The sequence below is a fragment of the Geotrypetes seraphini genome, chromosome 2 (genome assembly GCF_902459505.1).
Source record: "Geotrypetes seraphini chromosome 2, aGeoSer1.1, whole genome shotgun sequence".
Classification (NCBI taxonomy): Eukaryota; Metazoa; Chordata; class Amphibia; order Gymnophiona; family Dermophiidae; genus Geotrypetes; species Geotrypetes seraphini.
In genome coordinates this window covers 377,747,149-377,851,255 of record NC_047085.1, presented here as the reverse complement: position 1 = coordinate 377,851,255, position 104,107 = coordinate 377,747,149, and the positions used below count along the sequence as shown (strand labels likewise).

The window sequence follows — 104,107 nt, the reverse complement described above, 5'->3', positions numbered from 1 at the left end:
GTGGAGTTTCTGTGAGTATGCACATTACTGAAGGTTTTTCTTGGGCTGCGCGTTGCACATAGCAGATTAGTTCTACATTATCCTCAATGTTATTCTGTTTGTTACCAGAATAAGGGAGGTGTTGATGCCTCTTGTATACGTCGTGGGTGAGGCCGCACTTTGGAGTATTGTGTTCAGTTTTGGAGGCTTTATCTGGTGAAGGATATAAAAGGACTTGAAGCGGTCCAGAGGAAGGCGACGCAAATGGTAAGGGGTTTGAACCAAAAGAAGTATGGGAAGAGACTGGAAGACTTAAATATGTATACTCTAGAGGAGAGACAGGAGAGATATGATACAGACGTTTAAATACTTGAAAAGTATTACTATATAACAAAATATTTTCAAGAGAAAATGGTAAAACTAGAAGGCATAATTTGAGGCTGGGGGAGGAAGACCCAGGAGCAATGTTAGAAAATTATTTATTATGGAAAGGATCGTAGATGCCTGGAATGCCCTTCTGAGAGAAGTGATGGAGAGGAAAATGGTGATGGAATGCAAAAAAGCATGGGATAAACATAGAGGATCTCTAATTAGAAAACGAAGTATGTAATTTAAAGAGCTAAGGCCAGTACTGGACAGACTTGCATGGTCTGTGTCCCATATGTGATGATTTGGTGTAGGATTGGGCTAAGGAGGGTATCAATGGGAACTCCACTAACTTGGAATATGAGGATGTTACTGGCTAGACTTTATGGTCGATATCCTGCCAACGGGATGATTGGATAGGCTAGGGTGAGCTTGGACAGCAACTTCAGCAGTTGGAACCTAGGACAATACCAGGTGGACTTTACAGTTTAGGACCCAGAAATATCAAAGAAGAGACAAGTTAAATTTATTATGTATTTTAATGGATATAACTAATGGGCAGACTGTATGGACTATTCAGGTCTTTTATCTGCCGTCATTTACTATGTTACTTGTTAATGTTTTGCAGAGCAGTTCAAGACTTGTTTGTATTGTTGGTGGATCTTACCCTCCCTTTGTCATGGATTTGTTCAGGTATGTTACTTGGCTTTGGGACTTAACTGGATATGTTTGCTAGCTCTCAAGCTAAGTGAGTGGAGCATGTGTTGGATTTTTGCAACTCCCGGATGGCAGGTTGGGATTGAACACAGTGTATGGAATCCTACAGGGACTAACAAAGAAGATTATCAAAGGTATAAACCTAATCTTCCAATACAGAAAGGTGCGAAGCGAAATCCAGGAAACTACAGACCAGTGAGTCTGATTTCGGCACTGCAAAAGATGGTAGAGGTGCTGATAAAGGACCATATCATTGATCACCTTGACAGACACAATCTAATGAAGACCAGCCAGCACGCTTCAGCAAAGGAAGATCTTGCTTGACAAACTTACTGCACTTCTTTGAGGGAGTAAACAGGGTGACCCGGTCGACATTGTCTATCTAGATTTTCAGAAGGCATTCGACAAGGTCCCGCATGTAAGTCTACTTTGAAAAATTGCGAGCCATGGAATCAAGGGTGATATACTCACATGAATTAAAAATTGGTTGGCAGATAGGAAACGCGTCACGAGTGCAGTGCCGCAGGGTTCGGTGCTCGGGCCCGTGCTCTTCAACATATTTATAAACGACCTGGAAATTGATACGAGTGAGGTGATTAAATTTGCGGATGATATAAAGTTATTCAGAGTAGTGAGGACAAAAAAAGATTGCGAAAACCTACAACAAGACATAAACGCACTCAAGGAATGGGCCGCGAAATGGCAAATGAGGTTCAACGTGGATAAGTGCAAGGTGATGCATGTCAGTAACAAAAATCATATGCACAAATACAGGATGTCCGTTGCTGTACTGGGAGAGAGCCCCCAGGAAAGAGACTTGGGAGTGCTTGTAGACAAGTCAATGAAGCCATCCGCACAATGTGCGGCGGCGGTGAAAAGGGCGAACAGAATGCTAGGAATGATTAAGAAGAGAATCCTAAACAGATCTGAGAAGGTTATCATGCTGCTGTACCGGGCCATGGTGCGCCCCCAACACTGGTCATAGTACTACTTGAAAGGGTCCAGAGAAGAGCGACAAAAATGGTTAAGGGACTGGAGGAGTTGCCATACAATGAGAGGCTAGAGAAACCAGGCCTCTTCTCTCTTGAAAAGAGGAGACTGAGAGGGGACATGATCGAAACATTCAAGATATTGAAGGGAATTGATTTAGTAGAGAGAGATTGTTCACCCTCTCCAAGGTGAAGAGAACAAGAGGGCACTCTAAAGTTTAAAGGGGATAGATTCCATACAAACATAAGGAAGTTCTTCTTCAGCCAGAGAGTAGTTGAAATCTGGAATGCTCTTCCAGAGGCTGTTATAAGGGAATGCACCCTCCAGGGATTCAAGAAAGGGTTAGATAAGTCCGTGCTGAACCAGAACGTATGCAGGTAATGCTATACTCAAATAGGACACTGATCTTTGACCTAAGGGCTGCCGCATGAGCGGACTGCTGGGCACGATGGACCACTGGTCTGACCCAGCAGCAGCAATTCTTATGTAAAACAGAACAAAGTTTTTTTGACTAAGAAGATAATCTGTAAGAGTGGAAGTTGAAATATGCTCTGTACTGATGTTAGTTTTTTAACTCAAACAAAATTAGGACTAGAACAGTGGACTTTTTATGACCGAGGATGTGTCTGCACCTTTAAATTGGTTTGTTTGTTTTTTTTACAAATCTTTATTCATTTTACATCTTACAACAAGTGTAACAATAAATATCAGTTAAAATTGAATACAACACTTTAATCTATCATATTCAGCATTAAAACATTAAAATTTTAACCCAATCCTTCCCAACCCAACCATAACCTATGCATTCACAAAGCTCATGTACAATATTCTTTATTATTGATCTAAATATTTAATAAAATTATCAAATCCTTACCCTTCTTTTTATTGTATTTATAATGGAAAAATGGTATCTATTGACAAGATACCAATATCTTATCAATGGCCCCCAGATTTCATTATAGTTCCCTCTTTGTAAAGCAATTGCTCTTTCCGTTTTATAAATGTGACATAATGAATTCCACCAGAAGCAATAATTGAGTCTACTCCAGTTCTTCCAATTAAATGTGATTTATTGTATGGTGACTCCTGTCATGATCAATAAAAGCTTATTATTGTTAGACAAAATTTGACTCTGTGTTCTCATTGATATTCCGAATAGAATTGTATCATAAGATAATGCCACATGGTTTTCCAATAAACAATTTATTTGACCCCCAAATAGATTTCCAAAAGACTAAAATAAAGGGACAATAAAATAATAAATGATCTAGAATCCCAACTTCGAGATTACAATGCCAGCATCTATTAGACTTAGAGCTATTCAACTTTTGCAATCTAACTGGAGTCCAAAAAGCTCTATGTAAGAGAAAAAACCAAGTTTGTCTCATAGATGCGGATACTGTAGATCTCATTCTCCAAGACCAAATCCATGGCCATTGAGCCGCACTAATCTGATGCTTAATCTCAATGCTCCAAATATCTGTAAGGCCTTTTTTAGGCTTCTTTTTAACTAATCCACTTATCAATTTATACCACTGTGCGGCCTGGTATCCCAGAAAGTCCACCTGAAAGCTTAAGAACTTCAAACTAATTCAAACAAATTGTTAAGGGTTTTCCATTCAGGGAACCCCGCCTGAATGGCCTGCTTCAATTGCAACCATCTGAAACTTTGCAATTTATTAAGGCCATATTTTTATTGCAATTGTGAAAATTCAAGCAGTTTACCATTTGAAATAACATCTTCTAAAATACGTATCCCTGCTATCATCCAATGCTTCCAGATGACCTTAAATCCGCCAATTTGAATCCTGGAGTTTAGCCATATAGTTTGATTTGTTGACATTTGTATTGGAACAGATGTTAAATTATTAATAAATCGCAATGTTTTCCAAGTATTCATTAATCTGTTTTCTTTATACAATCTAGGCATTTTAATACTAAGAACATGACATAAGCAGGAAACATGAGTCGCCATTCCAACTATAGCCAGTATGGGGTATTATCTATGAGTTCTGGGAGGACCCAATACATACCCTGGCGCAAAATATAGGCTTGATGATACATTACATTACATTAGGGATTTCTATTCCGCCTGTGCCTTGCGGTTCTAGGCGGATTACATTATGGAAGATATCTGGGCAGTTCCAGTAGAATTACATTTCAGGATAGGAGTATATTACAGTAACAGTAAAGAGTTATGATACTTCAAGTTCACAGAAGATAATACTTACCTATAAAAGTTTGGAAAATTTACCCCACCCTCTTTAATTGATTTTTGTAAAGATACTAGAGCGATTCTAGGAGTTTTACCTAGCCAAATTTGGTAAGAATACTGTTTAACTTTTTATAAAAGGACCCTCTAAAAAAAACTGTTAACATACTCATTTTGATAACAAACCACAGGCAATATCATCATTTTAATCATTTGAACTCTCCCCCACCAAGAAAGATGTAAAGGGTTCCATTGCTCGCACATTTCTGTTATCTTCTGTAACAAAGACTTTTCGTTTTCTTTCATTGTGTCTTCTAGCATATTTTTGCTCCAAATTCCTAAATATTTTAATCCATCTTCCTTCCATATAAAAGAAAATGAATCAAACAAGCCTTTTGTGCAATGTACATTTAGTGGAAGAACTTCTGATTTACTACAATTTATCTTATAACCTCAGAATTTTCCAAATTTTTCAAGTAAGCATAGAATGGTCTTTTCAGGATTTCTCAAATGAAGCAATATATCATCTGCGTATGCAGAGACCTTATATTCCCGATCTGAATAAGGAATACCCTGTATTTCCTTTACTTGTTGAATAACTAATAACAAGGGTTCTAATTCAATATCAAACAGCAAAGGAGACAGGGGACAGCCTTGTCTAACTCCCCTCTGCAAACTAAAACATTCAGAAAAAGGAGAAATTAGGTTCTTACCTGCTAATTTACTTTCTTTTAGCTTCTCCAGACCAGTAGAGGTTAACTTTACGATTGGGTATATATCTAATCATGACCAGCAGGTGGAGACTGAAAACAAAACTTTGGGACAGTATATCCTAGCCCCTCCTCTCTATTTCCCTCAGTCTGCCGAATAGCCAAGCAGAACCAAGAACTGGAAACAACAGAGAGAAAAAACAATACTCCGAAAGGAGTAACAAATAACATACCCAAAAAATGCTGTTGGAAAATGCAGAGGAGAAATTCCCGAAGGAAGAAGGTCCCCACAGCTCGCCAGCTAAGCCAGCCGAGCCACAGCCGCTGTTCTTCAATTCTCCCCGGCCCTAGAAAAATACTAGAACCCGCAGCAAAAACCAAAAACTGCCCGCGCAACAGCCCCAACAACAACAACAACAGACAGGGTGGGGACCTCTACTGGTCTGGAGAAGCTAAAAGAAAGTAAATTAGCAGGTAAGAACCTAATTTCTCCTTCTTTAGCACTCTCCAGACCAGTAGAGGTTAACTTTACGATTGGGACGTACCAAAGCAGTCCCTCTCACGGGCGGGACCCCCGAAGGGCCGATACCAGAACACGCTCACCGAACACCGCGTCCCGACGCGCCTGAACATCTACCCGATAATGCCGAACAAATGAATGCAAGGAGGACCAAACCGCAGCCTTACAAATATCCACCGGAGGCACGAGCGACGACTCAGCCCAAGAAGCCGCCTGACCCCTAGTGGAATGAGCCTTGAGAAACTCCGGAACCGGCTTCTGACTCAGAAGATAAGCGGAAGCGATCGTCTCCTTGATCCAGCGCGCAATAGTAGCCTTAGAAGCGCCAGCCCCCCGACGAGGACCCGCCAGAAGCACAAAGAGATGATCGGAGCTCCGAAAATCCCGGGTCCGCTGCACATAAGCATGGAGGACCCGACCGACATCCAACTTGCGCAGCTGTCGTTGCTCAGAAGAACCCTCCCGACTACCCAAGACCGGGAGGACCACCGATTGATTGACATGAAAAGGAGAAACTACCTTCGGCAGAAAGGAAGGAACAGGCCGCAAAACAACCCGCTCCTTTGAAAACTCCAGGAAGGGAGCCCTACAAGAGAAAGCCTGTAGCTCCGACACCCGTCTAGCGGAAGTAATGGCCACCAAAAAGACCGACTTCAGCGTAAGGTCCTTCAACGAACAGCCATCCAACGGCTCGAAAGGAGGGCGCACTAGAACAGAGAGAACCAGATTGAGATCCCAAGAGGGAATCGAGGGCCTTATGGGAGGCCTGAGCAACTTGGCCGCCCTAAGAAAGCGAATCACATCAGGAATGGCTGACAAACGCTGACCTGTCACCAGCCCCCGAAAAGCCGACAGGGCCGCCAGATGAACCCGAAGAGAAGACCAGGCCAGGCCCCTATCCAGGCCATCCTGCAAAAACTCTAGAATGTTAGGCAGAGAAGCGCGAAAGGAGACCACTCCCCGTGCTCGGCACCATTCCTCAAAAAGACGCCAAACCCGTACATAAGCCCGAGAGGTAGAAAGCCTCCGGGACCCCAAAAGTGTAGAGATCACCTTGTCGGAATATCCCTTCTTACTCAGGCGGCCCCTTTCAAGAGCCAAGCCGTAAGACAAAAGGGAGACGGGTCGAACATGGGAATGGGACCCTGCGTCAGAAGATCGCACTCGAGAGGCAGAGGAAGAGGATCCGCCACCAGATGCCTCACCAGATCCGCATACCACGGACGACGAGGCCAATCCGGAGCCACCAAGACCACCAGCCCCGGATGGCGAACAATGCGAAGCAGTACTCTGCCTACTAATGGCCAAGGAGGGAACACATACAACAGCCCCTCCGTTGGCCACGGTTGGACCAGAGCATCCAGACCCTCGGCCAGACCGTCCCTGCGACGACTGAAGAAGCGGGGTACTTTGGCGTTGCCACTTGTAGCCATCAGATCCATCAGGGGCTGCCCCCAAGCACGCACTAGCAACTGAAACGCCTCGGCGCCGAGACACCACTCTCCCGGATCCAAGAAGTGACGACTGAGGAAGTCCGCCTGAACGTTTTCTACCCCGGCAATGTGAGAGGCCGAGAGGTCCAGAAGATGCGACTCCGCCCAAACCATGAGCCGAGCCGCCTCCTGCGCCACCAGAGTGCTCTTGGTGCCCCCCTGACGATTGACATAAGCCACCGCCGTGGCATTGTCCGACAGGACTCTGACCGACTTGCCCAACAAAAGGGAGTGGAAAGCCAACAGCGCCAGCCGGACCGCCCTGGTCTCCAACACGTTGATCGACCAGGAGGCCTCCTCCGTGGACCAGGTTCCCTGAGCAGAGTGACCCAGACACTGGGCCCCCCAACCCAGGAGACTCGCATCCGTAAGGAGCACCGTCCACTGCGGAAGATCCAGACCCACCCCCTGAACTAGGTGAGGGGTCCGGAGCCACCAACGCAGACTGCAGCGCGCCAAGCCTCGCAGGGGAACCGGAACATCCATCCCGTGCCTCTGGGGAGACCACCTCCGGAGCAGAGCATACTGAAGAGGACGCATGTGGGCCCGCGCCCACCTCACCACGTCCAGGGACGCCGCCATCGACCCCAGGACCTGGAGGAAATCTCGCGCCCGAGGACACCGGGACGCCAAAAGCAGGCGAATCTGAGACTGCAATTTGCTCACCCGGGCCTCTGGGAGGAAGACCTTCCCCAAGGAGGTGTCGAACAGCACCCCGAGGTACTCCAGACGCTGAGCCGGAACCAACCGACTCTTGGAAAGGTTGACCACCCAGCCCAGCGACCGGAGAAACTCCACCACCCGAGCCGTAACCCGGTAGCTTTCCTGCAACGACTTGGCCCGAATTAACCAGTCGTCCAGGTAGGGGTGTACCAGAATGCCCTCCGACCGCAAGGCTGCCGCGACGACCACCATCACCTTGGTGAACGTCCGGGGAGCCGTGGCCAGCCCAAAGGGAAGCGCACAGAACTGATAGTGCCGACCCAAGATCGCAAAGCGCAGGAAACGCTGATGAGAGGTCCGAATAGGAACATGCAAGTAGGCCTCCGTCAGATCGAGAGAAGTGAGAAACTCCCCCGGCTGAACCGCCAGAATGACCGACCGCAGCGTTTCCATACGGAAAGAGGGAACCTTGAGAGCCCTGTTGACCCCTTTCAAATCGAGGATGGGCCGAAAAGTCCCCTCCTTCTTGGGCACCACAAAGTAAATGGAGTACCTGCCCGTGCCCCACTCCAGGGGGGGCACCGGAACTACTGCCCTGAGATCTAGCAAGCGCTGAAGGGTCTGGCGAAAAGCCTGCTTCTTCCCCGGAGTCTGACACGGAGAAGCGAGGAAAAAATCCGGCAGAGAGCGGGCGAACTCCAGGGCATAACCGTCCCGCACCACCTCCAGGACCCACTGATCGGACGTGATCTCGGCCCATTTGGGAAAAAAGTCGCGCAGCCGGGCCCCCACCGGAACCAAGGGGGGCGCCGGCAAGGCGTCATTGTGCAGGACGGGAAGCGGGGGAACCGGCGGAGGGGTTCCCTGCCCCACGACGGGCCCCCCGAAAGGGCTGCATGCGCTGGAAGAACCGACCCCGGGAAAACCCCGGAGACTGGAAAGAAGCAGCCCCACGCCCAGGGCGATACTTGCGAAATTCCCGCAAACGCCCCCGGGCCGCACCCCCCCGAGACGCCGGGCGGGCACGGTCCTCCGGCAAACGGGGAACTTTCGAGTCCGACAGAGTCTGAATTAACTTATCCAAGTCCTCTCCAAATAAAAACGACCCCCGAAAGGGAAATTTAGTAAGCTTAGCTTTGGACGCAGCATCCGCCGCCCAAGCGCGCAGCCACAACACACGCCTTGCGGCCACGCCAAAAGCCATGGACTTAGCCGAGATCCGCACCAAGTCATACAGAGCATCCGAGAGGAATGAGGCAGCCATCTCAATCTTTGCTACCTCCTGATCCACCAGAGACCAGTCGTCAGACTCTCGATCCAAGACCCGCTCCGCCCACCGAAACACGGCACGAGCGACCAGTCCCCCACAAATAGCCGCCTGGACCCCAAAGGCAGAGACTTGAAAATTTTGCTTAAGGATGGTCTCCAATTTGCGCTCCTCAGAGTCCCGCAAGGCAGAACCGCCCTCAACAGGCACGGTATGCCGCTTGGAAATAGCCGAGACCACCGCATCCACGACTGGCGAAGCTAACGTAGCCCGATCCCCTTCAGGAATGGGATACAGGCGAGCCATGCTGCGCGCCAGCCGAAACGGCGTCTCCGGCGTTTTCCACTGCTCAAGAATAATATCCCGAATATCCTGAAGCATAGGAAAAGAGCGGGAAACGGAACGGATCCCTCGTAACAGAGGGTCCCCCACACGCGGAGTCTCCGGCGGCGCGTCCTCAAAACGCAAAGCCGAAGAAACCTGTTGAATAAGGTCAGGCAGCTCATCTCTCTGAAAAAGGCGCACCACGGACGCCTCGTCACTGGAGAACGGGAAACCCGACAACCCGCCGCCAGCTTCCGTCCCCTCCAGAGGGTCCTGGAATTCCTCAGAAGGGTCCAGGTCCTCCTCCATACCGACACGTTCCTCCGACCACAAATCCTCGTCCCACGACACCCGCGGACGCTTGGACAAGAGAGGCGGCGGAGGGGACGTCACGTCAGACGAGAGAGGCAAAGCCGCAGGGAGCGCGGAGGAAACCCCACCCCCCGAGACCCCCTGGGCGCAACCGGGACCCCCAGCCGCCTGAAAATAGGCTTTGCATAATGAAAAGAAAAAATCAGGGGAAAAACCCCCCGAGGGTCCCAAGGGACTCCCTGCCACAGCAGGGGACCCAGCAGAAACCTGCCCCTGCTTAGACAAAACAGGGGGAAGGTCACCTGAGGTGGAAGACAAAATGGAGGGGCCAGACAGAGAAGATGGCGTCTTTCCCGCCAAAACAGCTCCCTCCACAGCCTGAAGCGGCTGAGAGACCTGAATAGTCTCAGCCGCTAAAACAGGCAAGCCGGCATCAGCTGTCAAAATATCAGCTGAGAGGGAATCCTCTAAAACCCGACCGTCGGCGGCTCGGGGAATCCCTCCGTGGGCGGACGGAGAAGACCGGGCTTCTCCACCGTTCCCTGCCGACTCGCGAGGCACCATCGGCGGGGAGCTCTGGGCGCCTGCAGCCGCTGCCGACGGAGCTCCTCCACCGCACCGGCCTGAACACCGCTTGCACAGGCCGGCCGCGAGTGCCTCGCGTCTGGAGCACAATGAGCACTTTTTCCCTTTAGAAGTGCTCATTGCTCCATACGCGACCTAGCTGTAAAAAAGTGCCGGTTAGTTGAAAAAATACAGTAAAATACAGTTTTCTTAAAGGGATACAACCCTCCAGACCAGCACTACCTCAGGATTTTTATTTTTTTTTTTTTTACAGAACAGACTCCACAGGCTCTCGAAGCAATATGCCTTGCTTGATTTAGGGGGCAAGGCTTACTGCTGAGGCTCCTCTAAAAAAATATGGGGAGGTGGAGGAAGTGGGGGGAGGGACCCCGCTCGTGACCCGCCGGGTTTGACACCCCCGAGGTCGGACGAACCCCCAAACAGAGTCCGTCCAAGCTCCGTCCGGCTAAAAACAGGGACAATAAACCTCTAAACAAATTCCAACAGCCCTACCAAGGGAGATGGGTACAGATCACTCAACACCTGCTGGAGACTGAAAGAAGACTGAGGGAAATAGAGAGGAGGGGCTAGGATATACTGTCCCAAAGTTTTGTTTTCAGTCTCCACCTGCTGGTCATGATTAGATATATACCCAATCGTAAAGTTAACCTCTACTGGTCTGGAGAGTGCTAAAGAATTATTATTTATATATAATCTAGCTACAGGGGAGCTATACAATGTTTGAATCATTCATATAAATACTGACCCCATTCCATAAATTGATACATGAAGGCCCATTCTACCCGATCAAAGGCTTTTTCTGCATCCAAGGACACAGAAAAAGCTAGATCATTCATGGCTTTTGTTAAGTTCAACATATGAAAAGCCAATCTGGTGTTATTAGATGAATGTCTCTTAGCAACAAACCCAGTTTGGAACATGCCAATAATGAAAGGGCGAGCCTTGGCTAAGCATAAAGCCAATACCTTAGCTAAAAGTTTTCCATCTACATTAATTAATGAGATAGGCCTGTAGTTTGAAACCTATGTGGGATCTTTATTTGGCTTTGGCAAAACTATAGTTAATGACTCTGCCATAGTACCTATAATGCAACCTTTAGTTAGTCGAGTCTGATATAAATTTAATAAATGTAACAGGGTAGTTTGAAATGATTTATAAAACTCTACTGTGAAACCATCACCACCTGGAGCGGATCGAACTCTCAGAGACTTCAATACTGTTTCTAATTCTTTTAATGATATAGGCTCTTCTAAACTTCTTTTAATATGATCAGGAATCTTTGAACCAGTAATTAATCTCAAAAATTCTAATCCATTCCTTTCTCTGTTATCATAAGGCTCGGAAGAATATAAATCTTTATAAAAATTTAGAAATTGATTTAAAATATTACCAATTTGAGTGTGTATTCCCTTTATCATCTTTAATTGCAATATTTTTTGTTCTCTTCTTTGCTTTAAGATAATTTGCCAATAATCTTCCCGCCTTATTTGAATTTCCATAATACAGTTTGTTGGGAAAACAAATCCTTCCTTACCAATTTTGAAGATAATTCATTATATTTACCTTTTGCTTTTAATAAAGCCTGTAGAGTATCGTGCTCCCATTTATCAATCAGTTTAGATTCTAAAAGTTTAATTTCTTTTTCCAAATTAGAAAATTGCTTTTTAAATTGTTAAATTAAGGGGGGGTGGATGTTGGGGGGAGGGGGGTTGTGTTAAGGCAGGAGGGCCTGGGATCCCTCCTGCCCGTATTGTAGTGGGGGGATAGGGGGGTCCGCCTGGGCAGGAGGGCTTGGGCTCCCTCCTGCCCCGAACGTAATCGGCAAGGGGGGTTGCAGATCACTGGGGCCAGGAGGGCTTGGGCTCTCTCCTGGCCCGATGTTGTCTCGTGGTGCCACAGCTGGCGGGGCAGGAGGACTTGGGCTCCCTACTGCCCCGATGTCGGGGGTGCCGTGGGGCAAGAGGGCTTGGGCTCCCTCTTGCCCCGATATTGTCGGGGGGGTGATGTATTGCGGCAGGAGAGATTGGCCATCTCCCCTGCCGCGATGCGATCACTCCTCTACCCGAACTGCCACAACCCGCGGTAGGGGAGATGAGGCATCTCTCCTGCCGCGATGGTTGCGGTGGGTAGGTTGCTGGGCCGCTGAACTCATCGCGCCAGCGGCCCCTTTTTCGGCACTTAGACCTGTTTTGACTTCGTCTAAGTCAAAAAGGTATAAGTGCCGACTAGGCAACCTGCCTAAGGTTTTGGTTATACCTGCTGCATGCCTAGGTGTAGGTCAGCCCACCTCTCACCCTTTCCCGTCCTCTAAACACACCTGTTTTCTCTCTGTGCGTTTAGTGGCAGGGGAAAGGCCTAAGCTGGTTTTAGATATGTCTAAAACCAGCTTTGGTTATGGGTACTTGGACGATCAGGCTTTTTGATTGTCCAACTAGCCATTTAGGACACTTTTTAGACTTTTTTTTTGACTAAGAACCCCTTAAAGATTACTGGACATGGTCCCCTTTGACTGTCAATCTTTTTTAAGGTAGCCTATGGGCTCTTTCTATTTCTAAGGTAAACTTTGTTTTAATTAGCAGGATTTTAGGGAGAAGGTTCTCTAAAAAGGAAGTCAGATTATTTTTCTCTGCCCCTTCCGGAAGCCCCAATAGTCTCAGGTTACTCCTTCTCTCCCTATTACAGCAATCCTCAAGCATCCGCGTAAGTATTTCAGGCTTTATTTGAATTACTTCTACTTCAACGGTCTCAATTCTTTTCTTTAGGTTATCCATTTTGTTTTCAGCTAACTCCATTTTTTTTTATTGAGAATAGAAATTTCTTCCTTCACCTCTTGTATTTTCTTTGAGTTATCCAATACAATTTCTCTAATTGCTCTCAGCTCAAGAAGGATCTCATTATTATCGAGATTGTCCTTCAGTATTAGATTTTTTGAGGGGGTCGCTGGCTCGGGCTTCAACCTTTTAGCACTTCCCGTTGCTGTAAAAGCTGAATCAGCCTTTACTTGCTTTCCGGACACCATAATATATAATGTCCACCTTTTTGAGCTCAATAAAATAAAATTTTTGTAACCTATTTATCTTTGAAAAGGTCTGTCAGGACAGAGCTCACCGTTTATCCGACTATGCTCATGTGCTTCCAAGTCCCCCCCCCCCCCCTTTAAATTGTTATATTTGAAGTTGTTAAGTCCGGAGGATTTGTTTGATCCAACATGACGCTGAGGTCTTTTCTCCACTTGTTAACTAATAATGAGAAGCTTGCCGGCAATTCATATATTGATGTGTACCTGAATGCATTTGTTTGGAGTGTATATTAAGGAGCATATACTCTTATTTCTACAATTTTTTTCCCCCGCTTCATCTTAGTCATATTTTGAGTATCAAGCTTCCTAGAATTTACAAGGATATTATTCTTCATTCAACTTGGACTACGTTAAAATTCATAGTATTTAACTCCTGTCCCAATACAGCAAACAAAATGTCAATCCCTTGAACTCCAAGATACAAATCGGCGATTGGTTAAAGGCAGACATTCAATCTCTCGATGTAATTTTGAATGGAGAAAAGGTTTCTTTATTGCAGTTACAACAATCGTTTGATATTTCAAAATCTCAAGGTTATAAATGGTTGCAGCTGAAACAGGCCATTCAGAAAGGATTCTCTGAATAGTGTAATTTAAAAAGTCAGTATAGTTTGCCAGGTCTATGTTTCCAGGTAGATTTTCAAGGACATCAAGCCACCAAGTGGTACAAATTAATATCTGAATATTTGGCGAAAAAACCTAAAACAAGCTTAAGACATTTGGAGTATATAAACAAAGCAGAATATTTCTGCTACGCAATGGCCACAGATTTGGACTTGGAGAATAAGATGTACAGCATCAGCATCTATGAGACAAACTTGGGTTTTTTTGTTATATAGAATATTTTGGACTCCTGTTCGTTTGCAAAAATTGGATAACAGAAAATCTAATAGATGCTGGCACTACAGAATGACACGCAGAAAAAATCTGTCCCCGTCACTGCACCGTCCCCAGCCCACCATCCTCTGCACCGCCCGCAGCATCCATATAAGCCTCAGTATTGCGAAACACCATGAAGACAGAAGAGAGTCTGCCACTACTACTACTGCACTGAGAATCTGTTTCAATGCCTCTGCCCTGTAGTAAAAACAGAACATAAAATAAATCAATTGACTTGTCCTCCCTTGCAATGACATGTCCCCCATGTTCACTCACCTATAGCTCCAATCAGGTCAATTGTGCACACTAAAAATGCAGGAGGATCTGGAATGTGAGCGCAGGCAGGCAGTGATACAAAAACAGCAGACACCCGACCGATTGCAGCGTTCCGCCAACTCCCTCCCTCCACCTCACTTTAGATGTAGAATATGTCGGCTTTCTTTTTCGCTCAACCGCACATGCGGCTGCTCATTTGTTCAATATTCTCCTCTGACGCAACTGGAAACAGGAAGTTGCAAGAGAGGAGAAGATTGAACAACTCGAGCAGCCGCGCGTGCGGCTGGGCGAAAAAGAAAGCCGGCATACTCTACACCAGTGTTTTTCAACCTTTTTACACCCGTGGACCGACAGAAATAAAAGAATTATTTTGTGGACCGGCAAACTACTAGGACTAAAATTTTAAAACCCTGTTTCCGCCCCATCTCCGCAAGCTCAGACAGATCAGTAACTATAGAAAAATAGACAAATATAGTGCAAAATATAGACAGCAGATATAAATTCTCAAAACTGACACATTTTGATCACTAAATTGAAAATAAAATCATTTTTCCTACCTTTGCTGTCTGGTGATTGATTTCATGAGTCTCTGGTTGCGTTTCCTTCTGTCTGTGTATCCTTTCTTTCTTTCTGCACTCAGGCCCAAGAATTGTCCCTTTCTATTCCCTCCCTCTTTCCTTCCCATGTCTTTAGTGCCCCCGGTACCTCATTCAATGTCCTTAGTGCCCCCAGTGCCTCCTTCCCATGTCCTTAGTGCCCCCAGTGCCTCCTTCCCATGTCTTTAGTGCCCCAGTGCCTCCTTCCCATGTCTTTAGTGCCCCAATGCCTCCTTCCCATGTCTTTAGTGCCTCCTTCCCATGTCCTTAGTGCCCCTTTCTGTCTTTAGTGCCCCCAGTGCCTCCTTCCTATGTCCCTCTCACTGCCTTCCACATTTTGTTCCACCCCCATCCCCGAAGCCTGCCTGCCTGTCTACCTTTCTCCCTCCCTAGCCAAAACCTGCCTCCCTGCCACTCAAAAAAAAAAAAAAAAAGCCTCCCTCCTTTTCCCCTTCTCTTACCGCCATGCTGCAACTGCTAAAGCCGGAAGTCTTCTTTCCGACTCAATTCTGACGTCAGAGAGGACGTTCTGGGCCAGCCAGGCAGCGATTGGCTGGCCCAGACCGTCCTCTCCGACGTCAGAATTTACGTCGGAAAGACTTCCTGTCGGCTTTACAAACTGAAAGCAGGGGAAAAGGAGAGGCTTTTTTTTTTTCATGCGGACCGGCAGAAATTCAACCGGCGGTTGAGGGAACAGTGCTCTTCATCAAAGATGAGGTGGAGGGAGGGAGATGGCCGGGTGGGGACCGCCCAATCCTTGGTTGCCTCACTGCAGAGACAAGTCCATTCACCGCTCCACGGGGCGGTGAATGGCCTTGTCCCCGTCCCTGCAGAGGCCACTATTTTTTCTTCCCCGTTTGGGCGGGTTACCCACGGCTATCCGCGGGTAACCGCCACCGTGTCATTCTCTAGCTGGCGCTGGCACTGTCACTTTGAAGTAGGGACACCGGATCATCTTTTATTTTATTGCTCGTTGATACTTAACTTCTGGAAGTCAATTTGGGGGCAAAATTAATTTGTTTTTAGGTGTCTCTAGTCCATTGTCGTATGACGTGATTTTATTTGGAACATTAAAACTTGATAGTCCAATTGACAAATATAAAAGTAGACTTCTTATAATGACTGGAATGGCCATACAATTAATTACTAGGAATTGGAAAAATTGGGCTATGTTGAATTTTTCTTTTTGTGGGAAACACTTTATTTATATTATCGATATAAAAGGATGCTAGTGGAACAATCTGGGAATAGTAAGGTTTTTAAAATTATTTGGACTCCATTGGAGTCATTTGTTAAATAGCAGAATGACTAATACTCAGTTACCAGAATTAATTTTGTCTCCACACACATCCAGGGAGTGAGAGATGGGGGGGAGGGGAGGGGATGGGTAATTTGTTTCAGTCATTTGCAAGTATGCAACTGCTGCTGTTTGGTATTTTTGAATGTAAAATAGTTGTACTTTTTGTATGCTCTATCAACTGAAAGGCCACGGGGCTGAGACATCACTCTCCGGGATCTAAGATGTAACGACTGAGGAAGACCACCTGAATATTCTCCACCCCGGCTAGGTGAGAGTCCGAGAGGTCCAGGTGTGACTCCGCCCAAAGAAAGAGCCGAGCCGCCTCCCACGCCACCTGTGCGCTCACGGTGCCTCCCTGATGATAGACCGAAGCCACTGCTGGAGCCTATCCGACAGAACTCAGTCTGACTCACCCATTACAAAGGGGGCGGAAGGCTAACAACGCCAGATGGACGGCACTGGGCTGCAACACATGGAACAACCAGGACCCCCTCCGTGAATCAGGCGCCTGGAGCCGAGTGACCTAGACACTGAGCCTCCCAACCGAGACTGGCATCTATGAGAAGCATTGGCCACTACGGTAGAGCCAGACGCACCCCCTGAACCAGATGAGAAGTCTGGAACCACCAATGAAGACCGCAACATGCCAAGCCTCGCAGAGGGACAGGGACATCCAAACTGTGCCTCTGGGGCGACCACCTCTGGAGCAGAGCATACTGAAGAGTGTGGGCCCGCGTCCACCTCACCACGTTCAGGGATGCCGCCATCGACCCCAAGACTTGGAGGAAATCCTGCGCCCAAGGACACTGGGACGCCATAAGGAGGCGAAGCTGAGATTGCAATTTGCTTACCAGGGCCCCTGGAAGGAAGACCTTCCCCAAGGAGGTGTTGAACGGAACCCCAAGGTACTCCAGACGCTGAGCTGGGACCAATCGACTCTTGGAAAGGTTGACCACCCTGCCCAGCGACCAGAGAAACTCCACCTCCCGAGCTGTAACCCTGGTGCTCTCCTGCAATGACTACGCCCGAACCAACCAGTCATCCAGGTAGGGGTTCACCAGAATGCCCTCCAACCGCAAGGCCACCACGACATCCACCATAACTGTTGTGAACGTCCGGGGAGACGTGGCCAGACCGAATGGAAACACGCAAGTAGGCCTCCGTCACAGCGAGAGAAGTCAGGAACTCCACCGGCTGAACCGCTAGGACAGACTGCAGTATGTCCAGCGCAAAGAGGGAATTCTGAGAGCCTTGATGACCCCTGTTTAAATCGAGGAGGGACCGATAGGTTCCCTCGTTCTTGGGCACCACAAAGGAAATGGCATACCAGCCGGTGCCGCACTCCTGATGGAACACTGGAACAACCGCTTTGTGATCTAGCACGTACTGAAGGGTCTGGCGAAAAGCTAGTATCTCCCATGCCGCCTGACACGGAGAGGCAAGATATGATCTGGCAGAGAGCGGCAAATTCCAGAGCATAATCGTCCCGCACCACCCCCAGGACCCCACTGATCAGCCCACTTGGGAAACAAGTAGCGCAGCCGGGCAGCAGGGAGACTCCCAGCCCCCCAAAAGGACTGCATGCACTGAACCAACTGACCCCAGGGAAAAACCGGAAGTCTTGAAAGAAGCAGCCCGAAGCCCAGGGCAAAACTTGCAAAATACCCGCAGATGCCCCCGGGCAGTGCTACCCCGAGACACCGGGTGGGCACGGTCCTCAGGCAGACAGGGCATCTCAGAGTCCGTCAGAGTCTGAACCAACTTATCTAAGTCCTTGCCAAACAAAAACAACCCCCGAAAGGGAAATTTTTGGAAATTAAATTTTGGATGCGGCAACCGCCGATCAAGCGCGCAGTCACCAAAAGCCCCAAACTTAGCCGCAAGCCTTACCAAGTCAGAAAGAGCATCCGAGAGGAATGAGGCAGCCATCTCAATCTTCGCCACCTCCTGATCCACAAAGGACCAGACATCAGACTCACAATCCAGGACACGCCCAGACCACCGAAATACGGCATAAGCTACCAGCCTCACACAAATAGCCGCCTGGACACCCAAGGCAGAAACATGAAGATACTGCTTAAGAAGTGTGTCTAACGTACGCTCCTCAGAGACCCTAAGGGCAGAACCGCCCGCAACAGGCACGGTAAGCCGCTTAGCAATCACCGAGACCACCGCATCCACCACTGGCGAAAATAAGGTAGTCGTATCCCCCTCCGGGATGGGATCCCAATGAGCTAGGGCGCGTGCCAACTGAAATGGCGCCCTGAAAAAAATCCTGACGCACAGGAAAAGAGCGGGAAATGGGGACAGAATAGAATTGTTGGGCATAGGGAGGGAGAGATAGATGAGGAAGAAATGTTGGATAGTGTGGTGGAGAGGGAACAGTGGGACAGACTGAAAGGGATGCAAGAGGGAGGAACATTGGAAATGGAGGGATAGATGTGGCATGGGGCTAGTGAGCAGGGATGAAAGAGGGAAAAATGTTGGATGTGACAGAAGAGGGGGGTGGGAGAGATGCACCCTGGATCCCTCTCTCTTTTTCCCACTCCCTTTGCAATGAGGGAATGAGAGAGAGAAATGGTGGACAGAGAAAGAGGAAGACCTGTTGCGCATGGGGATGAAGGAGAGAGAAAGAAATGCTGTGGAGTGGGGAAGGAGAAAAGAGGGAGAGTGATCCAGGATAGAAGGGAGGGAATAGAGAAATGTGAGCCATGGTAGAAGGAGCCAATGGACAGCAACCTCTTGAAGAATAATTTGCAAAAAGAGAGAAAAAAAAGAGAAACTGGAACCCACTTGATAGAAAAATCTCTCTGCAGACAACAAAGGTTAAAAAAGGTATTTTTTGCTATATACATTTGGGAAATGTATATAGCAGATGTCTTTGTATTGTGTTCAATGCATTTCTGATTTTATTTCTCTAGTGTTGAAGTACTATGTCTGTTGGGTACCCCCCCCCCCCCAAGCACTGCCAGCTGAGGACCTCCTACAAAGCTAGCCAGAACTACCCTCTACCATGTGTAGCAGTTACTGGCAGCATCCCATGGTAACTCTTGAATGTGCACGTACAAACTACGTTGAAATTTTTTCTTAGAAGGGAGTGTCTGGGGCAGAAAGGGGCACTTCTTTGAAAATCAGCATGTGGGCATTTGCTATGTGCTAATCGATTAGTGCAGGTTTAAGGCGTCCCTATTCCAACAAAATAGGTGGCATTTTGAGCTTTTCAAGACAACATGACATGAAACCAGGTGCTGGTGGTAAAATAAATGTTCAGTGGTAATAGAAGTAATTACTTTCTGGTTCGTGCTGAAGAACAGGTATAAAACAAGCAGGAAAATGCTAGAAAGACCAAACTGTGGTAAAATGTGGAATTAGTGTGCCCTTATGCAGGTCTTTCCTGCATGTTATAAAATGGCCAAATTTCCTATTTTCTCATTAATAGCCACACACAAATTTTCCCATTAGCGACTGGCTTTTAGCGTGTAAGCCCCTAATTATTGACACCTTCATATTCGCTCCGATAGGTTCTATTTTCAGCTTCATTCCTATCATGTATACAATTCAACACATTAGCACAGGTCCATCCCTGAAATTATTTTTGAATGTTAAGTTTATGCAGATTTAAACATTATCTATTGCTCTTATTTAGCACCAATTTTGAAACTTTGACTTTTAAAACGTTTCACACAAAGGTTCCTAAGCTTTGGGTGAAGTAGCACTGTTCTTATTTATATGTACGGGGTACCTTTTTATAAAGTTGCAGAAACATATTAAAACCCATTATTTACTATTCAGAGTTTTTATTTTCCACATATTCTCTACATATAAACCAGAGAAAGTTTTATCAGAGCCATCTTTCACTGAAGCTTATTCTGCGACAACTTATCATAAAGGACATCTATAGTTTTTCAGTCAGCCAGCTGTACAACATCTACATTTCAGCATATGAAAGGCCAGAGGACTCGTTCTCTGATTCAAGCCATCGTATATTCCCCTCTTCAAGACAAATATTTGCTTTCATTTCAGAAGCAAAGAAGTACCAAAGATGCAAATCAGGTTTCTCTCGAATATGAAAAGAGATGCATTGGCTCTACTTTTTTTTTTTTTTTACAATGTTTCATAAATTACATGGAGTAGATGAGCCATGAGAAATCACTAACAGATGGAGGGCATCAGGTGGAAATCCACCGCAGTAAAACATCAGTTCTATAACAGTTTCCAGTCTCAGTAGAGTCATCCTACAATAAGGTCCCTTTCACTCTCCAGTCCTGAGACAGTAGAACCTGCAGTTCTTCTTCATCATCGCTGCCAGTCTCCTCCTCATTTTGTTCTTTAGAAACCTTAGATTTCTTCGCCTCCATCAAAGTATTTTTCAACATATCTTGGCGATCACGCAGCACTTCCACACGCCGGTAACACTCACTAGGAAATAGAAACACACAAGCATTCTCTTTTATTAAGTTTTGTCATTAGCTCAGAGTAAAGAATCAATCTACACAGAGAAAGAGTACAAAATAAAAATTGTCTATATTCCCGATACATCACCATTTGGCCATGGGAATTAATGAGCAGCCTTGAATTTTGTATGTTAAACAATAAGGAATGGAGCAATAGTTTGTTCAAAGTTGAGTAAGGGAAATTTATATGTTTTGAAATAATCCCTCTATTGTAAGTGAGTGTGTAATACACTTTTTCTTTACTATCTGTTTGCAGCTTTTGAGATACAGGCATTCTTTCAGACTTTTCTCTGCCTTCTGAGACTTATACTATAGTGATGATACATAAATTGTGATAGTTTTTTCCGTTGCATGTAAGAGATGTGTACCGTTTTCTATCTTAAGGATAGTTGAAGAGATATTGAGGGGTTATTGCTTAAAAATAAAATAAAATAAGATACTAGGAGTGTCTCCTGAAAACAAGCGAGGTTAAGGACAGAGAAAAGAAATGTATTGGTGGGAAATGTGATTTATAGCATGACACTGGTCCAATATTAGATAAGTTTATAAAAGAGGAATTGCAAGTCAACCTGAAAATATGTATATGTGAGAACGGGAGATGAAAATGTTATTAAATGCAAGATTTGTAAGGAAATAAGAATTTATGTATACAAATTAAAACAATGAAATTTATTGGGTTGCTATCAGAACCAATATGGACATGTAAATGCAATAATTGACTGAACATAAGAACATAAGCAGTGCCTCCGCCGGGTCAGACCATAGGTCCATCCTGCCCGGCAGTCCGCTCCCGCGGCGGCCCAAACAGGTCACGACCTGTCTGCATCACCAGAAGGGGCTCCCTTGCCACCTTGGTTTCTCATTTAAGTCCTATCTTCCCATCGTAGTCCTAACCCTCCGGTCTTGCACATGCACGACCTGTTGGCTTTCTATACCTGTGTTACATCCCAGCACCTCTCTCAGTATCCCACGATCCCTTTATCCCTCAGGAATCCGTCCAATCCCTGTTTGAATCCCTGTACCGTACTCTTCCTGATCACTTCCTCCGGTAGCGCATTCCAAGTGTCCACGACCCTTTGTGTGAAAAAAAACTTTCTTGCATTTGTTTTGAACCTATCTCCCTTCAGTTTCTCCGAATGCCCCCTCGTACTTGTTGTCCCCTTCAGTCTGAAGAATCTGTCCCTATCCACCCTCTCTATGCCCCTCATGATCTTGAAGGTCTCTATCATATCTCCCCTGAGCCTCCTTTTTTCCAGAGAGAAGAGCCCCAGCCTATCCAATCTCTCGGCATATGGGCAGTGTTCCAGCCCCTTTACCAGTTTCGTTGCTCTCCTTTGGACTCTCTCAAGTACCGCCATGTCCTTCTTGAGGTGCGGCGACCAATACTGAACGCAGTATTCCAGATGTGGACGCACCATCGCTCGATACAATGGCATGATGACTTCCCGCTTCCTGGTTGTTATGCCCCTCTTTATGATGCCCAGCATCCTGTTGGCTTTTTTCGAGGCTGCTGCGCACTGTGCAGATGGCTTCAGTGATGCATCCACCAGCACACCCAAGTCTCTCTCAAGTCTGCTGTCTCCCAACAATGCCCCCCCCCAATTTGTAGTTGAACAACGGGTTCTTTTTCCCTATATGCATGGCCTATGAACTATGGCCTATATAAATATGAGGCCCACATTCAAATATGATGAAGATGGCTATGATGATTTATTTTTGGTAGAATCATCTTTTAACATTTGTTGAGGACTTCGATTTACAGAGTATCCAGAGAAGACTGAGCTACAACGAAAGAGACTTAACAAGTGCCTGATATCTGGCAAAGACTGTCCATAGCTGAGTACTGACACAATGCACCAGGACTTTTCTTTGGCCACCACAAAAGGACTGATTGTCTGATTGACTGCTGCATCGGGATCATCGGCCTAACATGGCAGAGTGAAATTCAAAAGACTGGACTTTAAAGTTGTAGTTTGTTTTATTTTTGCAACCATGGACTTGTTGCCGATTTAGATTTTTTTTATGGACTTTTGAAGTACTTATTTATGTATAATAACAAGATAGTGCTAGACCTATTGAAAGCAATATGTATTTACTAGGTGTACCATTTAGACAACCTGTATGTTTTTTTTCATCCTGCTTTGAAACTTAAACTGTACCCTATCTTTCCCAGTTCATGGGACTCTTGCTATATAACCTCCTTGCGGCCCAGCTGGAGTGAAGTGCAGTGAAGAAAGGATGAAGATACCATCGGCTGATAAAGACATGGAAACAGTCTAGCGTGAAGTGAAGAATTTTGATAACTTATTTCTTTAGGTATAGTCAGCTCATGACAGGATGAAATTATGAGGCCTATTTATATGTACAATAGTATAACGACAGTTTTCATGTGGATTGGATGTTTGAATAAGGATTTACTTTACCCATACAATTTTAGTTAGATGTTGTAAGGTTGTTAATATAAAGTACTGTACCCCGCCTTAATGCAGTTGTGCAGGTGTGATTCATCCCCTGATTCAAATGGGGAAAGCTGATGGTGATAATTGTATTATGCAGAATATAAAGGGAGGCATTACTAATATGGACCTCATAACTAATATATATTAGATCAGGGATCTCAAAGCCCCTCCTTGAGGGCCGCAATCCAGTCGGGTTTTCAGGATTTCCCTAACGAATATGCATTGAAAGCAGTGCATGCACATAGATCTCATGCATATTCATTGGGGAAATCCTGAAAACCCGACTGGATTGCGGCCCTCAAGGAGGGACTTTGAGACCCCTGTATTAGATACACTTTTAGTTAGGGCTCTGAAAGACACTAATATTATAACTGAATAATGGAAATCCTTCAGTAACCTGGGACACAGCAAAGTATAAACAACAGAATTCACAGAGTACATATATTTCCTTCATAGAACAAAATATTTTGGTTTAATGTCTGCAACAAGATGCTGGAGCCATAACATAGCAGGCCCCTGCAAATAAGCTAAAAGTCACACTGACATATTTGTCGCTTGATGAGTTAGAGGAAATCATGTAATTATAACCATGTGGTTGCAGAAATGTATTGTTTAGCAAATGAGACAGTTTCTGGTAAACATATTTTTCTTCCAGTAGTTGTTTAGACGGTTTAAAAGAGAAAAACACATCTGTTTTTAGGAACATAGTTAGGGCAAATATTGATGAGTTAGCATGTGATGAGTTAAGTCACTGTTGCTAAGGAAATTACTAGCAAAGTAAAATTCAGAAACCATGTGACTTCAATTTGTATATGGGTTGTGTTTGGCAGATGTGCCAACTACGTATGTTTAATAATGAATTAATTAATGATGTCAATAAAATGGCCAGTCACCTTTCTGATGTCCCATTATTTAAGAGGCTACAGAAAATGCTTCTCAAAGCTTTGACTATTTTTATCCACACCTGTGTGAGAGATTTCTTTCCTGAACTCCCCAGAAATAGAATTAAGAACTGAGGAATACATGGAAGTATTAGGTAGATAGTCTGAGTATATGGTTATTTCAACCAAACAAGCCTGCCACTTCATTTGTGATAGACAGAATGGGTAGTTTTGAAAGCTCTTATTTCTATGGGAAATTTTTTTTAATTCACAAAAAGGGGTTTGAATATTCATTCATACAGGTGATTGCAGATAGACTGAAATGGTCTAGTTTGCCCAATAAAGCGGTTGTAATTGCTGCTCTATGCAGGTTACCTCTCCACCTCCACGTATTTGTAGAAGTCCAAAAGTCATTTCACTGTTGTTTTAAGCTGAAGAACTGTGTGCTCAATTTCCATCGTCTTGCCATTTACGGATCCTCTCTCTCTATATATTCCATGTCTTTTTATTCTTTCCAGTTAAATAGAAGTTAGAAAGAATTGTACAAAAGGGGTAAAGAAATCTCTCTTCATCTGGGAATAAAATAACCAGGGCTGTGGGGCCAGTATACCAAACCTTCAACTCCAACTCCTCTATTTTTCTACTGTCCAACAACTCTGATTCCTACTGATATTAGGCTTTAAATTTTGATCAGAATCTAAAATACTGGTATATATAACTTTAGATCCAGTGCAAAGATCTGTACATATAAGTATAAAATAATACATTTACCATACATATGTTTTGTTTTTTAAAGCTGAGTTGGAGTTGGTACTTTTTTTTCCAACTCTGACTCCATGACTAATTTTGCACTGGAAAATAACTCTGCTTTGCATGTGGGAAAATTTTACTAAGAAGGCATAAATTCAAAAATGGGCCATATCAGACCAGGGGTTTCATAAAAATAAACCTCCCCCAAAATGCCCCAATGAATATCTGTGGAAGAAAAGAGTACTAGCTTATACCATACAAAAGTATATATATTGAAACACAATTCTAGCACAACTTCTCAGTGTAGACCCAGCCGCCAGTCAGGTTATCAGGATTTCCATAATGAATATGCACAAGATAAATTTGCATACCAAGGAAGCAGTGAATACAAATTTATGCCATGGAAATTAACTATGGATATCCAGAAAACCTGACTGGCTAGATGTGCCCTGAGGACTGGGTTGAAAACCACCGAGTTAAGAGAATTCCTCCTATCAATCCACCTTTCCCTGTTCTTGATACACCCCTCCTGCCAAAACTAGCAATCATCAAAAAAACCTAACACCCAAAGCTACCTTTAAGTACCCCACCCAACTGCTTCACTGTACTACAAATTGCTCCCAGTCAGAAAAACTACATCCCAAAATTGCTGTTGCATTACAAACTGAACCTAACCACAAAAACAACCCCCTCAACTGCCCCGACATACACACACACGGGGTGAAAATAATTCCATGAGCCACATTCTGCATGCTTTCTTTGCTTATTGAATTCCATCACTTTGTCTCTACCTCCTTCGAGAACATTCCAGACATCTACCACTCTTTCCATGAAAATCTCTCCCTTACTTAGCTCCCAAGTCTACCTCTTTGCAGATTTAAATAATAATAACCCCTAATTCTACAGCTTCATTTTCTTTGTGAACAGTCTGGTTGTGAATTAATACCTTTCAAGTGTTTAAATGTCTATTTCCTACCTTCTTTCCTGTAGGTTATACTTATCTAGGTTTCTTCCAGATACTTGTGACCTGGACTGACCACTGTTGGAAACAGGATACTGGGCTAGATGGACTACTGATCTTACCCAGTATAGCTATTCTTATGTTTATGCTCTTATCTCAAATGCTTTATGGCACATACTAATATTAAATACGAGTATTCAAATTTTCATTTCAGATAAAGTTGAAGTCAAACTAATACCTTTTGAGACAATATGAAGAGTTTGTTTACTCACATCTGCTCATCAATTTCATCAATCTGGCGGTCTATGCGTCCTTCCTCATCCTCCTCTGCCACTATTGCTTCCGAAACCTGCAACAATAAAACTGAGATTTATGTCCATCCTGCCAGTCTACCACTGCATAAAACAGGACACAGGCCAAATTGTTAATGAAGAGAACCAACAGAGCACCATTTATGCTACTGCAAGAATTTACGTCTAAATCTATCACAGTATCATGGTCTTTGCTCACATGCAATAAAAACTAAGGGCTCCTTTTATAAAGCCGCATTAGCGGCTTTATCGTGTGCGACTTTTAATCACGCGCTAGCCGGAAAACTACCGCCTGCTCAAGAGGAGGCGGTAGCGGCTAGCGCAGCCGGTAGTTTAGTGCGTGTTAAACCGCTAACGCACCTTCGTAAAAGGAGACCTAAGAATCATAATGGGTGATGTTTAAAGCCATGTTTGGCAGCTATGTTCTTTCTAAGTGGAGCACTACATTGTAGTCTTGTGAGCAGTGCTGCTTGTTTGTAGCCTCTTTACTACTTTTTTGTGACTTTTATGTTGTTATATTTAAGACAGCCAAGGACCCTATAAAGACCTCTGAGAAAGACATTTTTATTTTGCCCAAACACAGCCTGTGTTGGATCATTTTGTGTATATTATTTGGTTTCTATCCTGTGGGTCACTTGTATTGTGGATTGTTTTTAGATTATTTGGAAGCTTATTAAACTACAAACTGGTATATCCAATCTTCTGTTCCACAATCTTTTTGCTGTTTTGCTGCTTCATTTCCTTTGTGGAACCTTTTGGTGCTATTTGGATTTTTTTGGGGGGAGTTTCTCAAGGGCACCATAAGAAAGAACATTCTAGAGAAAAAAAAACCCCAGTAATTTACCAGTAACAGGTGTCATCCGAGGACAACAGGCAGATATTTTCACATGTGGGTGACATCATACACGAAGCCCGGTAAGGACAGTGCAAAGTATACTGTCATTTTAAACTTTTTTAAGTCTCAAGACTACCCGTACCGCACATGCGTCGGTACCTTCCCGCTTGACGTCAACTTGCAGGACCATTAGCTCAGTAAAAAAAAGCTAGGAAGCCAACTAGGGGAGGTGGGAGGGTTGTGAGAATATGTGCCAGTAAAAAGCAGGCAGCATATTCTTACTTGTGGGACTCCTAGCTTCCAAGATAAGAGTGGGAGGGAAGTTGGCATTTAAATAGAGAATACATTTTTAGAACTGCTTGGCCGAACCGACTATCTCTTCTGGAATGATTCTCCAAACAGTAGTGAGATATGAAGGTATGCATGGAGGACCATGTAGTTGTTTTAGAAATCCTCAGTGGAAGTGAAACATAGATGTGCTACTGAAGTGGCCATAGCCAAACTTAATGTGTAGTGGCACAACATTCCAGCATCAGGCCAGCCAAGCATAGCAAAAAGAGAAACAGTCCACCAGCCATAAGGAAATTATTTTCTTGGTAACAAGAGTAATGACTGACTTGCTAATTTGAACTACTGTTTTGATTTTTTATAGATTTTGTACACCGTTAAATACTTATGTCAGTAGCATTAAATCAAATAATAAATCCAAGCCAATTCAAATCTCTTTTGGATCAAATGAGAGAGGAACAACTGAGTAGAAACCCGTGAGGCTTGATTCAATCCATTTACAGTCAGTGTGGAGTGCTAATTCACCAGGGTGAGAATGTGGCTTTGAAAAGACAGAGAGAACTACAGACTGATTTAGATGAAATTCTGAGACTACCTTTGGGAGGAACTTCGGATGAGTATGGAGAACCACTCTATCATGGTAAAACATTGTGTAAGGTGGATCCGACATCAGTGCTAGCGGTTCACTGACTCTTCAAGCCAAAGTAATGCAGATTAGGAATACCATTTTCCATGTGAGGTGTTTGAGAGATGAAGTCACTAGTGGTTCAAAGGGAGGTTTTATCAGAGTGGAAAGTATAACATTAAGGTCCCAAGCAACTGGGAGAGTCTTGATTGGTGGTTTAGTATGAAAAAAGCTTTTCATGACTCTGAAAACTAGAGGATGTACAGATAAAAGTAGCACATGAAATGCAGTTATAGCACTGAGATGAACTCTGATAGTCCAGGACCAATGAGAGATGACAGGTGAACAAAATTAAGATTGCACTAGTGGATGAAGCGAGTCCATTTAAAGCAGTAGCAGCGCTGAGTGGAAGGCTTTCTGGAGGCTTCAATGTTAGCTGAAATTGGAGCAGAGAGAGCAAAAATATTTACTGATTGGAAGCGAGAAGAGATCACTTGTTCTGAGTCAGCAGTGTTGGCAAGGTTTGGAGTTTGATGGGTTCTCAAACACTGAGTTGGCGGAAGAGAGGGAACTATGGTTGTCATGACCACCAAGAAGCTATAAGAATCATGGTGGCTAGCTCTTGATGGAGTTTGAATAAAGTCTTTCCAATGAGACATATTGGTGGGAAAGCATATAGAAATCTGCATCACCAGTCCAAAAGTAAGGCTATTGGAAGTATAAATTCTGGAACAGAAGATTGTGATTGTGAGCAAATGTATAGACTTCTGGGGTCCCCAAATCTCTGAATATCTGTTGTAGTACAGTTGAGTTGAGTGACCACCATGAGGTTGTAGGATTCTGCTCAACTTGTTTGCCAAGATATTCTGCTTCCCTGCTAGTTACATTGCTTTCAGGAAAATGTTGCGTGGTATCATCCATGACCAGATTTGGATCACCTCCTGGCATAGGCGCCGGCGGTGAGAGCTGGTACCCCCTTTCTTGTTTATGTAGTACATGGCTACTTAGTTGTCTATATGGATGAAAACCATTTGATTTGGAAGGCGATCTTAGAATGCATATTAAGCATTGCGTATTGCCCGAAGTTCTAGGAGACTGATATGAAGAGTTTTCGCTTGAGAATTCCAGGTTCCTTGAGTATGAAGGCCATCAAGGTGGGCTCTTCTGTTAACAATTTTTGATGCGTTGAGATGTTAAAGAGAAGACCCCTGGATAGACTGGCTGGAGATAACCACCACTGAAGGGATTTATGAAGTGTTGGGGTTAACTCGTAAATGTTGAGACCCATCTACCAGTGGCTTGAGACCATTGGGTGGATAGTGCTCACTGAGGTTCCCTGAGATGTAGACAGGTGAATAGTTACATGTACTGTAGAAGCTATGTGATCCAAGAGACACATCATTTGGCATGCAGTAATATGCTGGAGAGATAGAACCCTCTGACAAATGTGGATCAGAATATCGAGTCTCTTTTGTGGTAGAAAGGCAAGAGCTTGAGCCGTGTCTAGAAGTGCAAAAAGGATAAAGAGTTGTGATGAGACTTCTCAAAATTGACTGCAAAACAAGAAGTTCTAGAAGAAGTACTGTGGAATCTATGGCGTGATGAACTTGTTGAGGGGCGGGGCTTTGATTAACCATTCATCCAGATAAGGGAATACCTGGAAACCTGATGATCATAGGATTGCAGCCACCACTATTAAGCATTCTGTGAAGACTCTGAGCCCTGCACCAGACCAACGGGAAATACTTTGTATTGGAAGTGGTGCACGCCTGCTCAAAAGCAAATATATTTTCTGTGAGCTGGGAGGATGAGAATATGTGTATATGCTTCTTTTGAGTTCTAGAGAGCAAAGCCAGTCATTCTTCTTCAGGAGGGTAGAAGAGTTCCCAAAGAGACCATTCTGAATTTCTCCTTCACTAAGTATTTGTTGAGAGCATGGAGGTCTAGAATTGGATGAAGACCTCTGGTGTTTTTCGATATCAGAAAATATTTGGAATAGAACCCTCAACCCCTCTCCTGCAGATGTACTCTCTCAATGGCAATGGAGGGTGAGTTCTTGATGGAGGAGAATGGTCTGTTTGGAGTTGAAAGAAGACTTCTGGAAGATGGTTTGGAGGTGGAGAGTATAACTTCATCTCATAACCTGTAAGACCCAGGAGTCTGATATGATATGGGCCCAACAATGATGGAAATGAAGATGATGACCTCCAATTGGAAGAGTCTGAGGACAAGGCTGCTGGATGCTGGCCAGGCTCTATATGAGAAAGTCAAAATAAGTGCTGGGTTTTCTGCTGAGATTCAGGTTGGGTCGTTTTGTCTCTGTTGCTTGGAACGCCTCTGTGCTGGATACCTGGAAGAAGAGGTGGAATATACTTCTGTCTAGAATAATAAGAACTCTTCTTAGGGTTGCAGAAGCACTTGACAGGTGAAGGTTTTGAAGATTTTGAAGCAGATAGTGTGGACATCAATTGCTTATATCTAGTGATCTTTTGGGTGGCCTCTTCTATTTTCTCTCCAAAGAGTTCATCTCACAAGCACGGTATGTTTGCTAAACAGTTTTGCACATTAGCATCCAGGTCCAATACTCTGAGCCATGCCTGCCTCCTCATGGCAATGGACAGTGCCGACGCTATGGAGATGACATTAAAGGCATCAAACACTGATCTAGCCATATATTTTATTGTTTCCAGGAGATTATTAGGGAGATCTGAAAAGAGTTGAGTTGGTTTCATATAAAAAGTCATATAGAAATTATAGCTCAAGATTCCACTGAAGAGCATGCAATTCTGAGAGTCTGCGGCCAAACTTGTTCAATGTGCATCCCTCCCTTCCTGGAGGGGTGCTGGCACAGATTCTTGACCTAGTAGATTTCTTTAATGTAGACTCCACGAGGAGAGAATGGTGCTGGAGTTGCAGCTTGACAAAACCTGGGCTGAACCCTGTAGAGAAAATCCAGTTTCCTTGGAGCCACAGGAATCAAAGGTGTCTCCCAATTTTGCAACATGGTGTCTTTCATTAAGTTGTAACATGGGAACTTAATACAGTCCCTTGGAATTTGCTAATAATCTAAAGCATCAAAGAGTTCAGCTTTGGGTTCAGGTTCTGACTCAAGTTTGATTGGCAGATCTTGGCCCATCTGTTGAATAAACTTGATGAATGAGAGACCCTCTGGTGGTGAGGGAGGAGATGAGTCTGAAGATATCCCATATGACTCGTCAGCTGAGAGCTCCTGGCATCCAGAGGAATAATGGTAGACAAGTCTGAATTATATTCTTTGATGCCCTGTGGGGACGTAAAGTGTCGAGTCAATGATGTATACCAATTCTGACATTGAGGAGGGTGTCGAGAGGTACTTCCAGATCTTTTTTGGTGATGTTGAAGATTTGTGTACTTTTGGTGATGTTGAAGAAGTAGTACTTCGAAGTCTAGATATGTTCTCCTCGATCTCAACTGATGTCGGTGGGGAGTGCAAGATCTGGTCCTCTAGGCTCATATAGGTCGATGCTCAGGCTGGGCTGCTACTAGTTGTGTCACTGCAGGGGCTTGAGCCACTTGTGTCTGCAGCATATTAGCCATCTCCCTTTCTAAAATCTATCTGCTCCTGCAGAGAGATCATCGGTGCTGTGATGGTCGGTACAAAAGGTGCCACAGGATGTCTAGGTGTTGGTGACCTCAATGATGAGGCATGTCTGTGAGGAGACAGAACCTGTAAAGAAGGAGAGCGGGCCTCGGTGTGCTAATGCTGAGTGCATCGATGGTGTTGATGCCCGAGGATGCTGATGCATACCTGAAAGGAGCATGCTTATATTTCTTAGCCGTTTTGATGGATGAACCTGATGGTGAGGATGCCAACGCCAAGTGAGATGTCAAAGTCAGTACCGTCTTCAATGCCGGAGGTGTTATATGTGTATCAGCATCAGAAGTTGCAGACATTCTCGGTGCTGTTGATGTCAATGTTCCAGATGTTGATGGAAAAAGTTTGTCAAATTAGCGCTGTCTAGCGTTCATGAAGTGTAAAGCAGTGCTTACAAGAAAGAGGATGGTGAGCAGGACCAAGACACTGAAGGCACCAATTATGTGGATCAGTGACTGATATGGTCCTATTGCACTGAATGCACCACTTAAAACCACTGGACAGCTTTGACATGGAGGCAAACATCACCGATTACAAGATCGAATGACTCAATGGTCCTGGGAGGTCAAGTAGATTGGTCATTGAAAATGACTCGATGCTTTCAGCCTGCAAACAGACCTGCTAGGGGTTGAAGACCCAAAAACGAAAATTGAGAGAAATAAAATTATTTTGAAAGGAGAAGGAAATGAAAAATGAAGTGAAAAAATACTGAAGAAAATAAACATGGGAAAGCACAAAAACTCATGTTTGACACACTTTGGACTAACTCCAAAGGACACAACCTCTCAGCCCCATGGAAAACTGAGAACTGATGATCCAGAAAGCCAACGTCAAGTGGAAAGGCACTGGCCCATGCGCGGTACGGGCAGTCTCAAGATTTGAAAAAGTTTAAACTGACAGTATACTTTTGCAATGTCCATACCGGGCTCCATGGATATTGTCATCCACATGTGAGAATATGCTGCCTGCTTGTCCTAGCACAAAATCCAGTTCTAATTCTAGGAAAAATTAAACTCCTTCTGTCCTAAAAATGAGGAAAATCTTAATAATCAATTCATATAATTATCTGAAATATTTGGATCTGTGAGACTAGAAACAATACTACACATGTAGCAGTTACCTAGCCTCTCCCCACAATAAACACACACTAATATGAATTTCCCACTATAAAAAGGACACACAAGCAAGGCAGATTGTTTCAGTATTTACCGTATTGACTTGTCGCATCTCTTTCTGAAACTCATCCCACTCTTTGTCCATTTGATCTTTGGGAGCATCAACTTTTCTCACCTGTTCCAATACAAAAGAAAAGAAAAGCAACAATCTTAGCAATCTTGAAATCCAATTGTATGTATGGTGGTATTCTTATTTGGCTGTTTAACAGTGCTTTGTAAGGGTGGGTTTTTTTTAGGAGGGGGAGAAACTATCTCTAAGATAGTGGCACAAAAATAACAGCATTGAAACCTGTCCTCCTGGTGAACACCTGTAATAGCAAAGTAGAGACACTGCAGTCTTGAATTGTTTAAGACACTTACGGCCTCTTTTACAAAGTTGTGTTAGCGGCTGCGCTGCGCTAATGGCTCCGAAGCCCATAGAGATTTAAAGGGCATCAGGGCTGTTGTCGCGCAGCTTTGTAAAAGAGGCCATTTAAGTCTTTAAGGACAACTGTTTGACACTATAGACTACAAAGCTTACCAAATACTTATGGGTATCAAAACCTATGCTTTCTTAATGTTCTTTAGAACAAGTTGATATCTCCTTGGGAGATGTAAAGAACTGTCTTTTTCTTAAGAGGCTACTGCAATATGGAATGTTCACTTGAATAAAATTCTTATTCTTATGATCTGTTTCAATGTAGTCTTAAATCATTTTATCTTGTTGATCGTTGTCTTGAACCGAGTTCTTCCTATTCTACCATACTGTTTTGCAATAGCATCCCTTTTACAAAATCATAGCACAGATTTTAGCACTGGCCATGAAGGTAACAGCTCCAACGCTCATAGACTTCCTATGAGCTTTGGAGCTGTTACCGCTGCGGTTGACGCTAAAAACACGCTATGGTTTTGTAAAAATGGGAGTAGCTATTTTGTGCTCTGCTAAAGTTGTAAACCACTTTGGGCTCTAATTCTTAGGGTAGAATGAGGTATAAAAGTACAACAAATAGAAAAAAACAAAATAGAATTTATATAGAATAAATCCTCCAGTTCCAATGTGACAGGGAGAGAGGACCTAGCCTAGTGAGCATTTAAGTTTAGAAAGCTGCTGGTGCTTTAGTTTGGATAATTAAGATTCTTTTAATTTCGTTACTTATTATTTTCTTGTAAATTGTCTATAACTATAGATGAAGTGGTATAAAAAAATTTTTTTAAATCATTTAGTGGCCCTTTTACTAAGGACTCCTTTTACAAAGGTGCATTAGGGCCTTAGCGCGCGCTAAAATGCCATATGCGCTAGCCGCTACCGCCTCCTCTTGACCAGGTGTTATTTTTTTGGGTAGCGCACGCTATAGCGTGCGCTAATCCAGTGCATGCACTAAAAACGCTAGCGCACCTTTGTAAAAGGAGCCCTAAGTTGCACTAAGTTCTAATGTGGGCTTACTGCCTTGAACAGACTTACAGAAGGATGCACTAAAGTAATTTCCCTGTCGGTGCACATTAATCTTTCTTTTGCAAATATATTGCTTATATGTATTTGTGTATGAATATAAATTTGTACGCCACTGAACAGCAGCATTATCACAGAATATACTTTAGTTCCATAACATATCTACCCCAATTAGATTTAAATTTGTAAGTAGATTGCACGTCAACAATATATAGAATTTGTACCTAGTTTGTTTTTTTTAATGTACAGTTTCTTTAGGCACACAAAAAAATTATGTGAAATTACAAAATCTCCCCGCCCCCCCCCCCCCCCAAATTCCATTCAGTAGAGGGCTACCAAGCTAGTTTATATGATAAACAACAACCATTTACTACAGCTTCAACAACTTATGACATCTTGAACCTTGAAATTTCTCACGTGCAAAACAGAACAAATAACCTGCCTTTGCATCCACTTCTGGATCATCGAAAAATCCCTCTGGTAAAGCCTCAGCTGTGTTTTCTTTCCTGAAAAAAAATACTTTTTATAATCATAGCACACATGCCTGAAATGCTTTCATTGCAGATGCTTGAGTATAGACAGCTAAAATGAATCATTGGTTTACAATAATTCCTATATCTAACGAGAATATTCTGTTCCTGTAACTCCAACTACATTGTCTGAACACAATCTCTTTAAAAAGTATCATCAAACAGAGAACTGTAGGGTATCATAATGAGTCATCAGTTAAAAGGAATGTCTTCAAGTCTGTTTTAAACCTATCTAATGATGTTTGTAGTTTGAGTGATGCAGGAAGAAAATTCCAAAATAGAGGGCCTAGTATGGAGAAAATTGATTATTGGATGTGTTCATTGACAACGAATCAATATGATGGAGTGACAAATTGATTAAGGTTTGATGACCTGAGGGTTCTTGTAGGAATGTAGGGAACAAAATGCCAAGCAAGATATGCAGGTTCTCCTGACATGAGGACTTTAAAGACTAACAGGTGTTTTATAAGTGATACGGTGCAGCAGAGGACGTGGCCAAACTGGACCCAGCAAGTGACCTGACCTAGTGCACACAAACATCGGCTGAGCGTGAGCGAGGTTACTTTGGTAGCCTGGTATGCTTTAATAAAGAGTTCCAAAACCCACTGGTGCAATTATTTTATAGTTTATTTTTCAAACACCTCAAATAGAACTTCAAGAGTGGCTTTCAGGTTTGTTATCTCCATTGTGCTTAACTTTCAACACCCATAAGCTTCACAATTCCAGTTCAGCAAAAAAACACAAAAGCTTTTTCCTTTGAAAGGCAAAAACTCCTTGAGGTCCCAATCTTAATACTCCCAAGGGTGGGATCTACTCCAATATTTCCCCCAATGGATCAACATGGAAGATCCCCTCCCAAGATCCCAACAAAAAATGGCTGCCTTTGGCTTTTATTTTAAAGTTCATAACAAAAACTTCCTTCTATTTCACAATAATTCTGAGCAGACATTTACTTTCATCCAGCCCCTTTAACATCCATAGCCTTTAGCTCACTTCCATACCTTCAGTGCTGGGAAATTCAGTCCCTTCTGTGTCCATATCATAGTAACATAGTAGATGACGGCAGATAAAGACCCGAATGGTCCATCCAGTCTGCCCAACCTGATTCAATTTAAATTTTTTTTTTTTTTCTTCTTAGCTATTTCTGGGCGAGAATCCAAAGCTTTACCCGGTACTGTGCTTGGGTTCCAATTGCCGAATTCTCTGTTAAGAACAGGCACGTGGAATTTCTGTTTCTCTAAACAAGATCTCATGGGAAGGGATTCACTATTGCCCTAGAAAATCTGTTCTACTCATTTGAGATCTTGCCAGATACCTTTGATCTGGATTAGTCACTGTTAGAAACAGGTTACTGGGCTGGATGGACTTTGGGTCTATCTCAGTACAGAAATGCTGATGTACTTATATATGTGCTATTCTGTGCTCTGTTATACTAATGACAGCATTGTGACAGCCTATAAACTATAACAAAAGCAATACAACTCAAGAGAACCTGATTTTCTAATGTCTTGTCTTCAGCACTAATATAACAAATAACGTTCTGTATTATTGTCTGAGTTGATGTGTGTGACATTTCTATAAGAATAATCATCACTTTCTGGGGATGAACCAAACCTTCTAGCTTTATTTTTTATTATACCTGCAGAATTTTGATTTATTCATAGGTCTAAGAGGGAAAATATTTAATAAACATTTGTTTTGAATGGCTTACCTTTCTACTGTTTTTTCTTGGATTTCTGCTTTCAGTATTGACCCTGAATGAGATACTAGAGGAGCAGATGGAGTCTTGATGTCAAAGAAATCTATAAGACACCACATACACAGGTCAATAATATTTTTTAAGTTACTCTTCATCTTCCAGTACTAGTTTCTTTTCTTGACACACATTTATACAAATCCTTCTACAACCTGTGAAGTGCCTCATCAAAGCTGCTTATCTTTGATTTTGTCTTACTGTCAAGAGTCAAATTCTCTTGGTGATGGAGACAGGAAGCCTTCTTCAGGACTGCACCTGCCAGAGCACTGGAATGATCCAGAGTTTGGCAGCTAATATGTAATGCTAAAGCATGCAGCATCAAGCAAAAACCCAAGGGGACAGTATAGTAAAGGTAGTAAAGTTATTTTAGTTGGCAAAGCAGAGCCGAGGGTGAACTCAGATCTGAATGAATCCAAATAGGTAGATAATGTGATGACAAAGTTTAGAAGAGTATTTGTATGATCAGAGAGAAGAATGATCAGCAAAAAAAAAAAAAAAAAGAAGGTCTTTGTATACATCTCTGGCAAGAGCTCATTTGGAGTACCATGAACATCTCTGGAGACTGTACCTTCCAAAGGATATAAACCAGATGGTGTTAGTCCAGAGGTCTGTTACTAAAATTGTCATAAATCTTTATCATGGGAACAGACAACAGATCTAATCATGTACTTGGAAACATAGTGAGATGGGGAGATAAGACAGAAATATTTAAATATTTCCAAAGTAATTCACAGAAAGCAGCCAAACAGAATGGAATCTATAGAACAATAAGTAATAGGATATGGATGATAAAGGGGTAGACTTAGGTATAATCTAAGGAATTTTTTTTTTTTGCATAAACGTTCAGATAAAAGGGAAAACATTCAGTGCAGGTGACAGAAACAAGGATAGTATCTAATTTTAAGATAGCATACGACAAGCACAGAGGATCACTGAGGGAAAGGAAGAGATTGTACAACTACAGAGATATGAAAATATTCCCCCCACCACCACCATCAATTTCCTTTATTATTGCATTTATGTCACATCGATTTCTGATCTTTAAACAAAATGTAACCTGAACATGTAACAGATTGTAATTTATTAAAGGAGCAAACTTATCCGACACCAATGTGAAAAAGAGCAAACTTATGCAACACCCATGTGAAAATAAACTGACCCAAATAAATAACTACTTGCAACACCTTTAGCAGCAATAATTATATGGTTTTAGGATGATCTGAGTTGACCACTTGACCTATGTTTTGCTACGTTCTCACTTATAATTTTATATCATGCATAACCAGAATTACCTGGCGGTAAGGTGTTATCTGTTATCTGTGCAGGGGAAGGAACATCTGTTGTTCCATCTTCCTTCTTCCCCTCTTTATCATCATCACAATCCCCTGTCAATATGCTCAGGCCTGCACTCTTTGAAGGAAGCACTCTTTGGGATGTTTCGCCTGCTTTATCAAAGAAGTCTGTCGGCAATCTAAGATAAAGTCATAAATCATAACTGAGTCAATATAGTAATGACTGTTGCAGGCACACTGGAAAAGAATACAGTTTTAAACAAAGCCAAGAACCTTATATGGTCTATAAGAGGCTATAAAAAGATATTTGCCAGAAATTATTTTCCCTTCTGGCTTCATCCTACTGCAGAAATGTCCATTTTATACAAAGTATAAAAAAGTTCTATTGCTTCACAGAATTTTATTTGCCACACAAATACATAAAATATTACATAGTTAAAAGCCCGACGCAGCCATGTTTCTTCCTGAGAAGGAACAAAAATATCATCACTTCGATTAACTTCAACAATAACAGCTTTCTATTATTGCTGCTGCAGAAGTTAACAAAAAGCTTATACCGTTAAGTGGTACTTTGTGATGACAACAAAACAAAGAAAATGACCCAAGTTTCCACAGTAAAAATGGTAAACCAAACAAAAGATGTGGAAATAAACAATGTTCAAAACCTTCTTTTTATTATTTCAGAAAAAGCAAAAAAACACTATCCACATTTGTATATCACAGACCCGACACGGGCCGTATTTCAGTGAAACACCTTCCTCAGGGGTCAAATGAACAAAAATGTAGTAAAATAGCGTTGCTAACCAAAGATAAAGAAGGGTAAATGATGTTGCAAAACACCTTGCTGACACCTTTTGGTTGGTACAGCTGCTGATGTAGCCCTTCTAAGAGTGAAATATGATTGTGTTAGGCTAACTATTTACGTACGTGTGGCAAATAAAATTCTGTGAAGCAATAGAACTTTCTGATTCTTTACCGATTTGCTTTGGCATCTCCTATCCTAGATTTTGTGGATTGATTGTTTCTTGGGACTTGCATTTTAGACACAGTTCCTCTTCACCAGTGCTGTACAAAAGCTAAAATTACATGTGACTATAAGTACTATTAATACAAATCTGAAAACTTAAGCTACAAGTAAAATGACTGAAAAATGAGATATATTCAGAAGTATTGTAGAACACTTTTACTGGTTAGACAGGTTATATGCCTTGAACAACAGTTTTCGTTATAAAATAAGGCTTATAGGCTTATGCCTGAATGAAAAGCCTAGACAACAGCAGTTTTATTTTGACTTTGTACAGTACTAATACTGAGATTATTTTATACCTGCATCATAAAGCCTTAAATGAGAACAGCATAGTTCTTCCCACTGTGTTAATGCTCTCAGCAACTTAAAGGGCTCCTTTTAGTGGTAGCGTTTTTAGTGCACACTGCAAATTAGTGGGTGCTAACCCCCCACGTTACGCGGAAAAACTAACGCCAGCCCAATGGAGGTTTTAGCCTCTAGCGCGCGCACTAAAACTGCTAGTGCAACTTAGTAAAAAGAGCCCCAAAGTGTCTCATTGTCTGATCTTTTTCAAGGTCAATTTTATTTGTTAAATTTCTTTCAGGATCTTCCTCTGCATAGGTCTCTTTCTGGGTGAGGACTTTAAGATAGAACTGTGACCTTGAAAGAAATGTCAAAATTCACCAAACCAGTGTATATGTACCAGCACCACTCAAAATTTCTAATATATTAGCTGCATGCCCAAATATAAAAATTAAATGTGAAATAAGAGTGCCTTGCATTCAATTATCAGTGACAGGTCAACAGAATTATCGTAACTTTTGTATGTTTTAAAATAAATAAAGATCATTGAACTAAAATTTTTTTTAAAAACTTGTTATTCACCATTATGCAGCTATAAACTCAAGGTGTTTTACTTAAATGCAGATAAATTTATTCTCTTTCATAGGACATTCTACCTGGTGTCAGTGACAAATTAAATGGTGCTCAGTGCTATGAGAAATAAGTAGAAAGGAAAGGCAGAAGGGATGGAACTTGATATACCATCTTTCTGTAATTACAATCAAAGCAGTTTACATATTATATATAGGTACTTATTGTTTGTACCTGGAGCTAGAGAATAAATATTTGTCCCCGGCTCCGCAAACCATCTGATCCCATCCACACAAACCTTTAATAGTTTTATACTGAACTTATTTTATTAAAGTACAAAAAGAAAAAATATTCTGTACAATTGTCATTTTATAAATCAAAGTTCTGGCTGCCAAACTAGAGGAAGAGATCTTCAGCTGGCAGGGCTTTGTTTATAAATGTTTATCAACACAACTGCAATACTACTTTATCCTAAAACAACAAAAAAAAATAATTATAAATTTTTTTCTATCTTTGTTGTCTGGTTTCTGCTTTCCTCATCTACTCGTCATTCTATTCCTTTCATCCACTGTCTGCCTTCACTCTGCCTCTTCCATATGGCATCTGCTCTGTTTCTATGCCTCTACCAGAAACTGTCCACCTCTCCCTTCCATCACTCGGAGACAGAAAAATGAAAATCGCCAGCAAAGATTAGGGGAAGGGAGGGAGGGGTATACTGGAGAGATAAGTGAGGCAATGCGTGCAAAATACTTAACTGCGTGGATAAGACCATTCACCGCTCCACGGAGCGGTGAATGGCTTGTCCCCGGTACCAGCGACAACCAGTTTTTTTCTCCCCATTTCGGCGGGTTACCGTGTCATTCTCTATCTGGAGCAATGGAGGGTTAAGTAACTTGCCCATAGTCACAAAGCTGCAGTGGAAACTGAACCTTGTTGCCTAGTTCTTAGGCTATTGCAATAAACACTAGACTACTCTAAAGGCTATTACTTACAGTCTACTTGCTCCAAAGGGCTTACATGATTGTCTAGAGTGGAATTCTATTATTTATTTCTATGTGTTAGTTGGGTGAAGCGGGTAGATTTAATTAATCAATTACCTCTATGTAATTACCTTTAATTTTTGGGAATATCAGCTTCTCTTTTATAATGATAGATATTAATTTTCTGCCTGCTTGAATAAAAAGCTTTTTTGAACAAAGTATAAAGTTTATTAATTTGTCCGATGTCATTTCCAGAAAGTGTTTTAATCTTCTGGGAGCAAGAACAGTATCACACCATTTTGAAGAACTGATGGAGTGTTTGTGAAGCATGCAAAATATTTGTAGCTATTTGGTTCAAGCTCACCCGAATTCCTGAAGCAGTCATCCAGGTGAAACCCAAAGAGTCGGGCATGAGGGGGTGCTGCTTCTTTCAAAAAGCGCAATTATAAATGGCGCTGCATTGGACTCCAGATAAGTACATTCTGTTTGGCCTTGATATGTTCTGAATGCTTCTTTATCATCTGCAAATGGACAGAGGTAAGCGCCTTACTTATTTTTCATACAACTGAACACTATTTAAGTTGTTCACTGACACCAGGAAATATGCCCTATGAAAGAGAATAAATTTATCTGAACCCCGAGTAATGACAACTTAAGTTTATAGCTACCTAATAGGGGATAATAAGTTATGAGGGCAATCCTAATTCACATGGAAAGATTACCAGTAGGCTCTTACCTTTGCTAATCTTTCTTGTAAACCCACACAATATTCCTGGACAAGTGGGTAGTCAATCCCTCTCGCAAGATCTCTTGTAGGAAGCTTCATGTACATATTTTTGATCCTCCCCTCTTACCTCAGGACTGCCCACTGATTTCCAGTTGGTACAAAAGTGTTGTATAGGACACAGAAAGGGGAGGGGTATGGAGATACTCCCCGAGAAACAAGTCTAACCTATTCCACATAAAACTGCATAACAATCATGATCAAACAGGTTTCATAAACATTATAAACCATAAAATCAGAACAAGGATAAAGCGCACGATAATGAGATGTTAATTATGGAAAGGATGGTCAAAGAATCAGAAGTCCAACTTACTGGTACTTATTGAGGGAGGCAATTGGCGAATCAGTAACTTGCAGGGCGGGTTCCAGGAACAGAGTGTGGATTTACAAGAAAGAAAGAAGATTAGCAAAGGTAAAAACCTAATCTTTCCTTCTTGTACAATCCCACTTTCATACAAAGTCAACGCCGGTGTCAGGACCATGATGCAGCTTGGAGTGACAGAGACTAGCAACAGAGGATGCCACTGTGGCTGCTCTCAAACTTGAGGCTGTGAAATCAAAAGGCCATTTCAGCACAAAATCAATCCTGCAGTCTCGTGTGCTCCTCAATACCACGCCACCTTTACTGGGGAGAGAAGTGACCTGTGCCACCAGGAAGTCCACCTTTGGAGAAACAAAGAATAATGGCCTCTGCCATCAGATATAATTTAGACATGGCCTTGGCTACACTAAGAGGACCCCCGGTACCTCCCAGTGATCTATGAACATCTTTGCAATGTTTGGATGATCAGGAAAAGGGGAAGAGTACGGTTCCATGCTACTCAAAGAGAGCATTGCACTGTCGAGGACTGGCTAGCTTCTAATTTCAATTCCTGAAGGGATACTGAAATAATCCTTTTCAACACGGAAAGTTTGAAGTCTCCATCCAGTGGGGTCCTCCCCAAGTTCTGGACCTTCACCCAGATCTAGGTCCTGGAGATCTGTGAATGCAGCCATCTCACTCTCACTGTGGAAGTGACTGAGAAAACAAAGGCATGAAGACATCATCTGAGATGTCCATGGGAGGAATGTCCCCTGACTGCGCATAGCCCTATTGCTGGAGACTCGCATCCCTGGAAGAAGAGGGGCCCATGACACCAACAGAGGAATCATGGTAGGCAAATTTTGCAAATTAGTATTGGATAGATAAGCCAGAAACAGTATATTAATAAATTCTGGGGGAAAACATGGACCTTAGGGGGCAGCCACCTCCTCTGAACCCTTCTTGGAGCTTTTGCGGGTTTTAGGCACAGAATCGCGGCAGCTTTTCCCCTGGGATGCACTTGCAAGGCCACCAAATGGGGCACGAATCAGAGGTATCCTGCCCTGAGTCCATCTGACCTGTTATCTTACAAAAATGAAGTGTTCCGAGGATGAAAAACATTTATTTCAAATCGGGAAAATCCAAAGATGGCTGCTATAGGAGCGATTTTGATAATAAAACAGCCTGGGAAATTCAAATTGATCAATAAAACAGCAATTTTAGGATTTCTGGGGTAGGGGGACCTAGGGCTAACTCCCAAACCTCTTAAACCCCAATTCTGGAGACCCCCCCCCACCAAAAAAAAAAAAAAATCGATCTCACAGTTTGTCAGCCTATTATTCACTGTGCATGCTGTGTGCTAGGAGCTGCAACATGGAAGCTGCAACATGGAAGCTGCTTATAGGGAGATCATCTGCCTCAAGATGCCTTGGAACCTTGACTGCCGGACTTCCGACTGCCTCTTGGGCCCAATGCCTCGGCCAGAGATCTCCACTTCACCCAGAAAACGCCATGCATGCAAAGGGGTGGAGGAATGCAGTGGGCCCCAATCCTGGACATACCACTATGAAGCCACACAGCCTGAGTTCCAACCCTGGGGTGAGCCATGCTCCCAAGTGAACAGTCCCCAAGCCCCAATCAGTGAATGCAGGCTGCCAACCCCCTGGAAACAGACTTTGCCAGTAAAGTCTGTAATCTCCCGCAGCCAGAGCTGTCTCTGTGGAGAACCTCTGCAGCATGAAAACACGAATCTGCAAAAATACAGAAAAAAAAAATAAACACGAGCAGAAAAGGTTAGCTCCTACTGTCTCGCTTGTAGGAAGACAACTGGAAGTCAGAGGGCAGTCCTGAAGTAAGAGAGGAGGATCGTCTTTGGCGTACTTTCCTGGTGGGCATAGGTTTTTGACCTTAAACCTCTTATTTGAAGTACCCCATCCCTTGTACCTCCCTCAAGTACACATGGTCCAGGTGCCGTCTGCTGATGTTGACCTTTCATCCACAGTCACTACCCTTTCTGTGGTACTGGGACATCGGGCTTGCTTACAGATTCTGGTTCATGGATTTCACTCTTCCAGATCAACTGGCCAATCTGCCCGGCCTGGGAGATGAATTGTTGCTGAATCCATTGCGGATGCCATCATCTGCGTTGGTATTGACAGTAATCTACTCCAATTTGTTCTTGGCCTCCACCTCGGAAACAGCCTCAGCAACTCCATCAGCAAGCTATCCAGCCTTATGCTGTGGTTAACCTCTGCAGTTTCTTTTTTACATCTTTTCTATCAACGATGGGAGCAGTTTCCGTCAAGGAGGGTTACCTGCTTCAAATCCCTTGAGGGCTCAAGGCAATTGGTTATGCTCTCTAGATCTCCAGGAGGCTTCCTTATCTTCCAATTCATTTAGCCTCTCGCAGATTTCTCAGATTTTGGGTAGGGAATCTTCTTATTCAGTACCGAGTCCTTTTTGGTCTCACAGTTTTCACACAATGCCTGGTAGTGGTGACTGCAGCCCTGCGGACGCAGGATCTTCAGATCTTTCCTTTTTTTCGATGACAGGCTTATCGAAGCATCATTTCACCAGGTGGTTCTAGCGACATAACGGACTCTGGCATTTTCACATTACAGTGACTCCTTCCTTGAGACAGTCTCTCCAATCATGGATGATCTCTTACACTCTTTCCAGAGGTTTGCTGTTTCACACGCCCCATCCGCAGAAGGTCCTAACGACAGACTCTTGCGCTTGGGGGGCTCATCTCGACGGTCTCCGTACTCCAGGCCATTGGTCCAGCATGGATCGTCTTTGTCACATCACTCTGTTGGAGCTCTGAGCCATTTTCAATGCTCTGAAAGCTTTTCATCATCTGCTTCGCGACCACGTGGTCCTTGTTCGGACAGACAACCATGTGGCCATGTATTATGTCAACAAACAGGGAGACACAGGTTCCCTGTCTCTTTGCTAGGAAGCTCTGACGATTTGGGACTGGGTGATACGTCAGATCATTTTTCTCAGAGCAGTCTACATTCAGGGCCAGCAGAACTGTCTGGTGGACAAATTGAGTCGTCTTCTGCAATCTCACGAATGGACACTCAATTCCTCGACTCTACGTCAGGTGTTTGCTCAGTGGGGGACTCCACAGATAGATCTGTTTGTGTCTCCCCTCAATCACAACTTGCCTCGTTTCTGCTCCAGGATTTACTCTCCTCATCGACTCGAGGCAGATGCTTTCTTTCTGGAATGGATGAATCTGTTTCTCTACCCGTTCCCTCCATTCCCTCTGATTCTGAAGACTCTTGTCAAGCTCCAGTCAGCGCGCACCACCATGATTCTGATAGCTCCTCGGTGGCCCAGACAACCATGGTTCTCCTTTCTACTTCAACTCAGCTCCAGGGAACCTCTGCTTCTACCAGTTTTTCCTTCTCACTCAGTTGAGGATCTCTACTTCATCCCAACTTGCAGTCTCTACACTTAACAGCTTAGTACCTCTCAACCTGATTGCCTCGTTCCAGTTGTCACAATCTGTACAGGACGTTCTTGAGGCTTCTAGAAAACAGTCCACTAGACAGTGTTACATTCAGAAATGGACTAAATTTTCTTCCTGGTGTGCTATGCATCGCAAGGAGCCGCAGTCTGCCTCCTTGTCTTCAGTGCTGGATTATCTGCTGCACTTGTCTCAGGCTGGTCTCAAATCAACATCTATTCAAGTCCACCTCAGTGCCATTGCTGCTTTTCATCAGCCGACTGACAGGAAACTGCTCTCTATTCATCTTGTGGTTTCCAGATTTATGACAGGTCTTTTCAGTATCAAACCTCCCCTCAAGCCACCTGCGGTGGTTTAGGATCTCAATGTTGTCCTTGCTCAATTGATGAAACCTCCATTTGAGCCACTTGATAGGGCGCCTTTGAAATATCTCACTTGGAAAGTGGTGTTCCTTACTGCCTTCACGTCTGCTCGAAGAGTTAGTGAGCTGCAAGTTTTGGTTGCAGATCCACCTTTCACCGTTTTCCATCATGACAAGGTGGTCCTCCATACCCATCCTAAATTCTTGCCTAAAGTGGTTTCGGACTTCCACCTCAACCAATCTATTGTCCTCATCCTGGAGAAGTAGCGCTTCATATGCTGGACTGTAAGCGTGCATTGGCTTTCTACTTGCAATGCACTCAAGCTCATCGAACTGCTCCTGAACTTTTCATATCTTTTGATCCAAATAGGTTGGGGCGTCCTGTTTCTAAGCAAACCATCTCCAACTGGATGGCTGCTTGCATCTCTTTCTGCTGTGCTCAGGCTGGTCTCCCTCTGCAGGGTCGGGTCATGGGGCATAAAGTTAGAGCAAAGGGGGCGTCTGTAGCATTCCTCAGATCAACTCCTATTGAGGAAATCTGCAAGGCTGCCACTTGGTCCTCGGTTCATACATTCACCTCTCATTATTGTCTGGATATCTTTTCCAGACGGGACAGCCAGTCAGTTTTACAACATTTATTCTCCTAAATTGCTAACTCTCCCACCATCCCTTTCTGGTTAGCTTGGAGGTCACCCACATGTAGAGAATTTGCTGCTTGCTTGTCCTGGGATAAAGCACAGTTACTTACCTTAACAGGTGTTATCCAGGGACAGCAGGCAGATATTCTTGCAACCCACCCACCTCCCCTGGTTGGCTTCTTAGCTAGCTATCTGAACTGAGGCCACGCTGAGGAGACGCGCGCCCTGACTCGGGCGGGAGGGCACTCGCGCATGCGCGGTGCAGCACTCGCAAACTTTGAAGATCTTCAAGCAAGTTTGCTTGCGAGGCTGTCTGCTATGGGGCTCCATGGATGACATCACCCACATGTAGAGAATATCTGCCTGCTGTCCCTGGATAACACCTGTTACAGTAAGTAACTGTGCTTTTACCATCCTATGATCTGGGTACATTTTATCATATTTTCTAAGCTTCTCTCAATAGAGAACTGCCTGTATCATTTAATTAAACTAAATTATAATTGGGGGGGGGAGGAGCTCACACAAGGAGAAACTGAGTCTTGCCTGCTAATCTTCTTTTAGTCCCACAAGAGTTGTCCAGAACCTGTGGTTTGCGTTCAATGACCAGCAGATGGAGACAGAGAGAATAAAAAAGAAAAAAGTCATGTGTGCTTCACCCAAGAAGTGCACTGTGCAGCCTTTTTCTTTTGAGGAGAGTATCCCACCTAGTCTCATGAGCTGAGAGTTTTTGGGTAGTGGAGTCCATGGATTCTCCAAACAGCTCATCCCCCAGGCAAGGTGCATTGGCCAGTCGATCTTGATGATTGACATCAAGTTCTGACACTCTGAGCATAGCTGTGGCTCTAGAGGTCAGCTCAAAGGTGTCATAGATCGACCTGACCATGAACTTACGAAGTTGTAAGAGTGATGAAGAAGTTTGGCGAAAGGCAGATCTTTTGCGGTCAGGGAGGTACTTTTCAAAAGTTGACAAATTCTGAATGAGATGCTTAAGATAGAATGAAAAATGGAAAGCACAATTCCCTGATCTATTAGCAAGCATCGCATTCTGATATAACCTCTTGCCAAAGTTGTCCATGACCTTACCTTCTCTGTCAGGAGGGACCGAAGCGTACACACTAGCTCCCGTGGATTTTTTTAAAGTGGATTCCACCAATAGAGACTCATGAGGGAGTTGTGGTTTGTCAAAGCCCGGAATGGGTATGACCTTATATAAGGAGTCCAGTTTGCGAGGGGCTCCTGGGATGGTCAAGGGCGTCTCCAGATTTTTGTAAAAAGTCTCTCTTAATATATCATGGAGAGGCAGTTTTAGAAATTCCCTTGGAGGCTGGTCAAAATCCAGTGCATCGAGAAATGCCTTGGATTTTTTGGATTCAGCCTCCAAGGGAATAGAGAGAGTGTCACACATCTCTTTGAGAAAAGAGGTGAAAGAGGTGGCATCAGGCTTAGAGGACAGATCTAAAACAGAAGGATCCTCGTCCGCCGATGAACACTCCCCCTCAGAGAGAAGAGGCTCTTCGGAGTCACCCCACAGATCAGGATCTCTTATTTGAAAGCTGCGGTCTCGGGACTCTCCGGTGTGGAGGGTTCCAGGTGTCGAGTTTTATGTGTGGACTTACCCGACCTCTGGGAAACGGTACCGGGAGATGTTATGGGTTGTGCCGGTGCCGAAGTTTGTACAGCCTGGTGTAAGGACCTCGGTTCCGGCGCTAAGATCGGCATGGATACTGACGAAGCTGAATGTACCGGTACCGACAGAGTGGATGCAGATAAAAGAGGTTGCTCCACTGCCGGTACAGGTGGCTCAGACCGGACCGGGACTGGAAGGCTCGGTTGCAAAAGAGCAGGAAGGAGCTGCTGTATTTGCTCCTTGAGCTGCACCTGCAGGACGGCGGCAATTCGCTCGTCCAGCGAAGGCACCGGTACCGCTTTTTTCTTCTGCGGTACCTTTGGTGCCGCTCTACACTCCGAAGAGGAACCCGAGGTCGAGGGGCTCACCTCAATCAGTGCGGAGCGCTTCCGCGGGCGCCTCGAGGTCGGCAGGACTGGGCTCGCTGCTACTGAAACCGGAGGACGCTCCAGCGGGGAAGGCTTCTTAGCCGGCTTACCTGGAGGATGCGACGCCGGCGCAGAGTCGCGCGGTGTTGACGAGGTAGGTGCCGACTGCGTCGGGGCCGGTGCCGCCGAATCCGACATATCGGTACCAAACAATAACCGCTGCTGGATCTGTCGGTTTTTTAATGTTCTCTTTTTTAGAGTGGCACAGCGGGTGCAGGTGGACGCCCGATGGTCAGGACCCAGGCACTGTAAGCACCAGTTGTGCGGGTCTGTGAGAGAAATGGGCCTCGCGCACCGCTGGCACTTCTTAAAACCGGGTTGAGGGGGCATGAACGTAAAAACGGCTTCTGCCAAATCGAAGGCCGAGGCCTCGATGGTGGCAGCAGGCCCCGCCGGGGCAAACCCAAAAAAAGAAGAAAAAAAGAAAATTTTTTTTTTTTTTTTAATAATAAAATAAGAAAAAGAAAAAAGGGGAATACAAATTCCGAAAAGATTTACGCGAGCGGGAAGGCGAATGAGAAAAAAGTTTTCAACAGCCGTTGAAAGTGCGTCTTAGCTCCGCGGAAACTAAGAAACTGGGGACCGCGCGCCTCTGTCGGGTGGGAAGGCACTCGCACGTGCGCGGTGCGGCTTACTAGAACTTTCCAAGTTCTTAGAGTGCAATCACTCTAAAATTGTCCGTACCGGGGCTCCGTCGGTGCCGTCACCCATCAGTCAAGAATATGCTGCCTGCTTGTCCTGGGATAAAGTTCAGCTGTGGATTAGGAATTATTTATTGGATAAAAACAGAGGGTAGGGTTAAATTGTCATTTTTCTCAATGGAGGAGAGTAAATAATGGAGTGCCGCAGGGGTCTGTACTGGGACCGGTCCTATTTAACTTATTTATAAACGATCTGGAAATTGGAACGACGAGTGACGTGATTACATTTGCAGATGACACTAAACTGTTCAAAGTTGTTAAAATGCATGCAGATTGTGAAAAATTGCAGGCGGGCCTTAGGAAATTGGAAAACTGGGTGTCCAAATGGCAGATGAAATTTAATGTGGACAAATGCAAAGTGATGCACATTGGGAAGAATAACCTGAATCATAGCTTCCGTATGCTAGGGTCCACCTTATATATTAGCGCCCAAGAAAGGGATCTGGGTGTCATCGTGGACAATACGATGAAGCCTTCCACCCAATGTGCGGCGGCGGCGGCCAAAAAGCAAGCAAGCAGAATTATTTAAAAAAAGGGATGGTTAACAAGACTAAGAATGTTACAATGTCCCTGTATCGCTCCATGGTGCGACCTCATCTGGAACACTGCGTTCAATTCTGGTCTCCTTATCTCAAGAAAGATATAGTGGCGCTAGAAAAGGTTCAAAGAAGAGCGACCAAGATGGTAAAGGGGATGGAACTCCTCTCGTATGAGGAAAGGCTAAAACGGTTAGGGCTCTTCAGCTTGGAAAAGAAACGGCTGAGGGGAGATATGATTGAAGTCTACAAAATCCTGAGTGGAGTAGAACGGCACAAGTGGATCGATTTTTCACTCCATCAAAAATTACAAAGACTAGGGGACACTCGATGAAGTTATAGGGAAATATTTTTAAAACTAATAGGAGAAAATTTTTTTTCACTCAGAGAATAGTTAAGCTTTGGAACGTGTTGCCAGAGGATGTAGTAAGAGTGGATAGCGTAGCTGGTTTTAAGAAAGGTTTGGACAAGGTTCTGGAGGAAAAGTCCATAGTCTGTTATTGAGACTTGTGATAAAAAACTAAAGATGTAAGTTATTTTTTGAGTCAATATTATACATTGCATTTGTTTCTTTTATTCCGCCAATACCTTGCAGTTCTAGGCGGATTACAAAAGGAAGAGATTATATTCATTTCCAGAAGATTACAGGGAAGCTATTGGTTGTAACATTTGGAGCCTGGTGATGGAGTAAAGATATTGGTTGTATCAGGAGTTTGTCTTGACATATTTCTTGAACAGCCTGGTTTTTATTTCCCTCCTCAAGGTTCTGTAGTTTGGTGCTGAAATAAGTAGATTGGAGATGTGGCTGTCTAGTTTCGCTGTTTGCGTGGCGAGTAGTCCGTCGTGTATTTTTTTTTTCACGCTGAATGCCTTTGATTGGGGGGAGGGGGTGAAGGGGTGAAGGGTGTCTGAGTTCTCCTTGGTCTAGAAGAGTTGTTCCAAGTTAGGCGAGTGTTCAGGTAGGCGAGAGTTAGTGAAACCATGTTACCTCATATCCTTTAACCCATCAGATTCTAGGAATTTTTTCAGCAACGCTTCCATTATTTTTCCAATAACCAAAGTGATTGTTATACTTGAAAAGACTCAGGTCAATTGAACCAACATGTGAGAAGGACCCGCTATACTTTAACTTAGCTCAGAGATATGTAACTGAAGAGGGGGAGGTTACCCCCTCTTGGAGTAAGAGTTTTTCATCCAATCATAGCATTATTGTTAGTAAAAATGGATCCGACTCATGAAGGTTTAAAAATCCAATTGAAAAACTGTATATATAACTTTAAATAATACTGTTTTCAAAAATGTAGAAAATTCAAAAAGTAATTGCGTTCAGGTTGTCACTGAAGGTGTGAGAATGTACTTAACTTATATGCAAAATGCAGCTTCTCAGGGTCCCGACGCAGCCCCGTTTCGGCGTCTGCTTCAGGAGACCCCGCCAACTGAGAGTGAAATATTTGCAAAAGAGTCACACCATGTATAAGTTGTTTAACTGTGATCTGAAATGCAAAAACAAAAAAAGATAACAAAGCACCAGGAACGAGCACTGAAACTCTAAAGGCTACTGTAACTGTGCGAGGAGTAAGAGCATTAATAACTGACAAGGCTGGGAAAAAGCACATCAGATACATACCAGTCAAAAATTAAAGAAGTTCCGTGCAACGGAGAACGCCAACACCAACTCCGATTTTTAAACCGGAGCGGGAGGGAAAAACCGAGCGTACGAACGTAATGACATCATAGATTCACATTACAGAAGAATAGAAAAAATATTCTGCAGGTGAAAGGCTGTAAAAAAGAAAGAGAGCCAGACGTGATCAGAGGAATGCTGCCCACTCGATCTCATTGTTGAGGCCATTCGGGTGGAGGGTGTTTAAGTTGAAAATCCATTTTTGTTCTCTCCTCCACAACATACGGGCAATGTCACCTCCCCTGGGGCAAGATATACAGTCCAACACTGTAAATGTAAGATCTTCCATAACGTGATTAACCTGTTGCCAATGCTGCACCAGGAGGGCTTCCTGTACCCCTGTTCGAATACGGCTTATATGTTCCCCAATGCGGAGTTTCAGACTCCGGCTGGTGCACCCCACGTACACGAGCTGGCACGGACATGATATGGCATACACTACATGATGAGAGTTGCAATTGGTGCTGCCCTGCGTATACTTCAGATGAGGCAGAAGTGACATTTGTTGGACAGTAACACTGTATTGGCATATTTTACAACGTCCACACGGAGAATGCTGTCCCCGTGGGGATTGTTGAAAAGGCTGACTCAGAAACTGAGAATGAGTGAGTTTCTGTTTAAGGTTCAAAGATTTGGAAAAAGCAAACCTAGGGACCTCATGAAAGGCGTCATGATACTGCATGATGGACCAGTATTGTTTAATGATTTTCTTAATTTGGAAAGCGTGAATGGAGTATGGTATAACACAAACCAATGGACTAGATTCAAGTTTAGGTTGAGACTGTAGTAGCAGAGAGCGATTGGCATATAAGCCTCTCTTGTAGGCTTTCTTGAGTACTGTTGATGGATATCCTTTTGATAAGAATCTGTGCCTAACTTCCTCCGCCCTGTACACATATTCTTCTACCGTAGAACATAATCTCCTCAGATGTAAAAATTGTCCAGTGGGTATGTTGTTCCTTAAATGTTTGGGATGAAAGCTGTCATATTGAAGTAAATTGTTCCTATCGGTGAGTTTACGGTAGATAGATGTCTGGAAACTGCCTTGATGCAAAGTAATATTGATATCAAGAAAGGATACCTGATGACAATCCTTAGTCATTGTGAACTGAAGGTTTGGATCACAACTGTTAAGCCAATCACAAAATGCCAACAGATCGGACACTGTGCCAATCCATACAGCGAACACATCATCAATATATCTCCTCCAGAACAAAAAATATTGCCAAAAATCAGATGGATATAGAAACCGTTGTTCAAATTGAGACACATAGAAACATAGAAATAGACGGCAGATAAGGGCCACGGCCCATCTAGTCTGCCCACCCTAATGACCCACCCCTACCTTTCTCTGTGAAGAGAACCCACGTGACGATCCCATTTTGTCTTAAAATCGGGCACGCTGCTGGCCTCAATCACCTGAAGTGGAAGACCATTCCAGCGATCTACCACTCTCTCGGTGAAAAAGTATTTTCTGGTGTCACCGTGCAGCTTCCCTCCTCTGATTTTCCACGGATGCCCTCTTGTAGCCGTGGGACCTTTGAAAAAGAAGATATCTTCTTCCACCTTGATGCGGCCCGTGAGATATTTGAACGTCTCGATCATGTCTCCCCTCTCTCTGCATTCCTCGAGTGAGTATAGCCGCAACTTATCCAGCCGTTCCTCGTATGGGAGGTCCTTGAGTCCAGAGACCATCTGGGTGGCCATTCGCTGGACCGACTCCAGTCTCAGCACATCTTTGCGGTAATGAGGCCTCCAGAATTGTACACAGTATTCCAGATGGGGTCTCACCATGGATCTATACAATGGCATAATGACTTCAGGCTTATGATTGACGAAACCCCTACGTATACACCCTATGATTTGTCTAGCCTTAGATGAAGCCTGCTCCACTTGATTGGCAGTCTTCATGTCTTCACTGATGATCACCCCTAAGTCCCGTTCTGCTACAGTCCTTGCTAGGATCTCGCCATTAAGGGTGTAATCGCCATTAAGGGTGTAATACAGGCATGCTATGGAGGGGACCATTTTTGACCCCATAGCAGTGCCTTTGATCTGTTTATAAAAGTCCTGGTCGAATTGAAAATAATTCATGCTAAGTGCCACATGTGCTATATCCACCAGAAACTGAATTCTGGTTTCAGATAAGTCTTGAGATTGTAATTCTGTTCGGATAACTTCAATAGCTTCGCGTTGAGGAATGTTGGTATACAACGCAGTTATGTCAAAGGTGAGTAAGATGGCATCCTTGGGTATGTTCTGAAATGATGACAGAAACTGAATCATGCTGGTAGAGTCCAAAACGTAAGAGGGAGCCAAAGGAACCCTTTCTTTAAGAAAAAAATCTACAAAAGCTGATAGGGGTTCAAGAAGGGATCCAATACCGGATACAATTGGTCTACCTGGAGGGTTAGACAAAGATTTATGAATCTTTGGAACAAAATAGATGACAGGTATCCGTGGATGTTTACAACTCAAAAATCTGAATTCCCTGTCCGTAATAACTCTCATTTCTAAAGCTTGTACCAGTAAATGAGAGATAATGTCAAGTATGGATTGCGTGGGGTCCTGCTGTAAAGGCTCATAGTATACAGAGTCACTAAGCTGGCGATGTGCTTCCATGACATAATCATGAGAATCTTGAATGACTACACCCCCTCCCTTATCAGCAGGATGTATCACTATACTTGTATCGGTAGCTAAAGATTGTACTGCTAGATGTTGTTGTCTGGTTAAGTTAAACCGGGTAGGGGAAGGAGCCCTCTCTAAACTACCAATGTCCCGCAATATCAAATCTTCAAACGTTTGAATGTGTGGGTCAACTCTGCCCGGAGGGCACCAGGTGGATTTGACATGTAAAGAATGTGTGTTCTCACACAGTGGGTCTGAGACAACTTCATCGGTATAGAAAAACTTCTTAAGTTTACAGGACCTAATAAATTTAAACAGAGCCACTCTTGTGTCAAAGGCATAATAATGACTGGTAGGGACGAAAGAAAGGCCCTTGTTCAATACTGATGCCTCTACGGGAGAGAGAGTGCGATGTGAGAGGTTAAAGATATTGGATGTTAAGGTTGCGCTCTTGTGGGTTTGGACCTCACTGGTCTTTTGTTGGGTGGTTTGGAACCCCCCTGAAAATGGACATTATGGGATTGGTTTTGGGCAGAACCCTGCCTTGTTTTGCGATCATCTTCTGATGACTCTGAAAACGACTGTGTGTAAGTTACATATCTCTGAGCTAAGTTAAAGTATAGCGGGTCCTTCTCACATGTTGGTTCAATTGACCTGAGTCAGTCTTTTCAAGTATAACTAAGCTTCTTTTCTGACTCCTTTTGTTACACTGTCCCTGTTCTATTGGAAACACAATAACCAAAGTGAGGCATACTGGTCTATAGTTTCACGCTTCATCTATGACCACTTTTGTGAATTGGCACCACATCCACTCTACTTCAATCCCCAGGAACCACTCCCGTCAGAACCTCTCTGAGCTCCCTCAATATCCTGGGATGGTCCAATCACTTTATCCATTTTCAATTTTTCAAGTTGTTCATAAACACTTTCTTCTGTGAGCAGTGCAGTTTCATTCTCATGCTTTTATTTTCAAACTGGAAAATCCAAGATGGCCACAGCAATAGTGATTTTAGCGCCATAAATAGCCTATGGGAGTTACACTAGGGGTTAAAAAAAAAAAGTGTTTTTAGAATTTTAGGGGTAGGGGTCCCTATCTCTAGTTCCAGCACCCCCCATCAGACTCATTAAATATACCATTTTGCAACTCTTCATTTAACCAATCCATTGTGGCCATTAAGAAAAAAGATGGAAAATTTGGAACAAATGAGGTAGACAAGCCTCTAGCTTACAACAGGACTTAAATTTAATTAGCAGCCTTTCTACCTCTTCATAGGTTGCTACCTTAAAAATATTCCAGATTCTACTCATAGGAATTACTCTAATAAGGGAAATGATGATCACGGTATGATCTCTTTTCTTAATTTTGCCAACTTTTGATTTAAAATAATTAGCTAAATCATTGGTTGATGGTAAATTTAAATTAATATCTGTAATTAAATCATCAACTTTAGTTAAATAGTTTATTGTGAAAAATAATCTTTTATTATCTATATGCTTTAATCCAGTGATTCCCAACCCTGTCCTGGAGGAACACCAGGCCAATCGGGTTTTCAGGCTAGCCCTAATGAATATGCATGAGAGAGATTTGCATATGATGGAAGTGATAGGCATGCAAATTTGCTTCATGCATATTCATTAGGGCTAGCCTGAAAACCCAATTGGCCTGGTGTTCCTCCAGGACAGGGTTGGGAACCACTGCTTTAATCCAATGTAATTTGAATAATAATTTGTCTTAGCTAATATTAACTTTATCTGACTCTTCCTGAAGTTGACTATCCATCCCAGGTCCTGAAGGAGTTAGACCACTCTTGAAACTGCCCATTCTCCTTTCTCCTTGGACGGGGCTCTGATTGGCCAATCGTCCAAGTATGGGTGCAACTGGATCCCAGCATTGCAGAGGTGCGCTGCTACAACCATCATGACCTTGGTAAAAGGTGAGAGGAGCCATTGCTAGGGGAGTGCAGAGAACTGGAAATCCTGCTCCAAGACATCAAACCGCAAATACCTCCTGTGGGCCACAAAAATGGGAATGAGGAGATAGACTTCCATCAAATCAAGGGAGGCAAGAAATTCTCCTAGTGCCACTTCCGCTATGACTGATCAAACGGTCTCCATATGGAATTGCTGCATTGATTGGCTTGATGTCCAGAATTGGCATCCAGTCATCTGAGTCTTTCTTTGGCACAATGAAGTTAATTGAGTATATGCCCGAGCCCGATTCTTCGTCCAGGACTGGCTCTATGGCACAAAGATCCAGTAGCCTTTGCACTGTTGCCTGGACTCTGAGGGCTCTCTCCAGCCGGTCAGCCTGCCAGAGAATCTACAAAAAGGACCAGAGGGGAAGCACAGAACTCGATTTTGCAATCTTCTCAAACAACTTCTAGGACCCAACAGTCTGCACCAATCTGAGCCCAGAACGACCAATAGGCCGACAGCCTGCCACCATCTTCGAGAGCCTTGAAAATTCCCAAATCCCAGACCCCGAGCTATCCGGGATCTGCTGTCCCAGTATGGCAATTTTTATGTTCTTATGTAAGTCACTTATGAATCTTATATCAAGTTCCATCCTAAGGCAGTCCTCTGCAGTCATCCTAATTCCTTGCTGAATGTGGCCAACACTCCTCATCTCAATGAAAACATTAATTTCCTGCTTACATTTTACTTTAGACACACAATAATTCATAACAGAAGTCCTTATATACCCTGGACTGTAAAAAGCTCTTGCCTACTATTTAAACAAAATCTACACAGTTGCTTGTCTCCTTTGCTCCCAACCAACTTGGCATTCCAGTTGCAAAATGGACCCTAGAAAATTGGCCAGCTACCTGTATCCATTTGTCATGAGCAGACTACAGCAGCTCCTCTATCTACTTTAGTTCAGTCAAATTTCATCAACTTGGAAGCTCTCCGACCACCATAGCTATTTTATTTGGATGTTGCTCACACCTTTTTCAGTAGTAGCTCAAGGTGAATTACATCTCAATACATTTGAAACCTGCTTCACTGCAGAGCATCAGCACAACATCTACTTGATCTTTGCCTACCAGTTAGGGCAGTGGGTTGAGAACAAGGGGACCTGGGCTCAATTCCTACTGCTGCTCCTTTTGATCCTGGGCAAGTTGCTTAACCCTAGATTCCCCCAGGTAGAAAACTTAGATTGTGAGCCCACTAGAGACAGAAAAGCACCTGTAAATAATGTAATCTGCTTTAGTTGTACCACAGAGGGCAGTATAATCAAATACATTGTCCTTACATTATTGCCTAAACCAATCAGTCACAAACAGTACTTTTGGTCAAGCGATACTAGGCAACCTATGAATGAATGTGCAACTCTGGAAGGGCTGTGGCTCACTGGTTAAGAAAGGTTGTGGCTCACTGGTTGAGCTGCTGCCGCTACACCCAAAGGTTGTGAGATCAAATCCCAGTGTTGCTTCTCATGACCCTGGGCAATTCACTTAATCCTCCAGTGCCCACCACTTTGAATGTCAGCTTTCAAAGTGACAAAAAGGCAGTATACAAGTCCCCATTCCCTTATATGATGGGCCCTACAGCAGAGTGATGTGCCGATTATATTCCGCTTGTTGACAGAGAGCTAAATCTGCTTACCTGATATTAGTACCTGCAATAAATGTTTTCCCCACTGAGAGCAGGATTAATCAAGCACACAATTTTTCAGAGCTGCAATCCACAATCTACAAAACTAACAGAAGAACAGAGAATCTGCTGCATAAGGGAGGGAACGCTAACCTAGTTCCGAGACAGCTATTCCATCCCAGGGCTGATGCCAGATTAATCTTGCCATCTATGAAAAACACCTATTATAGTTAAGCAACTTAAATCTTTACCACAGCCAAAATCATGTTTTGTTGTAGTTTCGCCAAAATGAGAGAGGCCCCTTGTTCTGATTTTCTTATTCTTTTATAGTACACAAATATCTACAAGCAGAATTTCTGGCTTTCATCATCTACTGTACAACTGTTAATTTATAGCATGGTCTCATCCAGATAGTGCTTGCTGACAGCATCGTAGCAGAAAAGGCCCAATTTTTCTTACTAATCTGTTCAGGCCCTGGAAAAAGAGTGATCTTATATTTTAGTCTCCTCTATCAATTCCAAAACATTTTTAAAGAATGACTGGAGAGTACACTTTCCATGCGTAAATTTCCAAGCTGTAAAATGCTGCATACATTGCTCCAGGTACATTCTGAGTCTAGAATGAGAAAGCAAACCACACTACTTACCCAGACACTGGGGTCAGCGTTGAGTCATCCAAAACTGCTGTAAAAATCAACAGTAAAACCAATCATAAAAATGGCAACTAAGTAAGTTCCTAACTTGAAATATAAAGGCAAAGGGGGCCACTTACTCTTTAGGGCAGTATATACAGCATGTTTATCTTAGCTCCTTGATTGGTTCTCTTTTTAATCTGTAAAAGGTCATCAGAACCAGAGGTTCCAAAATGTGGCCTGCAGAATGATTTTTTTATTTGCTATTTTTTCACACATAGTGAGCTCTAGAGGCCACATCAGGTGCCACTATCCACCAAAATCCTCCACCTCTCCCTTCATCTCAGGGTAAAGGCTCATGAGTGTGCCCATCACCCATACACAGGAAAGAAGCCAAGAGAAGAGTACTGGACAGTGGGTCAGTAGCATGCAAGTACAGTGGTAGAGTGCTTTCCTCAGGCAGCTTAGGAATGATCCTCTGCTTCTCACCCTAGTAAAAACACAGAGAGAATGAGCGGCTGACTGTCTGGACACAAATGGAAGTGTCAACAAGACAAGAAGCCTGGGTTAGAGGTTTGTTGGTAGGCGCATCCGAAGCGATGGCCAAGATGGATTATTATCATATGATGAATACTACCACAGAAGAAGGGAAAAAAAATGCTAACAGTAGGGCGAGGAGAGAAGAATTCAGAAGGTTTGAGAATTAGGGGAAACTGTAAGAAGGCAGGAAAGAGAAGAGTCAAGTAAGTGAGAGAGAAGATGAGAGAGATGCAGAAAGAGGAAAAGGAAAACAGCAAGGTGGAGCAGGTTTGTCAACCTCCAGGTGCTAAAGTATCAGTAATAATACTCAAGGAGTTGGGTTTTTTTACCCTGCACCTTCCCCTTTCTCAATCAATCTTAATGTTCTGATGGTTTAAAATATTCTATGTGGTGCTCCAGTGAAATTTTATAAAACTGTGCAATGCAAAATTTCATTTTTCTTTGGTCTGCTCTGTGGAGTAGAGGAAGTCAATGAAACCAGATTTACAAAGAAAAAAGTTCCACAGGCTAGCAAGAAGAGAAAGTGTTGTTGTCTTCTACACTCTATGGCTCTCCAAACATGTTAGCTGTGTGGTTCCTAGAGTCCTAGATCTCCTGCTCCCTATTCTCTACCCTCTTCTTCCCTCCTCCCTTCCCATACTCCCCTTGCTCTCCCTCGCCTTCTCTCTCTATGTCTTCTCACCTGTCTCTTCTACAAATTACCTGTCATTTTATTGTGAATGTCAATTGTAACCCGTTCTGAGCTTCCAGGAGAATGGGATAGAAATATAAATAAATACAATGTGGTTCATACAGAACCATGCAGAAAGAAAGCTGCTATGTTGCACTGGTTGGGGGGGGGAGAGAAAGCACAGTTATCCGTGGACGGGTGATGTAATTCACAGAGCCCGGTACAGTGTTAAAAGTGAAATTTCACTAAGTTTTAAGAAACTTCACAACTGCCTGCACCACACATGCAAGAGTGCCTTCCCGCCTGACATAGGTCATGGTACCTCAGTTCCGTACGCAAACTAAAAAGCCAAGCAGGGAAGGTGGGAGGGATGTGAGAATATCTGCCTGCTGCCCCGGATAACACCTGTCATGGTAAGTAACTGTGCTTTATCCTAGGACAAGCAGGCAGTATATTCTTGCATGTGGGACTCCTTAGCTTACTGAAATGGGATGGAGAGAGAGTTGGCCTTTTGGAAGAAAATAAGTTCTGTAATACGTTTGGCCGAAACGACCATCTCATCTTGAATAGGATTCAAGACAGGAGTGAGATGTGAACATGTGAATTGAGATCGAGTAGCTGCTTTGCAAATTTCATCAATAGGAGTGGAATGCAAGAAAGCTATTGATGCTGCCATAGCGTGGACTTTGTGTGGTGTCACATGTCCTTTGAGCTGCAGCCCAGCCTGAGCATAGCAGAAAGAGATACATGCTACTAGTCATGTAGAAACAGTTCATTTGGTTACAGATTTGCCCAATTTGTTAGGATCAAAGGAGATGAACAGTTGAGGTGAAGTCCTGTGTGGTTTAGTTTGTTATATATAGTAAGCCAATTCATGTTCACAGTCCAACATGTAAAGAGCTGTCTCTACAGGATGAGCATGAGGCTTTGGGAAGAAGACTGATAGCACAATGGAAAGATTGGGATGAAGTTCCATGGCCACTCTAGGGAGGAATTTAGGATGAATGCAGAGAACCACCTTGTCAAGATGGAATACTGTGAATGATGGGTCCGACACCAATGCTTGGAGTTCACTCATTCAATGAGCAGAGGTAAGAGAAATCAAGAAGACCACTTTCCAAGTGAGAAACTTGAGATGAGTAGAAGCCATTGGCTCAAATGGTGGTTTCATCAAAGTGGCTAAGACTACATTAAGATCCCAGACAACCAGAGGAGGGTTGAGTGGAGGTTTGGAATTAAAAAGTCCTTTCATAAATCTGTAAACAAGAGGATGAGAGGCCAGAGATTTAATGTTAACAGGAACGTGGAAAGCACTGATAGCACTGAGGAAAACCCTGACCAAAGTAGTTTTCAATCCAGAATTGGAAAGAAGGAGAAGATAATCTAATACTGATGACAGGAGATGAAGCATCTTGGTGGTGGAGAGTACACCACATATGGAAACGTGTCCACTTCTGTTGATAACAGTGCTGAGTAGCAATAACAGCTTGTACTCATCAGAGAGATGAGGATCTGTTGAAGTCAAGTCAAGAGGTACCAAGCTTTGAGGTGTAGTGATTTCAGATTGGGATTCAAAAGAGACATTTGACTCTGAGTGAGCAGAGATGGAAAGATTTGCAAGGGAATTGGATACTTGGAACTCAGCTGAAGTAGAAAGGAGTACCAAGGTTGTCTGGGCCACCAAGGAGCTATCAGTATCATGGTGGCTGATTCCGTCTTGAGTATGACTTGCGGCGGAAAAATGAAACCCAATGATGAGAAACTAGAAAAAGCCCGCCGAGAAAATAACACGAAGGCTGAAGGCCCAAGTAACGAAAAGGAAAAATTGGGTTCTTTTAGTTTTTATCTTAAGAGTAACAAAAGTGAAGAAAAAATGGCCAAAGGCCACTTGTCAGAAAACACTACAGGTTGAAGGCAAAGCAGACTGGACGAAGTCCAGAAAAAAGCACTTCTTCGGTCCACGGAAAATGAAGAACTGAGGTACAGCAAGTCTACGTCGGGCAGGAAGGCACTCGTGTATGCGCGGTGCAGGCAGTCACGAAGTTTCTTAAAACTTAAAGTGACAGTTCACTTTTAATACTGTCCGTACCAGGCTCTGTGGATGATGTCATCCACATGTGAGAATTTGTTGCCTGCTTGTTCAAGGATAACACTACTACTAATCATTTCTATAGTGCTACTAGACATACCCAGCATTGTACATCAAAACATAGAAGAGACAGTCCCTGCTCAAAAGAGCTTACAATCTAGTTAAGACAGAAACTGGACAAGAAGGTGAATCGATACACTGTGCTCAGGTGGGGGAATTAAAAAAGGAATGATAAGACAGATATTGGTGCTTAGAAAGTAATTTGGAGTTTGGAATTGAAAGCATCTTCAAAGAAGTGGGCTTTGAGTCTGGATTTGAACACTGCCAGAGATGGAGCTTGACGTTCCAAGTCAAGCAGTTTGCTCATGGTATACGGTGCAACAAAGTAGAAGGAATGGAGTCTGGAGTTGGCCGTAGAGGAGAAGGGTTTAGATAAGAGAGACTTATCCAATGAGCTGAGTGCCCAGTATGGGAGGGGGGGTAGTGATGAGATAGGAGAGATACTGAGGAGCTACAAAGTGAATACACTTGTATGTCAGTAAGAGAAGTTTGAACTCTATGTGGAAATGGATAGAAAGCCAATGAAATGACTTGAGGAGAGGGGTAATAACAACAATGATGGAATATGAGGCATGCAGCACAGATCTGAACAGACTGAAGGGGAGAGAGATGGTTTAGTGGTAAACCAGTGAGAAGCAGATTGCAGTAGTCTAGACAAGAAGTGATGAAGATGCGTAAGGAGTTGAACAGCATTGCAGGCTTTATCCTATCCTAAGAAGACCTTGAATGCTTGAGTGTTTGGAATGCCACTGGTAGATTACACCAAAGTGTACATGTTTAGCTATTATCAAAGTATGTTAAATTTCTGATATTTTTCACAATACTGATATTGAAGATTAATTTAATAAAATACTGCTAGAATTTTTTGCATAAAATGTCTTATCATCATTATTTGATGACAGGAAAATTGTTTTCTATTCTTTTGAAGTTGTAACACTGTATTATTGAGGTTTTAAGGAATCCGATCCCACTTGTTACAATAAGCAAGCTTATCGATCCCACCTGGGACTTCAGGGACTGCTTAGGTATGTCCATAAGGTTCAGCATACCATTCTATTGCACTATAAAAAGAGATTAGGTTCTTACCTTGATAATATATTTTCTAGTAGATAGGAATGGTATGCTAACCCCCCCCCCCAACCGATAATTTCTGATGCGCTTGTTTCTGCCTTATGCTTCATGGTCCTCTCCATAGTTAAGACTTCACTGCCAGTCAGACTATGGGTTCAGAATCAGTTTGTAAATGGAATCTGAAGAGATAATTGAGCTCCACAAATATTCAGGCTGTTACTTTCATTTGATGTGTTTTCCTGTTCAATGGTAATATTTATACATTTATACATTGTAGTTTCATTATTGACTGTCATAATGTTATATGAGCAGATCAGAACTTTCGTTTCAGGGAGCTCCCCATGTCTCTTCTTCTCCTGTCTTTTACCTAGAGCTCTTGCATGTTTTGGAACAAACTGAAGGGGGCAGCAGATTCCTGGCAGAAGGAGATTTCAAAGCTGTGATTGACATCTTTCTGCAGTATGCAACCAAGAATGAACAGAGTTCCCTAAGGTTCAGCATACCATTTCTATTGCACTGGAAGAAAGAGTTATGAGGGTATGTACTGGAGGAAGGCCGAGAGCTATGGGGAAGGGACAAGAATTGAGAGAGATGGCAAGAGAACTTGGGGGCTTTGCTGGGGAACCGGGAGAGAAAGAAAAATGAGAAGGGAAGAGGTTTATCCCATGAAAAGGGGAACATAAGAATAGCCTTACTGGGTTAGTATCTGGCAAAAACCCAAAGAGTAGCAGCATTCTATGCCACTGATCCAGGGAAAGCAGTGGCTTACCCCATGTCTGTCTCACCAGCAGATTATTAACCGCTTTTACCACATCCTCTGGCAAAGCATTCCAGAGCTTATTTATTCTCTGAGTGAAAAAATATTTCCTCTTATTAGTTTTAAAAGTATTACTCTGTTAACTTCATCAAGTGTCCCCAAGTCTTTATAAATCTTGATGCAGTAAAATATCGATCCACTTATACCCGTTCTACTCCACTCAAGATGTTGCAGACTTCAATCTTATTTCCCCTCAGCCGTCTCTTTTCCAAGCTGAAGAGCCCTTACCTCTTTAGTCTTTCCTCATACGAGAGGAGTTTCATCCCCTTTATCATTTTAGTCGCTCTTCTTTGAACATTTTCTAGTACCGCTATATCTTTTTTGAGATAAGGAGACCAGAACTGAATGCAATACTCAAGGTGAGGTCGCACCATGGAGTACTACAGAGGCAGTATAACATTCTTAGTCTTGTATACCATCCCTTTTCTAATAATTCCTAGCATCTTGTTTGCTTTATTGGCCGCTGCCGCACACTGGATGGAAGGTTTCAGCATACTGTCCATGATGACACCCAGATCTTTTTCTTGAGCGCTGACCCCCCCCCACCCCCCCCCACCCCCCCACCCCCCAAGGTGGACCCTAGCATCCAGTAACTATGATTTGGATTATTCTTCCCAATGTGCATTTTTTTATAATTGTTTCCACTATTTTGCCCAGCACTGAGGTCAGGCTTACCGGTCTATAATTCCCCAGATAGCCCCTGGAACCCTTTTTAAAAATCAGCGTAACATTGGCCATCCTCCAATCTTCAGGTACTACAGATGATTTTAGCAAAAGATTATATATCACTAACAGCAGATCAGCAATTTCATATTTGAGTTCTTAACAGTACCCTGGGATGTATACCATCCGGTCCAGGTGATTTATCACTCTTTAACCTGTCTATTTGGCTTAGTACATCTTCCAGGTTCACCAAGATTTCTTTCAATTCTTCTACCTCATCACCCTTTAAAACCATTTCTGGTTTAGGTAGATTTCTTACACCATCTTCCGTATAGACTGAAGCAAAGAATTCATTCAGTCTCTCTGCTATGGCCTTATCCTCCCTGAGCACACTTTTTACTCCTTGATCATCCAACGGTCCCACAGATTCCCTCACAGGTTTTCTGGCTTTTGATGCAACTACAAATATTGTTACTATAAGTTTTTGCCTCTTTGGCAAATTGTTCTTCATATTCTTGTTTAGCTTTCTTTATCAATGCTTTGCATTTAACTTGCCAGTGCTTATAGAGAATACTGGGAACTGAACCCACTAGGAATCAGAAGGAGAGAGATAAAGTTTAGGGATGGGCTTTAAGATAGCTGAGAAATGAGGCTGCTGGAAGGAGATGGGTGTGTGAAACCTCAGCAAAGAGAAAGCTTGGGGAGAACACTGAGAAGCAATGCCTATATGATGGGGGAATTCAACAACAACAAAAATTACGGGAGAAAGATCAAGATGGCGTCGGGAGCGGACGCCTGAGCGAGCTCTCCGCTCGTTCGTATCTGAATCTGAGTTGTTGTCTCTTCTCTGGCGGTGACATGGGGAAGAGAAAATGAGTTTCCCGCGTTGTCCCTCCGGCAGCTGAACCCCTTCAACGGTTGATTCAGACTTCGATAACGAGCGCTTTTGCTCGCATGGGTGAGGCGACCCCAGCTACTTCGGGAGGGAACCCGGATTTTTCGGCAGACCTCAGCGCAGAGAGTCTGACTACTCTAAGTCCGGACCAGAGGCTGGTTCCTCCCCAACCCGGAAGTGCACAAGTGCAGGGACTGCCTGGAAACCGACAGCCCCGAGAGGGAGAGAGTGATTCCAGCATCGGAGGGACATCCCTATCAAGCCTTTCTTTTGAAGGAGGAGACGGAAACCACCAAGAATCCCCCTGCATTTTAGAAGAAGAGGTGAGAGGTGCCTCGGGAGGGAATACTATCTGTTTTGGGGAGATGAAGAAACCAGATAAGATAGATATGGAAGCGCTATGGCAGACCATATCAGTCATGGATTCCAATCTCAAATTGACTTTATCTACAATTAAGACAGATTATGGAACTGTTTTCTCCAAGGTGGAACAACAAGGGGTGCTTCTAACTAATGTTACTGAAAGGTTGGAGAAACAGGAAAATAATTTGAGTGAAGTAAAAAAGATTCAAGTAGAATTGGTTAAGGAAAGATCTTATGTTTCCCGCAAGATGGAAAATTTCGAAAACCAACTGAGGAAAAATAATTTAAGATTTCTGAATTTTCCTAAATGTCCTATTATTTCACCAGTTGAGATGGCTAGGAAATATTTCCGAGAGACCTAAGCCATCCCATCAGAAAATTTACCTCCAATTGTTAGAGCTTACTATTTGAATTTAAGGACAACACAAGGGGAATCCACACCTACAGAAACCCCAGTGGATAAAGCTGAGGACTTAAATTTGTCTTCATTTCTGGAAAATTCCCTTGAGGTTGTCACTCAAAGAACTACCATGTTGTTGACTTTAGCCTTGGAGAGTGACAGGGAATTTATTCTTCGTATGTATTTTCGACATATAAATGATAAGTTTTTGGGTTCTAATGTACGAGTTTTTCCAGATTTAGCTCAGAGGACCCAGAGACGTAGGAAGGAGTTTTTGTCCTTGAGGTCAAGGACCCTGGCTCTGGGGGCTACTTTTCTTGTTAAATTTCCTGCAAAGTGTTATGTATCTTTACAAGATAAAAATTTTCTTTTTTTTTTGAGCCCAAACAACTTTTGGAATTTATTGAATCAAAGGAGAAAATGGTAACCATGCCTAGTAATGTATGACCTACCAGCTGGCTGTAATTGGGGAAGCTAATGCCGTGACCTTGATTAGTTGATTTGTGATTATATTTAGATGTTTATTTCCTTTCTTGACCTTTTAATTGTGGTTTCAAATTGTGGACTAAATAAGATATTATATTTTCTTTATAAATTTTGTTGAATATTGTTATTGGATCTTTTGCATTGTAAAAAGTAATGCTTGTATTAAAATGGAAAATCTCATAAATAAATAATAAAAAAAAAAAACAACAAAAATTACAAATAGATTACAGTTTTGCAAAATAAAAGAAAAAACCCTCCCACAACAACTTTATGCAAAATTCCCACAGGAGTATTTTCTACTAAATCTAAACACACGACAGCATATTTCATACTCATAATAATCTGGAAGCAAATTTTCAAACTGATTCCTATTAATGTCAACACTTAGGGCTCCTTTTATTAAGCTGCGCTAGCGGTTTTAGTGCGCGCTAGACGCTAACGCCACCATTGAGTTGGCGTTAGTTTTTGGCGTGTAGCATGGGGTTAGCGCGCTCTAATCTGCAGTGCGTGCTAAAACCACTAGTGCAGCTTAGTAAAAGGAGCCCTTAATTAAACTAGGATTTTGAAAAAAAGTGGTTTTCCTTACCTTTTACCTTTTTTATTTCTTGACTTTCTGAATCTACCACTTTTCTTTTGAGGACATGAGAGGATGATGTACTTAACAGAGGGCCTGGTGCTGGCTGTTTGGCATCTTTTAACTCTGATACTTTCTGAAAAATAAATATAATTAATCTCCAGGTATTTCTCCCACTGAAGGCATTTGTCTAAAATTTATATACATCAAGGCAATTTATTTTGGAGCACTTCACTCCAGAAATACTGAAATCTGACAGCATCTTTTTTCCACATGCAATGTGCTATCAGTACCAAAGAAAAGAAATTGCATTGTGACACAAGAAGGCAAAGCTGTGCACAGTGGGGTGGGTGGGTTTATTTTAAAAGGCTGTATGAATTAGAGATTGCTGAACTAAATATTTTTGGTTTCTAAGATCTCCAGGCGGGAGGGGGAAGGTCTCAGGAGGGTTGGAATAGTTTTCTTAGTCCAGAGATGTTAGGGATAGAGTAGAGGGATAGAGTAGAAGGAATGTTTGAGGGTGAGGTTCGAGTGGGATTAAGATTAGGCCTATAGCCCTCTTAAATTGTGACTAAGATAATTGCCATGGTTCTGGGTTTTCATCTAGAAAATATCTTAACAAAAATAATACATCCTGATCAAACAGGGTTTATAAAGGGGAGGATCATTTTAGATAATGTGAGGTGGGTTGTCAATATATTTCAATAGCTAAGATGTCAAAAAGGCATAAGGGCTGTGTCTGGCATTGGATATCGAGAAAACCCTTAACGGGAGTGTGAGGCGCAGTGGTTAAAGCTACATCCTGAGCACCCTGAGGTTGTGGGTTCAAACCCATGCTGCTCCCTGTGACCCTGGGCAAGTCATTTAATCCCCCCATTGCCCCAGGTACATTAGATAGATTGTGAGCACGCAGGGACTGACATGGAAAAATGCGTGAGTACCTGAATAAATTCATGTAAACCGTTCTGAGCTCCCCTGGGAGAACGGTATAGAAAATTGAATAAATAAATAAATAATAAATGAACAGAGTCGAGTGGGATGTAGGAGTGTGGGCATTCAAGTTCATTTTACAGAATGGATTTAGGCTTTGTATTTGAAGCCAAGATTTAGTACTGTGGTAAACAGAGTACAATCAGAGGAATTTTGGTTATACAGAGGAACCAGAAAGGGGTGCCCTCATTTTCCTATGCTATTTGCCTTGGAGGTTGAGCTTCTAGCCGTGAACATCCAATTGAACGCGAGGATAGTTCCTGTGTGGCTTGGGATAAGGGAGCACAAAATTGTGTTGTATTTATTTATTGTGTTTGTTTGTTTTCTATCACGTTCTCCCCAAAGAGCTCAGAACGGGTTACAGGTTAAACATACATAATATACAGTTAACAGGTTAGGAATTGTCATAATTACAGTACAAGTTTACAATACAAGTTTTATCCTAACATGATACATACTAGAGGTCTAATACTAATAAACATAATATACAGTTGAATTTGTCATAGTTACAGTGCAAGTTTTATCCTAACGAGGTACATACCGGGATCTGGTAAAAATATACATTTCTTTGTAATCCATCGGTCATGGGCAGGGGAGTTAGGTGAAGAGGTATGTTTTTATTGCTTTCCTAAAGTTGAGGAATCCTTCAAGGGATCTTATCTGGGGGGGGGCAGTTTGATTCCAGTGGCTCTGTATGAAGTGGGAGTGGAACGTCGTTTGGCGGTTTGCAGTTGAAGAGCACAACCAGGGAACATTTTGAAGTATATTTCATCCTGGAAGCAGAGAGGTATGTATGGAGGAAGCTTGGCTGTCATGAGCCCGGCGCCATGTCATGCAAGGATATGAACGCTAGCATCAGGCCCTTGAAGACACGTTTGGCTTTGGGCAGCCAATAAGCCAACAATAGAGCTTGGCAGACAGGATCTTGGGCATGAAGGTTTTTTAGAAGTCCAATTGCAGCATTTTGTACACACTGGAGATGTTGTAAGTTCTTTGCTGTGAGACCACTGAATAGCGCATTGCAGTAATCCATGCGGGAGAATACTAAGGCATAGAGTGGTTGGGTGAAGTCAGACTCTGAAAAGTAGTTACTTATTTTTTGGAGTTGTCGCAGGTAGTAAAATGAGGAAGATACCACCTAAGAGATATGTTTTAGAGAATGGAATGAAGAGAAAATTTGTCTCCGTCTCCACCCCATCCCCGCAAACCATTTGATCTCATCCACACAAACCTCAAATAGTTTTATACTGAACTTATTTTATTAAAGTATAAAAAGAAACAATATTCTGTACAATTGTCATTTTATAAATCAAAGTTCTAGCTGCTGAACTAGAGAACGAGATCTTCAGCTTGCAGGGCTTTGTTTATAAATGTTTATCAACACAACTAATATACTACATTATCCAAAAGCAAAAAAAAGAAAATAAATAGAAATTTTTTGCCTGCCTTCTCTCTGCCTCTTCCGTATTCTCTGTTACTGTGCCTCTCCCTCCACCCACTCCCACCCCAATTGGTCTGGCACCCATCTTCTTGCGCAGTTTTGTAAAAGTAGGGGGTTAGTTTAACTACAGCAGGATAATAGTTTATACTCAGGTATTCTGATAAGCAACTTTACTAACTCTTAAATTTCACCCAGAAAGTAAATCACATGCAGTACAGCTATAATTAGTAAACATACCAAAATAGTACAAAAAAATGAAATTGTTACACATTTTTAAATTCTCACCTCTTTATGCTGTTTGCCAAGGATATGTGTTGGCCATAATAATTCACTCTTAATAGCGATGTTGCACAGTGCACAGGAAAGATGCCCCAAACTATTATATGTACAAAAACTAGAATTAAGGAGCTATCACAATTATTAAAAACTTAGAGAACCTATATTTCAAAACTACAGGGACCAGGCTATGGAACGGAGATTAAAATCGGGAGCTCAGTAAAGAAAGCTGAAATAAAACATCATGGGGGCACCAAAAGGAGAGGTATGCACATACTCCCCGTCTCTGTAATGCTCCTGGCACAGAGCCCTAAAGCATTCCACTAGTCATTTCAACATCCTCAGAGTGTATTCTATTATCCACCCTTTAGTTTAGCATAATCACCACCTTTCTGATATAGACCATACTAGCTAATGCAGGAGTTGTTAACCAGTGGTGCCAGAGTCTTGAAATCTGAAGCATTACTGAGATCTTCTAGACAGAGTTTTAAGATAGTTATTAGAAGTACAGCTGTATACTATTTTAATTTTAGTGCACATTAACATTAGAACTATTAGCAGTTAACAGCAACTTATGTAGCTGTCAGTAATCACTAGTGGATGCATTGTTTAGTAAGAGAGGGTGCAAGGGTTTCATTGATCAATTAAAAGGGTGCAGGAAACAAAAAAAAAAGATTAAGGACCCTTGGACTAGTGTGTTAAGCAGCCTTATTTGATATGTTAATTTATTATTCCCATTTTATACCAATAGGCTTCTTAGCAGTTAGCACATCCTAGTAAAAGGACCCCTTCATAATACGTGGTACCATAAATTTGTCGGCCTGCTGCGGATTGGCCACGGGTCGTGCACGATCGGGCAGGTTAGTGAATCTAGACCTTAGACTGTGAGACTTAAAAATGATAATTAATCATAGCTGAGATAAATGGTTGTTTACCAAATGCAAATGGCCTCTATTAGATTCTTTTGTTAACAGTTAATCATCAATGTACTAACTGCTTGTCTTTGTTACTATTCTTTTTATCCATAAGCATATGAAAACCAACATTAATGTTATATTGTTTAAACTGTATGAACACAAACAAACAAAGCCTTACAGTAAAATTCTGACAAAAAAACAACAGAATAAAACCACTTTGGTTTTCGTCTTATGGACCAGGACGCAGGAAACAAAGTTTAAACACTGTACCAGGAGGCAAAAGTCAGAATAGGTCATAAAAGGATATTTTGCATAGGGAGAATCCACGCGCTTCCTGCTTCGCCGCTTCTCCTCGCGCATCAGCCGCCGCAACTCCTCCTGCTTCACAATTTTCTTACCGTCCGACGCCATACTTCACCACTTCCCACAAACCTGGACCGACATCAATCGACAACTTCCGGCATACTTCCGGAAACAAGAAAGAGTGCAGTGCTGAAGCCAGGCGCGCGAGTGACGTCACTTCCGCAAGCAGAACCAGTCTGGCGCGTGAGGGAGGGCGTGGCAACCTGTGGTGTGAGGTTCTCGGGCCTTTGGGCGTTATAATTACTGTAGTTGGGTTTTCAAGCTATCCGCAATAACTATGCTGAGAAGGTGTGTTTCTTTTGTTTATAGATTGCTGTAGAATAATAACTTAAGCAGGGCTGTTCCTTATGATTTTTTCATAATTCTGTCAGACTTCTCTTGATGAGGTCTTGCCGCTTCTGCTGGATCAAGTGACCAGTGTAAAGAACTTAAGTTCTAGTACAGATAAATTTCTCTTTGGTAGTCAATCCCCTCTCGGGAGAATTCATGTAGGGAGCCTCATTAGTATTCTTTTGCTCTGCCTGCCATCCTGTCCTCCAATTCCTAGGATTACCAGATTTTCGGGAATGAAATCCAGACCCATGGCCCGCCCCATTCTGCCCAAATCACACCCCATTCCACCTCCAGCCCCGTCCCCTCAACCTGGTCACTTGTCAGGAGAGCATCTGCACATGCACTGGTGTGATGCAACAATGACATCAACACATTGCATGCGCAGATGCCATCCCAAAGTCGTTTCTACCTGGAAAGCTTTTCAAAACCCAAAGTGCCATGTTTTGAAAAGCCAGTCGGATCCCTAGACATATCCTCGAAAAGGAGGGGATGTCTGGGGAAATCCGAACTTCTGGTAACCCTACCAATTCCTCAGTTGTCTCTCTACAAGCGAGATGATGAGAGCCAGTCTTTTCTGATCTTGTATTTCAATTATTGTTTTGTTTGGACAGTTTGTGAGGCCAGGATACCTTGGATTCATGCCAAGTTTGCGGTGGATGGCTATCTGAGGATCGTCAGTGTTACATGTGCTGCACGCACATAAGGAGGGATGGGAGCCACTGGTTTAGCCTCCTCTGGTCCCTCGGGTGGTGTTAATGCCAGGCAGGTCTGAGGGCCCAGACAAAGGTCCATATTTGAACCGGGGAGCAGCCCAAGTGTGTCCCCGGTGAAGCGCAGCTGTGACAGCAGCAAAACTTTAGGAGCTTTTTGAGCATCTGCAGGGGTTGTCTGGACATCCTAGTCAGGGTTTTCCCCCTAAATTCATCAAAATGTTTGACGCTTACATAATTAACATGGGGCACATGGAACCCTCGGGGATCAGAGCCCTGCTGGCACCACAGATTGCTGGATGCTGGATATTATACAGGAAGGGCACAAGCTCAAGTTCTTTCGCCCTCTCCCAGACCTTTTTCTAGACTGCCTGGGAGGCCAGGAAAGAGCAGCCAAAATCAGAGCAACAGCTGGATATGGAGGCCATAGAGACCATACCAGAGGAAGACTCGAGCTCTGGCAGATACTTGATATACTTCATAGTGCCAAAGAGAGGCTCAGAAGACTGGAGACCAATTCTGGACCTCAAAGCAAGAATGCAACTCTCAAGATTCCACATTTTCTAATGGAGATGATGAGGTCGGTGATTGCATCAGCGGTGCCGGGCAAATTTCTTGCCTACTTGGATTTGACTGAGGCATATCTGCACATTCCCATTTTTCCAGAGTACAGGAAGTATTTGCGATTCCATATGCTGGAGCAACACTTCCAGTTCGTGGCACCATGGACCTTCAAGGGGTGGTTGTTGCAGCACACCTGCGCAGAACGGGCATGCAAATCCATCCATATCTGGATGATTTGCTAATAAGAGCCCAGTCCGAATCCAAAGGCAGATAAGCGGTTCAAAAAGTGATTCACCTGCTGCAGAAGCTGGGCTGGGTGGTCAACTTTCAGAAAAGCCTCCTGGAGTTGAAGCAGATTTTAGAGTATCTGAGAGTCTGCAGAGAAAAGCTTCTGCATCAGATATAGGAGTTTTGGAGCAAGTCTGCTCCGATGGCTTGGCATTATTTGCAGGTACTGGGATCAATGGTTGTGATCATGGATGTAGTCCCCTGGGCAAGGGCACATTTGCATCCACTCTAGGATGTGCTCCTTTCCCAATGGTGCCCACAGAGGGATGTACCAATAGCTGCCTTGGACAGCAGAAGCTCATTGCATTCTAGCCTGATAGTTGGAACCCCAGTCTCTCACCAGAAGAGTTCTCCTTTGCATCTCTTCATGGGTGACTCTGATGACAAATGTAAGCCTATATGGCTGAAGGGCACATTGCAAGAGCCATCCAGTTCAGGGATGCTGTTCTCCTTCCCAGAGGAAGTGGTCGATCAACTGCTTGGAATTTCGAGACATCTGCCTGGCGCTTTAGTTTGGGAGCACATTACAGAACAAAGCAGTACAAGTTTTCTCGGACAATGCAATGGTGGTAGCCTATGTCAATCATCAGGGGGATGCCAAAAGCATTGTTTGTTTATTTATTTTATTTATTTAAAACATTTATGTTCCACTTTTAGCCAAAGTGGCTCACAATTCAACATACATAATCTTTAAAACACACAAGTCTCATAGTTCTTCCAGCAAACAAGAGTAAAAACAATAAAAGAGGTAACTTACTAGACATTTTATCATACACTGTCTCAACAGCATTGCTCTACACTTGGAAGCCCAGAAGTTGTTTCAATGGGTGGAGGCCCAGCTTCTGGCACTCTTGGCAGCGCATGTGGCAGAAGTGAATAGACAATGTGCGAGTGGATTTTCTCAGCCTGGATCCCAGGGAATGGTCACTGACTTAGGATGCCTTTACCTGCATTGTGAATTGGTGGAGTACCCAACATTCGATCTGATGGCAACAAGAAGGCGGTTTGGTTCTTCAGTCGAAGACAAGCCAGGAAGCAAAGGTCTGGACACCTCGGTACAACCTGACCAAAGGCAGGTCTTCTGCACATGAGTGAGGAGAGTAGCCAAGGCAACAGTGGCATGCAGACCTAGTCCATCTGCAAAGGGATCAAAGTCTCAAACTTCCTTGTCATCTCCAGCTGCTCATACAGGGTCCAGTTGCCCTGCAGGATCCAGAATGCTTTGGTCTTACGGCATGGCTCTTGGGCGCATAGTACTAGCATGTAAAGGTTGTTCGGCTGAATAGGTCTTCACCCTTCTAAGATGTGGGAAGAAGATGACTATATCAGCATATACGAAAGTATGGAAGTGCTTCTAAACTTAGTGTACACAGGAGTGAGGACCCAAGCCCAGCACCAATCTCTTTGGTAATCGCTTTCCTGCAGGAAAGTCTGGAAAAGACCTAATGATTGGCTCCCTGAAAGTTCAGATTGTGGGACTCTCCTGTTTTGGTCCTAGGATTAGTAAGAGCGCCATAGCTGCACATCCAGATGTGGCCAGATTTTTGAAGGTTATGTTATGCCTCTGTCTTCTAGTATGACAGCCTTTTCCAACGTGAAATCTTAAGCTGGTCCTCTGGGCACTAGTGAGAGCACCCTATGAACTTCTAGATCAAGCTTCCCTGATGGACCTCATCATCAAGACAGCATTTTTGGTAATGATTACGTCTGACTGACAAGTGTCGGACCTTCAGGCATTGTCCTGCAGAGATCCATTTCTCAGAATTTCTGATTCAGGCGTGATCTTACACACAGCTCCATCTTTCTTACCGAAAGTAGTTTCCAGCTTTCACATCAATCAAGTCCACTTACCTACCTTCACTCCTTCGAGATAGAGAAAGAGCACAGACTTCTACAGCAGTATCTAGAGATTACGAACAAATTTCAATTGTCGGATCATCTGTTCGTATTGGCTGGGTTTAGCTGGTTCTCCCAACTCCTCCATGGGCCCAGCCGCTGTAATTTAGTCTTCGGACAGCAGTGAGTTGAGCCTAATGTGGCTGGCCTGCCCCAGAAGCCGCCTCTCTGCAGGTCCCGCGGGAACAGGAAGTCACTGCAGAAAGGCGGCTTCTGGGACAAGCCTGTGGCTGCAGGGTCGCCTCATTGTTACTACTAGCTGCCCAAAGATAAAATTACAGTGACTTGGCCTGGGGAAGGAGGGAGGTAGGGGAGTTGGGGGCTAGAGAGGATGTGAGGAGAAGCAGCATTGGAGGAGTGAAGGGTTCTTAAATTTGACAGGGGCAGGGCGACCCACAGTGCCCAAGGAGTTAGAGCCTAAATACAGTGCAAACAGATCATCTGTTTCAAACTTTATTTGCCACTGCTGCCCATCCCACAAGTAATCAAATCTCAAGCCTGTTACTTTTCTTGTGTCTGATCTCCCACTTCAAGTTTCAAATAACCCTCTTATCTTCCCATAAGTATTTACTTTATGATGCTTACGAGCCAATAACTTGCTATGAAACATTCCTAATCTTCCTTAAACTCAACTCCTTTCTTGATGGGGTTTCTCTATGATTCCATCTGTTTTTGATGAGATTCATTATTCCCTTCAAAATACCCCCACATCCCTGGTGAAAAAGATGCGCCCCAAGAGAGGCCGCTCACCGTTTAAAATGCTTGATTTTTTTTCCTTCCATGTTCTCAGGTAAGTTGCCCACTCAGAGGTGCCTGGTTTCCCAGACCATGCTGGGCTGATGTCCCAGCTCTTCTTCCTCCTCCTGCACGTGAGCAACTGACCACGGCTAAAAGAGCATGTGTGCGAAGCCTATTGAGGAGACGGAATCCTGCGGGCTAGAGCCGATGGCGAGCAATCCCACCATAGCCCGGGCGACTGCTTTCTGTAATCCTTTTGGTAGCACCAGGGCTGGTTGCCCCTGTAGCAGCTGTTGCTTTTCTTTCTTCGTCCTTCCAGCGGTTTGCCAGAAGGACAGACGATTCTGCTGTCTTGGCTGCGCAGACATGGGCAAACTTTGGCCACCTCTGATGCCGCAGGCCAGATTAAAAAACTAAACAGGCTGTAGTTTGCCCATGTCAGCTAGAGCCTAGGTGGAGGCTGAACCCTGTATGAAATTTTGGAGAGAGCTATGGAACTAGTGCTTATTCTGGGAGGATGGGATTGTTAAAAGGGAATAGGAATTTAAAAATGGTGGAAAGACGGGTCTGCTATAGGCTTAGGGAAAGAACTGGCAGCAAATGCAAGAACTTTGCATGATGGTGTGGAGGTGGGAGTACTGCCTCTAAGAGTATTTGTAATCCCTGATACCACCAAGTGATCTCAGCAAATCACATCCCATAATGTATGTTGCAGAAATCCAGGGCTAGTACAGAATCTCCCTCCTAGGTAACTCTGCAGCTCTAACAATTAAGCATCTTCATTTGAGGCCTAGGCCTGTTCACCCAAAAAGTATTACTGCCACCTGGCCCACAGATAGGCTCTGCATTTTCCCTGCTACTTCAGGGGAAGTGAAATGTTTGGTGTGGGTTAGGCGATAAGAGTGTGAAAAGAAGTAAATCAGGGTGTAAGGGGACAGGGAAATCCCATTAGGAGGGCCCACAACTAAATATTTGCCTAGGGCCCAATACTGTTAATCTGGACCTGAAGACAGCCCCCCCCCCCCCAACTACACCCATTCTGGTAAGTTCTATGTAAAGCAGACATAAAGATAGTTTGTAAAGGAGCTTGCATAGAGGGAAGAAAATCAAGAAGCCTGTGAAGGCATTGGTTGGATCTTTAGATCTGAGGGGTAAAAGGGGCACTCAAACAGGACAAGGCAATGGCATAAAAACTACATGAATTCTTTGCTTTAGTGTTTACTGATGAGGATGCTGGAGAGATCCTGTACCAGACATGGTATTTAATGGTAGGACTCAGAAGAACGGAAACAAATTATGGTGAGATATGTCACAGGCAAATTAACAAAAAAAGAGTAACAATTTGGGACCTTAGCATGAGACTAGTTACAGATACATTTATGTTTAGTCATCAATTTGATATACCACTCAAGCTCACTGGATCCAAGCAGTTTACAAAATTACAAATTAAAAACATTTTTAAAAGATCAAGAACTCCTTTTAATATGCAGCCGGTATGCTGCTATGGGTACTATAGGGCCCTGGCAATTCTATATTTATTTATTGAGATTTACTAATCACCTTGCAGAAGATATTCACCTAAGGTGGTGTACAGCAAGTTCAATTAGGCCTAAAATTTACAACTTTGCTAACAATAGAAAAGTGACCAAATAGAAGCATAAATACAATCAATGAAGAAAACTTGGAGATGGCACATTGAATTCTAGTTGGTTAGGACTAACATGATACATTATCATAAGTATAAACTTTAAGACTGTAGAACAATCATTTAGAAATATGATAAAATGTAATATTACAAATGATACAATTATAGGAAGCATGGAAGAACATTCATATAATATGCTGTTTATATAATACAAATGAGACATTTTAATATGCATACATTAAAATGTTTCGATAATAGAGATGATGCTAACCTTTATACATTACAGCAAAACATCTTAATAGCAGCCAAATAGGCAAATGCAGTCGAGAAGAACAAAGTCATTGGGATAAATAGATGGGAAGCTAAAGTGGTTTAAGTTATAGGGTATACAGCAAGCTCTGATGTCTTTGTAGTGTGTTTTATCTTACAGTGATTATAGCTTGTTCTAAATCAAGTCTACAACTCTACATCAAGTCTGCTTTACTAGTGTTGAAATTTGACCTGCTAATGTCTGTTCATGCTTTCCTGGAATCTTGTGATCCAGCGTGGGGAGGATGTTAAAAATGTGTCCGACTAGTTTGTCTGCCTGTGTTACATTTGTAGTGATCGTAGGGAGCTCAGGATAATGTGTATGTAATTTTACCACATAGTTAATATGTGGTATATAAGTTTTTGAATAAATAAATAAATAAGGTTGGTTTCAGTTTGTTTTATCCAAGTTTTCCTTGGCATACTTATTTAAAGTTTCCATCCAGGCTGACACTCGCCAGAGTACCCTGTATGAATAATGTAATGGATTCATTCTACAAAGTGACTGCATCATTTTAGCTGCTGTTTTTATTATCAGCTATAGCAGGCTGCTCACAGCATTGCCAATGGGTGGTTTCATTCCGTTCTTGGTATCTTGTAGTAATGCTAAGGATCAGTCACAGGCAGTGCACTTAGACGATTTTCAGGGTTTGGATGTGCAATTGGAGAAATGTCTTTGACTGGGCTCCATATAGAAGTAATGGCAGTATTAAACACCAGGTGAATCAACCAAATGGTGCTATAGCAGCACCAGAGTAACATCACCTGGAGAAGAGGTTATACATACCAGAATACTAAAAAATGTAATTGCAGACCTGTTATTAGTAATTTGCAACCTGTTATTAAAATGACCTATGTAGCTGATCATTGGAAAGTGATCAGTGTAACACCAGTTTCTAAGAAGGGCTTCAAGAGTGATTCTGAAACTAGACTGGTGAGCCGGATGTAAGTGCCAGGCAAAATGGTAAAAACAATTGAATACGCACAAGCAGACTTTTGTTGGAGCAAATAACAAATCAGAACAATTGCTATACACAAAATAAATGAAAGCTTCAACCAATACACTTGACCTTATTTAATTTACAAGCATTTATTATCTAATAAGAGAAACATTGTTAAAAGTGGCAATTATAATATACATTACAATTTGTATGAATAATCAAACTGTACAGCAGTTTAAGAAAAAAAAAAAATACCCCATACAAGGCATATGTATCACATTTTTTTTATTTTTAACTGAAATCAAAATGTTAGTATCTGAAAATTGTTCCAAAAACAAATGTTTCCCCTCCACATATAAATAAGAGTACAATCCCCACCGAGGCATTAATTTACTAATGACGTTAGAGTGCATGTTATTTAACTGGCACCACTATTACTTTATGCAGTACGCTGTATGGGAAATAACATTAAACAGCATCAGTGTACAAAAAAAACTCCAATCTACAGGGGCAAGTCTATTAATAAGGCGTCTCCAGTTAAGCACCCCGATAAGATGCGAGAGGTCCTATTAACCTAGCGTAACTGGAGGTGCCTAAAAGTGTGGCAAGAGTGTATATACTGTAACTTATAGTATTTTGTAAGATGCATGCAAGTAGGAGCACTGCCCATACATACTCTACCCCCATCTATACTGTCCTTGCAGCTATGCATTATAGCCCTTATATGCACCCTTACAGTGCAACACGTAAGGTGCTTATGTATGTAAGTGCCATTTCTCCACATTTATACAAATGAGGCGCATACTGTGGGTGCCCAGTTACAGAACTGCGCTTCACATGCTTAACTAGGCTAATATAATGAATAAGGTAAATGACTACCTTTTTATATTAAACTGTGAGCAGGAAAGATGGTGTAGCATGAGTAAAAAAAAAACCAAAAAACAACCAAAAAACATTTTACAATGACTTAAATGATCAGTGGAGAAAAAGGAGAGGAGAAGGCATAGGACAGTGTTTCTCAAGTCTGTCCTGGAGTACCTCTTTGCCAGTCAGGTTTTCAGGATATCACATGGAATATGCAAGGAAAAGATTTACATACAATTGAGGCAAAGTAAGCAAACCAATCTCATGCCCATTCATTGTGGATATTCTGAAAACCTAACTGGCAAGAGGGTACTCCAGGACCAACTTGAGAAACACTGGTGTAGGAAGATGGATGGTATAAAATGGAGTACACTAGTCCCTAAATACAGGAAACAGGTTTGGGTTTTGAGATAGCCAAACAATTCAAAATTAACCTGGTTCTTAAATCTCTCATGACAACTCACTTTGGAAATCCTGAAACCAGACCAATTTGTGACACTAATAAAACAGTTTCCTTTACTGGTACAAAAGATCCAAGTATCACATGCCTGCTTCAGTAACACAAAACAGACATTAATGCACATACTTTCAATAATAGCCTGCTACTAAAGTTACAATGTACTCAGTGCCTGAGAATATTCTCAAAAATTACATTTAACAAAAAATATCAGATCTCATGTCAAATAAGTATTCAAGGGCATATTGTATAGAAGATAGCTTCCACACAGCCATAGTTTATTTGTTACAAGAGCATGTAAAGAGAAAGCAATGCCACCATCTTTTTTCAAACTTTACATATCCCAATAGTTGTAGGATAATAAGAAAAATCTAGCATAAAGAATGCATTCATTATGGGATCTTCTGCTCAACAGCTTCAGCCATGCTTGAAAAGAAATTAGTAAATTAATGAAGCATTTCTTCAGGAAAGGAAAAACCACCAGTACTGAAGGATGTAGTGATTAAAGTGGCACCAAATAGGCAAATACTTCTTCTGGTTAACTAAATCCAAGTGTATTGTATTAATTCAGTTTGCAAAGTTTTGATCTGCCATTTCAAATGGGTAGAAAAAATAAGAAATCTTATGTAGCAGGAATCTGTGGTAGTCCAAATTCATCCACTAATACGCCGTCCTGAAATAGATAAAATAATTTTAATTAAAACCAGAAAACAAAAATAGATTTACACACACTAGAATACGTTTTATTACCAATAGTTTGAACTTGTGTTTAAATGTTAGCATTGGTTAAAAAAAAAAAATAAGTAAACACATTTTTGGCTGAGACAGTTCTTTTTGGCTATTGGCAACTCTTTTTTTCATTCATTTGGATTCAGCTCAAATCTTTGCATTAGTACCTTAAGGCAAATTACATTCAAGTGCAGAGAACTTACACAAGCCGAGTTGTATATAAAGGAATGAAGGAGATGTCTTGTCTAAAATCACAAGGAGCATCAATGAGAGAAGTGGGATTTCAGCCCTGGCTTCCCATGTTCTCAGCTTACTGTTCTAACCACTAGGCTATTCCATCATTCTTAGCTGTATTCCGATTGCTACAAAAAATGCACACTGCACACAACAAAGGCTTCTTAAAAAATTTGGTTGCTGTTTCCTATGCCTTGCAGGGTATCTGTGGGCTCTGGCTATAGCTAAATTTGAAACATACTGTAAGATAACACTTTGTCTGTCCCAGTGTTAGAAATTCTCACACAAAAAAAGGTAAATCCCAATTTTCTGCAGAAATTCTGGGATAAATTCTACAGCCAGAAGTAGATATTCCATGGCAGTTCTGTGGTGGATTTAAAATTAAGAATACAACAATAATAAAATAATTTTCTAATCTTGCTTTAACTTTGAAATATTTTTGTTCTATTGAGAGATTTATGGCTGAGGAATTTCAGGCACTTTTTCTGTCAGGCTTTTGATTAGTTTTTGTGAATTATGAGATTTTCTACATTATTTTATTTTGTATTTTATATTTTTAGAATTTTGATATTTTAGTTTTTATTGTTTAACTTTTGTAAACCACCTAGGAGAGAGCTATATAGAAACTGTATTATATATAAATAAATGTAAGGGGAAGAAGAGGAGAGGAAATCTCAGGGATATGAAGAAAAGGATAGAAGATCAAGGATGGGAAGACAAAGGAAAGCTGGTGATAGGAACAGAGTAGAATGAGGGTATGGATCTTTGGGAAGAGAAGAACCAGCGAGAAATGTGTCCATTCCATCCTTTTCTATTCTCCTTCCTATACAGTTCTCTTTTCAATCCTTTCTTCATCCCCAGTACCCCTATCTTCCTTCTTATCTCCTTTCTGAGAACCTGTACACATACACACCCTCCATTCACAAAGGAGTCCATCCCTAGTCTCTAGACAAATGCTTCACCCTATTCTCATCTATTCATGTGATTTCCTCCTTTCTGAACATCAGTCAACATTAGGGAGGAGAACAGCAACATCACCTCAGTTGCATCCTCTTTTACTACTGCCTGAGAACTGACTGCTGCTTTGAAATTTGAGACAAGGTAAGGATGCATGGTTCAGTAGAGGAGAATATGGCCTCATGTGCTGCTACTATCCTTCTCTTCCTGTATTTGGATCAGCGTGGGGGTGGGGGGGGAGTGAAGCACACAAGGTGCTCCACCTGCCTGACCCAGCAATTCTGCATGGTCTTAAGGGATGAATTCTGCACGGTAAGGGATGAATTCTGGTAAGGAGGAATATATGAGAAACTAGTGTACAACATAATGTTCCTATGTTACAATGAGTGAGCAACATTTATCATAGTCTTATCTTTCAAATTCAGCATAGAAAGTAGATGTATAGCCTATTCAGCCACACAGAAATAAAAATATGATTGAAAACAATACATCTTTGATTTGTAACCTAAATGCTCCCATTGCCCTATCACTTTACTCCATCTGATTTTTACCACGATCTCTCATTCCCGCTCTGTTCTCTGCCTACATGTATTGATGACTGTCCAGTGCGCCTATTCTTGCTGATTGTTTGCAGCATGTTACAGCCCTCTTATCCCTGTATCCGCCTCATGTACTTTAAAACCTTACTTTGTACCTATCTTCGCTGATTGTTCAGCTCCTCTTATTGTAAACCGCCTCGAACTACTATGACTTTGGCGGTATATAAGAATAAAATTATTATTATTATTAAAATTCTCTTTTCCCTCCATGTCAAATTTCAGTCAGGAGAGATGTGCCTAGTGTTGACATATAAATAAAACTTTGCTAATAGAAAAGTAGGATTTTACCTTGTTTTTTGCATCACTTGGAACTCCTTCGGGTATTGCTGGTGCAGAGGCAGCTTCATCTAGGTATGAACTATCTTCATCAGCTAATAGCTCATCTCCCAGTGCATCGAGCTCTGAAGATGAAATGAAAACAAAAAACTCAAAGATAAGAACACAGACCTATTTCTTCATATTGTCAACATAAAACTCTTTCAGAAGCATGTAACTTAAATGGGATGTGAACTATGTAGAATATGATGTGAGAAGGATGTCTAATATCTAGACCATGGGTTCCCACTTCCCACCTCTAGCCGTTATTTGTGACACTTGGCACTACTCGGTAAGCTTTGTGCTGAGCTTCATCAAATGATGTCACCCAGCTGGTCTGCTTGCCCTTAGAAAAACCTAGGTGGACAATTTAATCCATTTATTCCATCCTTAATAAATGCATTAAAAGCCAGAAAGGTGTCTGGGTAAAATATCCTTACACAGGTTCCTTACCGACAGGAAGCAGGGAGGAAATCACACAAACTTGTGGGGATAGGAACTCTAACATTAAATGAGAGATATAGAAACACTTCTTGATCAGAAAATTCCTCTTTGTCAACTGAATCGCCTTTGAGTAACTTATTCTGAGAAACCTCTGAGATGGAGACAATACTATGTAAAGCAAAAACCTGTAGAGATAGACTAACTAACTCTCTTCCATCATTCAGGAGATACCTTCACATTACGTTTAGAATGAATGGCTGCAGACCCCTAGCTCTGATGAAGATTACATATAGACAGCTGTTCAAAATAGGTGATGAACGGATACTTATGTTAGAGAAATTGGTACTTGTGTACACATACACATGGCCCTTTCTTTTGAATCACCTACCCCATGGTCTTCACAAGGAATCATCAATGCCTATATTCAAGGCAGCTTGAAAGATATTTTTATTTCAGAAGATCTATGACAACTATTGAATGCCCAATCTGATGAGTTGGTGTATGTTCTGATACACCTTTATTCTCTACCCCTTCTCCTTCCCTTTTTTCCTATTACTATTTGTAGTTTCTTGTACTCTCATGAAAGAGTAATATCAAGTCAATAAACCATAAACTATTACATGTGGTGATTGTGTGAAAGTTAAGGTATTTTGGTAGTAGGCGAGAGCCAAAGTCCAACAATGGTTAGAGGTAGAATCTTGCTCAACCCAAAGCTGTACTTCCTAATGATTCCCCTATGTCTACCACTGGGGAAGAATAAAGTACACTCGGTATTGCTTCATTGGTTAGCAGCAAAGGAAGTAAATTGATAGAAGCCAGAGAAATCCTGGACAATATGGACATGAAGGAATATGATGACTAGTTAACCTGTATTGGTTCCAGGAGATTTGGCCTCCACTACGGGATCTACAGATACCACAGGCCTCTAGTATCCTATGTTTATTACTTATTTCTCATTTATCGTTGGTGAATTAGCACTTTTCCACACTTTTCTACTGTATGAAATGTAGGTTGGATATTGTTTGGACGTTAAATATGTTGCTCAGGGAGGGTTTCTAATTTAGGGAAAGACTACCAGCCACAGATGACTACTACTCCTAAAATACAGTTCAGCAAGGACAACACTGAAATAGGCAGAACAAGCTAAGGGTCTCAGTCCACAAAACTCTTCTCTATGATGCAAAGCATTGTAAATATAGATCTCTGGCTCTTAGGGGCAAGAATTTATGGGAAAAAAGGACTTATTAGACCTCATTGTCTATGTTGGATTGAAGTACACAGATATGTGCTTATCATCTGCAATGTTTTATTTCTACGCATTGCATTTTCATTAAAGAAAAAGTCTAAAACAAAAAACCCACAATCAACTGAGAAGATATCTCATATTACATACAAAAATATATTTATTGCTTACATAACACATTTTACATAATAAGATACCACACAACAGAAGAGACAAAAGATCTTCCTAGTGACCATAATAGCCATAGCTTAACTGAATATTACTAGTAAAACATGAAATTATCAGTCTCTGTTCACACATGGGAAAAATCACTGCATGTTATTTGCAAAGTTCTCAAAGATCCATTCAGTCTCCACAGAAATGAGATGATGTTTTCAACAGATACCAGAACATACCTGTCCCAAAATAAAAAAATATAAATCCAATCATGGATCAATCAAGAAGACTCTTCTTTCAGATATCTCAATCCAATCAATATATGAAACTCTCAGCTTTAAATCTGTTAATGCGCAGGAGCTCAACTCAACACAGGAATGTGTTTCGCAGTATGCGTCATCAGGATTTTAGATTCACACAAAACATCATTATGCAATTTACATCAGCGAGAGCCGACACTGAATACATATCCTACAAACATTTCAACAGCAACACATGTGGCTAAACACTTAGGCGCTCATAATCGAAAGTTAAATATGTTTAAAAACCCACCCAAGTCGGCACTTGGATGATCTAAATGACAGGTCCAAGTGCCAATAATCAAAACAGATTTTTAGACATATCCAGGGACTTTTTAGGCCTCTGAATTCCGCTGTGTGCCCAGAGCTGAAAGGGGCATTTTTGGAGGAGTAGTTAGGGCGGGATGTAACATAGTAACATAGTAGATGACGGCAGATAAAGACCCGAATGGTCCATCCAGTCTGCCCAACCTGATTAAATTTAAATATTTTTTTTTGTAATTTTTCTTCTTAGCTATTTCTGGGCAAGAATCCAAAGCTTTACCTGGTACTGTGCTTGGGTTCCAACTGCCAAAATCTCTGTTAAGACTTACTCCAGCCCATCTACACCCGCCCAGCCATTGAAGCCCTCCCCTGCCCATCCTCCACCAAACGGCCATACACAGACACAGACCGTGCAAGTCTGCCCAGTACTGGCCTTAGTTCAATATTTAATATTATTTTCTGATTCTAAATCTTCTGTGTTCATCCCACGCTTCTTTGAACTCAGTCACAGTTTTACTCTCCACCACCTCTCTCGGGAGCGCATTCCAGGCATCCACTACCCTCTCCGTAAAGTAGAATTTCCTAACATTGCCCCTGAATCTACCACCCCTCAACCTCAAATTATGTCCTCTGGTTTTACCATTTTCCTTTCTCTGGAAAAGATTTTGTTCTACGTTAATACCCTTCAAGTATTTGAACGTCTGAATCATATCTCCCCTGTCTCTCCTTTCCTCTAGGGTATACATATTCAGGGCTTCCAGTCTCTCCTCATACGTCTTCTGGCGCAAGCCTCCTATCATTTTCGTCACCCTCCTCTGGACCGCCTCAAGTCTTCTTACGTCTTTCGCCAGATACGGTCTCCAAAACTGAGCACAATACTCCAAGTGGGGCCTCACCAATGACCTGTACAGGGGCATCATCACCTTCTTCCTTCTACTGACTACACCTCTCTTTATACAGCCCAGCATCCTTCTGGCAGCAGCCACTGCCTTGTCACACTGTTTTTTCGCCTTTAGATCTTCGGACACTATCACCCCAAGGTCCCTCTCCCCGTCCATGCATATCAGCTTCTCTCCTCCCAGCATATACGGTTCCTTCCTATTATTAATCCTCAAATGCATTACTCTGCATTTCTTTGCATTGAATTTTAGTTGCCAGGCATTAGACCATTCCTCTAACTTTTGCAGATCCTTTTTCATATTTTCCACTCCCTCTTCGGTGTCTACTCTGTTACAAATCTTGGTATCATCTGCAAAAAGGCACACTTTTCCTTCTAACCCTTCAGCAATGTCACTCACATACATATTGAACAGGATTGGCCCCAGCACCGAACCCTGAGGGACTCCACTAGTCACCTTTCCTTCCTTCGAGCGACTTCCATTAACCACCACCCTCTGGCATCTGTCCGACAGCCAGTTTCTGACCCAGTTCACCACTTTGGGTCTAACTTCAGCCCTTCAAGTTTGTTCAACAGCTTCCTATGAGGAACTGTATCAAAGGCTTTGCTGAAATCCAAGTAAATTACATCTAGCATATGTCCTCGATCCAGCTCTCTGGTCACCCAATCAAAAAATTCAATCAGGTTCGTTTGGCACGATTTACCTTTTGTAAAGCCATGTTGCCCCGGATCCTGTAACCCTAGACTTAGTCATCCTGCAGGGGATAATCAAAGGTTTGACGAAACTGCCTAGACGGAACTTATACGTTGTGAGTTAGATGATGAAAGACACATATAAGTGCCCAGAGAACCACTGAAGGGACAAAGTAAAGACCCTCCTCCATGTTCACTGACCCCATCGCACCCCCACAAAATTCAGAATAAAAACGTACATACCTGCCTCCAGAACATCAGCACTTGGCATTATTTTTATAAATAATTTAATAGAATGAGTAGTAAAATTTACCTAATTTACTTATTAGTGACAAAGTAGGTCACATAAAAAAGTGAAGGTTTTGGATCAATGAAAGATACCCACACCACAATATGGATGATAACTTTATGATCCTTGGAGTGGCAATTCTGAGATTCTTTCCTTCATCTTTTCTTATAACTGAATCATCTATTTAGATGGTTCTTTTTCTCAGTTGATTAACCTTTTTGTGGATCTGGTTATTTGTGGTTAATCTTTCTCACTTTTTCGTGTTATTTTGGGTGGGCTAGTGAACCATAGCCCATAAGCCACTCTAACCATTACATTCATGGTGGAACATGCGAGACCACAAAAAAAAACCCCAAACCCTACTCTACAGCCATAAGGGCTATTGGGGTTATAGATAGGTGGGTTTTGGGGGGCTCACCATGACCTATAAGGGAGTTTTGGTGAGATGTTTATGTGACACCCTTTTTGTGAAGTTCACAGCAGTACTCTGTAAGGTGCCCTCACTGTTCTCTTGCCAAGTCTGGGTGGCCTATCCATCACAATGCCGGCCCTTCCCACGTCCAAAATGTCTTGTTCTGGGCGTTTGGGACTTGGACAAATTTTTGGTCAAGAATATGGTATAAAGATAGATGTAGTGGAGGTCTAGACGATCAAACGCATGGACGTACAGATTTACGGTTTTCGGAAAAAAAAATATTTGTTGTACTTTTTGAGTGGCCATTTTTCCGCTGCTGACTTTGAGCGACTGGTGCCCTACGTCCAAATCGGACTTAGACTTTTCTTTTGATTATGCCCCTCTTAGTGTTATTCAGTTGTAATAGAAAACAAATCTTAATTTTTTACATTATGTAGGAATAACTGTAGTGTTAATCATTGTGACAAAGTTCTCCATCAAGAAGTTTCTTTGCAAACACATCTTATTCTGGTTGCCTGCCTTGATAGCTGCCACCAAGAATATAAGCTATTGAAATGCTTGTATGACGTATTCAGTGTCTGCTCTGCTGATGTAAATTGCATAATGAAGTTTTGTGTGAATCTCAACTACAATACCATATCACTCATTTTCTTCTATACAGCAATTTTTGGCAAGGATTCAATGCGGTTTACAACAAGATTTCTAATCAGCACTCATGAACAATAAATTACAGGTTTGAGAAAGTAGAAATGTCTTTGCATTTTGAATTAGAGACTTGAAGAGATGAGTCTTTAGCATTTTCCTAAAGTAGCAATAGGTGTCCAGTTTACACAGGTGATGTGGAAGGCTGTTCCAAATTTTGGGGCCTTGAAATGCGAAAGTGGATTTGTATAACTTCTTTTGGGGTACATGCAAAGGTGAAGGGAAAGCTAGCCTAAAGTGTTGCATTGATCTCGAGTTGGAAAAAAAAAAAAAGTTTGTCAAAAATATACATCAGGCATGGATGTTATTTAAAAATTCCATCCTGGAAGCCCAGAATAGATATAGTCCATGTATTCAAAAAGGAGGAAAGATGACCAAACGGCAGCCAGTGTGGATAATGAGTGAAGCGAAGGAAGCTATTAGAGCTAAAAGAAATTGGAAGAAGGATTTGACTGAAAATAATTATAAACAACACAAGGAATGTCAAGTCAAATGCAAGGTGTTAATAAGGAAGGTGAAGAGAGATCTTGAAAAGAAGGCTGTGCTGGAAGCAAAAACAGTAAAATCTTTTTTAGGTATATTAAAAGCAAGAAGCCGGGAAGAGAATCAGTTGGACCGCTAGACAACCGAGGGACAAAAGGGGCACTCAGGGAAGACAAGGACATAGCGGAGAGTTTAAATGAATTCTTTGCCTCGGTGTACGCTGAGGAAAATATTCAGTTCTGATGAATCAGAGAAACTCGGACAAACCTCTGTAACACTGGATGATGTAATGGGTCAATTTGACAAACTGAATTGTACCAAACCGGATGGTATACATCCCAGAGTGCTGATAGAATTGAAAAATTAACTTGCAGAGCTATTGTTAGTAATTTGCAATTTTTCTTTAAAAACCAGCATAGTAAAAGAAGGCTGCAGGGTGGCCAACATGATGCCAATTTTTAAAAAAGGTTCCAGATGTGATTCAGGAAATTATAGACTGGCAAGTCTGACATCAGTGCTGGGCAAAATGGTAGAGACTAAAATGGTAGAGACTATTATGAAGAACAAAATGACAGAACATACAGAAAGCCAACATGGTTTTAGTCAAGGGAAATCTTGCCTCACCAATCTATTGCATTTCCTTTGAAGGGCTAGGTACTTAGGACCTTGGTTGGCCACTGTTGGAAGCAAGATACTGGGCTTGATGGACCTGCGGTCTGTCCCAGTATGGCAATTCTTATTTTCTTACTGGCAGCACCTGCCAGCACAAAGAGGTGATCAGACAGGCGGGACCTCATGTGTTTTCAGATAATGCAATAGTACCTTGCGAAAATCCAGCAATCTCAGGACCTTGTCACTCTTCTTGGACCCCGAGGATGTGAAGGCAGGCAACCAGACTTCCTGATTGATGTGCAAGGATGAGACTACCTTAGGCAAGAAAGATGGGAATAACTACTCCCAACTCCAAAATTCTGAGAAAGGGTTCTCTGCATCACAGCACCTGCAGGTCAGACACCCATCGAGCCGAAGAGATCACTACTAAAAACACCATCTTGACTGAGAGGTTCATCAATGAGGCCTGCTCTAGAGGCTTCTTTGGAGCCCTGGTAAGCACCCGCAGGACCAGGTTAAGACTCCATATAGGAAAAGGCTGTCTTATTGGAGGATGCAAACAAAATGTTCCTTTCAGAAATCTAGCCACATCTGGATGTACACCCGGGGTGTTTTTTTTAACCTTGGGTTGGAAACATGAAAATACCCGTTACCTGAATTTTTAGGAAGCTGACCGCCAAGCCTTTTTCTAGCCCTTCTTGTAGGAATGCCAGCACTATGGAAATCAGGGCTGTGACCAGGTCTGAATTCCTCTGTGCACACCAGACCTGAAAGTACTTCCAGGCCTTCACATAGGTAGCTAAAGTTGACTGTTTCTTGAATATGAAGAGGGTGACAATCACCACATCTGAGTAGCCTTTGCGCTTCAAGGCTGCACTCTCAAGAGCCATGCCATAAGACTAAAGCTCCAAGGTGATCGAGCCCCACATGAGTAATCTCTGACGATTTGGAAATCTGAGGTCTCGGTCCTTCTGTAGACAGTCCTTCTGTAGATGGCCATCTCAGCCAGTCTGGCGCAATAAGCACTACCAGCCCTTGGTGTGACATTATTTTCCATAGCACCCTGAATATCATGGGCCATGGAAGGAACACATACAAGAGCTCTGCCATTGGCCACAGCTACACCATGGCATCCAAGCCTTTGCTTCCTGGTTCATATCTTCGACTGAATACTCAAGACACCTTCTTGTTGGTAACCAACGCTATCAAATCAAATGTCAGGCAACCCCATTGGCTCAGAATGCAGTTGAACACTTCTTGAGACAGCTCTTATTCTCCAGGAACCAGAGTGTTCCGACTGAGAAAATCCACTTGCACATTATCCACTCCTGTTACATGTGCTGCTGAGAGTGCCTTCAGGTATGTCATCACCCACTGAAGTAGCATTTGAGCTTCCAGGTGAAGAGAGGCACTCTTGGTGCCCAGTTGCCGATTAACACAGGCCACAACCGTTGCATTGTTTGAGAAAACTCGCACCACTTTGCCCTTTAGCTTGCTTTTGAATGCTTGCAGCGCCAGGCAGATGGCTCTCAGCTCCAACTGGTTGATCGACCACTTTCTATGGGAGGGAAAAATAAACATGAGTAGAAGAGACTGGTTCCTACCATCTCACGTGTAGAAAGACAACCGGGGAGTTGGAGGACAGCCCAGAGAGCTGGGAGGCAGAGCAAAAAATTATATGAGGCTCTCTACGTGGATTTTCACGGGAATAGATTGGCTACCCTAAGGTTCAGAAACAGCAGTTTGGCAGCAGTGTTATGAAAGAGCTGAAGACTGTGAATGATGTTGTCTTAATACCAAAATGTAATGCACTGCAGCAGTCAAGGGGGTTGAGGAGCAGACCAAGACCAGGTCTTAAAATCTTTGAGGTTATAGTATGCATTTGTCTTAAATCAAAAAATATCTCACAACTGAGAGGACATGATAGATATCTATAAATCATGAATGGTGTGGAATAGCTGTTTTCCCCCTTCAAATAGTAACAAGGCTAGGGTACACTCCGTAAATTAACAGGTAGCAGATTTAAAATACATTGAAAAAAGTAATTTTTCACTCAATTTACAATCAAGCTGTGTTATGTATTGTTGGAGGAAGTGGACATCTAGAATAACTGTATTTAAAAGGGATTTAGACTTCCTGGAAGACTAAATCATTATTAATCAGAAGACTTGAGAAAGAGACTGCATATCCCTGATAGTGGGCAATAAGGAAGTGATCTGCTCTTTGGGTTCCTGCTAAGTACTTGTCACCCACACTGACCACAGTCAGAGTGGATTTTGGGTGAAGTGGAACTTTGGTCTGACCCAACATGGCACCTCTTTTATTCTCACTGGCAGGTAATGAGGAGTACCTGAGGAAGGGACAAAAAAAGATAAGAGGGCAAGTAGCAAAATAAAAGCCAACGAAGAGGAGGGGGAATAGCTAATTATGGAGGTGTGATAGTTAATCTCATTATATGACTGCTAACCTGCTTCTAAATCATCTTCATCTATCTCTGGTGTTCCATAACTGCGGCTCAGTGCTTCCTGGATTTCATTTGCATCCTCCATCATGTCCTCTAGTTGATCTTGCAAATCCTATAACAGATAAAACAAAAAGTAAATGTCTCTTGCAATCAGATATTCCACATTAGCCTCTAAGATATCAGTACGAGTAATGTAACAACACTGCTCAGCCCAAAACTTCATGTCCAATTCTGCACTGTGGTCCTGTCCTCATTAACTCTGCTACTTCAGTCACTCCCTCCCCAGCCACAAAAGTGATAAATGCTTCTTTACCAAACCTGTGTAAAATAGTGTGGTAGCTTTATTAGTTAACTTTAAAGGTAACTAAAAGAAAGAAAACAAAACAACAAAAGAAATTAAGTTTAGTCTGGTATCATCTCATTTTCTTTTTTTGTTTTATTAATTTATTACAAAAGCTGAAAACTTATTCTTCCGATTAAGGTCCCTTTAATTAATATTTTAACTGACAACTTGTTTATACAATCCACTTCCTTTCCTTAGGCCCCGCCCCCAAGTGAAGTCACATGGAGGCTTGAAGTGAAAAAGGCTAAGACAGCGCCGGAAAAGCACAGAGATTTCCTTGGATACTTGCTGGTTGTGCACTTTTGTCAGTTCTTCAATTACTCTTCTGTGCTGGTGAGGCTCCTGGGAGAACTTTGGAGGGATGCCGTCGCTGACCTGCTTTGGCCCAGATGATCTAAGGCCCCGCCCCCAAGTGACATTACATGGAGGCATAAGGTGAAAAAGGCCAAGACAGCGCCAGAGGCGCAACGAGCTGGAGGCAATTACTGCCTCCTTCTCGCCCCAACAAAGGAGCAATGAAAAAGGAGCTCCTTAGGGCGCTCCTTTGGGAGGGCTTTGGGGGGCTTTTGTATGTAAGTTTCTTTTTATTGGTTTTCTTTTCCTTTGTTGGAACAGCAAAGATTCCAAACTTTCTGAGATCCTTGAGGTTTTTAAGTTTCTTACATCTGAGTGATTTGTTTAAAGTATTTTTATTTGTTTTTGACCTCCCTGTTTATTCAAGGGTGGGAAAAGACTTTATCCACTAATGCAGAAACGGCGAGGTAGGAGTGCCACTGGAGTACCACAGCGACCAATATCGGAGACCACGAATCACAGAACAAAAAAAAGCTATATCCAAAAAAGGCCATTTAAACCCTCCCCCCCCACACACACACAATAAAACAAACAACCAAAAAAACCCAGATGATCCTGCAGCTACCCTCTCTCTTTCTTTCCTATAAATAAATTGTAGTTCCACCTTTCTTCCCTTATGTCTCGATTTGTCATGTATCTACCCAAAGTACATAAGAACATAAGCATCGCCTCTGCCGAGTCAGACCATAGGTCCATCGTGCCCAGCAGCCCGCTCCCGCAGCGGCCCTCCAGGTCAAAGACCTGTTAGTGATCTTTTACTTAAAACATTTTGCCTTGTATAGTATCCCTCTAACCATACCCCTCAATCCCCCTTTCCTTCAGGAATTCGTCCAATCCCGTTTTGAACCCCAAAATCATACTCTGCTCTACCACCTCCTCTGGAAGCGCGTTCCAGGTGTCCACTACCCTCTGAGTGAAGAAGAACTTCCTAGCATTTGTTCTGACTCTGTCTCCCTTCAATTTCTTCGAGTGCCCTCTTGTTATTGTTGCCCCCACCAGTCTGAAGAATCTGTCCCTCTCTACTTTGACTATACCCTTCATGATCTTGTAAGTTTCTATCATGTCCCCTCTAAGTCTCTGCTTTTCCAAGGAAAAGAGCCCCAGTCTCTCAGCATATGAAAGGTTTTCCATGCCTTTTATCATTTTTGTTGCTCTTCTCTGAACCCTCTCGAGTATCGCCATATCCTTCTTAAGGTAAGGCGACCAGTATTGAGCGCAGTACTCCAGATGTGGGCGCACCATCGCCCGATACAGCGGCAGGATAACTTCCTTGGTTCTGGTAGCGATACCTTTTTTGATAATGCCTAACATTCTGTTCGCCTTCTTGGAGGCCGCTGCTTATTGTGCCGCAGGCTTCATTGTTTTATCCACCAAGACCCCCAAGTCCTTTTCAAGGTTGCCTTACCACAATACCATCCCCCCCCATCGTGTAGTTGTACATCGGGTTTCCTTTCCCTACGTGCAAGACCTTACATTTCTCTACATTGAAGCGCATCAGCCATCTATTTGCCCAATCACTCAGCTTGTTCAGATCCCTTTGCAGTTCTTTACATTCCTCAACTGGAGAGTTTTGAGTCATCCGTGAATTTTATAACTTCGCACTTCGTCCCTGTTTCCAGGTCATTAATAAATATATTGAACAGCAGCGGTCCCAGCACTGACCCCTGCGGGATGCCACTTGTGACCCCTTTCCAGTCAGAGTAGTGTCCCTTTACTCCTACCCTCTGCTTCCTGTCCACCAGCCAATTTCTGATCCATCTGTGCACTTCCCCTTCCACCCCGTGGTTCCAGTTTCCTTAGTAGGCGCTCGTGGGGTACCTTGTCGAAGGCGTTTTGGAAATCCAGATATATGATGTCTATGGGGTCACCTTTGTCCAATTGTTTGTTTATCCCCTCAAAGAAATGCAGTAGGTATGTCATTGAATTTTATGATTTTATTGTAATGACAATTTTAAGGCGGTATATCAAATGTTAATAAACTTGGAAACTTGGAAAATTTCTTATATGCTTGTACAGAAAATACTGCCTTGCACAATTCTGGTCTCTATTATTCTTTTCCCTTTGATATGACAGCAATAGGTCTTTCCATGCAAGCAACAGATCCCTCTTTGCCTTTTTCTCTCAAGGAAATAAGAATCATACAAGTCAAAGGGATGCCAACAGTCTTTCTTCCATCTCAACAACATATGCAAAATTAAATTCAAGGGTCAATCACAGAAATGGAGTTCACTAAGAAGAGGCTGCACATTACCTGTCAAATAGATACCAAGACTTTACCCATTATATCAGTTAAAGCAGCTAACTTTCAGAAAAAAAACATGGAGAGATGTAAATATATTGATTGTTGTAGGTGTTTTGAAGGAGCAAAAGAACACACCTCAATCTGATCAATTTTAACTTGCTTGTAAGCTTTCTTCATTTCTTTTGCCCCAACTTTCATTGCATCAACCTGTGAAAATTAAAAACATTCACAAGTTAGCATTTCATGTCTTTGCAGAACAGGCTGTAGGTAGGATGAATTTACATTTTCAATGTACCGTTGTCTTTGTGTCTTTCAGCGATTGAATGGTGTAATTAGCTTGTTCCATGTTGAAAGATTGCTGTGAAAGATTATCCCGCTGCTGTTCATACCTGAATTAGAAAAATGAGGAGATCAGGGCCTGTGGTTTGTTTGTTTTTTTTATAATTTCTTTATTCAGTTTTGCATATTACAACAAGTGTATCAGAAAAATTCATATGATCTTATAAATACACATTTGATTTTCCTTCATGTAACACTTTAAATACAACATATCATTCTTATATTCATATTTTATAATAATTTAAATATTATGTAATACATTTAATATGTATGACAATTGTAATTAAAATAGAAAAACCCCCAATCCCTCCCTACCTGTTTCAGAAAATCTAACCTAATACATCAAAAATATTAATTAATTAATTCATACATATTATGAGATAAATAAAATAATACCCCACCCACATCCCCGCTTAACAAATATCTTATTATGGGAAAATGTTATCAATTATTACAAAAATCTGCTAATGGTCTCCAGATCTTCTGAAATTTACCAAAATAACTTTTCTGTGTTGCTATTGTGCGCTCCATTTTATATGTATGGCATACCGAATTCCACCAAAAGTTATAACTTAATCTGTCATAATTTTTCCAATTGTATGTTATTTGTTGAATTGCTACTCCAGTCAATATGAATAAAAGTTTGTTGTTAGTGCCTGTGGTTTTAATTACAGTGTGATTGTGTATGTTTACATACATACTCTCAAACACACACAGAGATATACAGATATCTTTACAATATTACACATAATTAAATCAATAATGGCAATAAAAAAGGATAAAACATTTTAATACTACAATCTTATAGTTAGAGTTACTACGGTAAGCTACCACATTAGCATGGGCTAATGCCACTAACCCGTGCTATTGTATTCCTGATCCAATTTTATGCAATGAGACCTAGGGCCTCTTCTAACAAACTGCGCTAGCAGTTTTTAGCGCAGAGAGCTGCGCTAAATGGCCCACACTGTTCCCGATGCTCATAGAGTTACTATGAGCGTCGGGAGCCGCGCAGGCCATTCAGTTCAGCTCTCTGTGCTAAAAACTGCTAGCGCAGTTTGATAGAAGATGCACCTAGTTACTAAGAACAGTATTAGTGCAGGCTGATTCTCATAGATCTAAAGGAAGACATACAGGATGGTGGTTAATGGAAAATAGGGGAAGCCTTGATAAAAGCATCAGGTGAAACGTGTTGGCTACATATACCCCCCTGTGTATGAAATCACAAAGCTATGCAATAAATACAAAATAAAATGGAATAATAAATATAAAGTTTTTTGAATTAATAAGTAAGAATGGTAAGAATAAATTTGTCATTTAGAAGAGTGGACACGTGAAGCTTAAAGCAATGAAAGACTTGAGCTTTGAGTGGTGTCGCTGAGGTTCTATAAAGTTGATTGTAGGGATAAATACCAAATATGCATTGCTAAAAGAATATATATGCATATTTACATTGAACTGTGGATGAGATATCCCAAATAAAATATATAGCCTAAGGTGGATAATTAAGCCTGAAATGAAGCTTGAATTTTTTCTGTCCTGTCCGCCAGCGTCAGGGAATGACAGCTTGTATGTAAACATATGCTACAAAACTGCTTTGCTTTTATTCTATTTTTTAACCATGGTGAACTGACAATGCACCCTGTCTTACACTGGAGAACTAGACACTTTAAAACTTTGTGGCCAGCACCCACATTTTTCCTCTCGTGACTTCCCTGCCCCCAGATGGTACACCAAAGTGTATTCCTTGCTAGCTTTGGCCTGAAAGATTTGTCTCACTTCTGTGATCTTCTTGTTCCAGTAGACGTTGTTATAACAGCAGCTGACCTCTTCCTTCCTCCATGGATGCTCCATCAGCCAACAAACTTAAAATTTTCCAGTTAACCTGACCCCTGAACCACAAAACACAGCCAAACCCTCAGGCCAGGTAGGTACACTCGCCTTCTCTGCCATGTTTTCTTATTTAGGGACACAATGACTCACATTCTTTTTTGCTTCAGAACTCTCATGGCCTTCTGTTTCACCATATTCTAAAAGAAGAAAAAAGCTGTTAATTTCATTAAAATGTTAAAGAGCAGTAACTTAAATAAAGTATAAGTGGTATTATAGTTGCACAGGTAAAATTATTAGAACAAGGCATGTTTACATCTAGAAGGAAACAGAAATGGTAGTATCTAGGGCTGCATGTTAACACCACAATAAATGCTTTAGTAATCATGATTATTAATTGCATGTAGCCCACTTTCTGCTGCCCATCCACACTCACGGTCAGTCCTGCATCTCTCCCCACCCACCACCCACCCCAACGCAGCTCCTCTTCCCCTCGCAGCTGGCTACCTTTAAATCAAATCTTTGGCTCTGCAGGCCAGAAAAGCTGTACAAAAAAGCTGCCTGCTGCCTACACTGATCCGGTCTGTCCCTTCTGAAATTGCATCAGAGGGGACAGGCCGGGTTAGAAGGAAAGGCCCAGTAGAAGTCACAGTCAGACTTTTTGTATGGCTGCCGTCAGCCTACAGGGCTGAAGACTGGATTTAAAGGTAGTTTGGCAGCATGGAGGAAGAACAGCTGTGCTGGATCTAGGGGGAGGGGGGGAAGAGATGCCAGATCGGGCAGGCGAGGGAATTAAGGATCTCCCAGAACAGGATCAGGCAGCGCAAGAATAGCGGCTGACTGAGCAGAGGACATGCCCATTGAAGCAATGCCATTAGAGACCCATCGGAGGTGGAGCAGGACTGTGCAGAAGAAAAACACCTTTTTGAAACTCATTCCACAAATGTTTCATAAATTCTGAGAAAGCCTCCAGCTCCTGGGGCATAGTGTCACCCTTTGATGACTTAACTTTGCGTTTCTTAGGCTGTGGAGGCTAGCAGCTGTGCCAAGCCCCGAAAATAAAGAAGGCTGCCCCACCGGGCTAGCCAACCATTTTGTCACCTGCTTAAGCATAGTAAAGGCTAAGCTTGGCGCTACCGTCTCTCCCAGCTGCACCACACATCACAAGGACGCTCTTCAGATGCTAAATTTGCACAATTCTTGCAAGGATCCAAATTAGAAGAGCACAAGGACTCCATACTAACAAGTTTTTAGGCAAAAATTGCAGTTTTGGAGAAGTAGGGAGCTTTAGAAAAAAAAGATTGTTAAAAATCCAAGATGGCCGCCGCTAAGAAATTTGCACCAAAATCACAATATTTTTTACATTAAACAAAGTGCAAAAACAGTGATTTTAGGATTTTTCAGGTAGGGGAACGCAGGTGAACATGCAGAAACTCTCAAAACATTGATTTTGATTTTCAAACCTTCCCTGATTCACCTGTGACAGCCTTTACTCACTGTGACCTGTGCCGATATATGCTGCAGCCTGCCTCAGCTCTCTAACAGTAAATGGAAACAAAGAATCACTGCCTCGTGCTGGGAATGCCTCTTTGACACTGATCTGCAGGCTGCCAGTCAGACCCTATGCCTGACTGCACCTCCATCCCTGCAGACCGACAAACATGCTCAGGGATGGGCGGAGGTGAGAAGATGCAGCTGGCATCCTGTGAGACCCCACTAATGTCTCCTATGGATGTTCAACAGCCTGTGCTCGAACCTTTGTTCAGCAGAAGGAGAAAGATGTGAATGACCACTAGCTCCTGTGAACTAAATGCAGGCTGACTGACAGGTACCATCAGGGATTGGCCTGTCAGCTGCAGACCAAAGTCTGTGTAATCTCAATGCAGGCAGAGCTGAATAATCGCTCCAAGCATAACTCCCTAAAAAAAAGAGACGATAAAACACCAAATAAAATAGGGAGAGCAGAAAAAAACATATTCTTGCTGGCACGTATACAGAAGGGAAAAACTATAGGTGGAGCTAAGCAGCCCAATGAAGTACAACAAAGGCACAGAGAAAATATCCAGAGTGGATTCCTTCTGCATAGGGAATGACACGGGGACAAATTTTTACCGATCCCTGCAGGAATTTGATTTCCCTATGCCGTCCCCGTGAATTTTGTTGTTTTCCCTGTCCCATTCCTGTAAGCTTTGCCTTAACTACACAAGCCTCAAACACATGATTTTAAAGAGTTTGAGACTTGTGCAGACGAGGACTGAACTTGCAGGTATGGGGTAGGGACAGGAAAAGAATTTGCAGAGATGGGACGGCAAAATGAGTTCCCTCGGGGACGTGGAAATATTTGTGTCCGTGTCGTTCTCTACTTCTGCAGATGGCATGCGGCCACGAGGATACAACCTATCTGTCTAGAATGTCTCACCTAATGCACTGGAAAATAATAGGGCAAAAACAGCAAAACTGTGTTTTGGCACAGATGTTCTCTTCCAGCTCACTCGAGTATGCATGTCTAATTCACCCTGTCTAGAAAGCAGTTTCAAACTACAACATAAGTTTATAAGAGTTAAACCCTCCATCTCACTAATTTACACACACATAATCATTCATGCAGATTTGATGAGTAAGAGCAATAATATTTCATAGAACCTGGAAGACTGGATGTGATATTTTTCATTATTTATAAATGACAAGCTTTGAAAGAAGGAGTTAATGTCATACAAAGCACAGGCATTTCACCCAGTCTTTACCTTGGATGGCCCATCCCTCATTTTCTTCATTTGATCCTTATATTTAGCCAGCTCTGTGTCCAGCCGGGCAATCTTCTTGTCAATTGATTCTGTTCTGCCGTCCACCTTTGGTAAAAAGAGGGAACAAGGAATTTCTGATTAAAATTACCATTTAGCACCACCAGCAGTGTCATTTAACTTAATTTACATTTTAACACCAAAAGCATACAAAAACAGATAGAAAAAATACATTTAAAACCAAGATCTTTTGGTTAATCACTCATTTTCTTAGCTATAATCAACCATTAGAGGGGCATAATCAAAAGACATGTCTAATTTCCCTTTTGGCCTAAGTCCCTAGACGCTGAAAGTAGGCAGCAGGGAAATGTCCATTCTCAAAAAAACGTCCAAAATAAGGTTTTTTTGAGAATGGCTTACCTCCACATTCAGCTATCTACTCGCCCAGACTGCCACTACGTCTATCCCTACAACACATTCCCAACCCAAAAATCACCCAAGTCTCAAATGCCCAAAACCAGACTTTTTAGGTGAAGGAGGGGCCAGTCCTTCGCCTAAAAGCAGGATTCTGTAACTGGCATCTGTCATAAACAACGGCAGTTACAGGAACTTATAACGGTCCCCCCCCCCCACACACACACACAATTGCAGTAGAAGAGATGCCTAATTTCTCTTGCCGCAATCTCCCCCCACAAACCAAGACATTGTGGCAGGAGGGATCCAAAGCCCTCCTACTAACACCCCCAGACCACCCCCCCAGGCCTCCCACTACCTCGAACCCCCCCCCCTCCCGAACCTCAAAGTTGGACGGATGGACGGGTCCTCTCTCTGTCCGATCGGCAGGCCTGCCATCCACGGAATGGCGGGCCTGCCCCTTTCTGGTGCATTGTGGGATACACCGGGGAGGGACCTAAGGCCTGATTAGCCCAGGCGACAAAGGCATCTAACAAAGGAGTATCAAATTGTAAACACTCACACTGTCATAAAATTACTCTGACAGTCCATAAAAATTGCATTGCAATAGATATCACTTTAAAAATATTTATACTTTTACACTCCACAAATCTTAGACAATCAATGTTTCCTCTAAGCTGCATGCCTGTGCACTTTTTCAATGAGCCATCCAGCAGTTTTGAATAGACACTTAACATCAATGCGGTAGCAAGCATGCAAAATGGCACCATTGCCCTCCTTTCTGCCTTCCATCCTGGCACACACCCACTTCTATCCCCTTGCTAGTATTTACTTCCCTTTCCATGGCAATGCCCCCATCTCCCAGGCTTACCCTCCATCTCCTCTCTCCCTGGTGCTTTTCAACAAAAGCAAAATAGGAGGAGAATGGCTGCATGTCTAGCCATGTGGCTCTCCTATTGTAGAAGCTGAACCACAAGGGACACTGTAGAGTCCCACAGTTCAGATTCCGCAGGCAGAGTCAATGCAACCCAACATAAGAACATAAGAATTTGCCTTCGCTGGGTCAGACCAAGGGTCCATCGAGCCCAGCGGTCCGCCCCCACGGCGGCCCATCAAGTCCATGACCTGTAAGTGATCTTTTGTCTAACCCTTGGATTCCTACTTCCTTATATCCTGAAAACCCATTTTGCTAAAAAGTACTGAAGAGAGAGAGTAGATGGGGAGGGTAATCTGGGGACTGTGCAAGAGGGGGCTGCATATCAAAGGAACCACATGACAGTAAGGAGGGCAAGCCAGAGGTGCTGCAGTAAGATTATCAGATGACCTTGGGGGGGGGGGGGGTTAAAGGAAGCAAGGGAAAGATAGCACTGGCCAACACTCATTTTGGTGCCTCAAATGTTAGACCTGTTTATGGGTATATTTGACCTGCTGATTCAAAAAAATGGCACCAGTTTTCTCCTATCAGCTCTAGTTTTTGAGATGCAGAACATGCGCCATATACTACTCTTCACTTTGCTTGCCCATAAAAAAAAAAAATCAGGATATTTTTATGTAGTATATAAATTAATATCTTTTAAGCATGAAGGAAACATTAAAAATCAAAAGAAAACTGTACAACATGAAAATCTACTTATTTTATACCAAAAGAACATGTTTCTGATACAAATTTTCCAGTCATTCGATACACAAGAAGGTCCTTTTGTAAGACTTCCAAGAGTGGGATCTGCCAGAACAATTCCACATAAGATTCCAGCAATAGTCTGCCATCATGTGTGCATCCCATCTTCCTTGGTATCTGGCTTCCATTGTTTTTATGTCTTGGTGAAATCTTTCACCTTGCTCTTCGCTTAAGTCACCAAGGTTCTCTGGAAAGCGATCTGAGTGACTGTGCAGATAATGGGCGATTAACACTCATGTTACAGCCAAGCCTGTTGAAATGAAAGAGAATTTCCTCTACTAATTGTGTGTAGTTGTCTGTCTTCTTGTTGCTAAGAAAGTTTTTCACAAGAACAAACGAAGATCAGGCACATGATCCGATTTCATTCATTGATGCTATGAGTTGTCTGATCTGTTGGCCATCGAAAATTCCTGCCTTCAATTTTTCCATGGTAAGTCCAGGTAACGTATGTATTCAATGCATGAACCATCTTTATTCAATGTCTTTACAAATTGTTTCATCAGACCTAGCTTCATATGTAGTGGTGGAAGAATGATTTTATCTCGTGCTACCAAAGGTTCATTGATTACATTTTATCCTCAAACTACCATATATTCCCTCAGAGGCCAATATTTTTTTGCCCAATGTTCATGTTTGGCTCTACTAACTCAAAGGCATAAAGACGTTTGTGACTGGTCCCCAGCAGTCGCTTCTTAGGTTGATCGGCCAACCCAGTCGGTTTCAAAAATTTCTTTGGTGAATCGCGTCCCTGTCTACTTTTCATGCATTTCCCCTCATTTGCATGCACGGATTGGAAGCAGATCACAGGAGAGGTTAGTGAATCAGGCCGGAGGAAAATCTGGTCCTAAACCAGAAGTCTCAAAGTCCCTCCTTGAGGGCCGCAATCCAGTCGGGTTTTCAGGATTTCCCCAATGAATATGCATGAGATCTGTGTGCATGCACTGCTTTCAATGCATATTCATTGGGGAAATCCTGAAAACCCGACTGGATTGCGGCCCTCAAGGAGGGACTTTGAGATCCCTGTAAAACCGATCGGTACATGATTGGTTTGCTTAGTGAATCTAGCTCTAAGGCAGCAGCATATAGTATATGTATAAACATCATTAAAGCTCATCTGAACATTTAACAACAAAAACCCCTAACGTCTGAAAGCTTTTCCTGCTTAGCCTTCTCCCACAACCCAAAATCCAAGTACTCTGAACCCTAGCTCAGCAGATCCCCCAACCCTCTCCCTTGCAATGGAGACCTAGCCCCTCACACCTTTTAGAGAAAGGAAGATATGAAAAGGTCAGACAACCCACTCCCCGTGGCTTACATTGCTAATACAGTCCGTCAGATTCGGGGGTGGCACTTTAGGCTTCCCCTTCCCGAAAAGCCGGTTCATTTCCGAGCTGCTGAAGCTTCAAAGATACAGAAACCGACTCCTTTCGGAGACAGGTGATGTGAGATGCGACGCCGCTTCGAACCCGGAAGTCACTGAGAACAAGAGACGCGGAAGTCGCTATGCGCGAGTTTCGTTACGTCACCTCGCTCTTCCTGATCAGCTGATAGGTGGTTGGAACGCGCCAGCCTCGAGCTTCGCTAGCGTTTGTAGCGCCTACAGCGGCGGTAAAGACCTCCGACGCTCATGGAATTCCTATGGGCGTCGGAGGTCTTACGGCTGCGGCCGGCGCCAAAAACGCTAGCGCGGCTTTGGGTAAAGGAGGGTCTCTGTTTTGGCTCAAGCTTTTGAGCTGTGTTGGGAGATGTGGGGAGCGCAAGGTGCTGGGTAGGAAAGGTGCAGTGGTTTATAAGTTACTAAGGGGGTTCCGCCCCACGGCGGATTATGTAGATGCGCATCTAGGTCATGTTTCTGGGATGGCATCTTCACTTGTATTGGTGCGATTTGGAGGATGACTATTAGGCGTTCTCGGTCAGTACTGTTTGGCTCCATTCCAGCTCATCATCTGAGACAACAGGGCACGAGCAACTTTCTTAAATCCCACCTTTCTTGATCGCATTGAAATGCATCCCATTTTTTTCTCTTTGGAGGACACAGTTGATTTATTTACTGACCTGGGAACGCTAAGACATTATGGACTTTTCATCTATGAAGGGCTTTCATTTTTAAGCGGCCTGGGAGCCTTTCTGGAACACTATGACTCCATAGGTGCTGCAGCGTCATCTTTTGAATTGCTAAATTGTAACCCTCTTGTACTGGTTTTGTGTCAGGTCATTTATGCTTTCCAGTCTTTTTCTCAGGGTTTACTTTTCTGGGATGGGGACTCCAGAAGGGGATTTTTCTTAGATTGTACTTTTCTTAATTTGTTAATTCTGCGCCTTGTTTCATCCATCTGTAAAAGCTGTATCTGTATAAGTTTACCTCAATAAAAATCATTGAACATAAGTTACTATGGGGTCGTTACCATGATGGCGATAGTTGCTGCAAGCTTAACAGGCAGTTACCACAAGATGTACAAGCAATGCAGAGAATTGAGTGCGGCTTAACGCGCACGGAAAACAGCTGCACACTACATTTAACTACATGATAGTAGTGAGTCTATAACCATTCCGTGCAAGGATAAATGCACAATATGTAATTTTAGGGCAGCTTAGACACTTAAAGGATTTCAGTCTCCTGGGTTCATTCATAAACAAAGAAGCAACTAGCAGGGAAGAAATACTCCACAGAATAGCACTCCAATGAAGGCTTTCAACAAAGTATTCAAAGGCAAACAAATAACACTCCAAATGAAGATCAGACTTGTCCAAGCACTCATTTTTCAGTGGTCAATTACAGCTGGACACTAAAAAACAAGACAAAGAAGAATGAGTCATTTGAGCTTGGTGCTAGAGAACGAGCGGAATGCTTTTTTTTTTTTTTTTTTTTTTTTTTGGGGGGGGGGGGGCAAAAGCCCTGCCCCAGGCCCTACCCTTCCATTCATTTTTTTTCATATATATACACACACACAATATAATCTTACTAGTCTTTAAGCCCGTTACATTAATGGGTGCTAGAATATATGTCCGTCTGTCTTTCTTTCTTTCTGTCTCTCTCTCTCCTGCTGTCTCTCTCTTTCTCCTTGGCTCCCTTTTTCTGTCTGTCTTTCTGACCCTCTCCCTGCCCCTGTGTT

At 42.7% G+C, this 104,107-nt stretch overlaps 2 protein-coding genes across 3 annotated transcripts; both read right to left on the bottom strand.

Moving 5' to 3' along the window:
- Nucleotides 1-20,047: 20,047 nt before the first annotated feature.
- On the bottom strand, nucleotides 20,048-70,621 carry ZNF830 (zinc finger protein 830). 2 transcript variants are annotated; one of them, XM_033930648.1, is made up of 10 exons: nucleotides 70,457-70,621; nucleotides 69,242-69,341; nucleotides 66,538-66,661; nucleotides 57,913-57,946; nucleotides 37,648-37,826; nucleotides 36,311-36,401; nucleotides 34,512-34,575; nucleotides 32,675-32,755; nucleotides 26,045-26,121; nucleotides 20,048-20,686 (listed from the first exon to the last, which is right to left on the bottom strand). In XM_033930648.1, exons 1-10 carry the CDS (start codon nucleotides 70,558-70,560, stop codon nucleotides 20,503-20,505), a joined length of 1,038 nt encoding a protein of 345 aa, XP_033786539.1. In that variant the 5' UTR covers nucleotides 70,561-70,621; the 3' UTR covers nucleotides 20,048-20,502. The 2 variants fall into 2 exon arrangements, with proteins under 2 accessions (XP_033786539.1, XP_033786538.1); XM_033930647.1 differs by having other exon boundaries at nucleotides 57,913-57,949; nucleotides 70,457-70,620.
- A 7,444-nt stretch (nucleotides 70,622-78,065) lies between these two features.
- Nucleotides 78,066-102,496, bottom strand: CHMP5 (charged multivesicular body protein 5). The gene is made up of 8 exons (XM_033930646.1): nucleotides 102,310-102,496; nucleotides 98,906-99,010; nucleotides 96,315-96,361; nucleotides 94,288-94,381; nucleotides 94,128-94,199; nucleotides 91,057-91,165; nucleotides 82,065-82,177; nucleotides 78,066-79,930 (listed from the first exon to the last, which is right to left on the bottom strand). The coding sequence occupies exons 1-8, from the start codon at nucleotides 102,376-102,378 to the stop codon at nucleotides 79,880-79,882; spliced, it is 660 nt and encodes a 219-aa protein (XP_033786537.1). The 5' UTR covers nucleotides 102,379-102,496; the 3' UTR covers nucleotides 78,066-79,879.
- Between the last annotated feature and the right edge of the window lie 1,611 nt (nucleotides 102,497-104,107).

Excerpts from the sequence above, each read along its gene's own strand:
- CHMP5 (XM_033930646.1), bottom strand. The coding sequence starts at position 102,378 with ATGAACCGGCTTTTCGGGAAGGGGAAGCCTAAAGTGCCACCCCCGAAT. Across the intron at positions 94,200-94,287 it reads TGAAAGACACAAAGACAACG|GTTGATGCAATGAAAGTTGG; the intron begins GTACATTGAAAA and ends TAATTTTCACAG. Across the intron at positions 79,931-82,064 it reads CAAGTGATGCAAAAAACAAG|GACGGCGTATTAGTGGATGA; the intron begins GTAAAATCCTAC and ends TATCTATTTCAG.
- ZNF830 (XM_033930647.1), bottom strand. The coding sequence starts at position 70,560 with ATGGCGTCGGACGGTAAGAAAATTGTGAAGCAGGAGGAGTTGCGGCGG. Across the intron at positions 57,950-66,537 it reads AGAAATAAAAAAGGTAAAAG|CAGTTTTGGATGACTCAACG; the intron begins GTAAGGAAAACC and ends TGATTTTTACAG. Across the intron at positions 36,402-37,647 it reads AGATAACACCTTACCGCCAG|ATTTCTTTGACATCAAGACT; the intron begins GTAATTCTGGTT and ends GGTGTCTTATAG.